At 60.8% G+C, this 124,925-nt stretch overlaps 3 protein-coding genes across 4 annotated transcripts; 2 read left to right on the top strand and 1 right to left on the bottom strand.

The window, feature by feature from the left end:
* The first annotated feature begins 13,916 nt into the window (after positions 1–13,916).
* Positions 13,917–32,763, top strand: IP6K3 (inositol hexakisphosphate kinase 3). The gene is made up of 6 exons (XM_062187442.1): positions 13,917–14,054; positions 23,089–23,435; positions 27,088–27,253; positions 28,136–28,302; positions 29,258–29,433; positions 31,321–32,763. Exons 2-6 carry the CDS (start codon positions 23,237–23,239, stop codon positions 31,786–31,788), a joined length of 1,176 nt encoding a protein of 391 aa, XP_062043426.1. The 5' UTR covers positions 13,917–14,054; positions 23,089–23,236; the 3' UTR covers positions 31,789–32,763.
* A 7,972-nt stretch (positions 32,764–40,735) lies between these two features.
* LOC133755843 (ubiquinol-cytochrome c reductase complex assembly factor 2) lies at positions 40,736–54,985 on the top strand. The gene is made up of 4 exons (XM_062185977.1): positions 40,736–40,908; positions 50,072–50,146; positions 51,359–51,428; positions 54,810–54,985. The coding sequence occupies exons 1-4, from the start codon at positions 40,771–40,773 to the stop codon at positions 54,935–54,937; spliced, it is 411 nt and encodes a 136-aa protein (XP_062041961.1). The 5' UTR covers positions 40,736–40,770; the 3' UTR covers positions 54,938–54,985.
* A 434-nt stretch (positions 54,986–55,419) lies between these two features.
* ITPR3 (inositol 1,4,5-trisphosphate receptor type 3) lies at positions 55,420–115,988 on the bottom strand. 2 transcript variants are annotated; one of them, XM_062185976.1, is made up of 58 exons: positions 115,818–115,988; positions 102,989–103,059; positions 88,848–88,969; positions 87,973–88,059; positions 86,998–87,156; positions 86,738–86,836; positions 86,505–86,588; positions 84,461–84,607; positions 84,211–84,306; positions 83,695–83,745; positions 83,438–83,580; positions 82,493–82,592; positions 82,252–82,412; positions 81,481–81,622; positions 78,531–78,692; positions 77,944–78,116; positions 77,482–77,601; positions 77,050–77,232; positions 75,680–75,931; positions 75,450–75,594; positions 75,034–75,175; positions 74,449–74,648; positions 73,725–73,854; positions 73,421–73,478; positions 72,395–72,560; positions 71,476–71,640; positions 71,321–71,395; positions 70,862–70,987; positions 69,684–69,806; positions 69,397–69,597; positions 68,295–68,546; positions 68,075–68,200; positions 67,854–67,979; positions 67,108–67,228; positions 66,517–66,707; positions 65,916–66,064; positions 65,667–65,775; positions 65,467–65,557; positions 65,158–65,327; positions 64,014–64,173; positions 63,751–63,932; positions 63,464–63,664; positions 63,267–63,377; positions 62,772–62,867; positions 62,579–62,680; positions 62,409–62,495; positions 61,834–61,944; positions 61,557–61,749; positions 61,278–61,403; positions 60,940–61,112; positions 60,308–60,472; positions 59,330–59,522; positions 58,838–58,942; positions 58,624–58,751; positions 57,823–57,988; positions 57,320–57,480; positions 56,625–56,786; positions 55,538–56,326 (listed from the first exon to the last, which is right to left on the bottom strand). In XM_062185976.1, the coding sequence occupies exons 1-58, from the start codon at positions 115,904–115,906 to the stop codon at positions 56,258–56,260; spliced, it is 7,998 nt and encodes a 2,665-aa protein (XP_062041960.1). In that variant the 5' UTR covers positions 115,907–115,988; the 3' UTR covers positions 55,538–56,257. The 2 variants fall into 2 exon arrangements, with proteins under 2 accessions (XP_062041959.1, XP_062041960.1); XM_062185975.1 differs by having other exon boundaries at positions 55,420–56,326; positions 63,751–64,173.
* Between the last annotated feature and the right edge of the window lie 8,937 nt (positions 115,989–124,925).

Genomic DNA, 124,925 nt, shown 5'->3' with positions numbered 1-124,925 from the left:
GCTGCGGAGTGCACTGGAAGACTTCTGAAGTCTGTCCAGGCCAGCAGGCGGTGAGGTGGGGTGGAGTTGGGTTTGGTTTTTCGCTCTGTGAAGCCGCAGTGCCGAACCCAGCGGGGGGCATCTGGCTGGCTGGCTCCGAGCTGGCCGGCCTGGCCGGGCAGCACCTCCAGGAAGTCGGGGGGCCCCTGCAGAGGAGGATCAGAGAAGCCGCGCAGCAGGGACCGGCAAGAAGGAGTCCTCAGACGGTGCTGGCACGGCCGGCTCCACCACCAGCGGCCCCACCGCCCGGCTGCCAGGGGGATGGCGGCTCAGGGGCTGTGTTTAGTGGGCAAGGGAGAGCCAAGGCCCGCTGGCTGTCAGTCTGTCCCAAGCTTGGTGGGTGGAGGTGGCCAGTGGGGCACAGCTGGGTCAGAGCCTGCTTAAATGAGAGTCCCAGGAGGTGAGGTGGTATGGACAGCCCCTGAGTGTCCCATTCCCCTTGGGGACAGGGACACACACGAGAGTGCTGAGCGACAACCCTCTGTGCGACAGGTGCCCAGGATCCCCACCAGGGGTAATGAGCCTGGGCCAGAGGTGGGGAGCGTGTGCACTTGTGAGCATGAGTACGTGTGTGTGCCTGTGTGTGTGTGTGCACTCACGCACGTGCCTGTGCACAGCCACCCGTGGGGGAGGGGCTTCCTCCGAGACAAGCAGCTCCTGTACTTTATCAAATTTGCAGATGCCACACAGCTGGGGGGATGCTGGCAAATACGCCAGATGACAGAGCTGGGATCTAAAGAGAAGCTGACAGGCCGGAGCGCTGGGGTGGATCTAACGAGATGAAACTTAGCAGGGACAAACGCGCCGATTTCATCTTATGTATTTATTTGTGCCCTGCCTCCAGGTGCTGGGGAACGGGGAGGAAGAGCGGCTGTCGGGAGGAAGAAGCCGAGTCGCACACGCACGGGACCACACACCTGCCCACACAGCCGCAGCTGACTCGGCATCTGTAGTCTGTGGCTACATCAGCAGAGGTGTAGCACCCAGGTCGAGGAGGGGAAAGGGGACTCAGGGGTCAGAGCAGCTGGCTTTGAGGCTGGGACCATCAGGCTATCCTGCTGGGCAGGCTCACGCCCAGCTGCTCCTCGCTGTCCTCCTGGGAAACAGAACTCCGGACTCAGGCCAGCTCCGCAAGGATCCCCCCTCCCCTCTCCAGGCTCGGAGTTGAGGCAGTTCAGCTTCTCCGAGGGTCTCCTACCTCCCTCCCCGCCCCCGACGTGGCTCTCACTGGGAAGAAGCTCCGTGGGAAGGCAGATGCTGGCTCCAAATCTCATGGCAGGGCGGGTGAGGCTGGGTCCCGGGGCTGGGAGCAGAAGCCTCAGAAAGACACAGGTAGTGAGGCTCCCGTCACTGGAGGGATGTAAGTAGAGGCTTCGTGGCCACTCAGCAGAGCTGCCAGCCCTGAATGGATGGACAGAGCCGGCTGAGCCGAGGCCTTGCCCTACCCTGAGACCGCGCAACTCTGGGCCGAGTTCCTTACTCCCGGGAATCTTCCTGACTGAGGTGTCTGGCCCTGGGGGCGTGGCCTGCCGGGCCCCAGAAGGGGGTGGGGGGGTACAAGGAGCTCGAGTGGCAGCCAGCAGAGGGTGCTGAGACGGTGCCATGCAGTATGACCAAGGGTCAAACAAGAGTCTGACCCCCAACTCGCAGCAGACCCAGGGTCACCGCAGCGGTCCTGTGTCCTGCCCCCAGCGCACCCCCAGCTTCTCACCTGCACCTGACCCTGTGCTCGGGAGAAGGCAGAACCCAGGCTGCGTCTGTATGCCCCCTCCCTGCGCCTTGCCTGGGCTGGCCCCTCCTTGCCCCTTGGCTGCCCTTGGAGGGCTTCCTGGAGGAGGAGCACTCCAGCTGCAGGGAGGGGCAGCAGAGCGGGGCAGGGGGACAGCCCAGGCGGCCGGGACGTGGGCCCTGGGTTCTGGGAGCTGTCCTAAGCAACTGCCCCCTTGTTTCCCCATCTGCACAATGCGGTGACTCAGGCACCAGCTCGCAGGTGTCAGAAGGCCTAAGCAGCATGACGCTTGACCAGCTTTATTTATTTGAAAGGTTGAGTGACACAAGACAGGGAGAGACATTCCCCAAATGCCCGAATAGTCAGGGCTGGGCCAGTCCGAAGCCAGGAGCCAGGAGCTTCCTCCGGGTCTCCCACGTGGGTGCAGGGGCACAGGCACCTGGGCCATCTCCACTGCTCTCCCAGGCCATAGCAGAGAGCTGCATGGGAAGCAGAGGGAGAGGCAGGCTGGACCCCAGACATCGGGGTACAGGAAGTGGGCGCCCGAGGACCGGTTCTGAGAGGCTGGGTGTGAGCTACAAGCAGGCAAGCACAGGGGCCCATGGAGGGAGGCCAGGCAGGCCGCGTGTGTGAGCACGGCCAGCAGGGGCCCGCAGCACAGCACAGGGAAGGCCCTGGGACAGGAGCAACTCCCAGGCCCAGGCTGGGGGAGGCCTGAGTCCCAGTGGCGCAGGCTGGGCAGGCGATGGGGAAGAGGATTCCAGGGAGGCCCCGCACTGAGCACAGTGCTAGCCTAGAGGCCCTAGGCAGGCCAGGGAGTGGGAGCAGGGGTACCCGTGGCCCAGGGGGAGAAGCTCCAGGTATAGGCCACACGGGGGTCTGGGAGGGGACCCTGCCGACCAGGTCTGTGCCCGAGCCTCCAGCACTGGGCCAGGTCAGCTCCCTGGGGCCTGTCCGTCGTGCCTGCTGCCACAGCCAAGCTCCCTGAAGAGTGTGGAGACTGAGAGGGGCGGCCCTGGGGAGATGGGGTGTGATGTCGCCCAGCTGCAGAGAGGTGGGGAGAGCCTGACGCCTCCCTGCAGGCTGCCTGGGTGCAGAGAACGCGGGGCCAGGGGCCGCAGACAGAGGGGCCCACGCCTGCACTGCCCTGCTGACACTGCCTCTCTCTCTTTCTCTCTTTTCAAATTGATTTACTTATTTGAAAGGCAGAGAGAGAGAGAGAAGGTCCTCCATCCACTGGTCACTCCCCAAAAGGCTACAGTGGCCAGGGCTGGCCAGACCTAAGCCAGGAGCTTCCTTTGGGTCTCCCACCTGAGTACAGGGGCCCAAGCGCTTGGGCCATCCTCCGCTGATTTCCCAGGAGCATTAGCGAAGAGCTGGATCAGAAGTGGAGCAACCAGGACCAGAACTGGTGCTCATATGGGATGCAGGCAGCGGCTTAACCACAGCGCCAGTGAGGCCTCCCTCTCAGACACATCACCTGCTGCCCCCAGGACCGAGGTGAGGGGGAGGGAGACTGAGCCAGGTAGGAACTGACACGGCGTCAGAGCTGTCAGCTTCATATGTGGCTGCAGCGCTGTTGGGGGCCTGGAGCAGCCCTGGCCCCTGGGTGGGGCTGTGGGCCCCCCTAGGCCCCTGGAGTGCCCCCCACCTCTCCATGGGAGCTGTGCCAGGACAGGGCAGGCCGAAGGCAGGGACAGAGCACCAGGGAGGCCACCCACCCCTGGCAGGCGGCCCATTTCTCTCTTTTTTTTTTTTTTTTTGATTTTTTGTTTATTTATTTGAGAGGTAGAATTACAGACAGTGAGAGGGAGAGACAGAGAGAGAGAGGTCTTTCTTCTGTTGGTTCACTCCCCAGATGGCCACAACGGCCAGAGCTGTGTAGATCCGAAGCCAGGAGCCAGGAGCCAAGAGCTTCTTCCCAGTTTCCCATGCAGGTGCAGGGGCCCAAGCATTTGGGCCATCTTCTGCTGCTTTCCCAGGCCACAGCAGAGAGCTGGATTGGAAGAGGGGCAGCCAGGACTAGAACCGGTGCCCATATGGGATGGCGGCACTGCAGACGGAGGATGAACCCACAGCGCAGCCCCTAGGTGGCCCATTGCATGGCTAGGGAGAGCTGATGTCCCCCACCTCCATCCCCAACCCAGGGAGAGCTCTGGCGAGGGTGACCTCAGGGCCCAGCAGAGGTTCCAGGGACACAGGGAAGCTTCCCCACCAAAGCCAAACAGCAGCCAAACCAAACGGAACGTCTTGTGAGAGCAAGAGGCCTGAAGCGCCACCGTTAAAGATTCACTCCTTTAGCTTAACTACTTTGTCCTTTAAAAATGCAAACCTACCAGAGACCCACTTACGAGTAGGTTTAGTAAAGGAGAGAAGAGAAAGAGAACGCACAGTACCCTGGTTAAGAAAGAACGCAAGGGGGCCGCCCGCTGTGGCGCAGTGGGTTAACACCCTGGCCTGAAGCGCCAGCATCCCATATGGGCGCCGGTTCTAGTCCTGGCTGCTCCACTTCCGATCCAGCTCTCTGCTATGGCCTGGGAAAGCAGTGGAAGATGGCCAATTCCTTGTGCCCCTGCACCCGTGTGGGAGACCTGGAAGAAGCTCCTGGCTCCTGGCTTCGGATCTGTGCAGCTCCGGCCATTGTAGCCATCTGGGGAGTGAACCAGCAGATGGAAGACCTCTCTCTCTATCTCCATCTCTCTCTCTCTCTCTCTCTAACTCTGACTTTCAAATAAATAAATAAATCTTAAAAAAAAATGAATGAAAATAAAGAATGCAAGGAGGCCTAGAGAAAGCTGCAGTGTTCCCAGGACCCACCCTGCTGGCTGCACAGCTTTGGCCAAGGAAGAAGCTCTGAGTGTCCCCGTATGCAGGGACTGAGGCTGGACGGGGCATACAAGCACCCCCCCATGCATGCCAAGACACTGTCCATGTATGCACATGCCCCACACGTGTGTGAACACGGGCACACCTGTGCATGCACACACACACACATCCATAAGTCCATGGAAAGCAGAATGAAGGATAAATTTATTTTGTTGCAAAAAGTATTGAGATCTGGGCAGTTTTCATTAAATACGCATTTTCCATGAACTTTTTGAAGGGCACTTGTATGCATAGATTTCAAAATTTTTTGCACCAGAATAAACCTTCCATTGCATTTTCTATGAGTTTTCAGTTCCCCTTGTGGGAGAAACCACGTGTGTAAACCTACTCCCCCATCCAGGTCTTGCCTGGAAAGCGGGGAAGGGAGGGGATGCGGCTCTCCACTGCCCCCTGTAGCACCTCTCCAGGGGCGGCTGCCATGAGCCACATCCACCCGTTCAGAGCTCCCAGTGAGTGAATATTTACGGGATGTGTTGGAAGTCGCTGAAGCCCTTGTGATGGCTGAGAGGCATTAGCCAGATTAGCCTTCCTCTGCCGGCCTGCCTACAGGTGGCTGGCTGCAGGCTCCGCCCTCTGCAGCCCTGGGCCCTTCCCCCGCCCTGATCCACCTGCACCGAGATTGTTTCTTTGGTCAGCTTCCGGGGCAGGCTCCCTGCTGGCGCATCAGGCCCATATGCTGGGGCTCTCTTCCTTTCCTTTCTCGTCCCCCCACTTTTATAGAAGAAACACGTGGTGGAGCCGCCCTCCCCTGCGCCCCCGTTTTCCTCTGCCCCATCTCAGTCCTACCTGTGATCAGACACAGGTCTGCTGCCTGGGGTCTCACCTGCTGACTCCTGATCAAAGGAGACTGCGTTCTGACTCCCCAGCCCACGCACCGGCCCTGCTCGGCTCCCCAACCCTGCCTCTGCACTCCTACAGCTCTCTGCAGCCTGCCCAATGCTATTCTAGCTGAGCGCTGGAGTTTGTCAGATTGACTTTTTGCTCCCTAATGTTAATTAAGTTGCCTTCTGGGCACTGACACCCAAGGATCCCCAGCTCTCTGCTCGGACTTCAAACCGGTCAGTTTCAACCTCATTGGTAATCTCCGGGACGGCTCTCTCTCCGATGTCCTGGGACTGCCCCCACCACCCTCCAGCTGCCGGCCAGTCCCTTGCCCCATGTAGGTGCTCACCCCAGCAGAGGTTGTGGGAAAGTAACGTTGGTTCACTTTCGGAGTAAGATGGTTGGCCGTGAGTAGACAACCAGCCGGCGTCTCAACCTGCAGACAGGTAGCTGGCTGGCGCAACAGCTAGGCGACGTGCACCTGGAAGCTCTTAAACACCATGTTTGCGGCCAAAGCAGCTGAAGCAAATGCCAGGAAGATTGTAACCCTGTAGTACTCAGCCAGTGAGGAGCCGAGGGAGGGACCACGCCCACCCCAGGTGTGCTGGCCCATCAGGCACCTGGTCTCGCAAGAAGGTGAAAAAAAGTCTCCATCTCAGTATGCTTCCTGAGCCTGGGACCATGCTGAGTGGACAGGGAGGCTGTTGCCCCCCAGCTCACCCTCTAGGCTTTCTGAGACCTGCTGCCGGGCAGTGAGATCTCTCCGGGCCTTTCTGGGGAGTTGCTGCTCTGGCCACGGAAACCCACCCTTCTCCTTCCCTGGCTGCCCCAGGCTGTGTTTCTCACCATCCTGGCAGTGAGGAGTGACAGCGGCCACTTCTGCCCTTGGCCTTAAGCCATCCAGGCCTGTGCCCCACAATCCCTCTTCCTTTTCCTAGCATGGGAGCCGGAACATCGGGGAGCAGGTCATGGCCGTGCAGGCAGTGCCCTACCCAGTAGTACCCTCCTAGAGACAGGCCGCACCAGCCCCGCCCTCAGGGGACCTCCTGCTGCTGGGGTGGGGGCTCAGCTTCACTGACTTCCTACCTTGTTTCTGGATTCCTGCACGGCTGGCCCTCGCCCAGGAGGGTGACCGCCCGGCTGTCCACAGCCCTCTGTGGCTCACGCTCCCATCCTGGGGGACACCTTTTCTCGTGGCTGAGTTCTCAGACCCAGTAGCTGGTCCTCCGAGTGGATTCTTTGTTATAAATCCTCTAAGACCCAGCACAATGCCTGACACCCAGCAGGTGCTGCCGGGGTGGGGGTGGGGGGTGGATGAATGACAGAGCACAGCCCAGCTGGGTCAAGGATGCAAACTGGAAGGAAGGAAAAGCAAACACACAAACAGCTGCACTGGAACTCGGTGTGGGCAAGTACTGAAGGGGGCAGTGCACCAGCTTGCCACGGAGGTCAGCAGAGGGCAAGTGTACCAGCTTCTTGAGCTTGGTTGACCAGATATCCATGTCCTGCCACTGCTTCCATCCACCTCTCTCTCCCTTCCCTTCCTTCCCAAGTCTTACCCTGATCAGCAGCCGCCACCTCCAGGGAGCCCTTCCTGCTTGTGCAGCTGGTACACTTGCCCTCTGGTTTCGCCCCAGCCACAGGGTGAGGCCGTGGTCAGGGGCCTGGCCACAGATGCACAGCAGTGCTAGCTGAGACCGGGACAGACAGGCCAGGACAGGGAGGCTGGGGGTGGGTTTCGGCTCCAGGTCTCAGTGGCCCTTGTTGAGATCAGGGGTACCCTGCCGGGCTGGGGCTGGAGAGCGACAGTGCCTGTAACTGGGTTTCCATCCTGGTCACTTACAGGCCGGGGGCTCCTGGACTGGTGACTTACAGCCCCTAAGGTTCAGTTTCCCCGGCTATAGAATGGGGCTGCTCTGGGCACCTGCGCCTGTCGCCTGCAGCCTGCCAGCTGTAAAGGCTCCCACTATCTCATGTTGCAATGAGCTCTGCAAGTTGTATAGATTGGAATTGGCTCCCATCCACTCAAAGTAGAAGCCAAAGTCACACACACACACACACACACGACCCCCTCCCCTCCAGCCACCATGGCCTAGCCACCCCTGGACTCTGAAGTCTCCACCTGGCAATGCCACCTCCCAAGTGTCTGCTGAAAGGACCCCTCGGGCAAGGCCTCCCCGGCTCCCCACCCCCTCCCCCCTCTAGTCCTCCCGACCGCCCACCTGCCTCTCCTGGCTTTCCATATTTTGTTAACTGTCTCCCAGCTCCCACCAAGCACTTGTGCTGCATCTGTTCCACGTCCAGCCCCCTCCACTCAGCCTTGCACCTGGCAGAAGGGGCTCTGTGAATCGGCGAGGGAGGAACCGCAGCTGGGACCCCAGCCCAACGCATCAGTTCCTGGTGAGCCCTAGAGATGCCAGGAGGGCGGCACTTAAGGTACAGCAGGGCTCTGCCAGGAGGAGCCCCTCCCGAGGGTGTGGCTGGGCGGAGCCCCTCCTGGGGGCGTGGCTAGGATGAGCCTGGGTGAGGAGGGGGGCTGCCACAGGAAACAAAGGACCCCATGGAGATTTCTGGGTCATGTGGGCCACAGGTCCTTGTTGTCTGTCTGAAAGTGTAACCGGTTGTTTTATATTTGTATGTGCTGTCTGGCCACCTTAGGGATGGGCCTGCGGTCAGGGTCACCCGCAGTTTGAATCTAGAGCCAGCCCCTCCCGCCAGCTCTGGGCTGCCTTTCCCAGCAGTGCCCTGAGGCCATTGTAGCAGCCCCATTCCGAGACTGAGCCTGCCTCTCACATTCCAGGCCTAATTTTATCCCCTAGCTCAGCAGTCAGTGTGAGCTGGGCCAGGCCTGCAGGTGGCCCCCTGCTGCCCACTGGGGTCCAAGCTTCTGCCCTGAGGGGCAGGCCGTGGCTGGGCCAAGCTACAGCCAGGTAGGAAGTGAGAGAGAAAGTCTGCAGGGGTTAGGGATCCCGGGGCTCAGGAGGGGCCCTCGGCCCTGGGGGATGCTCATGGCCAGGCGTCTATCTCAGCTAGGTGGCTGCTGCAGCCCCCCTTGGGGCCCCTCAGAATCTCAGAGGCTCCCCGGAGCCCCCCAGTCTAGTGTGAGGATTCCCCAGCCTGCCCCTCACTTCCCTCCCCTGTGAAAGCTGAGGCTACCACAGCTCTTCCGGCAGGCACCTGCCGAGGGGAGGGTCCGGTGGCGCATGGGCGTGGCCAGCCCAGGTAAGGGCTGCTGACAGCCGTCACAATCTGGTCCCTGCTCTTGTAGCCAGGCCCCTGAGCAGCCCCCTCCTCTGTCGATAGAAGCCTCCTGGGACCTTCCTGGGGAGGGAGCGGGGGTGGGGGGCTGCACCCCCAGCTGGCCAAGCGTGGAGCCTGCTGCCAGGGACAGGGTGGGCGAAGGCAGAGGATGGATGGCCACTGCAGCCCCGCGTGCTCCGCTCAGCAGAAACCAGGGCGGCTGTAATGGGCTGGCAGCCCCCAGCTGCAACCAGCTTCGTTTTCTGCCACAAATGATCGCCCACCTTTGCTCACACTCACTTGTTCCATTACCTTGGTGGGCCTGAAGGACTGGCGAAGAAACAGCCCAGCCCCAGTCTCCTTGGCAGGGGCCCAACGCCCACACACCCTGGCCCCGCACACCCTGCCACCCCATGCACCCAGCCGCCGGTGCACCCTGGCCCCGCACACCCTCCTCTTCTGAAAGTCCCAGCCCCAGGAGTCAGCAGATCTGGGTCCCCACCTGGCTGTGCCCCTGCCTTGCTTGGGGGCCTCTGGAGGGGCGCCTCCTCTGTGGGCCTCCACTTCCCCATCTGTGAAATGAGAAATTCGATGTGAGCTGGAAGGCGCCACCCTAACAGACCACAGTCCTGGCTTCACCCACCTTGAAATACGGGCGCCCCCCAGTGGGGGAGGAGCGACAGGGGGTCTTGGCTCTGCCTGCCTCCACCCCACCCCCACACCAGCTGCCTTGACACCTCCAGAAATGCCAAGCTCTTCTTTGCCTCTGTGCCTTTGTGGGTGCTGTTCCCTGCTGTTCCCTCCTCGCTTCTCTGCCTGGGGCCTCCCCACACCCTCCACAGCCCAGCCTGCATTCTCCCTCTCCTGGGGGGCCCGCGCCCCTCCCACCTTGTGCTCCCACACACCTGTGTGTCCCAGGAGCTAATATTCTGAGTGGCAAGACACGGGTGTGAATTCAGGTTGGAAAGTGTGAGCGCCATGTTCCCCTCTCAGATGGAGACCTGCCCCCCACGCAACCCCACTCAGGATTCCCCTGCACCCTTAGCCCCCCGCCTTTCTAACAAGCAGCCCCATAGCCACACGCTGGCACAGAGACCTCCCTACTCAGAAGGGACATCACAGAGTCCCCTCTCCGTCTCCCAGCCACGCCAGGGACTCCCACAGTCCCCACCCCGCCTGGCCTGTGTGTCAGGTGCACCGGGCAGCCCATTCGCATGGACCTGGGTGAGACACCCCTGCGACTTCCGGCTCGGCAAGTGCTGTGGTGTCAGTGCAGGTTTGGGGGACCCCGTGTCAGACACGGTGGTCAGAGCGCTTTACTTGCACCATCACTGAAATAGCACAGCCCCTCCGGGAAGCTCCTGACTCACAGGCAGGGAGGCCGAGGCTCCCCAGAGCCCGGAACCGGTCCCAGTGGCATGCCAGGAAATGGCTGAGCCAGGGCTTGCCCCTGGTGTGTCCACACCCGCAGCCCTGCTCATGGCCTGCCTTCAACTCCATGCGGCGACAGCCAGCGGTGTCGGGACTCCGGCCACCCTCTCTCCTCAGCCCTGCTGTGTGTCCCCTCTACTGCAAATGACCGCATCGCAACAGGTGTCACTCAGGGTCCTGATGTTCTTTTTCTTTCTTTCCTTCCCGCCTTTCCCTCCCTGTCAGAGTGACAAAGGAGAGACAGAGGGGCTGGCGCTGTGGTGCAGTGGGTTAACGCCCTGGCCTGAAGCGCCGGCATCCCATGTGGGTGCTGGTTCAAGACCCGGCTGCTCCTCTTTCCATCCAGCTCTCTGCTATGGTCTGGGAAAGCAGTAGAAGATGGCCCAGGTCCTTAGGCCCCTGCACCCTCGTGGGAGACCTGGTAGATGCTCCTGGCTCCTGGCTTCAGATAGGCCCAGTTCCAGCCATTGCAGCCATTGGGGAGTGAACCATCAGATAGAAGACCTCTCTCTCCCTGCCTTTCCTCTCTCTGTGTAACTCTGACTTTCAAATAAATAAATAAATCTTTAAAGAAAAAAAAAAAAGGAGAGACAGAGAGAGAGGTATTCCATGTGCTGGTTCACTCCCCAAATGGCCACAATGGCCACAATGGAGCCAAGCCAAAGCCAGGAGCCAGGAGCTTCTTCAGGTTCTCCCACAGGGGTACAGGGGCCCCAGCACTTGGACCATCTTCCTCTGTTTCCCAGGTGCATCCCAGGAGCTGGATTAGAAGTGGAGCAGCTGGGACTCAAACCAGGACCCCAGGACCCTTATGGGATGCTGGCACTGCAGGCAGAGGCTTTATCTTTTATACCACAGCCTCGGCTCCTAAATAAATCTTTTTAAAAATACTTCAGGGCCCAGGTTCCACCTGCAGCTCTGCCGCTTGCTGTGGGATGTAGAGCCTCAACACTGCTATAGAACGAAGGCAGTGGCAGCCCCTCCCCCACAGCTGTGGGGAGGATCAAGTGAAACCCTCTTCGAAGAGCTGACAGCCCCTCTGCCTCCCCTCACCCGCTGCTCTATTGTGGGACTCCCCCACCAGGCCCGTGGTCAGCTGTGCCGACTTCCTGTCCCTCGGGACCTGAGTAAGGACAGCCCAGCCACGCCCACAAAGGGTGACACCTCCCCAAATGGCTCATACCCCCCAGATTCCTGGACAGGTGGTGGGGTGAGGGGGTGGGTGGGGGGTCTGGATTGCACAGGTAGCGAGCGGGAGTGGCTGCAGCCTTTCTCAGGCCCCCTCCCCCAGCCATCTGGGAGGTGACCGGAGCCTGGGCAGGTGCTGGTGCCGAGTCCTGGAAGGTGCCAGGGGGGCTGGGTGATCCTGGGGGTGTCGCAAGCCCTGAGCGTGACCTCCCAGGGGGTGCCCCACTCCTCGCTTTCTGAGAAAGAGGAGGGGCTGTGCCAAGCAGGGCTACAGCGGGCGGGGAGCCCAGCGCAGGGGGAAGGGTTTTACTGGTGCAGGGGCAGGCTGGCCACGGCTGGGTGCCGCCCACGTGAGTGCTGTGGGCGGGGCTGGTGACACGGCCTGGAATGAGGTGGTTGCTTTCCTGGACCCAGGCTGCCAGGCCACAGGAACAGGGACAAGGCAGCGGTGGCAAGGCCTCTGTCGCCTGAGGTCTGGAGGAGAAAAGGAACTTGAGAGGCCCACAGTGAGTTCATACATTCACTCCTTCATTCATTCCCCAAACGCACACCGGAAGGCTGGCGCTGGGGACACAGGGCTGAGACCCCAACGTGGCTCCTGGCTTCGGCCTGGCCCAGCCCCAGCTGCTGTGGGCATTTGGGGAGTGAACCAGCAGGTAGAAGATCTCTCTGTCTGTCTCTTCCTCTCTCCCTCCCTCCCTCCCTCTGCCTTTCGGATTAAGTACATCTCAAAGAGATAGATGGAAAACCACACAGTGTACATATACATAATTCAGTTTAAAAAAAAGAAGAGGAAATTGGTGCATAAGAAGCCGTGTGCCCCCAGCTCAGCAGTGACAGAAGCCAGAAGCCAGAGCTGGGTGCGGAGGGGCCTCCTGGAGGCCTGGCTCTGCCCAGCTCGGCCAAGCACCGGCCCCCTGCTTGCTGGACAGTTCCTTCTCCCCCAGACCTCTAGGGCCTTCCAGCTCGGGCCTCTGGTGCTCTAGGGTCCCCAAAACAAGGATCTGAGTCCAGCCAGGTGGGAGGGGGGCTGGGCCAGCGGAAGCTCTGGAGGTCCCTGGGGCTCGAAACTGGCAGGGCGGCCCAACCGTGTGTCCTGCTGGGGTGTGCAGGGGGCCCTCCCCCACCCAAAACCAGGCTTCAGGGCACTCCGGGAGCTGCCGCGGTGGGCTCTGACACCCAGGGGCCCAAGTCTCATGCAGCCGTGACCTCGCTGCGGAGGTGGGAAAAGTGGTCGGCTCCAGGGAGCACTGTGGGCGGGCTGCCCCCTTGCTCAGCTGGGCACTGGGTGGGCAGGGCTGACAGTCAGGGCCCAGAGCCCCTCAGCTCCCAGCTTGCTCCGTGAGAGGGCAGTGGGGGAAGAGAGGCCGCGTGTGTGGAATGCGTTCTCCTGGACACAGGCAGGATGCGAGAGGAGGGCCCTCCAGGCCCAGGACTGGCCCGACAGCTCTGGGGGAATCCTGGGGACACCACACACAGAAGCCCAGGGAGAGACAGGAGGGCCTGGGGCAGGTGGGGTTCTCAGGGCGACTTCGGCCGGACGTCCAGGGTAGCTTGAGCTGCCTGAAGGGTCGACCACTACCTTCTGAACATGGCTCAGGGGTCGCTCAGACGTGAAGCCTGGCCTCGGCCCCCACGCCACCTGTGCCGTCCACGCAGTCACCAGCCTTCCTTCGCCACAGCATCTCCAGGCCAGCATTTGCCTGGCAGACAGCACCTGTCCGAGTACCTGTCTGCGGCCTTTGAGCCACTCCTCTCCAATCCGCTGTCCTCTGAGCCCAGCAGGTGCTCCAACCCTCCCAGAGGCTAAGGGTAGAGACCCTGAGGCCTGCCCCCTCAGCTCCTCCACCATCTCCCCCACCCTCTACTCCCTCGGGACTCCTCCCTGACCTTCCCCACCCCGTCCTGCCTCTGGGCTTAGCTGGGGCCCTCTTCTCCCCCTGCCCTGCCCTGCCCCCAACCCTGCGCCTCCCTTCAGAGCCCAATTGGTCACTTTCTCCAGGACATCCTCCCTGCTGCCCCAGGTTGGGCGAGGGACCCCTCCTGAGCCCCGTGTTCTCTCCCCAAACACACTGGCTCTGCACTGCCTCTAGCTTGTGAGCGCCCCCTGCAGTCTGCTGACAGCAGGCACTTGAGCAGGTTCCCGGGCCCGCTGCCCACCTGGTGTCCTTGGCCCGACCGGCTGCCTTCTGTAGGGCTCTCCTCTCCCCGCAGCCACTGCTCGGTCCACAGCAAGGCCATCAGGAAATGGGAGGGGGGAGCGTGCAGGAGACCTGGGGAAGGGGTGTGTGGCGCCCACCCGAGCCTCACCCATTTCCTTCTGAACGGGGTTGGGAGAACAAGCAGGGGCCTGGGGCAGCTGGCCCTCGGTGCCGGTGCCGGGGCTGCTGGCCCTCCAGGCACTGTGTGACCTCTCCTCCCTTGAGGCCACTCCCAGAGCAGTGAATCACCCAGCTGATAGCTGGCCATGCCAGCCCCCTGCCAGTCCTTCCCCGCCCAGGGTCAGGTGACCCTGCCCTGCCCAGGCTGCAAGCGGCCCAGCGCTCCCGGGCAGAGCTCTCCACCCAGTGCCCGAGTGGGCAGCCAGTGCCCTGAGCAGGGGAGGAAGGGCCTCCCCCCCGCCCCGAGGCCTGCAGACGGTGGAAGCTGAGGCACAGAAGTTCTCTCTGCCCAACCCCTCCTCCTGCGTACTCGCCACCCCCCCCGGAAGGAAGCCCTGGTGAGTGCTGCCTTGGCCCACAGGGATGGGCAGGGACGGCCTTGCTGAGCCCTGCTCCGGGCCTGAGTCGGGGGGACAGGGTCTGCTGGCCCCAGGGCCTGGGCACACTGCAGGGATGCTGTGTGTGGCGGGGCCAGCGTCCCTGAGGATGTACCCATCTCCGTGTGCGAGCCGGGCTGGCCACAGCTCAGCAGTCTGGAAATTCCGGAGTTCGCGCCCCTCCCGGCTCCGGTGGAGGCAGGGAGGGCTGCGGTGAGCTGGGTCTACCGAGGAAGCCGTGCAGGGGCAGGTGCAGGGGCCAGAAGCCAGCGATTCCCACCGCACGCTGGGCTAACCCCTCAGAGAGGCAGGCATCCAGGACAAAAACAGCGGTGCCTAGGCCCCAGGAATGGCATGTCCTGTCCCGGCAGCCATGGGTGACGTCAGTGTCCGTGGGCAGTGGCCTGGGGCCCGGCTGCAGGGTGGTGGAGGCTGACCGTGGACATGGCAGAGGGGTCAGCCCGCTGCCCTGGGCTGTGACAGAGCCTTGGGGGCCCCGCCTGCCCATGGCTCTTCAGGGTCCCCCCACCTCGGTGAGCCCGAGGCCTGATCCTGAGCCTGCCCAGTGGTCCCCAAAACCCCTGGGTCATAAAGGCGCTGATGCTGGCCCCTCTCCAAGGTGGCCTCGCTTTTTAAAGGCACCAGTTGGATTCCTGATCTCTTTATTGTGAAAATATGAAAGCGTGGGGGTGACATCATGAGCGCTTACACACCTGCCCCGGGCTGAAGCGGTGGTTCCGCTGCCTTTGCTTCATCAAAGCTGTGAAAGCCAAGGGTTTGTTTGTTTGTTTGTTTGTTTGTTTTTAAGGATTATTTATTTGAAAGTCAGAGTTACAGAGGAGAGCCAGAGGCAGAGACACACACACACACAGAGATACATTCTATCCACTGGTTCAATTCTATCCAATGGCTGCAATGGCTGGGGCTGGGCCAAGCCAAAGCCAGGAGCCAGGAGCTTCTTCTGGGTCTCCCATGTGGGTGCAGGGGCCCAGGTACTTGGGCCATCTTCCACTGCTTTCCCAGGCACATTGGCAGGGAGCTGTATTGGAAGTGGAGCAGCCAGGATTCCAACCAGTGATCACATGCAGGCACAGGCTTAACCACAGCACAGGCCCCAGGGCTGAAGGGTTTTGAGGACCTCCCAGCACCCCCCCCACACACACACACAGTGCCTTGTGGGCACTTACATAACCCAATACCATCATATCTGTGTCCAGCGTGGATCTTTATACCCACAGCTGTCTTTTTCAAGCAGGGTCCATGCAAGGTGCATTTGCTCAGCCCCTCTCTTTACCACATTCAGTCTGCACGAGCCTCTGCCACGCTGGCTGGCTGGATTGAGGGCCAGTTGTCTCATAGGAGAGACGGAACACGGCTGGGTCAGGCAGCTCTGTCTACACAGGGCCCGGAGAGGCAGGGCCAGGTCTCCCCTGCACCCTGCCCAACAAACTCCTTAGGAGGGACCTCCACAACTCCCTCTGCACAGGGGCTGTGGCCCCTGGGACTCTCACTAACCTCCGCCCCAGTGCATCCTGGTCCAAGGCCAGGCTGAGCACACCGGGGGCCTGAACAGGCACTGAAACAGCCCTCCCCTCGCAGAAATCCAATCCGCGTGGTTGCCGGCCAGTTCACCAGCCTGCAGGGAAAACCATTAACTTCATGAGCACCAGGCTGGGGAGGTGGGGGAAGGCGGGGCGGGGGAGCTCTGGAGGATGGAGCTGCTGGGATGGAAGATGGTTACGCAGGGGGAGTGGGGAGATGGGACATGAGAACTTGTCTTGCTGAATCCACCTTGATGATGACATAAACACTGCTGCCTGGTAGAGGCGGGGCTTCAGCTGCTGTTTGGGACAAACTCAGGGCTGTCGGGGAATGCATCCCTGGTCCCTGGGTGAGGGGGTGGGTGCTGGCTTTGGTTTTCAGGAGTTAATGCCTCTTTGGGCATTTCTGGCCTCAGCACGTCCGCTGCTGCCCTCTGCTGGAGAAAGGCCTTGCCTGCAGCCAGCTCTGCAGTGCGAAGGGCCAAGGTGGCCTGCACAAGACAGGTGGCAAGGGCCAATCACATTGCTTACAGAAGTGGGCGGGGGTGTCTGAGGTTGGGAACCTTGTGGGTGGGTTTTGAAATTCAGCCTCGTCCAAGATCCTGGGTGCACCTGCAAGTGGTCAGATCTGTGGCAGCAGAGCTCGCAGCCAGGGGCCTCTGGGGCGGTTACCAGACACGCCTGGGACCCGGGAGCTGCCCAGCAGGCAAGTCTATGTTGGAGCAGAGGCGGGGACACAGCGCTTCTCATCCCGCGGCACTCGGCTTGGCCGTCCTCGCCCCACATTTCTCCTGCCTCCACAGCAGGATCAGAACGTGGTGACTGGAAAGTGCATTGGTCAGGGCTGAAGCTGCTGCTGCTTCTTCTTTTTTTTTTTTTTTTTTTGACAGGCAGAGTGGACAGTGAGAGAGAGAGACAGAGAGAAAGGTCTTCCTTTGCCGTTGGTTCACCCCCATTAAGCCGCGGCGCCAGCCCAGGGCTGAAGCTTCTAAAAGAATCATTGCTGTATTAAAATCCTGTGTGGCGGCCGGCGCCTTAGCTCAATAGGCTAATCCTCTGCCTTGTGGCGCCGGCACACCGGGTTCTAGTCCCAGTCGGGACACCAATCCTGTCCCGGTTGCCCCTCTTCCAGACCAGCTCTCTGCTGTGGCCAGGGAGTACAGTGGAGGATGGCCCAAGTGCTTGGGCCCTGCACCCCATGGGAGACCAGGAGAAGCACCTGGCTCCTGCCATCGGATCAGCGCGGTGCGCTGGCAGCAGCGCGCCTACCGCGGCGGCCATTGGAGGGTGAACTAACGGCAAAAAGGAAGACCTTTCTCTCTATCTCTCTCTGTCCACTCTGCCTGTCAAAAAAAAAAAAAAAAAAAAAAATCTTGTGTGGCCCACAAGCTGCAGGAGCGTTGGGAGATTTTAAATGTTAAGGGAAAAGGAGAGGGGCAAAATTCCCTCCCAGAGGTCACATCAGCCCTGAAACAAGTTTCGGTGGCAGAGGAGTAAGAGGCATTGCAAACCAAGCTTCCTGGGGAAAATGGATGTTCTGTGAGCCGCATATCTCAGCCCCGCCTGGGAAGGAGCCAGGTGAGGCCCGCCCCGCCCCCTCCGGGATCGATCCCACCCCCGCCAGGGAGGCGTCCCGCTTGAGTCATTTTTAGAATGGATTTTAAAACCCCATTCCTGTCCCCCTCTGGAAAATAAGCTCGTGCCTTCTCAGCCTGGATGGCCCCAGGTGACGCAGCCCTCAGCCACAGGAGAAACGCCGCAACCCTCCTGCCCATTACCACCTAAGCGGCTTTAAATGGGTTTCGGGTTCTCTCATCTCTACTAGATTAAAAAAACCGCTCCCTTGAGCGTCACAAGGACATGGAGTGGTGCTTGTGGCAAGCTCTGGGCTCCGAGAGGCCCGAGAAGGGCGCGTCTGGGCTGCCGAAGCGAGTGGCCAGGTCACGCAGCAGGCTGCCTTTCCACGCACAGCCGCCACATTGTAGGTCCTGCACCCAGGATTTACTGGGTGTAGCCCCCCAGGCTCCATCACCCCCACCATCTTGGAGCCCACCATCCCCCTGGGCCAAGCTGGGGCCCAGGCAAACCTCCAGGTCAGATCCTGGGCAAGTGCGGCCCCCGCATCTCCATCCACCTGCTCCTCCTCCATGCAGCCATCCCTCCCCCCACCCTGTCCAGGCCCTTCCAGCCATGCACACGAGGGGTCCTCAACACGTTCCCAGAAAGCACATGTGATAGAAATACCACACACGGGTCTCAAAAATGTTTTGCTAAGATAAATGCAGCTTTTAATCCCAGTTCTTCCACAGACTTCCCCAAGTACCCCGGCACCTAGCCTCCCTGCAGCAGGCCCTCCCCAGGTGCCGCTAAGGCTGAGCCAGACCCCTGGAGCTGCCTCCATCCCAGCCCCGAGCAGGCCAGACCCCTGGAGCCGCCTCCATCCCAGCCCCGAGCAGGCCAGAACCCCTGGAGCCGCCTCCATCCCAGCCCCGAGCAGGCCAGGACCCCTGGAGCCGCCTCCATCCCAGCCCCGAGCAGGCCAGGACCCCTGGAGCCGCCTCCATCCCAGCCCCGAGCAGGCCAGGACCCCTGGAGCCGCCTCCATCCCAGCCCCGAGCAGGCCAGGACCCCTGGAGCCGCCTCCATCCCAGCCCCGAGCAGGCCAGACCCCTGGAGCCGCCTCCATCCCAGCCCCGAGCAGGCCAGACCCCTGGAGCCGCCTCCATCCCAGCCCCGAGCAGGCCAGGGCCTCTCCTAACCTTTCCAACCAGGACTCATTTTCCAGCGTGACTTCCCAGCGGGCCCCGTGCGGTGCTCATCGCACTTCTAGTGTCTGTTGATTGAGAAAACAGATGATGACCAAAACTACCAGGGATTCCACGGTCCCTTTGAATGCATCCGTGTCTGGTAATCACCAAGTTTACGTGACTTGAGGACTGTCTGGGCTCCATGGCTGTTGTGTTTCTGGTCTGCAGAGGCTGCTTGTGATGGTGTGGGTTAGGGCAGGGACATGACGGCCCCACAGGTGGGAGCCCCCCGCCCCCTGCCTGGGCCCCCTGGACCTGCACCTGCTGAGCGCCTCTGCAGATGGTGCTCACAGAGCAGGGCTCAGCTCCTGGACCGCTCCTGACCCTCTCCCAGGCACTGGGCCAGCAGGGGGCGTCAGACAGGACCCAGCGCCAGGGAGCTTGGCCGGAGACAGCCACGGCGGCTTGCAAGGGGGACTGCTGCACGCAGGGGAAGCGTGTGTTGCCTTTGGGATGGCCCAGACCTGCTGGGGCATCCATAGCTCTGGCTCCGGGCAAAGCCATCCGCTTCCCCCCACCTGCTGCGTTTCCCTAGGGGAAGACGAAGACCCTCACCTTGGAACCGAGGTGTGACGGGTGGGAGCGGCTGTTGCCCGGGGCGCCTTTGTGCAAGGAAGTGCTCGAGCGCCTGACGCAGGCGCAGGGACTGCCAGTCTGGGCGCCACGCTGGGTCTCTGGCTGTGGGTTGGCAGGTTGGTCAGGAGGAACTAAGTTTGTGCTGCAGAACAAGCCGGCCCACATCTTGGTGTAGCAGATTTCTTTCTGTCACTCAGGGACGCAGGGCGACACAGGCCCCTCCCACCATGAGCTTCCCAGAGCACCACGCCAGGCAAATGGAGCACAGAGAACTGTCCCGAAAGCTCCCTATTGGGCTGGCCCTAGGCTGCTATCCCCACGCTCCCAGGGGGCAAACCGGAATACCTGTGACAATGACAACAGTCAGCCACTTTTTCCAGCGAAGCAGCCCACAGGAGACAAGGTCTCTGAGAAGTGGATTCCCAGTTTCAGCCCTCACGGGTTTGATTTGTGGTCTCTTCTGCCATCCTCCCTAGCACGGGAAAGGAGAGGCTGCAAGGATGTCTCTGCCCGTGAACTTGGATTTAGCAGGCGGGCGGAGGCCGCCTCTGGGAGTGCACTCTGGAAATTCAGAGCACCGACTGGAGTGACAGGTGCCGATGCCCTCGTCTGCCCCGGCTTGATGGGTGGCATCTGTCGCTGTGTCTGGCATCAGTGAGGTCGTAGGGTCTCTGAATCACCGGGACTGTCATCTGTCCCCACTCTGAAAGCAAACACAACCATGGCCCTGATGCCAGTGAACCTGCTCGCAGACCAGGGAGCATCGTGCCACCCAGGGGCAGGCTGGTGGCTGCCCCAGCCCCGCAGGGCGGCAGAGCAGGGTTTGCATGGACACTGCCAGCCCAGGCCCTCATTTCACAACCAGCTCCATGGCTGCACCCATCAGCAGAAATCACCTCTCCAGTCTCCTGGAGCGAGGCCCAGAGTTATCTCACTCAGGACATGACCCTGGGCAGGAGGGGGGGTTGGACACAGGGACCCGGGGCCATCTGTGCGCTTCCTGGGGGGAGGGGCCGTCGTTCAACTGAGCCCTGAGCCCTGGGGAAGGATGGTGGGCAGAGATGGGTGCTGGACAGCGGGACATCCGGCTGCCGGGGCCATTCTGAGAATGACCTTGCAGGGGCAAACCCCAGTGAGGAGGCCGCAGAATCAGGGATCCACAGAGGAGTCCTGGGCCCTTTGTCATCTGGGCATCGTGCCAGGGCTGTGACCCAAGACTCGGGAGTTCCCGGCACTCACAGCACAGGCCCAGGCTCCTGACCCTGCGCAGCGCTCCTAGGAAACAGCAGGGGCGATGTGACAGAAGTGCCTGCCTGCGGCCAGAGGAAGTGCAGTGTTGCAAAAGGTCCTGTCACCGGGACTTCTGGGGAGTGGCGGCGGGGGTGCCCAACCCCTCTCCCCCACCTCACCCCTGCTCAGAGGAGGTGGCTGCACACAGAGGCAGAGACCACCAGAAAACCTGGCAATGCCCCCTGGTTCCAGAGGCGGAAGTGACAGCCTTCCCCACCAGCCCTTGTGAAACCTGCAGGCCACACAGACGTCCCCTAACCCACACCTTAAGGTGACCCCCAAGAGAAGGGGCCTCAGTTTCCCCAGCTGTCAAGTCCAGCTTTTGTAAAGTGTAGGCTGGATACCCACCAGCCAGCCAGGCACCATCAACCGGTCCCAATCTGGGGGCAGCCTGGCTAACACAAGAGGGGGAGGGGACATGGCCAGGAGGCAGGGGACTACTGAGTGCTGGCAATGACAGCACCCCTGGGCCCGGCTGACATCCCTGGAGCAGGTCCACCCCTGATCTTGAATGACAGCTCCTGCAGTGGTGGGGGCGTGACACTCTCTCCTCCAGCCCACCCAGCACCAGGACCTGCCCTTCGTGTCACCAGGAGTGTGATGAGGACGGGCCAGGGGGACAAGCAAACCTGCCCCAGCACTGTAGTGACATGCAGGCGATTTGGGCTAAGTCCTGGCCTCCTTGGGGCTCCATGTCCTGACTTTTAAAAAAAAAGATTTATTTATTTATTTATTTGAAAATCAGAGTTACACAGAGAGAGGAGAAGCAGGGAGAGAGAGAGGTCTTCTATCCGCTGGTTCACTCCCCAGTTGGTTGCAATGGCTGGAGCTGCGTCAATCAGGAGGCAGGAGCTTCTTCTGGGTCTCCCACACAGGTGCAGGGGCCCAAGGACTTGGGCCATCTCCCACTGCTCTCCCAGGCCACAGCAGAGAGCTGGATTGGAAGTGGAACAGTCGGGACTTGAACGGGCACCTATATGGGATGCTGGCACTGCAGGCGGCGGCTTTACCTGCTATGCCACAGCACCGGCCCCAATGTCCTGACTTTTAAACTAGGTGAAGGGCAGCCCTCCGTCCCCCAGCCACCTCCTTGCTGGATTGCGGTGGACCCATGCTCCTCCTGGGCTCCAATCCTGGCTCTCCCCCTCGCTAGCGGTGTGTGCATGGGCAAACAGGGGCTGGGTCTGGTGCGGCCCGGTTAGTGCTGGGCTGGACCCAGGGGAGGTAAGAGTGGGGAACGGGAACTTGGGCTCCCTGCGGGAGTGGCCATACATGAAATTGCAGACTAGCTGTCCCTGTAGCCACTGGCAGGGCGAGTATGGGGGAAAGGTCAGCTGGCTCAGGCTAAGAAAGCCCAGAGGGAGGAGTGGTGTCAGGCCGCCTGGGTGCTCCTGTCTCTTCCTTCTCGCTTTCCCTGCATTTGCAAGTGACACTGAATTTGCCAAGCAGCTGTCATGTCCTGCATGGTGAGCTCAGGGCTATCAAACTCGGCCCTGGCCCATGGCCCTCTGCATCTAGACTTGTCCCCCTCCCCCTCCCCCACTTAGTTCCCGTGTGGGGCTGGCCCCTGTGCTGCCTCAGGCTGCACCCCACTTCCTCCAAAGCGGATGCACACACACCAGGCAGAACCCGCATCTGTCGCCCTTCCTAAAGGGCCACTGTGTAGCCCGCAGGGCAGTGGCTGAGCCTGGCCACGGCTTTCAATGCCACCATGAGCTGAGGCCCCCGGGGGCCCACAGGGGAGTCTCTCAGAGCCAGAGGCCAGAACGTGTCAGCGGACGCCGCCGTGCGTAGAACCAGTCAGCCGTGCCTGCGGCCTGAAGGGCAGACAGAGGCTCACTCGCGCCCAGAGCTGCCCGGCCCGGTGGCGTCCACGGCCAGCAGTCCAGCAGAGGGAGAAGGTATTAATAGCTTGCGGTGCCGGGCACCGCCGCGGGAATGTGCTCTCAAGCAGCACCGGTCGGCAACGAGGGCCTCGCCTGGCCGAGTCTCCTCGGTGCCCTCCTGAGACAAAGTCAGGGCGTCTTCAGGGGCCGTTTGCAGCCCAGAGCTCGGCACCGGCCGGCCGGGGGATGAGGAGACCCCAGCTCCACTTCCCGCTCTGCGCCCGGCCAGGCCTCGCTTTTTCTTATTTGCAAAGTGGCCGTGAGCAAGCCTGCCTTTCCTAGAGCCCAGGGCTGGGGGTGGGGGAGTGGGGGGCAGGGAACCTGAGCGCTGTGGCCATGTTGCTAGAAATAGTAATCACCTGTGTTCTGGGCCCTGGGCTAACCTTTGCACTTTCGGTGGGACTTAGCATCATTACTGCCTGTTCTACAGACGGGGGAAACTGAGGCTCGGAGTTTCTCCAGCTTGTCCGAGGTCACACAGCAACGGCACAGCGGGGCCGTGACGTAGCTCAAAGGTACAGCTTTGCTGTACTCCTCCAGGCCCAGGCTGCACAAAGGCAGCTTGCTTCCTGTGGGGCCTGGGACCACGTTCCCACAGGAAGAACAGCGTGGAGGAGCTGAGACATCACCTGCTCGTGTATTTGTGGCTTTTTTCCTAACGTTTAAACCCAAGAGGTACAACGTTAACGTCTCCCTCTCATCCCTGGCTCCATGAAGCAATCGCCATCACTCTGGCAACAGAATATTCCGGAAGTAATATTTGGCGGTCTCTTAAGTTCCCCCCCGGGGGGGTGGAATCTGCTGTTACAGCTGGGACGATGCAGGGCCAACGCCTCCCCCCAAGTGCCCACCCAGCGCTCCCTCATTAAAATTCCACCCTCCCCCTGCTTTCCAGAGGCCCTGCCCACGGCAGCAACCAAGGCGAGAAGGAGCAAACCACAGACCCCGCCGCCGACGGGCACCCCACATCCTGCCCGGGCTGCGACATCCCCCCACGTCTTCGCCTTGCAGACGTCGTGGGGCGGCCTCCCCCACGCGGCATCATGGTCGTGCAGGACAGTGCGGATGCCGGGGACAGCAGGCTGGGCGTGCGGCTGCAGCCCTTCCTGCACCAGGTCGGGGGGCACCTGAGCGTGATGACGTATGACGAGCACACCGTGTGCAAGCCCCTCATCTCCCGGGAGCACAGGTTCTACGAGGCCCTGCCTCCGGCCATGAAGCGCTTCACCCCGCAGTACAAAGGTGAGGGGCAGGGGCCCAGGCGGGCAGGGTTGCCATGGAGACGAGCCCCTCTCCCAGCCGGGCGGCCTTCATGTCCTAGTTTTCTCTGAACTCCCAGCCTCCAGGTCTGGCTTTCCTGCAAATTAGCTCAGGCTGCCAGACCTGCCCCCGGAGGGGATTAGGATGGGGGTCCGTCCTCTGGTCTCTGCCCGGGGTGTCAGGGCTGCTTACCTGATGGTGGCTGGACTTCCTTGCACTTCCACGATGCAGGTGATGGCAGGGAAGGGTGGCGAGTGGCGCTCACAGCATGGGCACACGGCAAATGCTCTCGCGGGACCTGTGCATCAGAACCCCGAGGCCAGTGCCCAGGCCGTTTCCAGCACGGTCCAGAGGACCACTAGCGGGGTGGCCACGGGGTCTCGTGCCCCAGATACTGAGTCCAAGCACTGTTCCCACTGGCTCACTCACTGCCCACAGCACGGGCCATGCAGAGCCACGGGCCTGACCCAGCTGATGAGACATGCCCACGTGGGCAGACACTGGACTCAGCACCCGTGGGGGTGGGGGCACGAGGACAGGGAGCGGGGTCGGGCTGTGGATGGGAGGGTTCCCGGAAGTGCTCCCAGGCTGTGCAGCCCTCTTGGGGATTGGCCAGCCCAAGGACAGAGGGGACCTGCTTCACCCAGGTCCCTCAGCAGGTGACCTCGGGCTAGGAGTCACAAGGGCTCACGAGGCTACCGCATGGGGCCTCCCATCCTGTCCCAGAATGGAGCAGCCTCCCAGGAATGGGGCCATTTCCGAAGCGGCCAACACCCACCACAGGGCACACCGTCTCCTTACTGGCATCTGGGAGAGCATGGGGTCAGGGACATCGCTCCTGAGGGCAGCCTCCCGGTGCCAGCGGTCTTTGTGGGGCCTTGTGGGCTCCCCGGCGTGACGGTCTCGTGGGGCTGCACCCTGCTCCCTCGTGGGCTGCCTGTCAGCCGTGGGCAGATGAGGACATGCTCTTGGGCCCGGCTGGCTAACAGTTGAGCCAGATTCAGATTGCAGACGGCGGCGAGTGAATGTTCTCTCATGAGCTTAAAAATAAGCACATGAGAGAACGCTCACCGGGGCTCAGGAAGCTGCTCAGCCGAAGCGAAAGTGCTGAGGTGCCCAGGGCATGCGGATCCGGCGGTAAGCTGCCCGCCCAGCTGGCACGGTCTGGGGCCAAGGCGAGTGGGGAGGGCTGGTGAGCAGGCAGACGGGGGCCCTGGCTGGGCCCTGCACGCTCCTGGTGAGCAGAGCCCTGGAAGCCCCTGAACCTCCACTGCCCAATGCCCCAGACACACAGGGCAAGCTGGAGGCCAGGCCAGAGCCCGCATGGACAACGCTGCTCTGCCGAGGCCAGCAGCTCTGGCTTCCACTGTGGGTCCCAGATTTGGGAGGGAAGGGCTGGGCTGAGCCACAGGTGGGCGGGTATGCAGGATCGACAGAGGGAGACAGACAGACAGACAGACAGAGCCAGCAGAAGCCTGCAGGACAGCGAGGCAGGCAGGGATGCGGGGTCTGGCCGTGTGGCTCTGACAACATGAGAAATGGAAATGACTTTGGGCTTCTTGCAGGTTTGGGGTTATTTGCACTCTCTGCTCTCCTGGGTTCACTCAGACACTCAGGACCAATGAGCTCAGACAAGAGCTGGGGCCTGCAGAAGTGGGTGAAGGTCACATTTCTTGCCCTCCAGGGAGGGCTTCTGGGCCTGGGGCCCTCCAGGGTCACGGTCCTGTCCGATCTGTCACCACAGGCTCCCAGGGGCCTGCCACATGCTAGGTGGAATTTGACGAGGCCAGTGCATGCCCCTCCCCCTGCCCTGGGCCCCCAGGAGCTGGGAGGCGGCTGAACAGCTCTCGAACAAGCACACAGGCCATGGCCCTCCCCACCTCTTGCTCACGGAGGGATGGGCTCGGGGCCTGGTGCTGGTTTCCAAAAGTGTGGTTCTCTCCCTGAAGACACCGAGCTGACGCCGCTCTCCGGAGGTGGTGGCTAGGGTCGTGGCCTCTCTGTTCTCTTCCAGGGAGCAGAACCAGGAGGACCCGTGTGACAAGGGGCATGGCTCGTGGGGAAACACCTATTCTGGGTCCCTTCTTCCATACTCGTGTCTGCTGTGGCCCTGTCAGAGCATACGGCCCTTAGAGGCCACAAACAACAGCGTCCGGCCATCCGCGGCTGGCGGCAGAGGCTTGCGGGTGGGACGGCGGTGGTGGTTACCACCGTGATTCTGGTCTCAGCTTGCCGTCATGTGCACAACAGCTCTGGTGGGCTTGGCCCGGAGACCAAGAGCAATGGGGTCAGCCAGATGGTAAAGCTCCGAGCTCGGGCAGTCTTACTTTACAATCACGATGACATCACGGGACACAGGCGTGGGGAGGGAGCCTTTGCAGGCACTGGAGAGACCTGGACACACGGGGAATCTGAGAGGCCAGGACTGGCCCGGGGAGACACCTGCGGCCCTGGGGAGCTTACAGAGCAGCCCCCACAGGGAGCGCGGCACTGACCAGGCGGGGAGGGCCGGCGGGGGTGCAGGTGGGGAAATCTGCCCACTCAGCAAAAACACCACCTCCTCTGAGAAGGTGCCCAAGTGGCCCGGGGAGGAAATAGATACCTTGGGGGACACCCAAACACGTAGCCCTCCTCTCAGCGTCAGGGGCCCCGCAGGAAGCAGATGGTACATTCAAGGGAGTCTGTTCAAAGGGGCTGTTTGCAGAAGTACACGCAGGCTCATGGGGACCATGGCTCGGTGCCATTCACCTGCCCACGTGATGGGGTAGAGAACCGTGCAACAAAGGCCTCTGTCTTTCTCCTCCCACCCTCCCTTCCCCTGGCCAGACCGACTGGGAAGAGGGAGGCAAGGAACCCACAGGTGCCCTGCACAGGGCCAGGCCCCCGGACACAAGGCTGAGCTGAGAGGGCTGGCGAGGGGGTGGAGGGAGGGCTGTAGACAGGAGACCACACAGCAGGCACAGGAACAGTGGGCAGCAAACACTCTCAGCCTTCGGGGGGGGGGGGCGTCTCCTATGCCACCACCAGAACTGGCAAAGCTGGGCACCCACCGGATGCCAAGATGCATGGAGGAAAGCCAGGACCGTGCCACTAGGTTGGAGGGTGACCACAGCTCACCTGAGCCGTGCGCTGCTTCATCGAGTTTCCCGGGCTCTCTGCTCCTGCCTTTGTTGCAAACACCCATGGCAGGAGACATCGGGGACGGGGCGAATCTCACAGGTCTCCGGGTCTTTAGAGGACCACGTTCCAACAACGACATCCATGTGCCCGTGCACCTGACCAAGGATTCGGCAGACATGGGGATGGGGCCCGGCCCCAGGCTGGCAACAGGGGGATGGGGAAGGCGTGGCTGCAGAGAGGAGCCAGAATGTGAGACCGAAAGGGCCGGGGCTGGCTCTGCTTACAGCACAGAGGCACAGAGAGGGGGACGAAGTGAGGATGCGCCTGGGTCAGGCCCGTTGGGAAGGGACCAGAGTCAGTGAAACCAGGCCAGCCCCATGGTTTTCCCTTGGACCAGGAGTTGGGGGAAGGAGCCTTGACCGATACCATCAAACCAGATTCGGAGGCTGCGACCCGACCCTAAGCCATGCCTCCCTTAGAGGCGTCCCTTAAGGGTTTCTCTTTCCTCCCGCAGGGACCATCACCGTGCACCTCCACAAAGACAGCAGGGGCTGTCTCAGCCTGGTCGCCCACCCACTGAAGGAGAGCCGCGAGCCCTTCAAGGTGTCCCCGGAGTCGGCGGCCGTGGCAAAGCGGCACCCACGGCAGCACGCCCAGTGGGCACAGTCTCCCGCCGAGAGGTGAGGGCCATCACACGGATGACAGATGCGAGGACACTGCTCCCGCCTGAGCCCAAGGCCGCCCGCTCCCCATTCGGGGCGGTGCCAAGAAAATGAGAAATCCACAGGAAGGCTCTGTCGAGAACAAGCGATGGGACCGAGGAGAGGGAGCGGCGTGCTCTCTGCGATGATTTTATCTGAGCAGTGAGACATGGGCAGAGCTGTAGACAGAGGAGGAGGTCGGGACAGGTTTGCCCAATTAAATACCTGTATCGCTGAGCCCAGGGAGCGTCTGGGGGCGGGGATCACAGAACAGCTCCGAGAAAGCAAAAGTGCGGCTTACCCTGGGAGGGGGCCAGGAGGGAGGTTAACTGGGTGCTCAAAGGTCCCTTGAGACACACAAGACTGAGGGCCTGTGGGCCCTGGAGAGGGGTCAGCGAAACCTCGGGCAATGTTAGCTGGCCTGGGCAGACACAGACTCCTGGGGCTACTGAACACTCGCTGGCAGTGGGGGACACCTCCCCTTCCCCAGGGTGCGCCATGGGCACTGTACCTCCACTTCTCCCACCTGGAGGCCAGGGCGCTCACGGACTGCAGATGTGGGCGGCCCAGCTCTCCTGAGGCTCCCCGTGGCACCCTGAGGGCTCAAGGACACGGCAGAGTGTCAGGGCCCAAGCCCCAGCCCTGCAATTCTGGGTGGGACCAAGTCACCAAAAATCCACAGCACTGATAAAGGATCTCCCCCAGGCTGGGGAAGGGGCGGGTGCCCGGCTCTATGAGCTGCCCTGGGGTCAGGAGAAACCCCCTGAGAGGCTGCCATGTGATCGGGTGCCTGCTGGGCAGCCTGGGGACAGAGGGGACAGAGCCCACGCTGACTGTCACACTGTGCTTCCCTCACCTCAGCCACAGCCTGGCCAAGCTCCACACCCACCCCCAGGTGTCCTCGCTGGCGCTGGAAGACGCTAACGGGAACCAGGTAGAGGCGAGGAGCTTTAACCCGTGGGGCCTGCACTGCCACCAGGCACACCTGACCCGCCTGTGCTCCGAGTACCCAGAGAACCAGCGGCACCGTATCCTTGCTACCTGCAGGAAGGTGTGCCAGGCCGGGGCTGGAGAGACGGCCACATCTGTCACAGGCGTGGGCAGGGGGACAGGGGAGGCGGGAGGGGCAGAGACAGGTGTGGAGATAGTTTAGAGACTCAAACCTGGGGACCAGAAGAAAGCAGGCCCCTCCCAGGTAAAGCGGACTGGGAATACCTAAGGCTAAACCTGCAGAGAGGGCCGCTGGCTCTGGCTGTGCGGCCTGGGCGGCCAGGTGAGCTGGGCGGGGCAGGGGCGGGGCTCCGTGGGCAGACAGCAATGATTGATGCCACGCTGGGTTATGGTGGCAGGCAGTGCAGAAGGCTGGGTGGAGCCCCCGCCCCCCTCCCCATCCCAGAGGGAGCATGGGCAGGGCCTGCGGGGTCAACCCAGGGGCTGCCAGGTTCTCAGTGAGCAAATCCAAATTGAAAACGCCTCTTGGTCACCGCCGTGCAGGCTCGCGCAGACGGGCGGCTGGCTGCACGGTATTTACGGAGATACATCCGCAGCCCTGAACCCTGAGCAGCTTTGGCAGCATAATTACTCCACTGAAATGAATATTCCTGTAGCTCATCTCCGAAGCTCACATCGGCCTGCTTCTCCCAGAAGGTATTGGCCCATTCAGGGACTGAGGGTTTCTGCCTGGTGATTTTCCGCCATAAAATGTAAATTGGGCATGGCCTGCTAGGGATTTCACGCCTGCATTTAAATCTCAACCCCAGAGCAAAAATGGAAAAGGGGAAAAAAAAGCTCCCATACTCATAAACTCCCCCTAAATAAATGGACTTATTAGGGCGGCCTGCAAAGCGAATATCTTGAATGCTTAATAGCGAGAAGGGGCCCGTCTGGAGGGAAGGCGGAGGCGGCGGGGACTATCTCCGCTCTCCCAGGGCAATTCTGAGTTGTGCACCTGCCCCAGGCGGGCTCCTTAACCCACGTGGCCAGGGTTCCTGCTGCTGGAGAACGTGGTGTCCCGGCACACGCACCCCTGCATCCTAGACCTGAAGATGGGGACGCGGCAGCACGGGGACGACGCCTCCGAGGAAAAGAAGGCCCGGCACGTGAAGAAGTGTGCACAGAGCACCTCGGGCCGCCTGGGCGTGCGGGTCTGCGGCATGCAGGTGGGTGGCCCGGGGACCCACCTCAAGGCACACCCTGGCCTGTCCACTCCGGGCCGGGGCTGTCTCCCGTCCACACACCAGTGACCCTGGCGTGGCTGGGCCCGGGGCCACCCGGAGACACCCTTATGGGGTGCACGGACCTGGTCCATGCCACCCAGGGTATTTTAAGAAGCACTTTCTGAGCAGTGGGGTCAAAACCGCACCATGTTTGAACGTGGTCCCATGGTCTTGGCAGCTGAAGCTTCCCACAGTGGTCACGTGGCCCTGCCCAGCAGGGCTTTGATGAGAGTGTGTGGGCAGGGGCTGGGGGTGGAGTGGAGGGAAGGTGTCTGGGCGCCCAGGTGGCCCCCTGGTTCCTCTCTGAGCCCTCTCCTCCCCGGGTGCTGCCGGCTGTGTGTCCCTTGCATCCTTATCCTTAGTAGCCAAGCCCCTCCTCCCAGTCCACTCCTTCTGCGGCTTCCTGACTGCCTGCCCTGGCTACCAAGGTGGGACAGTCACGATCGGCTAAGCCCAGGCAAAGGAACGGTTAATTTTGATGCTGCGCAGACTCCGTGCTTACTGAAGCTCTGCTCCGGCTCCCGCAGGGCTGCAAGAGAGCGGGAGGAAATGATCTTCCTCCCGTCGCTCACTCGGGCAGTCGATGAGACATCAGCTTGTCAGTGTATGTCACCGCTTGCCTTAACTGCTCCCCCCTCCCCACCGCTGGAAGTGGGGTCTGTGAGTTTGTGGCTCACATGTCCCTTGGAAGGCTTCGGATGCAGTCGTCAGGAGAGCGAAGCGCGATGATGTGCCGTGTAAATGGGATCTCTCTCTGGACCTCAAACCTTCTGAAATTGATCTGATTTATTCAGAAGGTGACGCCTGTCATGTGTTTATGACGGCTAATTTAGCAGCCAGTCTCTGGCCCTCCAAAGGCGAGACAGAGCCTATCATATCTCTCTGGGTGGGTTGTTTTTTTTTTTTTTTTTTTTTCAATCCTGGTTTTCTGTAAGCACACCATGTAACATGAAGGCAGGAGAGACCTGAGAAACCATCTTGCCCAGGTACGGGCGGTCCTGCCCAGGTGTGCCAAGTCCCCCTCTGGCCATGCCATTCGCAGGCCTTGGTTCAGCCTCTGCTGCCGCCTGTGCCGTCTGAATGAAGTGGGGGCGACTGCCACAGTCCCCTCCATCAGCGTCTCTCTTCCATCTGCTCCCTTCTGGTGCCAAGACGTAATGGGGAGGGGATGGAAGATGGTGCCAAGGAGAGGAGGTGCCACCCCCCCAGAGCAGCAGTGAACGTCCTGTGTCCCCTGGGCTGCCCCCGGTGCACTGGCTGCTGGCACGTCCCAGGCACACCCGAGCTCGCCTGTCTTTTCATCCTCCAGCAACTCACCCCTCCCCCTCAAGAACCATGACTGTTCCCTGTGAATCTGCAGAGGAAGGACTTTATAAACTTTCTTGGGGGAAAATTTAATCTGGTTGGCTTTCCAAGGCCATTGGCTGTGATTTCGAATTCCTGCTAAAGCTCTCCAGCTTGGGTTTGCTAATATTTGAATTGAAGAGGGCTAGGAGCCAAGACTTAAATCAGGAGTTGGAGGTTGATGCTGGAAATTCACAAGACAGAAGATCCACATCTTTTCCTCGTGGGTGGAGTGTCACCTCTGTGGGGTGAAGGATTTTTAGACCTTGGATTGCCACTAGAGACTCACACAGAGAGCATTTTCAATGGCACAGTTCTGCTGGTGCTGGAGGGAAGACCCTCTCCTGCCCGTGGCAGCCACTCCGTCCTGTGTGCCCTCGAAAGCTGTTCATAGATTGTCATAGCTGGTGACGCTGCAAATGTAGCAGGTGCAATTGTGTTTGACGTTGGCAACTCCTCACGTTTCTCTCTCCATCTTCACATTAGGTTTATCAGACGGATAAGAAGTACTATCTCTGCAAAGACAAGTACTACGGGAGAAAGCTCTCGGTGGAGGGCTTCCGACAGACCCTCCATCAGTTCCTGCATGACGGGACCCGCCTGCGCACCGAGCTCCTGGAGCCCATCCTCAGCCAGCTGCAGGCCCTCCTCTCGGTCATTAAGAGCCAGAGCTCCTACCGGTTCTACTCCAGCTCTCTCCTCATCATCTACGATGGACAGCAGCTGCCAGAAAGACCCCCGGGCAGCCGGCACCCTCAGGAAGCTTCAGGGGAGGCCCGGGCCGGCCCTCAGGGCGGTCTCCCCAGGGTAGACATCCGTATGATCGACTTTGCTCACACAACATACAAGGGCTCCAAGGACGGGCACACCACCTACGACGGACCGGATCCTGGCTACATTTTTGGGCTGCAAAACCTCATTGGGATCCTGCAGGATATCCAAGAGGGAGTCTGACCCCGTCCTGGGCCTACCTGGGCTCCTCTGGGCTACAGATTGCAAAAAGGCACTACTTGTAGCCAGCGCAGTCGAGATGATGCTTAGATGTCTTTATACGCCCCTCAAAAGCCCGCTGTCCGAGGCGGACTCTCCTGAGAGCTGCTAAAGAAACCCTCTGGTACCCTGGAGGTCATTCCACGTAGCCTGGCGTCTTGCTCTAGTGCTGGTCATCAGACAATGGACAGTCCATGCAAAAAGCAGCCCTGCCTTGGAGCGCACCAGAGAGTGGCCTTGGGAGTTAGAGACCAGCATGAAGGGGACAACCCCTTCACTTCAGCAACTCTGCTGCTGAAGATGCTTTCCTGTTGCCGCACCACCATCCTCACACGCTGGGAGGCAGAAACAGAACCAGGAGAAGCCTTGTAGGGTGTCTTCCAGATCATGGTTTTTCTCCACTGCAAGCTACGTATGGCCTCTCACCTTCCAAAGAGCAGCTTCGGGTGGGGCAGGAGGAAGTGGAACAGACCTGCGCATCTCACCTGCTCTGTCTCTGGGTTCTAAGTGGACAAGGACGAGCCCAGACAGGAGTGTAGGTAGCCCAGGGCCCCATGTTGCTAGTGGACAGCAGGGTCACCTCACAGCCTCCTGCCTGCCCCCCCTTCCCGGGGAAGAGAGGATTCTGCCACATTCTGACCACGCAATGACTCTGACCATGACCTGCAGCTTCCGGGGCAAGGATGGAGGGGAAGAGGAGCCACCCCGTTAACCTCTGCTCCCCGCTTTCTATTTATTTATTTGGGGGGTGGGCTGGGGGAGGCAGAAGACCCGGAAGGCATGTGGGAGCCAGGGGCAATGTTTACAAGGCCAGTGGACAAGTGTAGATCCAGAACCAGCATGCACAGTCCTAATTAATTCCTTCCTCGGCGGTGTGGAAACCTATTACAATGCCCTGGAGTCACGCGCCGGGATACGTTACCCAATTAGGGAAATAAATTTGCTAAGAAAATTGCTGAGGTCACCAGTGATTATCGGCGCGCCTTATTACCCGTTCTGTTTGTTGATTCTGATCATCAGGCGCCAGGGCCCTTCTGATTCATGGGTGACTCGAGCGCACGGCGAGAAGGGCGCACTGATTTCTCGCCATCCTTCAGGGAGCTGGGGGGCGGAGGGGGAACGGTGGCTCCTGAGACACATGCGTGGATCTGCAAAGCCGGAGGCAGCCCTGAGAGCCGAGGGGTCCTTTCTTCTGCATCTTAGACGCCGCCGAATTCAGGAGTTGGGGGATTCTCATGGATGATGACCGCCAACTTCCCGACATCCACACTCACAGAAGGAAAGAGAGGCCTGGGTCACAAGGTTCCAGAATCGTCTTTGATTTGGGAATCCACTGCCCGGATTTCAAGGCAGGTTCACTTCTCAAATTACTTTTGGCCGAAGCAACGCTGCGGCTTTGTCCCACGCTTGGTGCTCGTGGTGGGAGCAGGGTCAGAGCCCGTTGGGCAGCAAAGGAGAGGCAGCCTCCGAGGGGAGCACTTGCAGATGATGGGAAAGCCCTCACACTGCCTTTTCCAGGCCACTCCCTCGCCTGAGAGCCTGGTGCTACAGCCACCAAGCCCCAGGCTCCAGGCTTCAGCTGTTTGGACCTCCACCCTCTCTGAGCTCTGGGGGCTTATGAGATTTGCCTGAGGATGAGCCAGAGGCCCCCCATGGCACTGCCCACTGCACTGCTGTCACAGAGTGCTCTCCTTCACCCCACCCGCCCTTCCTGGATGAGGCCTCCCCCTCCCCCCACATCAGTCAAGGCTCAGCTGGAGTGCCCGTCTCCCGATGTCCCTGGCAACTGCGAAGTTTGTTCTAAGAAGGGGACAGGGTAGGCCACGAAGGTTTCGATTGCCATTTCTGAACTACTGGGCTCAGAGGGCCTGCTGTGGTCTGGACATGGCTCTGCAGGCTCAAAACCTCAAAGGCATGAGCCTGCCCGAGCCGATCGGAATCTGGGAAGAGGGGCGAGAACACAAGGTAGGGAGAGAGGTGATGGGGTGTGGGTGTGTTTGGTCTCCGGTCTGAATTTCCTGGAAACTGGTAGAAGGAGGGAGGGAGCCTGGGATCAGCTGGGAACTGGCAGGTGCCTCCCGAGCAGCCATTCACGCCGACCTCTTACTGCTTCTGAGAGCTTAGGTTCTAGCAGAGGGGCCAAGGACAGCCCACAAAACCTGACAGCAAACTTCACCAGACGGCGCCGATGGCGTAGGGGACTAAGCTGTGTGGCCGGTAATCACCCCTGGGATCTCTTGTTCGCTAACTGTGGCCATGGTGGGAGCTGCTGGAGGAGGTGGGGCTACGTGGGCCCTGGAGGGAGACAGGAGTGCACACGGGGCCCAACGTAGGGGTAGACCACGCCATTCGGAATGGGGGCTTTGTGGCGGGGAGCAGTAGAAATGAGGAGGGGAAGGCAAGTGAGCCCAGATGGTGGGGACACTGGAAAAACTGCCCAGGAGCTCCTTCATCGAGATGTGATTGACCCCCCAGCCTGCCTGCCTGCCCGGCCTTTCCCCAAATATTTACCGCGTCCCTGGCACACAGGGCACAGTGCTAGGCCCGTATGGGAAACAAGCGCGTGAGGATCGTGATGTTCTCATTAAGAACCTTGGGATTTCGCAAGCCAGTCAGGAGACGGCCTGGACATATCAGGCATGAAAATACCTCCAAGTGCTCCAGCGGGGGCAAGGGCTGCCTGCTCAGGTATGTGTGCAGTGGCCCTGGAGAGCAGAGGCCTCGCGGGTCTCTGCCGCGGGCGATGGTCACCCAGCATGACTTCGAGCTGTGCCTTGGAAGACCATCTGGTCTGCAAAGTGGGGCAGAAGGGCGTGTGTTCCTGGAAGAGGGTCCACACGCATGGGCTCAGGGCTCCCTGCTCAGGACCAGCAAGTGGTCTGGGTGGGCCTCCCGCCCTGAAGTACACGGCCCCAGGGAGAGAGGGACATGGAAACACGGGGCCCTAGCACGCGAGAACCGGGAAGCGGCTCTGAGCCGCCCCCACGGCCCTCACTGCTCCCTCCCGGCCTACCCACCCCAGCCTGGGCTGCTCTCATCTTTTTAGGTTGAGAAACACACAGAGTGGGCAAACCCCTCTAATAGACAGGCCGCTGTCGGGTAAGAGTCCTGTCCAGTGTAGCAGCAGGCAAACCACTCTGGACTCCGGACCCCCCCCTCCCTAGCAGGCACACCTGTGTCCTGTGGCCTGCAGGTGCCCAGGGTTGGGGGGTACCTCACATGGAGTTTAATTATGAGGCTGGAAACAGGGAGTAGATCTGATGAGACCCCAGCCAGTCTCTACCACCACCTCTTTCTCCATACTCCTCGTGATGCAGGGACACCCGAGTTAAAGAAGGGGAGAGAGAGAGAGAAGTAAAGAGCAGGTGGGGGTCATAGGGGGACAGCAGGGACCCGCAGCGTGGCGTGCATCTCGCCTCCCTCGGTCCCCTCCCCATCCCCCTAGACAGGTGTTGTGGAAGAGCGAGCACGGCTCGGTTGGTACACCCGGGTCGGGGGGAAGCGGCCTGCCCCTGACCCAACCTCCCCTCCTCCACCACCAGCGGCGAGTGGGGAGACAGTCGCTGCTCCCCACGGTCCCCCGGCCTCCCCCGGGTGATTGAGGAGCCGGCTGAAGAGTGGAATGTTATTACAGCTTTTCCATAATGCAGTGTCATCAGGACGCGCTGGGCCTCTGGGCAGCGCCCTGGCAGCCCCATCACTCTTCGCAGCCGCGCGGAGCTTCTAGACCGCGCAGGAAAGGGCAGGCGGCAGCCTCATAAAACAAATGGCAAGGCAAGACCACTCATCAGCAGCTCTCCAGAATGATCTAAACTTCTGACTTTTGATTTAAATCTGCATCCTCTGTGGCCAAAAACATAAAGCAGAAGATGAGGGAAAGAGCTAAAGCGAAAACATGGGCGCCAAGAACCAGTGGCCTGGGCGGGGGGGGGGGGGGGGGGCAGCCAGGAACAGCGGCCAGCGGAGCCCAGCCGGGCAGGCGGGCTTGTGGCTGGGCTCCGGCCCCTGTCGTTGTTACGCATCGCTCAGAACTGCTTGAGCCCGCCCTGAAATGGGACAGAAGACCTGAGAACGAGCCCAAGCCCCAAATCCTGCCATCTGCCGGCTCCTGGTCTGCCCTGACCCTGTCCCCCACAGCAGCCCCGGCACACGAGGCTCTTGGGGGGTGGGTGGCAGTGGGGCAGGTGGGCCGGGGGAGACCTGGGTTGTATTCTAATGCGGCACGCACTCGACAAATATTCAGGGAGACACCATGGTGCTCAAGGCCCTGCTGCCCGATACTGAGGTGCTACCAGGAGCCCAGGGAGGCCGGGCCAGCACCACCCAGACACCTGCCCGGCTTAGAAAGAGTTCACCGCGGCAGGGGGCGGGTGGCCGGTGGGACCCTTGAGGCTACTTCTGCTGTGGGGGGGCACTCAGCGGCTGTCTGGATTCAAGTCCAGGCCCACGTTTTCCTGGTAACCTCTGGGTACTGTGGCCTATCGTTACCTCCAGCTAAAGAAGTCAGGAGAAACCCGGGCAGTCGCACCACAACGGAGCTTGAGTATTTAATTCCTTTTTAATGTTTACATGATTAACACCAGCATTACAAAAACGATATTTTCACTTTCAAGCCACTGAAAATGGGCAATCCGAGGTCTCGATTACGGGGATCATTATAACTTGAAACGCTGAAGCAGCGTGCCCTCCCTGCTGCCTCTCCCCCGCCCCCTCCCCCGTGGATTCTGCCTTCTTGCCATAATGAGCCATCAGGGCTCCAGAAAGGCTGAATCCCCGCTCCAAAGGGCTGGGAGGTGGGGCCCGGTGGGGGTTTCCACAGAGCCGGAGGAGGCTGCATTCAGCGCGGAATGAGTGACAGCAGCAGGTGGGTGGCAAAGTGGTCATCAACTCCCCGAGCGGCTGGCAGCGCACAGCTGCATTCCAGGCAGCACCTCTCAATGCGCTCAGAATGGCACTGGGTGACTGACAAGCCAGTGGGCCCGGCCCCTGCACAAACCACCCACGGGCACAGGGAAAGGAAAGGGGACCTGGGGAAAAACAGGGCCGGAGAGGGCCCAGGACCCTCGGAAAGCAAGGCACGAGAGCCACGGGCTCTGGTGGTTTGTTTTGTACCACCTGGGCAGCAGTCTGGGCAGGGGGAGGCGTCCAACGCCTCACTACAACACGGAGAGGAGGCCTCCGGGCACCTGAGCGAGTGGGGATGAGAGTCAGGCTCTGGGGAACTCAGCCTGGGTTCAAGTCCTGGCTCTGCCGTCCACTTGCCCATGACCTTGGCAAGACCCTGCCCTCTCCGTGCCTCTGTTCCCACCTTTGCACCAGGGGGATGATGGTGGCACCGACCTCCGAGAGCCACTTTGCGTAAGGCAATGGAACAACACACACTCCCAGCTCATTTATCCTCCTAAGTCCCATTGTAAGACAAAGAAATGGACACTGGGAGCAGTTACACAGCCCACCCCAGGCTGGGGGCTCCAAAGGCCTTCCCTTTGCTGCCCATCTGCCTGCAAGCCTCTTGCCCTACCCCCATGAGGCCGCCCCCTGGGGGACTCAGGTGCCTGTCACAAGCCCCTCAGGGAAGGCCCTGGCACCCTCTCTCCCTGGCACAGAGCACGGTGAGATTACCTTGTTTCTGCATGGGATGAGTTAAGACATAAACGCGTACCATCACTGTGTGTGTGCCGTGTTGTCGCCTCCCACACTTCAGTGTAGAAGCCACAGGAGCAGGGCCCTCACCTGTCTCGCCCGCCACGCGACAACGTGACCTGTGCAGCCACAGGGCCAGGGAGGGCCCCGTGCTTGGCGTGACGCTTTGCTGCCCCTGGCGGAGAAGTCTTAATAGCTCTTTTTCTAGGGGGCTTCACGTTTGTATTCTGTAGTGGGCTCCAACAACAACAAAAAATCACACAGCTGGTCCCAGACGAACCAATGAACGAGCCCACCCTACAAGCCGGTGTGCCAGACTCCAGAGGCAAGCCAGGGGCAGGGGAGGTGGCAGGCCCATCTGAGTCGGGGGCGACCGGCATGCATGGGGGCACTGGTGTGAGCTTGCCTGGCGTCCCATCGGTTTCTTCAGCCTTTGGTTACACCTGCTGCCACTGAAGTCGACTCTTCCTGTTGCCTGTGACAACAGACCTCAGTCCCCAGCTCCCAGGACAGCTGTCAGCCAGCCAGGGGGCTCTTCAAATGACAAGGTCTGGGGGTGGGGGCTCTCAGTGGGAGCCCTGGGTGCCTGTAGCTCCGTAGTAAAGACACAGAGCCTTGCCTTCTGGGCCTCCCGACAGCCATGGTGTGAGGACGGAGCAGGGGGTGTCCGTGGGCTGGGGTTAACCAAGCAGGCTTCCTGGAGGCGGTGCCCATGAGTGCCTCATTTCCCATAACCCTCCAACTCACACGCTGGGTCCCCAGAGGTTCTCCTTCAATAGGTCTTTATTCCCAACACCTTCAAGGCAGCTAAAGCTGCTCAAGCTGTCCCCGATTCCCACCACCCCTCATCCTTCCTCGAATTCAACTCCCCCTTCCTCTCATCCCTGCCTCTTGCTGCTCTGAGAAGCCATCTGAATCTTCTTCCCGCACTCCCCTGAGCCGCTAGAAAGAATAGTTCCTCCCCCGGAACAAGCGCCTCACCTCACACTTCAGTCAGAGCCCCTGTCGCTGTTAACTGTGTGTTCTGGGTAAGTAAATACTCCCAGGAGTCTCCTGGGCTCCCCGCTACAATGCAGGTGGGGTGAGAAGGGGGGGGGGTGGGGGGGAGGCTGCTCCCCTGCAGGGCATGCGGGGCGGGGCTGAGGCCTTCTTAAGGAAAAGCTGGAAGGTGGAGCAATCCTTTAAAAAGAAAAACCAGGCTGCCTGGTGATGCAGAATTGTGTAGGAGCAGACTTGGTCAAACACACACATCTTATTATTTATTTATTATTTGAAAGTCAGAGTTAGTGGGGGGGGGGGGGGGAGACAGCGATCTTCCATCCGCTGGTTCATTCCCCAAATAGCAGCGATAGCTGGAGCGGGGCCAGGCTGGCCAGGAGCCAGAAGCTTCATCCGGGTCTCCCACATGGGTGGCAGGGGCCCAAACACTCGGGCTGCTTTTCCCAGACAGGCTGGCAGGGAGCTGGATCGGAAGTACAGCAGCTGGGATGTGAACCGGCGCCCCTGTAGGATGCCAGCGTCACAGGTGGCAGCTTTACTCACTATGCCACAACGCCGGCCTCAAAACAAAAACAGTCTCAGTGAGAGAAAACGTGTGCACGTCATACATCTGATTAACATCCAGGAAACACAGACTTCTGAAGCTCAGCAGCAATGCGGTTCAGAGCATGCTGCCCAGTGGACAGTTCTCCCTCTGCCTCCCACATTTATTTTCTAAAACAGTGGACCAAGGACTTGAGTAGATATTTCTCCAAAGATACACAAAGGGGCGGTAAGCGCGTGAAGTCTTGCTCAGCATCACCAATCATCGTAGAAGTGCAGTTCAAAGCTGTCATGCCATACCTCCGCACACCCACTGGGATGGCTTCTACCAAAAACCCAAAACCCGGAAAACAGCACACGCTGGTAAGGACGCTCACGCACTGGTGGGCAGAATGTCACATGGGGCAGCCCGGAGAGAAAGCAGGGCAGTCCCTCAAGGAGTTAAGAATGGAATTACTGTAGGAGCCACGATCTCACTTCTCTGTCTCCATCCAGGAAAGGACTGGCTCAGAGATATTTATGTCCCAGGTGCAGGAGAGCAGGATGGACAAGTAAAATGTCTACATTCTCCACCTGAAAAAGGAAGCAAATTCTTTTTTTTTTTTCTTTTAAGATTTATTTGAAAGTCAGAGTCATAGTAAGAGAGGGAGAGACAGAGAGAGAATGATCTTCCATCTGCTGGTTCACTCTCCAAATGGCCTTAATGATCAGGGCTGGGCCAGGGTGAAGCCAGGAGCCAGGAGCTTCTTCCGGGTCTCCCATATGGGTGCAGGGGCCCCGGGACTTGGGCTATGCTCCCTGCTTTTCCAGGTGCAGTAGCAGGGAGCCAGATTGGAAGTGCAGCAGCCGGGAAGTTGCAGATGGCGGCTTTACCTGCTTCACCACAGTGCCAGCCCTAGGAAGGAAATTTTGACATATGCTACAGCGTGGATGAACCCGGAGGACAAAAGCCAGTCACCAAAGGAAAAGCCGGGTAAGATTCCACCTACAGCAGGTGGAGTGGCAGCTGGCAGGGGCTGGGCGAGGGAAACCAGCTCCTGTCCAGCGGGCTCAGGGTCCCGGTTCCTCAAGACGGGAAGAGTTAGGGGAGGGACGCACAGCGTGCCGAAAGTTTGGCACCACTCAACAGTAGGCTCTATGTGGACAAGGCAAACTGTATGTTACATATATTTCACAATCAATTTGTTTTTTTAGGTTTTGCAGGCTGAATCAGTCCAGCTGACAGTGCTCAGGCTAGGGAACTTGTGCCTTGCAGGGAAAAGGGCTTGGGGCCGCAGAGAGCAAGCCAGGGCTGAATTCCCAGGAAGGGCTTGTGGCAGAGAAGCAGTGGTCATGGCAGGTACAGTTTCGGCTGTAAGAAGGCAGGCGAGGTGTGAGGTTCCAAAGCATCTCCTACCCCCAGGCAATTTGTATTTACATGCAAATATATTCGCTTATACAAAAGAGCAGCGGTCTCCGAGGAGGGCTGTGAAGTCTCCAGCTCCTGCAGTCACTGAAAAGCGAAGCAAAGCTGTCCCCGGGGTATCCACGTCGCCCTCGCCCCTAGGGGCGGGGCCGCTCCCCGCAGGCCGAAGACGCGGTTAGCCGGGCCGCAGACACGGGCCAGCAGCGCCCCCCGGAGCACGCCAGGCCGCCCGCCCGGCCGCGCATGCCCGCTCCGCCCTCCCGGCCCGCCCCTCGGGAAGGCTGAGAGCCGGAGTGCGCAGGCGCCATTGGCTCACGCCGACTCCTCCCCCAGGGGCGGGAACAGCGGGGCCCATCATGGCCGCCAGCCGATACCGGCGTTTTCTTAAGCTCTGTGAGGAATGGCCAGTGGACGAGACCAAACGGGGCCGGGACTTGGGTGCTTACCTGCGGCAGCGGGTCGCACAGGCCTTTCGGGAGGGAGAAAACACCCAGGTGACCGGCGGGGAGACGGCTGGGCGCGGGGAGGGAAGACGAGGCAGGGGCGGAGCCGCCGAGCGCATGCGCGGCCTCCCGGGCCCGGGCCGCACGTGCGCGCGGACCTCCGTGCCCCGAGAACGGCGGGGAGTGACGCTCGTTCCTTGCATTTGCGTGGCTGCACCTTGGAATTAGCGAGGAGGCTTTTTAAAGTCCAGATGCCCGGGGCCTCTCGGGCTTATGGTATCAGAGCCTCTCGTGGTGTGGCCTGTGCGTCAGTGTTTTTAAAACAGTTCTCCAGGTGATTGGAGGTGCAAGCGGGGTGGTGACCTGTTGCTGATGAGCGCGTCCCAGGCTCGTTGGTCCCACAGCACAGCGTCGTTACCTCCCGGGGTTGTGCTTTGAGCTGATCTCCAAGGAGCTCTGCAGAGCCCACACCAAGCCTTCGCGTTCTTCCTGGGCCCCTGGAACCTGTACACCGGGCTTGGATCGTCTGCTCAGGCCCCTGTGTGAAACAGGCCTGCATTCTTGCTCCCCTCCTCTGCGATTCGGTCCTTGGTATCGCACATATTTGCTGAGCTCCTGCCATTTGCCAGGGACGGTGCTGGGTGCGAAGGAGACAGCAGTGAGTTTAGCGGGTGAGGTCCTGTCCCTAACGTGTCATGTCCTCATTCAGGACACAGGAAACAAGGAGACACAAAGGACAACTCAGATAAGTAACCATGATGCACACAGCTAAAACAGGGTGGCACAGTAAAGGAATAGAATGTGTTAGCCCAGCTAGCAGAGGGGACCCGAGTGTGCACTTGACTGGAAGGGGCCACAGAGGCCCTGAGGCAGAGAGCGGATTAGCATGTCAGGCTAGGGAAGGCAGGTCGGCTGGCCGCGGGCTGGAGCTAGGCATGGTTAGGCCTCCAAAGCCCTGGTTAGGAGTTGATCTTACAAAGCCAGTGTAATTACAGAGTGGAAATGGAGGCTGGAGGAGCCGTCAGTGGCCCCTGGGCCAGAGGCGGATAGAGCGGGCAGGTGAGTCGGCAAGACTTGCTGAGACCAGCCCAGGGGAGCACCTAGGTTTCTCTGTCCCCTGAGCAGCCAGGGGTAAGATGATTCTGTTTGTTGAAACGGGAAAGATGAGATGAGGGACCAGGGGTGTGGGGAAGCCGACGCGGGTCGTCTTCAGTGTTAGATGCCAAGTGGACTCCGATCCAAATGAAAATGTCAGGTCGGCTGTGAGCGAGTGGAGCCCAGGCTCAGGCAAGAGGTCAGAGATATGAAATGAGATACGCAGTCTTAAGGAACAGCTTTTTTTTTTTTTTTTAATTTTTAATTTTTTGACAGGCAGAGTGGACAGTGAGAGAGAGAGACAGAGAGAAAGGTCTTTCTTTGCCATTGGTTCACCCTCCAATGGCCACCGCGGTAGGCGCGCTGCGGCCGGCACACCGCGCTGATCCGATGGCAGGAGCCAGGTGCTTCTCCTGGTCTCCCATGGGGTGCAGGGCCCAAGCACTTGGGCCATCCTCCACTGCACTCCCTGGCCACAGCAGAGAGCTGGCCTGGAAGAGGGGCAACCGGGACAGGATCGGTGCCCCGACCGGGACTAGAACCCGGTGTGCCGGCGCCGCTAGGCGGAGGATTAGCCTAGTGAGCCGCGGCGCCGGCAAGGAACAGCTTTTGCGAAACGTGGTCAAGACCTGTCGAAGCAGGAACATGTTTTGTTTTGTTTTGTTTTGTTTTGTTTTTTAAAGCAGCGCGGCCCAACCCAGAGCCAGGCCGGTCCAGCTGATGGAGCAAGAGTGTACCTTGGTGTCACTGTGCCCGACTTCTGGGGGGTGGGGAGTGGCAGTGTGGATGGAGTGTCTGGCCAGGGTCTTCTAGGACAGGCGCAGATAGTACACTGCACTCAGGCCCCCCACTGTTTACCGTGGTCTTCAATGGCCTCGAGTGTGAAGGCAAGCGTCACATGTAGCCCTAACCCCGCAAGCCCTTTGGCACGCAGGGCCATGCGCACTAGGCTTGTCTCCACGCGAGCTTCCGGAGGATAGCGATGCCACTTTTATCGTCCCCACCTCCCTCCTGCTCTCCCCTGGTGTCTGCATAACTCTTGGCACACAGAAAACCCTCAGTAAACGAACAAACGAATGGATAAATAAGTGGTTGGTTATGGCCCATGAGACAGAAGCCATTTGGACAGAGTTGCAGATGTAGCAGAACTAGATGGAGAGGAGTAGTGAAGAGAGAAGGGGCTATTTCTGTGTCCCGGGTGCTGGGACTTGATGGGAGAGCCTCCTGGGTCCGGGGAACTGTGGCTGCTTGCTATTGGGAGGGGAGGCGCTGGATCCTTGGGCAGGTGAGAGAGTGTGCAGAGGACAGAGCTTTCCCTGGGGGAGTTGTCATCTTTTGTCATCACGGGGGCAGGGAGGCAGGATATAGCTCCTGATAGTCAAAGGCCCACACAGGTTTGAGTCATAGCTGCAGGTCAAGGCTGTGTCCCTGGAAGAGTGAGCAGGTACACCACGATGGCAGCTGGCACATCACTCAGGACCCTCGTGATGCCGTCTGGGAACGCACCTGGGCTTGGTGAATCTTTGTGATCATTCTTGGAGGGAGCAGCCCCCTGCTGGAATTGAGAACAGCACAGTGAGTCACTCCCATTGACGCCCTCAAATCCTTTGTGGGGACCTGGCAGCAGTGGGCGGGGATGAGCCCGGGTCTGCCGGCTGGTGTCCCGCTCCCCCTCCCGCTGCTAGGATGGCTGGAGCGGGAGGTGGCTTGTTCTCACAGCCTTGTCACCATAGAGGAGGGAGAGCAGCCGTCGGCCTCTCAGCCGCCTGCGTCCTCATGGTGACCCTGAACGCTGAGCAGCGTTTGAGACCTCTCTGCCGTGCTCATTCCCGTCCCCATTTCACAGTGAGGAGCAGGAGCACGAACAACTCGCTCAGGGTCCCCTGGCGGTGAGAGACAAGGCGAGCGGGAAACAGACCCAGCTGTCCTGTGGGCTGGGCTTGCCTCGCCTGTGGGTGCTCAGCCCCGCTGTTCCCCTCACGTCGAGTCACTCTCTCCTTCCCTGCTTGGTTCCCCCCCCCTTTTTTTTTTTCAAGATTTATTTATTTGAAAGGTAGACATGCAGAGAGAGAAGGAGAGCGAGAGATCTTCCATCCAGTGGGTCACTCCCCAAATGGCTGCAACAGCCAGGGCTGGGCCAGACCAAAGCCAGGAGCCAGGTGCTTCCTCTGGGTCTCCCAAGTAGGTGCAGGGGCTTGAGTACTTGGGCCAGCCTCCACTGCTTTCCCAGGCACATTAGCAGGGAGCTGGATCAGAAGTGGAACAGCCGGGACTTAATCGGTGCCCATGTGGGATGCACTTCAGGTGCAGGCTTTACCAGCTACGTCATAGCACCGGCCCCTGCTTAGTCCCTTTAGTGCCATGGGTAGTTTGGCCAGAGTGTCGGGCATCTCCCGTGCTGCCCCACCTGCTTTTCTGGGCCCTCCACGGCCTCCCCAGTGCAGGCAGGAAGAGGTCCTCAGCGGGACAGCAGCGTGGAAAGGCGGGCTCCTAGAAGGCACATGAGTAATTTATACCCCGAACCTGAGAACAAAACGCCGCCTGCGGTCTCTCCACCTCGCATTGCCCACTGGGGAGTCTTGTGACCCACCCAGGCCCCGCTGAGGGGGAGGGCACAGTGGGAAGCAGGAGCACATGGAACACCTCTCGCACCGTGTGCCCTGTTGTGCAGTTTCTTAAGTTACTGTTGATGGGCTTTGAGTACGGCTTCCTTAAGAGAACACACGTCCCCTGCAGTGCTGAGAGCTTCATAAAAGACTCCCGACGTGGGGGAAGGTGGCAAGCAACAGTAATTGTTGACTTAACTACAGGGGAAGGAGCAAATCCTTCTGACTTCACTAGGTGCCCAGGAGGCTTCTGAAAGACGCTGACCGTACACCAGCACCCATCTATGCAGCACGGGCACAGCCCCGGAGGGCGGCCTGCATTGCTGCTGGTCACCCACAAACCACTGTGCTCGCACTGTGTCCAGGTTTAACGCCGCCCAGGCTGAAGGCAGTTGCACTTGGGTTTCTTATGTAGCCACCCAATGGAGGCCTCGTCCCTGGCATCCCTCTATAGGGCAGGGAACCAGCTCCCCCCACCCTCCGCTGCCACACATACACACCCCGCCTAACAGGTGCTGGTCCTTGTGAAGCCACCTCAGTATTGCTCACCCCCCATACGTGAGCCCCCGAAGTCAGATTTTTGATGTAAGACCTAAGGGCAGATGGTGTATTTTTAGGTATAATCTCAAACCCACCGCCAAAAAGGTGTTGGGAGGAGAACCACCGCGTAAGAGGAAGTGCCCACACCTCCATCTTGTTTTCTCCCAGTTCTGAACGGGGCCAGAGTGATATTCCTTGATCTCTGTGGGTTTAACGATAACAGGTGCTCCTCCTAGGGGATCCACTGTAGGCCGGCTCCAGCGGATCACCCCTGTATTCTGAGGCCTGTCGGGGCTGTCTGTTGCCTCTCAGACTGCTGGCAGGCCACTGTGTGAGGCCTTAAGTGTCCTCTGGTCCTTGGCATCTGGGCCTCTCACCACTGCAGGAGGAGCCCTGACCTCAGCCTCCCTAGTTGGCCGCCATACAAGTGGTTCTTAGCGTTCGAGGGCTTAGTGCGCACCCCACCCACCACCCAAAACCCACATGTGCAGAGCTTGCCAAGAATTTGGTGGCTTCCCAGGCCCTTGAAGCCCTCCCTGGATTCCACTTAGGGACCCCGGCTGCCCTGAGCATCTTATTCCCTGTGCCTCTCGTGTCTCATCCTCCCGCTCCTCTGGGCCCCAGCCGCTCCTGTCAAGGTCCCGGGCCTCCCTCCCTCTGCAGCATTGTCGCTCTGTTCCCTCTGTTTCTTACTGCCTGTGGGTCTCCTCTCTTTAGCCTGATTGGCAGCTCCTCCAGAGCTGGGGCGGGGCCTTTCTCACAGCCCCCAGCAGAGTGCTCTCTGCCTAGGTGCTCCGGAAATACATGTCCAGTTGAGTGGAGGGGAATAGACTCATTTCCGGAGCACCTATGCAGAGAGCACTCCAAGTCGAGGGGAAGAGACTCCCATAACAGGACGAACTCATTTCAGAAGTTCATTACCAAGTCCTCCTGGAGCAAAGCCAGCCCCACCTTAGTTAGCAGAGCAGTCTGCAAGACCCTTTCCCAGGAGTGCTTACGCGTCCCTTTGTGTGACTAGAATAGGGGCCGCTGTACCAATTGCTGTCAGCACCCAAAACTCAATTTTGAAAACCGGAATCGTGCCTGTGGCAGTGATGTGGATTTGTATGTATGAAAGTTTAATATGGTAAAGAGAAATTTACTGGCGGCCGAGCAGGGGAAATGCAAAAGGAGCAAAAATAGAGCCGTAAAGGACATCTTGTCAGCCGAACATCTATTTTATTCACATTTAGGGAGCGGTGCTGAATTTTTCATCGCGTCCCCACTGCTGCCTTTTTCAGACCCAGCACTGCCATTAGTCCTGAAATGTCCGTAATCTCATTAGGTGTGAATGCAAAATTAGCTAATTTAAGGCTGCGTATCAGGGTTTTTCTGCAAATGCAGAGTGTGTTTCTCCGGGAACACTGTATATTTCACGTCTGGACAAGCTGTGCTGGAGTCAGTGGAGGAGGTGGGAGATGGAGGGGTGCGTCCACGGATGGCCTGTGCCTAGTAAGCAAGGCTGTGCTCGGCCGCTGAGCTTAGACGGTGAAAACTTGCTAGAAATGGGCTTGACTTAAGCCCCCGCACCCTCTCTGAGCCGCTTTGACGGCCTCAGAGCGGCGGCCTCAGAGCGCCTTCTGACCTCGAGTGGGCGGTTGGGCGGGGCTCCATTTGTGGGCCTGGTGGGTGTTTGCGTCCTCCAGGCGTCATGGAAGCCACCTCTCTGATGCTGAGGGGTGCTTTAGAAGTGGAGTGAGCGCTAGGCCTCTGTGCCCCTCCATCCGGCCCAAAGCCCCTCCGAGGTGGGGAAAGAATGCACGAGGTGGGGAAAGAATGCACGTATAGACGTTACCCCCCCCCCCCACGGGTATGGTGGTATGGCGGGAGGAGAGGGTGGGAAGTTGAAGTGGGAGGGGTGCTTTGCTTGGGTTCCGGGCAGGTGTGATGAGGGTGCAGAGGTGGAGCCCGGGAGGAGGCTCTGGGAGTCAGGATGTCGACTCCCCTCCTAAGAGCCTGGTTGGGGAGGGGGTCGAATGGAGGGTGGTGGGGGGACAAGTCCAGGGGGCGGAGCCGGGCGCAGCAGGCGCCTGTGGCAGACACCAGGAGTCAGTGCCTGCCCCAGTGATCACAGAGAGCTTGGTGACCACTGAGAGCCGGCAGGCCAGGTCCCAAGTGAAGCCTTGGGTGATTTGCCAGCCACCCCGATCCACGGGTGGTGCCCTTAATGCTGTTCCCTGCCGTGCGCCTGGGCTGACCCTCACCCGCAAGGCCCTCTTCCCGGCCCTGCAGTCGCCCTCTAGCCCCTCCTCTACGTGACCTGCATCCCACCGCTGTCCTGGGCGCCTCTGCCTCTCCTCTCAGTCCCTTCCCCTTCCCTCCTTTCCCTGCCCCCCGCCTTCCTTCCTTCCTTTCTTATTTCTTTAAGATTTTTAAAAATTGATTTTGAAAGAGTTACGGGGGCTGGCGCCCTGGCTCACTTGGTTAATCCTCCGCCTGCAGCACTGACATCCCATATGGGCGCCAGTTCTAGTCCCAGTTGCTCCTCTTCCATTCCAGCTCTCTGCTGTGGCCTGGGAGTGCAGTGGAGGATGGCCCAAGTGCTTGGGCCCTGCACCCGCATGGGAGACCAGGATAAGCACCTGGCTCCTGCCTTCGGATCGGCACAGCTCCGGCCGTAGTGGCCATTTGGGGAGTGAACCAGCGGAAGGAAGACCGTTCTCTCTGTCTCTCTCTCTCTCACTGTCTGTAACTCTTCTGTCAAAAAAAAAAAAAAAAAAAAAGAGTTACAGAGGGAGAGAGAGAGGCAGAGAGATATCTTCATCCGCTGGTTCACTCCCCAGATGGCTGCAGCAGCCAGTGTTGGGCCAGGCCAAAGCCAGGAACCAAGAGCTTCTTCCAGGTCTCCCACATGAGTGGCAGGGGCCTAGCTGTTTGGGCCATCATCTGCTGCTTTCTCAGGCCAGCAGCAGTGAGCTGGACCAGAAGGGGAGCAGCCGGGACACAGAGCAATGCCCACATGGGATGCTGGTGTCACTGGCGGCCCCTCCTCTGAGCTGAGGTAGGGGCCTGAGGTGACTACATCTGCTGTCCCAAACCATAGCAGAAACGGCCCGTGCACACTTGTCGGGGCTCCAGGGCCAGAATCCACGGCAGTCCAGGCCTTGCCTCATTCACCCTCACGCCACCCCCCCAAGTCGGGGCTATTATTGTCTTTGCTTTTGAAAGCAGGGTTGAGTTGGCCAGGATGCTTCAGAAGTGGCAATTCATGAAAGACAAAGATTGCGGAAGTGTCCCAGATCACAGGAGACTAAATATACATGTGTTACTACAGTGGGTGGTCCTTTTCCTCTGTGGGGGCCGTGGGTCAGGCACGCTGCTGTCAGGTCTGTGCTGGGTGGCCCAAATTCGAATTAGAACTGCAGTCCTGTGGGAGGATGTCCTTGTCCTCTGTAAGCCCCCCCCAGATACCACGGGATGAAGGGGGTGTGTGCCCTAGTCGTTCTCAGACCAGGAGGAGAGCATGGACAGATACGGAGACCCGAGAGCAGATGGGACAGCTTCCTTCAGCGGTGTCAGGGCGAGCAGCCGACGCACTGATGTCCAGAGAGAGCGCATAGGCACAGGCGCGAGGAGGGCGCGCAGGGGGAACGCAGCCACCTTTGGTCAGAACGGCACCGCCGCAGCTTTGCGCCTGTGCTGCGCTCCCTCCTCTGCGACTCGCCTGTCCCTGTGCACCAGAGTGTGTGTGCAGATGGCCTGCGCCCCGAGAAGCTGGCCTGCCAGCCCCAGCCTCGTGCCTGTCTGCCCACACAGTGCCCTTGGCCACTGTTGGCCAGCACCGGCCACCTGGCGTGCTCGTGATGCACAGCCCGAGCGCAGGGACCGGCAGTGCAGCTCAGTGATGATCCCTTATCGGCGTGCTGTCACGGTGGGACCTCAGCTCGCTCCCTGACACACACACACACACACGGAGGCAGAAGCAGAGCTGCCTTGTTAAAACGCTGATCTGATTTATCTACACGCTGCCTTCTTGGAGAGAGGATTTCAGTTAGAATAGAGATCTGAATTCTTGGGGAAACCGTGGAAAGTCTTGTTCTGGGGAGCTTTCAGGATCGTAGGCAGAAAAAAGCCAGGAGCCATGGGTAAATGATAGCGAGGGCAGAGGGGCGATGGGAAGGGAAAGTCCATCTCCGTGCCGATGCTGCCGGCAGGGCGCTGCCCCTTGGGCGCCCGGAGGCTGCGTGTGTGCCCCTGCGTTGGCAAGGCCCTCTTGCCAGCCTGGCCACGCCGGAGTCAACATCGTGGGCGCCCGCTCACTGCGCTCGCCTTAAACACCGCCCTGTTTCAGCAGCTCCTCACTTACTGCAGGTGGAAGGTCACGTGATTTTTTTTTTTTTTTTTACCTTTCATAGAAGAATCTTTTTAATCCATTTCATGTTGAAAGTTTAATTCCACAGCTCTCCCTTCTTCCAGCACAGGCTCTCCACCTGTACCTGCAGGCCCTCAGGTGGACCGTCCAGTCTGCCCCTCCGCCTCACACACACCACCCTGTCCCCCAGGAAGGCCCTCTCTGCTCCCGACCCCATGTCCCTCATAGCCCAGCTTAGTCTTGCAGGTGTGCACACTGACTGCTTAGCCTCGAGGCCCCCCGAATGCCCTGGCTCTGCCCCGGCGAGGGACGCACTCCCACCACTGCGATTCTTTGTGTCTCCCGGGGGAAGTCACAGGAGCTCAGCCGGTGATCGTTCACTGGTTCACTTGCTTTGTCTGCAGGTGGGGGACCGATGAGGTGGAGTCACTGCTCCCAAAAGTGATTTCTCACCGCGGGGGGCTGTGGGTCGGGTCCACTTCCCACAAGGCTGAGCAGCCCGGGAGTCCGTGCCAGCTGCGTCGTGTGGGTGCCTCCCTGCGTGTGGTCCTCTCTCGGGTGCAGGCGCAGCATGGGCACAGGACTGCTCTGCTCACTTCTTTGGGGGTTCCTTGTTTTGCAGATTGCAGAGCCAGAGGCCTGTGATCAGATGTACGAGAGCTTAGCACGGCTCCATTCCAACTACTACAAACACAAGGTGAGTGGGCCACGGCCTGTTATATCCCAGCCCTCTGACGGGGGGCAGCCGGGAAGAGTGAGGGAAACCTGATTATACCACGTTTTGTAAAGAACTGTGCCTTCCCCGCTTTGCCGTGTAACCAGCAATTTCAGCCAGGCCAACAAAGGTGCCTGTAGAGGCTTTGAGGTCACCTAGACAAAGGCTGTTAAAATGGAGAATAAAAGCCGTGTGCTTCAATGCTGGTGTGTGCTCACGGGACCTGGGACAGGCCCTGGGTCTCACGTGTTCCCATCGCTCTGTGGAACGGGTACTTCCCGCGCTGGTGATAGAGGTGTGGAGATGGGGGCCTTCCCCCAACCCTGAGCTAGTCACTGTCAGATGCCACTTAGTGTGGCTTTCCCTGGGCTTGACTGCAGACGTACACAGCAGCCTCCTTAACCAGAGGTGCCGCGCCCATGGAGTCAGGCCCCACGGAGCAAACGTATCCAGGAAAAATATTGGTCATTATTTCCTGAACAATATATTGTAACAGCCATTTACATGCACTCGCTGGGTATTGTAAGTTACATGGAGGCGATTTAAATTACATGTGAGGGTGTGCATAAGTTATATGCAAATAGTACAGACCACTTTTTTTTTTTTTTTTTTTTTTAAGATTTGTTAGGGAGAGACAGAGGTCTTACATCTGCTGGTTCATGCCCCCAGTGGCTGCAATGGCCGGACCAGGCCATCAGAAGCCAGGAGCTTCTTCCAAGTCTCCCATGTGGGTGCAGGGGCCCGTCTTCGACTGCTTTCCCAGGCCATCAGCAGGGAGCTGGATGGGAAGTGGAGCAGCTGGAATTCAAACTTGTGTCCATATGGGATGTCCGTCACAGGCGGAGGCCCCTACATACCACTTTACATAAGGGACCCGAGCAGCTGTGGATTTGGTGTCCAGAGGATACTGAGGATTAACCATGTGGCCACGCAGGAAAGCACATGTGGGCGTCACCCGAGAACTGTCAGGAACACGCTGGCCTCTGGCTCCCAGAGGGGATTCCACTTTGAGGTTGGAGCTGCCTGCCCTGGGTAGACTGGTGCTTGTGAGGCCAAGTCTGACCTCACGGTGGCGCTGCTCCTCTCCTTGCCATGTTCCTGGCCTGGGCCTGCCCAGGGCCCTGGTGAATTGTAATGAGAGAGCAAGGCTTGTGTGGTGCAGAACTAATCTCTCTCCTCTCTCCTATGCCCCAGTACCCTCGGCCCAGAGACACCAGCTTCAGCGGCCTGTCCCTGGAGGAGTACAAGCTGATCCTGTCCACAGGTACCGAGAGCACAGCTGCCCTTTCGGGTTGCTTTGCTAATGAGTCTTTGAGTGGCCGGGGGGATTGGCTAATAAGACAGCGCTGCTCGATGGACAGTCTGGAATCACGGCGGGGCCCGTGCTGTTTGGCCAGAATGTGGAGAAGGTCAAAGGCATCATTTTAAAAAGAAAATCCATCTTTAGTGCTTTCAGATTCAAGGCTGGGCAGCAGGGAACAGGGGAATACGTATTTGCCAAATGGAAGTAGTTGAAATCAGGATGGAAGGAAAATAATTTTATTTTTATAGCCCTAAGGGGGCTCTATAAACAATGAGGGTTTTAATTAAAACAAAAAGTCATTCAATAAAACATGTATAGGGATATCCGACGGAGACTTATCTGACCCCGGGGACGCGGTCTGTGGGTTAGCCGGCTTAGCCAGGTCTGTGTGGGAGTCCTTGATAAACCCCACCCTGCCAGGCCGGTCCCCTCCTCCCGTCCCTGGCTCCATTGTCAGCAGAGGGGCTGGGGCAGGGGAGCCGGAGCTGCAGCGGGCAGGTACTGGAAAATTGCCTTTCCCATTGCCAAAGGTATTGTGTACAGAAATAGGCCTGCCTTTCCTGGGAGGGCCAGCGCTGGGGCATTGGCCTGCTGGGGTTCTGGAGGTCTCTCCAGCGGCCGGCGGCAGCTAAGATGCAGGCGTCTGACCTTCTAGAACTCTCTTACCTTCTGCGCAGATTGGAACCTGGGGCTGTCGCCTGTGTTCTTGTCGACTCTGACCCTGCTTTCACTACGTGCTCTCCAGGAACGGGGGTGAAGGTGTGGGCAGGCAGGATCGCTCCGTTGGCATTTTTCAAGGTAGACGTTTACTCCCCGGGCCTGGGTCTCTGCAGTCACCGTGCTGATGGCCAGGCTCATCGTGAGGGCCCACAGACTCTGAGCAGTTTGGACTAAAAGTGGCATGGACACCGACTCAGAGGCCCTGCCTCTGCCCTCTTTGTGACCCCCCTGGAAGCTGGAGTGTGCGGGGCACAGGTGGCAGTGAGGCTGGGAGATGGAGCCCCCGCCATTGGCTGTGCTGTGGCTTGTTCTGGCCCCAGGAAATTTGCTGATGATTGGTTTTCACAGTACGCCTTGTGTTTTTGTTGCAAATGTCTGGGGTGAGCTGCTCGAGTGTTTCCCGTGACGGGGCAAGCAAAGACCTGCAGCACCTTGTAGCGTGAGGCTCTGGGGCCTGTGAGTCCAGTCCCCGCGTGTTGCTGGGCATGGGGTCCTCATGACTTGTAGGCAGACAGGGGTCTCGTCTCCAGGGGGTGCCTTTGTACCCCGTAAGGGACCCCGGACTTCTGGAAAAGTCCCAGGGCGGGATGCCAGGCTGGTGGCTGAAGGGCAGCGCCTGTCCTGATTCAGACAGGAGCCACTGGCAGCAAATGTCATTAATAAATAACGTAGGTGACTTTTTTTGTTCAGAAAGGCTATTTTTGTTCTCTGGGAGTTTTGATAAGATGGAAACTCAGCCCATGAACGCTGAAGCAGGCCTGAACATGTTCTGTGTTTTAGACACAGGGAAACCAGCTGTCGTGGCTGCTGGGCTCAGGGGTGCTGCAGAGCAGTAGCTCCTTCGGGGCGGGGGGGGGGGGGGGCAGCTTTGTCCCCCAGGGGCCCCGTGGCAGTGTCTGGAGGCTTTCTTAGCAGGTGGCAAGCAGGGGTGCTGGCTTTGGATGGGTGGAGGCGAGGGATCCCTGGGTGTGGGTGGGTACCTGTACCACTGCTCTCCCCAGCCCCTTCTGCCTGCATAGTGAAGAGACCGTCTGTCCAGCGGGCCCCCATTTCCTTTAATCCTCACAACTTCTTTTTTCCTAGAGATTTATTTGAAAGGCAGAGGTACAGATGGAGAAACCGAGAGTTTCCATACTCTGGCTCACTTCGCAAATGGCCACAACAGAAGCCAGGAGCTTCATCTGGGTCTCCCATGTGGGTGGCAGGGGCCCAAGCACTTGGGCCATCTTCTGCTGCTTTCTTAGGCACTGGATTGGAAGTAGAGCAGCCGGGACACAAACGGGCACCCATATGGGGATGCCGATGTCACAGCTGGCAGCTAAACCCACCACACAGTGCTGGCCCAGACCCTCGCACCTTTCAAGGTGGTGATTTTTATCATTTTACTGATGAGGGGATTGGTGGAGACTCAGGCCCAGGTCTACCTCCCTCCCTAATGCCTGCTTAGCTGCCTAGCCTGCAGTAAACCCACACCGGCAAGAGCTCAAATCCCAGCTCTGGGCCACATTGTGACGCAGGTTAAGCTGCTGCTTTTGGCTCCCACATACCATATCAGAGCACCTGGCTCAAGTCCTGGCTACTTGCTTCCAGTCCAGCACCCTGCTAGTGTACCCAGGAGGTAGCAGATGGCAGCTCAAGTACTTGGGCCCCTGCCACCTACACGGAAGACTACGATGGAGTCCCAGGCTCCTGGCTTCAGTCTGGCCCAGCCCTGACCATTGCAGGCATTTGGGGCATAAACCAGAGGCTGGAAAAGTGCTTCTCTATCTCCCTGCCTCCCTCCCTCCTTCTCTTTCTCCCTCTCCCTCCCCCCTCCCTCCCCCCTTCTCTTTCTCACTCTCCCTCCCCCTCCCTCCACCCCTTGTTGCTCTGCCTTTCAAGTAGATGAAAAAGAAATTTTGTAAAGATTTATTTATGGAGTGGCCGGCGCTGTGGCGCAGTGGGTTAACACCCTGGTATGAAGCACCAGCATCCCATATGGGCGCCGGTTCGACACCTGGCTGCTCCACTTCTGATCCAGTTCTCTGCTATGGCCTGGGGCAGGGGCCAGTGGAAGATGGCCCAAGTGCTTGGGCCCCTGCACCCACATGGGAGACCCAAAGGAAGCTCCTGGCTCCTGGCTTCGGATTGGCACAGCTCTGGCCATTGCATCCAATTGGGGAGTGAACCATCGGATGGAAGACCTCTCTCTCTCTGCCTCTCCTCTCTCTGTTGTAACTATGACTTTCAAAAGTTAATTTTGTTGGAAAAACATCTTGAAATCTATGCACGGAATTTTGAATATCATGTATTTCCATGAACTTTTTGAAGTACTCTGAGAAGTCTAAACCCCTGCGGTGCAGCACATGGCTGTGGATCACATGGTGCACACCACCGTGCAGCTTTGTACACTCGTGTGCAGAGGGCAACAGGTGGTGCACCGTGCTTCCTAGATGCCCAGGGCGGGGACCGGAGCGGGCAGTGTCTCGGGCATGCGGGGCTCCTTCACTGCCAGCAGGCTGCTCTGATGTGCGGGACCCTGTCTCACCTGTGGATGTGCAGACACAGGGTGAGGAGCGGGGCCCGGGGCTGCCCGTGTAGCCAGAGCTGAGGCTTGAGCCATCCCTGTGTCTTGTTTTGCAGACACCTTGGAAGAGTTTAAGGACATGAACAAAGGCATGTGGAAAAAACTGCAGGAGAAGTTTGCCTCCAAGAGCCCCGAGGAGAAGCACAAGGCCTGGGCGCGGGCCTTATCTCGCCCGCCGACCTAAGTGTGGCGCCTTTGATGTTGCCCTTGTCAATAAATCACCCGACCCCGACCTCACGGCTGCAGAATCGCGTCTGCCCCACAGGACGGAAACCCGTGCACTAAAGCAAGCTTCCGCCCGAGGAGCGGTGTCAGTGAGCCGACCGCCGGGACCGGCGTCAGCACAGGGAGCTCTCTGGGGAGGAAGCGCGGGTCCCAGGGCGGGTCCGGGGCCTCTGCCCAAGGTGCTTCCTGCTCAGGCCCCGGAGCCCCGCCTTCCGTGGAGGCCTGGTGTCTCCTGGGACGAATCTCGGGCTCCCCCGTTATTGTCAGAGGCCCTGGGAGGATGCGCACAGACTGAGGACAGAGCTCAGCCTCTGGCCTCCCGAGGACCCACGTGCCCTGCCGGGCTAAGGGACAGGCAGGGCCTCAGGCTACAGCCGGCTGCCGACTGGGTAGGCTTAGTAGGAGCCCCAGACTTGCCGCTCTGAGCTCCCTGTGTCAGGAACACGGCCCAGAGAAGAGGCTGTGTACTGTGAAATCTGTGGAATAAACACGGAGGGGATGGTGGGAACTGTGTCGCCACGCGCTGTGAGCCCCTCCCATGAGCCTGAGGAGCATCGTGGCCGCAGGCGAGGCCCGTGGGGGAGTACAGGCAGGACATGCACTCCTTTTTAATGAGCTGGGTTTATTTCTATTAATTTATTTAAGGCAATTAACATTAGTTCTCGAGACAAAAGACTTGTAAAACAATACACCCAAAGGAGAAAAAACAGGCAGTCAACAAACAGCCACTCGCAGTGCTCAGCCCGTGCGGCTGGCCCAGGGAGAGGCAGGTCCTGGGGTAAAGGCTGCCCGTCTTTGAGTCACCAGGACACCTGGGCGACAGGGCTGAGCAGGGCACCTTGGAATAAGTTAAATAACTAAGCCCTAAAGTCGCTTAGTGACAGCACCGCCACCACCTCCCCAGAGGCAGCAGCAGCGAAATGTAGTGCTTGGAGAGGAAAGGGGAGCCCACTGCTGACGCCGCGGGGGTGCCACGGGACCGGCAGGCACTGCCCGAAGGAACGCAGGTCACCGGGACTTCTAAGGCATTAAGGTAAACTGAGTCCCAGTGGACTTGAGGGCTCGAGGCAGGACCACCAGCTCTGAGGCTCCCCCTCCGTGCTGGCCTCAGCCTGGGGTGGGCTGGGGGGGAGGTCTGGCAGGCAGGAGCTAGACCCTGGGTGGGTCCCTGGCCTTGAAAGGCCACCTGGCTGGCTGGGCCCCCTGGCCCGGGGGAGTGGGCAGCATGCCCGGGCACAGCCCCGGCGTTGGCCGTCCTGGTCAGGGCCTCCGGGCGTCTTCAGCGGCTCATGCAGTTCTGCACATCCACAAAGCCCAGGCGCTGCCTGCGTTTCCGCTGCTCGGTCATCTAGGCGGGGACAGGTGTAGGCCCGGTCAGGCCGCCCACCCCCTCCCCAGGAGGGCTGGCCGCTCCAAACCCTCCTGCTCGGGGAGCACAAGCCGCCTCTGACACCCCCGTGCCCCAGGAGCCCCGGGGAGGGGATCCCCATTAGCTGCAGAGCCCAGGGAGGCCACACCTCCGGGCCGGAGTTCCACTGGGCCCTGGGGCAGGACTCTGAGTGTAGGGGAGAGCTCAGGACCTGCTCACGTCCCAGGGCTGACGGGAAGGCTGAGCAAAGTGGGCTGGCCCAGGGCGGGGTGCGCACCTGCTCCTTGAGCTCGTTGAGCTGGGTGGTGAGGTGGGACACCAGCTTCATGGTGGAGTTGAGCTTGTCCTGAAGAATGCGGATCTCGTTCTGTTCCCCCTCACCCTCGTTGCTCACGAGGGACATGGCTCGCATCCGGGGGAACCAGTCCAGGTTCTTATTCTGAAAAAGGCCACCAGGGAGGTGAACAGTCTGGCCCAGGAAGCCCTCACTTGGAAAATCAGTCATTGGGGCTGGCGCTGTGGAAGATGGCCCAAGTGCTTGGGCCCCTGCACCCATGTGGGAGACCTGGAAGAAACTCCTGGTTCCCGGTTTCAGATTGGCGCAGCTCCGGCTGTTACGGCCAATTGGGGAGCGAACCAGTGGATGGAAAACCTCTCTCTGCTTCTGCCTCTCTCTGTGTAACTCTTTCATATAGATTAATAATAAATCTTTTTAAAAAAATCTTTAAAAAAAAAAAAGAAAGTCATTGGGGGGAGCTTCTGCCACCCCTTGACAGATGCATCACGGGGAAGCCTGGGCCGACCCAGGCCACGGTGAGCTGGCAGGGGGCTGTGCCACCTCGTCAGGATACCCAGCTGTCTCCTGGTAGCCAGCCGTGTACTCTCCTGACGTCCCTGGAGAGGGGACAGCTCTTGTCCGCCGCAGGCTTCCTCCCTCCCCCGTGAGGAGCGAGGTGGCAGCCCCGCGGGCACCTTGATCATCTGGGCCACGTAGCTCTCGGGGCCGGTGTAGTCGGTCTTGTTCTTGACGCGGACCAGCACGATGAAGTACAGGTAGTTCCACATGTTGTGCTCCAGCTTGATGTGCTCCTCGAACGACACCGTCTTGTTGTCAAACTTGTCCCTCTCCAGACCTGCGGGCATGCACAGCCAGAGCACAGCTGTCGGCCCCACACCACCGCCGGGCTGCACGTGGCCCGTGTCCCGCTGGCGAGGGACTGAAACCAGAACCTCGAGGCCACCGGCAGGCACTCGGCTCCCTCGCCGGTAAACCCCAGGGCTTAGGGGGACGGTTTCCGAGGCCCTCTCCCTCTTCCTTGAGCTCAGGCAAGGTCACCTACGGCTCCCAATGCAGGCAGGGTCGTTCTCTGCCCAGTTCCAGGAACACGCGGACAGCCATCGGCGGCCCCTCAGCAGGCTCCACAGGGGCTGCCGGGACACCCGACAGCCCACACAGGGCCGGGCCCAGGCCTCACCGCAGATGAAGCAGGTGGTCTTGAGGATCTCCTCCTTCTTCTGCTTCTCACTGCGCAGGTCGGCGAAGGTGTCGATGATCACGCCGAAGATGAGGTTCAGCACGATGATGATGACGATGAAGAAGAACAGCAGGTCGTAGACCACGCGGGCTGGGAACAGAGACTCCTGCAAGGAGGGGACAGGCAGGCTGGCCCGGCGTCCCCACGTTCACCCGGCCCTGTGGTGATGGGGGCCTCTGGCTCATTGACCATGAGGAAGGCAGGGTGGGCCCAGTCTGGCTCCCTGGAGCGAGAGTGCAGCCAGAGGCCCCGAGCGTGGATTAGGAAAACAGCTGACTCAGCACGGGCTGGTGCAGCCCCACGGCGCAGGGAACGAGGGCTACTGGCCCGGGCCTGCCCCTGCCCCTAACTCTTGGTTAGTTAGGGCAAGAGCCAGTGCTGAGCTCCCCTGCCCCACCCCAGGATGCCTGACCTCACACATTCTAGAAACCCTGTCTGGCCAGGGAGGCGGCTCCTCACTCCCCAGGCCCCGGGGGTGGACTGCCGTTCAGGGAATGCCGGCTCCCGAGCCAGATCATGAGGCCTCCCTGGGAGCTGACTCAGCTTCCCCGCCCCCCCCTCCCCGCTGCGGGACCTGGAAGCCGGGGAGCGCCTGGTGCAGCGGAGTCTGCCTGACTCACATCCTCCCCAGCCGAGGGCAGAGTGTGGCTGCCAGGGCCCAGCCCCGGCATCTTCAGGGGGCCGCGGGGCGGTGCTCACGTCCCCACCAAAGCTGACGGGTGGGCGGGGCCCGGGGCTCACATCTTTGGAGGGCTTGCGGAGGATGTCGCCCACGCCGCCTCCATTGCGCAGCCCGTGGTTCATGACCGTGACGATGCACATCAGCAGAGTGTCGCAGGCCCGCTCCGTGCTGTCCGGCTCCCCATCTTCTGCAAGCGCACAGTGTGCTCAGACCCAGGCCACTGGTCGCCTCCGCGCCCGCCCCACCCCCGCATCCACTGACCCCCACCCTCACCTTCCAGGGCCTCGGGCACCGACACTCCGGAGACACAGTCCATCTTGTCCCCGCTGCACGTGCCCACAAACGCGGCAGCTCCGTGTGGCATCGCTAGGGGGCTGGCTGTGAGGCCAGGGACAGGGTCCTTATCACCCCTTAAGGTCTGTCTCCAGCATCACACCCTCCGGGCCGCCTCCCCCGGTGCTGCCTGCCCCCACTGCGGGCGGGGAGAGGCCTCTGTGGCCCCCAGACCCGGGACCCAGGCAACCCCTGCAAACACTGAGTTTAATATGAGCGACAGCAGCTCCAGCCCTCAACCAAGTGGCTCCTGAGGGGTCAGAACCGCAAGGTTCTCAATCATGGCATGAGCTAGACCAATCGGGAGCTGACTGGTGTGAGCTAGACCTTCCCAGAATCTCACAGGACAGACTGGCAGGGAGTCTCGCGGGATGAGCATAGGGGTCCTGGCCCTGACTGATGCCAGCCCCTCGTGCAGGCCCCGCCCCAGACCTCTGGAGTGGTTGCTAGGCAGCCGGTCGACCTCCAGGATGAAGTCGTCCTTGAGGAAGAGGAAGCCCACGATGGAGAAGAGGTAGACCAGGATGAGCGCCAGCAGCGCCGTGAGCAGGATGGAGCGGCCGTTGCGGGTCACGCTCTTGATGACGTTGAACAGCGTCTCCTCCCGGTAGATGAGGTCAAAGAGCTGCCGGCGAGGGACAGGGCCCTGAGCGGCTGGGCCGCCCCCCTCAAGGGGCTCCCGCGGGCTCCCACAGGCCCCCGCAGCACCCGGCGCTTGGGCAGGGAGAGCCAGCGGGCGGCCTACGAGGGGAGCCGCGGGGATGGCACAAAGCGGGGGAGAGCACGGCCCTCCGCAGGCACTCGGTGCGTGAGCTCACTTCACCCCCAGTATTCTGAAATGCAGGAGCTGCCTTCGCCACTTCACAGAGGGGGGAACTGAGCCAGCCGACAGGTAAACCTGCAGCGCGGCAGGTTACGCCACCGTCTGCAGCCCCTGGCATCCCATATGGGTGCCGGTTCAAGTCCTGGATGCTCTTGGAAAAGCAGCAGAGGGTGGCCCAAGTGCTTGGGCCCCTGCACCCACATGGGAGACCTGGAAGAAGCTCCTGGCTTCAGCCTGGATCAGCCCTAGCCCTTGTAGCCATTTGGGGAGTGAACCAGCAGCTAGATCAATTCTCTCTCTCTCTCTAATTCTTATAATAAATAAATCTTTAAAATAAAAATATACAGAACTTGCCCCAAGACAAGGGGCTAGGAGTGGCCAAGGTGAGATGCACACCCATGGCCTGGTCCCAAAGTCCAGGCTTGAAGCCCCACTGTACTGGACAGAGCAGGTCAGGCTGGGGTCAGTAAGAGAGGACACTGAACATCCCCTCCTCCCAGCCCAGCAGCCAAAGGACAAGACAGAGGCTTGCACTGGGGAACCACCAGAGTGGCCCCGCCCAGCCCCGCCCAGCCCGCGGGCCTCACCAGGATGCTGTAGAAGAGCTCATGGGCAAAGAGGCCCAGGACACTGGTCAGGATGTAGCCCACGTGGTAGAGGAATTCCACGTCCATGACCATGGCCTTGTAGCCACGGATGAAGGTGCCACGGTTGCCCACGAAGCTCACCACAAACACGATCTTGTTGGTCAGCTGAGGGGCAGGGCGCGGGGTCAGTGTCCTGCCCAAACCTCCACCCCATCCCTTTGCCCCTCGACGCCCCACCCAGAGGTGCCGCATTGGTGAAGCTCTCCCAGCTATGCGTGAAGGCTCCCAGGACAGAGACAGGAAGGGGAGCCCCTGGGTCCTGCAGCTCCAGGAAGAAACCAAGGCTCAGAGAAAGGAAGAGAGGGGCAGAGAAGACAGCCCCAGGCCAGCACGGTGACCCGATAAATCGGGAAGGGGCCCCCTCTGCTCAGGGCACGTCCCCTCCCTCTGCCAGGGAACTGTCACCACGCGCCACCTCTGACATCCGCTGTGCCGGCTGCAGACACGGCGGCCCCAGCACCGGTGCTCCAGTGGCTCCGAGCATGGGACCTCAGCCCAGAGAGCAGGGGGTGGGGCAGTTTCAGGTCCCCCCGCGGGTGGGCACGTGGGAAGAGCGCTGCACCAGCACTCACGTTGAGGGCGCCCAAGATGTTGAGCGTGGGCCCGATGCCCAGGTAGTAGATGGAGCGCAGGATGAGCGCCACGATGAGCGGGCGGATGCTGTAGCGCTTGGTGAACAGGGCCGTGATGGAGAAGCAGATGAGGATCCAGAAGAGCAGCGACATGAGCGGGGAGCCCAGCACGCCTGGCCGCGGGAGCAGAGGTGAGCGGGGCGCAGGAGCCCCAAGACACCGCCCTCCCGGGAGCCTCGCCTGCTCAGCTCCTGGGGCCGGATGCCCCGTCCGGCTGCCGCTGCCTGCCCTGGATCTGGCCCCTGGCTGTCCCCCCGGGGTCTCCCCGCTGCCCGCACCTGTGGAGGCGCCCTCCACGTAAGGGTAGAAGAAGGCGATGATGATGTTGATGAACACGGCCAGGTTGAAGGAGATGCTGCCCCACAGGGTCATGCGGCGCGAGAACCAGTAGATGAGCGGCATGCCTGGGGACAGCTGGCCGTGAGTGCCCCACCCCCTGCGCGCCCTCACAAGCTCCAGGCCCCTAGGAGGGAGGCGGGACGGGGGTGGGGGGAGCCCCAGCAGGGGAGCGGGGCCCGGGGCCGGGGTGCCTGGGCCCGCCCTCCCGCGGTCCTCACTGCGGAGCCGGCGCTGCCACTCCATCTCGTTGTGCAGGAAGGAGGACTGGTCGAAGAAGTCGCTCACTTTGCTGCCCTGCTCGTCCTGCTCGGTGGTGGTGAAGAGCCGGTGCTTGGTCTCCTCCGTCAGGAACTGGCAGATGCCAGGCACCGGGAACACGATCTGCTCCATGCTGCGGTCCTGCCGCACGATCTGCGCGCGCACGGCACACGGCGCGTCACGTCGCGGCACGTCCCTCGGGGCCCCGCCTGCGCGCCCCGCCCGCCCTCCGCCCACCTCGATCTGCGACGTGTGGTTCTCGTAGTAGGCCAGGGGGTCCTCTTCCTCCTCCTGCGCGGGCGCCGAGGACTTGAGCATCTGTGACAGCTGCTTGTTGTTGAGGCTGAGCTGGAGGTGCAGGACGCCAGGGTCAGCCCCCACGGTCCGGCCAAGGCCCAGCTCTGGACCACACCCCGGGCAGCGTCACCCACCCCTGAGCCAGCCAGGGGGCAGCCGCAGCCGCAGCCGCAGCCACTCACCCAGGAGGCACCAGGCCAGGGAGTCCTATGCATAGCACAGCCCCGCTGTGGCCTGGGTCCTGCTCTGGCTTTCCAGACCTGCACTACACCCACTTCTAAGTCCCTGTTTCTTCCCTGGACCCCACCCCCAAATTCTATCCCAGCACCCAGATCCCAGCTCCTTCTTCGGTCCCAGGCCACGTCCCCCAGCGCTTGGCCCTGAGCCCTCCCCAGATTCCAGCTGTTCCCTGTTTTGTAGCCCCGCCCTCAATTTCCAGCCCCGCCCATGTCCCGCCTGGCCACGCCCCTGGCTCCAAACCTTGCCCCACTCCCAGCCTTGTCCCGAGCACCCACCATGGAAGAGATGCCCTCGGCTTCCTCCTCTTGGATGCGCCTCACGGGCCTCAGCAGGTGCTGCAGCTGTTTGTTGTGCCTGGAGAGCTGACGGAGAAGACGGGCACAGGTGCTGGGGGCGTGGTCGCTAGGGCATGGCCGGGGGCAGGGCCACAGGGTGGGGCCGGTACCTGCAGTGCCAGGATGTAGATGTTGTGGCCCACTTCCCGTGGGCTCACCTCCGAGTTCTCACGCTCCTCCTCCTGCAGGTAGGCCTTCTTGATGACGTCCACCTGGTGGGGCAGCACCGGCTCGAATGCCCTCTTCCTGGGGGCGGGGTCCCCTTCCGGACACACCCGTCCACAGCCCGACCGCCCAGCTCACCAGCTCCTGGGGCCGCAGGCTAATGAGGATGCGCTCGGCGTTCTCACTGTCGTGCCGGCTCTCCATCAGTGCCAACAGCAGCTTGGAGGCGTTGTCCTGGGGGCGGGGCCCGGGGGGGTGCAGGCCACAGTCTCAGGGCCCTCACCACAGCCCCACAGCCGCCTCCTGGCACCACGCCCCACCCCCAGGACGTGCCACGTCCTTGCCAACCTCTGCCCCCAGGCTCCGGGGCAGCACCCCGCACAGCCAGCCCAGCCCCACAGGCCTGTCTTCACCCCCTGCCGGTGGCAGACACCCACCCGGCCACACAGCAGACGTGTTCACCTGCAGAGGGCGTGCGTCACGGCTTCTTTGCCCACCTGTGCACCCTGCACACACCGCGTACCGTCACACGTGCCCCACACAGCACACTGACCTCACACATTCCACGTGTGACCACGCCCACACTCGACACCCGGCACACGCAGACCCACGCAGACCCGCCCTGGGCCCCACCTTGAGCTGCAGCACCAGATCCATGCGGTACTTGCACAGGGGGCTGATGTCATTGAGGATCAGGGCGGTGATGATGTCTATGCCGTTGGACTCGTGCGTCACGATGCAGGTCTGGTGGGAGGCCAGGCGGGGAGGGCTCAGAACCGCGGGAGCCCCCGGGGGAGCCCCCTCCACCCGCCCACGCCCAGCCGGCTCACCTGGTTCTCGTGGCAGGGGCCCTGGCAGTACTCGGTGAGGGTCTCCAAGGTCTGGATGACCAGGCCCACGTTGTCCTCGTTGATGTAGAGCCCCAGCAGCCCCAGGCCCCCCGTGGTGCTGCCGCACATGATGTCCAGGAACTGCAGGGTCTCGCACACCAGGTTGTAGTTGGTCTTGTTGTTCTGACAGCGCAGGTAGTTCTGTGGGAAATGGAGCGGTGGGCGTGGCGCAGTGGGGGCGGGCGGGGTGGGGGAGGAGAGGGAGGGGTCATGGGGCACATGCGCACCTGCAGGTCCCGGTTGTGGTTCTCGCACAGCAGCTGCAGGAAGCGCAGGATGGGCTGCATGATGAGCACGGAGGTGCCCATCTCGCTCTGCACGCGCTCACCCACCTCGTGCCCCCGGGGCAGGCTGGGGCCCAGCGAGTAGCGGGAGGAGGAGCTGGGCATGGAGAAGGAAGCCACCCGGCCTGCAGGGGGCGAGGCCCGGTGAGGAGGGGCGTCGGCTGGAGCACCAGCCCCGCCTCCCGGCCCGGCCCCCAGGCCCTGACCTTTGGCCGTGGGGTCCTCCCGTGGCTGGCTGCCCAGGTCGTTCATGTTCACGGCCACCGTGGACTTGGTCTCCTGCTGCGCCCGCTTCATGCGGTCATGCAGCACCTTGAAGAAGCGCTCCGACTTCTTGTCGCTGGTCATCAGGTTGTAGAAGGATTTCTGGGGGGGTGTGGGGGTACAGACAGTGGGTGGGGACAGCCCCTGCTGAGCCTGGCTCTACACAACCCTCGGCTGGACACTGGGCCCACAGATGGGGTCAGGGAGGGCGGTGGGGACCGTGCGAGGCAGGCAAAGTGCTGGGGGCGGCACCACCACCTGCTGCGTCCATGCCCACCAGAAGCAGAGGGATTCCCGGAAGGCTCGGTCCCGACTCTCCCCTGCTAAACCCCACAACAGCTGCAGGTGCCTGAGGAAAAGCCACAGCCCCCCTGGGCCCCCCAGGCCCTGCGAGCCCTCCTCTGCCCCTCGCCAGCCTGCACGGCTTCGTGGCTGCCACGTGCTGTACCAGGAAGGCTCTTCCTCCTCCGTATCTACACATTCACTTCCGGTCTCCCTTGCTCCCAACTCAGGGGCCTCCCTCGCCCCTCCCTCAAGTTCCAGGTAGCCGCCGGGCCCTTGCCCGGTCACTCCAACACACTCTCCACGCTGCCCAGGGTCACACCGGCCTCTTTCTTTCCCCACCCGCCGCACTCTAAGATGCTCAAGGGCAGAGGTGTCGAGTTCCTGCTGTGTGCTAGACCTGGGGCCCCAGCGCCAGCACAAAAGGACAAGGTCCCTGACCCTGCGCCCTGCCCCGCCCCAGGCACAAGGCAATGCCTCGCCCCCAGGAGGGGAGAACCAGGAGAAGACGAACCTGGGGCTCTTTTGTCCCCCACTGAGGCCTCTGAGCCTGCAGCGTGTCCGGCACACAGAAGATAAAGGATGCTAACAGAGTGGGCAGGCAAATGTGGGCGGCCATGGTGGGGGCAGGACAGTGGGGGCAGGCTCAGGCCTGGCCGGGGCCACATGATGGGGAGGGGGAAGAAATGTGTGGGGACAGGAGCCACTCAGGGGTGGCCGGTCACCAGTACCCAGGCCTCGGCAACTTGGCACCCAGTCCCACCTGCTGGGCAGGGGGGGCCCCCACCCCTACCCACTGCACACCTGGATCTCCGTGTTGCCACCGTCTAGCAGGCGGATGGCCAGGCCGATGCTCTCCTGGAAGATCTTCTCGTTCTTGGTACTGGTGATGAGGTCACACACCAGCTTGGTGGCCCCCTCCTTGTCCAGCCGGCACTGGGTGGCCGCAATGGCTGACCAGTCTTGGTCCAGGCCTGAAGGGGTGGGGCTCACTTGATTGAGTGGAGCTGGCAGGGCAGGGCCGGGTGGGGTGGGGTGGGGGAAGGGAGGACCCACGGTCTGGGTGAATGGGCCACCAGGAGACGAGGCAGGGCGGGGAAGGCCGGTACTGACCAATGCCCATGGGGTCCGGAAGGTCCCCCCGTGAGCTGGACTTCCGGTTCTGCAGGTAGTTCTGCAGCAGCATCTTGCGCAGCTGGTTGCCCTGGGGGCAGAGGGGAACGGGTCCCACAGTGGGCACGCGGCGCGCCCACGGCCAGCCCGAGCCTCCCGGCCCGCCTGCCCGCAGAGAGGGCGCCCGCGGCCGCACTCACCCGCTCCCCGTACTTGGCCTTCTTGAGCAGCATCTGCTGCAGGGTGCGCAGCACCTTGATGCACAGCTTCTCCTCGGACTCCATGAGGTCCTTGGTGTGCTGGATCAGCCTGCGCCGGCCAGAGGAAGCCCGGGCCTGCCCCACGCCGCCTCCCAGGCAGAACACTCCCCCCACCCTGTGCCTCTGCCCCCTCCAGGGCCCGCTGACCCCCCCAGCCCCTCCCTGGCCCAGGCACTGGGCCCCGCTCACTTGGACAGGAAGCCGCCACTCTCGCAGCGCTGGTAGGCTTCGCTGCCCTCCAGGAAGAGCAGCTCGGGCCAGTGCAGGACGTCCACCAGCACGGACAGCTCCGCCTGCACCAGGGGCCTCAGCCGCTCCTCCAGGGCTGTGATGATGTCCTGGGGTGGCAGGGCGGGGTCGCCACCAGGTCCCACACAAGACCGGGGCTTCCCCGCCCAAACACCAAAGAGCCCACGGATTGTCCTGCACCTGTCTTGGGCCCCAGAGCCAGATACGGGGAAGAAAAAGCATGAGCGCTGTCTGCCTAGAGTCTCTGGCTGGGACCCCCGAGGCCTAGCTTTTCTCCTAGCTGTGTGACCTTGGACAAACCCCTTGTCCTCTCTGAGCCTCAGTCTCCTGTCACAAGGGGAGAACAACCCATCACAGCTCCTCTGCCAGCCACCGAGAGTGGAGAGAAACGTGCTACAGGAACAGGCAGGTGCTGCAGGGACCAGGGTGCCCTTTGATCCCCACAGAAGGGGCAGGTGGATCAGCATGGGCAGCGAGGGAAGGGACCCTCCGCTGTCCAAGGGGGCAGCCCCTTAGGGGGCGGCAGGCAGCACACACCCACCTGCAGCTTCTCGATGATGTTCTTGTAGTCCCACTGGTTGGCGGTGGGGGCGACACGGGGGAAGGCCCGTGTGGCTGCCTTGTAGTTGGATGCGTTCCGCTGGGCGGCAGCCGCACAGCTGGCCCCGCTGCTCAGCAGCGAGCTGATGTGGGCATCCAGGTCCATGGGCAGCAGGATGGCCCGACTCTTGGCTGAGAGGGGAGAGGCGGGTGCTGAAGGAAAGCTGAGGGGTGGGGGAGCTCAGCCAGAGCCAGGGCTGGGGGCTGCCACACTGGGGAACGGGGCCAACCAGACGGAGAGCCTGGGGGCAGGGACTGCCGCTCCTCCCCTCTGGTTCCACCCTGGCCCTTCCCAACCCCGGCCCCTCCCTCCATCACCAGCTACAGGCCTCGCTCCTGCAAGCACACAGAACACAGGCACAGACCCTGGCTGGGGGACGTCCCCCAGCCTCTGTCCATTGCCAAAATGCCAGGCAGACATCAAGGACTCAACGGAGAACCACCTGGAAGCAGGTGCCGGGCGTGCGGAGGGACAGGTGCACTGAGGGCAGCGTGGCTGCGGCGGGGCGGGGCCAGCACCCTGCGCACTCACCCACCATGGCGAGGGTCCGGATGCAGGCCTCCACCGAGCCCTTGTGCTGCTGCTGCAGCCACGGACACTCGAGCAGCCGCATGGTGGACTGCAGCAGCTGGACCACGATCGTCTGGTGCGTCTGCAAGAGGCCACACAACCCGCGGCTGCGGCTCGGCCCAGCCCGACCAGGTCCCGCGGAGAACGGGCATGAGGGCAGCACCAGCTGCCCTCCAGAGCCGACCCTTGTGCCTCTGATCAGCTGGGAAAAGGCACCCCCATTTCCTTTAGCAGTACCCCACCTGCCCAACTGTCCACGGGCAGCCCTGTAGCTCTCCAAGGTCCACGCCTGGGTGCACAGCCATGTGGCTGACCCTTGGCTCCCTTTTAAAAATCGTTTAAGGGTGGACATTTAGCGAAGCAGTTAAGATGCGGCTTGGGGCGCCTGCATCCTGCTATCAGAGTTGCATGGACGTGAGTCCCGGTTCCGCCCGATCCCGGCTTCCTGCTAATACAGCAGGTGATGACGGTTCAAGTACGTGGGCCGGCCCCAGCTGTTGTGGGCACTCGGGGAGTGAACCTGCAGATGGGAGATTTCTCTCCACCTCTGTGTGCACAGGCGAGGGGTCTCAGAGGCACCCTTTGTGAAGCCCCCCAGGGACGTGCTGATCCACAGAAGCCAGGGATCCCGGGCTGCAGGGGCTGACGGCGCAGGCCCTCACACGCCTCCTCCCTACAGAAACACTGTAGGGGCAGGAGCGGCTCACCTGCAGGGAGGTACTGTTCTCGGAGAACGGGGAGCTGAAGAAGGCGTGGACCGTGTCCAGCACCACGGTCAGCACGTACTTCTCGAGGGTGGGGTCGGCCAGCCGCTTCTCCCGCTTACTGCACACCTGGAGCAAGACACACAGATGCTGGGGGAGGGGCCCACACGCGGAGGCCCCCGCCCCCACCCCGCCCGGGGGTGCCCTCCCCTCCGGGGACAGACCCGAGCCATGTCCAGGGTGAAGCTTTCGAAGAGCGTCCAGATGTGGTTGCTGGTGTAGATCTCCTTCATCTCCACCTCCGTGTCCACGTAGCAGTGGTTCACGAAGTTCACATAGGCCATTTTCACCTGCAGGGTGGGGCCGGCGGTCAGGGGCACGCGCGGGTCCTCGCCCAGGCTCTGCCTCCTGCACGCCCCAGCCCCGCCCCAGCCCAGCCCCCACCTCGGTGATGCAGTCCTCGTGCGTGACCACCGACACCACATCCTCCAGGGGCAGCAGGGAGGTGCACTTGATCTCCGTGTAGACGTTCTTGCCCTCGGCGCAGGCGGCCAGCAGGTCCACCAGGGAGATGTGGTACATGAGGGGGCTCTGGTCCTCCACGCCGTCCCGGGCTCCCTTCATCATCTCCAGCAGGTGGGCCAGTGAGGCCTTGTCATTGTAGAACACAACCACGTCGTCCCCTGCGTTGGTCAGCTGTGGACAGGCCACGAAGGCGCGTGTTACAGCATCGTGGTCCCGACGGCCCCGGGGGCTCCCACCCCTGCCCTGCACTGACCGGGGAGAGGCTGGGACTCTCCGACATGCTCAGGAAAAATCTCCCACCCCAGTCAGTGTGCAGGGTGCCCTGGCTGATGTCTCGGGCCCCTTCCCCACACGGGCTCATCTCCCAGGCAGTCTCCTCCAGGCAGCCCTGGCTGAGCTCACCTGGCCCTGCCCTGGGCACCCTCAAGGAGGGTAGCAGCCACTGTATTCTTCCCACCTGGTGACACCTGGTGACAGCCCTGAAAGGTGCACAGTGCATGGCACCTGCAGCAAGGGTGCCTCCTCTGCCGTCCCAGTCCACGCTAAGTGCCGGCCCCTTCCTTTCCCCACCCCCCATGCCCTAAGACGCTCAAGGGCAGAGACCAGGTCTGGCCCCGGGCAGCATAGCCATGGCCCTTCACCCTCGTGCCTTCTGTCTGAAGGTATTGAGTTCCTGCTGGGGGCCAGATGCTGGGGCCCCAGCAGCCAGCACAAAAGGACAAGGTCCCTGACCCCGCCCCCGCCCCACTCCGCCCCGGGGAACATGGAGCCTTGGCATAACAGTGCTTCAATTCATAAGGAAGGGGCACTCATCACCCATGAAGGAATATGGGCTGGATTTCCTCCAGGCTGCTCTCCGAGCTGCACCCAGGCCGTGGCTCCCTGGGGCCCCCATCATACCTGCAGCCTCGGTTCTCCCGCCCTGGTCCCCGCCTCAGCCCCGCAGCCGAGCCCCTCTGCTAACCCTGTCTATCTCAGCAGCCCGCCCCCAGCTCTGGTGCGTGTCCAGCCCCGCCCTCACCTCGGTCATGATCATGTCCTGGCACTTCTTGACGTACTTGCCCTCGGCCTTGATGACGGTGTGCAGGAAGTCCAGGTACTGCACGTGGCGCCCGTGGGTGGCCAGCAGGTGCACGAAGTGCTGCAGCACGGGCTCACTGATCTCCGAGCACAGCTGGTAGTTGTTCAGGAAGATGTGCTGCATGGTCTCCGCCTCCAGGAGCTGCCGGGGGCGGGGCGGCGGTCAGAAGGAGGGGCTCCGGCCACCACCCTCCACCCACACCCCTGCCCCCAGCCCCAACGCCTCACCCCCGGCGTGAGGAAGAGGTGCAGGTGCTTGTGCAGCAGGGCCTGGTTGCCCGGGTTCCCCGCACAGAACTTCTGCAGGAACTGGTGCGTGTAGCGCAGGATCTCCATCATCTTGGCGTCACCCTGGGCACAGAACAGGGGAGAGGGTGGTGACCCCAGGGAGGCAGGGAGGCTCGGACAGGTGGGGGCTGGATCAGGGCTTGGGCTGGGGGCCACGAGGAGGCCAGGCTGAGATGAGGCTGCAGCAGGGGCACAGGGCAAGGGGGGCAGGTCAGGTGAAAGTTCGAGGCTCAGGGTGAGGCTTGGGCCAAGTCGGCATCAGTGAAGGTGAAGAGGTGGAGATGAGGCTAAGACTGCAAGCAGGGGCCAGGGTGGGCCTGGGGATAGGTCGGGGTGGGATATCAGGGTGAGGAATCAATGTTGGGGATCAGGGGGCTGGCGCTGTGGCATAGTGGGTAAAGCTACTGCCTACAATGCCAACAGCCCATATGGACGCCAGTTCAAGTCCCAGCTGCTCCACTTCCGATCCAGCTCTCTGCTATGGCCTGGGAAAGCAGCAGAGGATGGCCCAAGTCCTTGGGCCCCTGCACCCATGTGGGAGACCCAGAAGAAGCTCCAGGCTTCAGATCGGCCTGCCTCCTGTCATTATGGCACTTGGGGAGTGAACCAGTGGATTGAAGACCTCTCTCTCCCTTTCTCTCTCTCTCTAACTCTGACTTTCAAATAAATAAATCTTAGGAACAAAAAAAAAAAAGTTGGGGCGGAGGACCAGGACAAGGCCAGTATTGTCAGTATGGGTCAAGGAGAGGCCAGGGTCAGATTAGGGTCAACATGGGTCAAGGTCAAGAGGTTGGGGGGTCAAAGGTTGAGATGAAATAGATTCAAAGGGTCAGACTAGGAGAAGGAAAGACGCTGGAGTCGGGGTGAGAAGCAGGGTGAGGATGGAGTCTAATCAAAGTCAAAGCGGAGCAGGGTGAGCAGCATAAGGTCAAAGGTTAAGGTCAAATAAGGTCAAAGCAGGGCAGGGTGAGAAGCCTAAGATCCTGAGAGGGAGCTGAGCAAAGATGTGTCTGGTTAAGGTCGGGGTGAGGCCGGATGCGGCTGGCTGGGGTCTAACGGACAGTCCAGATGGGGCCGGGCAGAGCCCCCTGGGGCGGGAGGGCGGGAGCTGGGGGCACCTTGTCGTAGGGGACCTGCAGCAGGTCCAGCATGACCTTGTGGGCGTCCATGTTCTTGAGCAGCCGCTGCTGCTTCTTCCTCATCTGCTCGCCGACCCCGCACATCTTGTTCAGCCGCTCCAGGATCTGGGGAGGGAGCAGGTGAGCCCGGCGCCCCACCCCTCCCAGGCCCCCCCTCAGCCAAGTCCCAGCTTCCACGTGGGATGGGGAGTGGGAAAGGGGTCACGGTCGCTGAGTCAGAACCAGCAGAACCGGGGATGGCTGCGAGGCGCAGGCCCACCCATCGCGGGACAGAGCAGCAGACCGCGGAGGGGAGCTCGCTAGAGCCCTTCGGCTCGGAGTACAGTTCCCCTGGCTCGCGGCAGGGCTGCTCCTAACACAGGGCAGAGCTGCAGGAGGTCTCCTGAGGCCGGTGCCCAGGCCAGCTGCAGCCCTCCCCGGGGCCCCCTGGCCACTCACGCCCTTGACGATCTGGTAGTTCTCGCTGCTCTTCTCCCCGGCTGGGGGCAGGAAGCCCTCCTCATCCATGGGCCGCTGGGGGCACAGTGAGGTCAGTGTCAGCCGGGCCCAGCCTGGTGGGGAGCCCTGGCCTGGCCCCTGGCCCCCTGGCTCACCTCCTTCTTGTCCTTGGCGGCCCCCGCCTCCACCTCCTCGCCCTTGCCACTGCCCTTCTTGTCCACCCACAGCTCTGACTTCTCCACCATGGTCCGCAGCCGGTCCAGCTCGGACTTGATCACCTTGTAGTTCTCCACGTCCTGGGCTGAGATGAGCAGCTGCACCTGAAGGTGGGGGTGGGCGCGGCTGGTCTCAGGCACCCCAAATACCCGGGGCACCAGGAGGGCTCCGGCAGCCTGCCCAGGCCAGGACTCTCCCTACCCCTGTTCTCCCCATCCTCCCAAATACTACTCAACGCTGATGGCCCTGCCACAGGCCCACCACCTCCAGGAAGACCTCCCTGCCTTGAAGAGCCACAGCACCTGGCTTCAGTCGCTGCCTCCTGTCACAGGCCACTGTCACTTGCCCACTCGGACCCTGAGTGAGCAGGGAGAGGCACACTGACCTCACCCGACTCTGGCTGCAAGAGGGACCTGAACCAGGACCTGGGAGGGCTCCCACCTTCCTCGCCCTGGGCTCGAGGGCCCCTGGATACGGCTGAGCAGTAACCACGTTGTTGGGGCCACGGCCAGTTCGTGGCTCAGTGGCTGGCACACAGCGAGCACTTGGGGAACGGCAGCCCCAGTGGACAGACAGGTCACGGGGAACTGTGAGACAATGACATCACAGCCACAGCCCGCCAGGCAGGAGCCATGCACGCGGCCCAGGTGTGTGTAATAAGGGTTTGAGACCTGCCAAGTGCCGCCCGCATGGCCAGAACCCTCAGACTGGGCGGGCACCAAGATGGGCAGAGGGCGCTCAGTAAGGCTGCAAACCTCAAATGCGCTGTCCCCCAACCGTGAGCTCCTCCACCATCATGCACCCCAGCACCCCGTGGCCGCCTAGGCTGCGCGCCAGGGCCGGGTGCGCGTGCGTCACCTGCTTGAACGTGTGCATGGCCTCCTGGCGCTGGCTGAAGTGCTTGAAGAGCAGCTGGAGGGCGCCCGAGACGAGCGGGGCGTAGTCGTGCATGGTCAGGTGGATGAGCACCCGCAGGAACATGCGGCCGCCCTCGTCGTCCACTTCCAGCATGCTGCTGCTCTTCCTGCGGGCAGGGGACGAGGTGCGCTGCAGGCTCCCAGCCTCCGCCGCTCACGCCCCGCCTCCTGCCGCACACGCCCCGCCCCCACCGCGCACACCCCGCCTCCCACGCCTGCAGGTGCAGCTGCTGCCACGGAGGCTCCCTCCCAGTGGGTAAAGCGTCACTGCCGTGGGCCTAAGCGACCACCCCGGGGACCCTGGGCTCCCTCCGCGCACCTGCTGACTAAGCATCTGGAGCAGGGCCTCTCACTATGGGATCCAGAGACCCCTCCCCACCCCAGCATCGCTGAGGGGACTGGTGGGAGGGAGGGGGCCTGGAGCAAGAAGGAGCAAGCCCCATCTTTATCGTCACTCTCCTCCCCTCAGGGAGGGGCTCTTGGCAGCCCTGGTGAGCCATGTCCCAGGCAAGGTCTCACGATGGAGAGACTGAGCCCCTGGCGGGCACGAGCCCCACCCCAGGAAGAACCACACAGGGAGCTGCCCCTCCAACGCGTTCCCCCAACGTTTCCACGGCTGTATCTCAAGGCCCAGTGGCTTCCTTGCTAACTTCTTGTGCTTTACTTCCTGAACTTTCAGAAGTGTTGTTCTGGGAAGGGGCCGCTGCAGGCTGTGCTGCATGCCGGGAGGCTGTGGTGCGCCCAGGGCAGGCGCTGCCCAGGGCACCCAGACCCGGGACATGTGTGCAGCTACCTGACCAGGTCCTGCTGCCCTAGGAGACCCAACTGCTCCGGGGTGACAGCAGCCAGGGGGCTGGCGGAACAAGAGGAGGGAGGGGCTGACCCCCCCCCGGGAATGCTGGCCACCCCAAAAGGGGGTCTCAAGCCCTCCCAACCCCACAACTCCCCCGCCTCCACCCCGCCTTACCCCACTCCAAACATGGCCTCCGCCTGGTCCCCAATGCGGTCCAGGTTCATGTTGGCGGCTGTGGGGAGCAAGAGGCAGATGGAGGAAGGGGTGGGTCCATGCCCAGTAGAGGTGGGGGTACTCCTGGTCCTGGTCCAGACCGGGGGGCGGCTGACTGGCTGGGGCCCTGGGCAAGTCCCTGCTTCCCGCGGACCTCAGTTTCTCCACTGAGGAAACGATCCCTACCCCCCCCCCCAGCACTGTGGCATCCGAGTTCGCCCACGCTTGGGAAGGGCAGGGCAGGCAGCCGGCCCCGGGGCCTCACTGGTGGAGTCGAAGGCGGGGGCCGTGCCGTCCGCGCCGCTGTCCTGCATGGGGAACACCTCCACGAACTCCTTCTTGAAGACAGACAGCAGGTAGGAGATGCGGTAGTCCAGGCGGACGTTAAGGATGAACTGGACGAGAGAGGCAGCACGGTGAGCCCTGGGCTGCTGTCAGCAGGCCATGGGAGGGCAGGGACCCCGAACAGGCACCAGCACTCGGGGACTCTGAAATGTCGCTGGGACAAATCCAAGACCCCGTTCCCTGGGAGGCCCAGGGTCCTCCTCCCGGCTCCTGTCCCAAAGATAGGGCCTGGTATCTCTCAGCAGGAGGCAGCGAGCCCCAGGCGGGAGGGCCCCGGCTCCAAATCAGCTCTTGGCCTCCTCGCCTGTTCTGTCAACACCCCGGGGTCTCAGAGGAAGGAGAGAGAGAGAGGCCCATGAGGGCAAGGTCACTGCGGGACACCCTCGATCGTCTGCTTGGGAGCCCCATCAGAAGCTCGGGCCTCCGATTCTCCACACAGGCACTGGCGACACCAGGTCCCCCACGGTGTCCCTGCATTGCCCTCCCCATCGGGCGACAGCGGGGCTGGGACAAGGGCCTCGTCCTTCCTCGGGACGCAACGCGTCCCCACCCCAGCTGCTGCTGACGAGTCCCAGGGGCCAGGCCCAGAAATGAGAGGGCTGTGTCCACTCCCGCTCGCGCCTCCCCAGCTCCAGCCCAGCCACCTGTAGGATCTCCAGGATCTTCAGCTTGGTCTCCATCACCACGATGTCCTCATTCTCCTCGAACTTGCTCCGGTCCAGCGGCTCCGCGGTGCCAGCGCCAGCGGGCAGGCCGGGGCCGCCGAAGACAGACTGCTTGCGGCTGAGCACCATGGTGGACATCATGTGGCCCACGCCCTGGATGGAGCGCCGCACATTCTTGCCTGCGGGTTAGAGCGGAGGGGGGCGTGGCAGCACAGGGCTGACCCCGAGAGGCCAGAGGGCCAGGGCCAGGGCAAGAGGGAGCTGAGGGGAGGTGCGAAACCGTGGCAGCTGCTACAGAGCGTGGGGGTGGGAGGCGGGCGCCAGCCTCAGCTCCTCCTGCAGTAGAGGCCCGTATGGACCCCTGAGCACGCAGCGCCGGCCCCTCACAGCGGCTCGGGATTGGCAGGGCCGCGTCTCCCCTCCTGCAGCACCCTCCCTCACACCAAGCAACTCTGCCAGAGCCCGGGCTGGGAGCCCTGTGGCCCCCCCACCGAGGTCGGAGGGGACTGGGACGCAGGGCGCCCCCGTGGCAGGCGGCACAGCGGGCGGATCAGAAAGCCTCACCTCCTGGGTCCTCGTAGGCCTGCAGCATGGCCGGGGGCCCCTGCACGCAGTCGATGATGCTGAGCAGTGTGCGAGTGAGCCGCAGCAGCTCGCTGAAGCTGTAGAAGCCGAAGTAGATGAGATTGTGCGCCAGGCTGACCACCTGCGGAGGAGGGGGCGGGCCGTGAGCGTGGGCGGGGCCTTGCAGGTGGGCGGGGCCGCGAGCATGGGCAGGGCCTTGCAGGTGGGCGGGCCGTGAGCATGGGCAGGGCCTTGCAGGTGGGCGGGCCGTGAGCATGGGCGGGGCCTTGCAGGTGGGCGGGGCCGCGAGCATGGGCAGGGCCTTGCGGGTGGGGCAGGGCCACGTAGGCTGAGGGCGGGGTCACGGGAGGGTGGGGCCTCGGGGAAGGAGCCAGAGCCCGCCGACCCCAACCCACCTCGAAGGTGAGCTTGTTCTTCTCCTCGTTGGCGAAGGGCACGGCCTCGCTGACGACGCTGTTGAGGTAGTCCTCCACGAACTCCATGGTGCTGGCGAACTTGTGCTTCTTGTCGTCTCGCGAGGCGTTGAGGTTGGAATCATAGCTGGGGATGGAGGCGAGGCGGCATGAGGGCCCCTTGACCCGCCCAGCCCTGCCCCCTGCCCGCCCCTCCTCCGCCCTTCTCTCACTCCTTGATGGTGATGGCTGTGGGGATCTCAGTCCAGAGACGGGCGAACTTGACGGGCGTCACCAGCTCCTGCGGGTCGCGGTCCACGTGCACGCGCAGCATCAGGTGGCAGAAGGAGGCGCGCAGGTCGAAGGGCAGCATCTCGTCGGCCATGCACAGGAAGATGAGGTCCACGCCCAGCTGCTGGGAGATCTCGTCGATGGCCAGGTACTGCCGATCCAGGCACATGCGGGCGAAGAGCTTCAGCTGGTACCTGTGGGCCAGGGCGGGCGGTAAGGCCAGCACGGATGGCCGCCGGTGCCGGGGTCTCCATGGTGGGGCTCAGGTTAGACCACACATCGGCTGCTGGGACGGTCCTGCCTTGGAAAGCAGGGGAGGCAAACCCACCTGGAGTCGTGAGCACCTGTGGTGCCCCTGCCATGCTAAGGAGGAAGCACCTGCTGACTCAGCCAGCACAGGTGCTCATGGGAAGGGGGTGTCTGAGAGGTGAGCGAATGGCTGACAGTGGGGGGGGGGCAGCTTCGGGCAGGACCTCGAGAGAGGAGGGTGAGGTGGGTGGCTGGTGACAGATACGACTTTGGTGGCAGAGCTAGAAAAATGGGGATGGGGGAAGTTGTGCTCAACAATGTGAGATGCAGGCAGTCGGCCTCAGGGCGTAGCGGGTTAAGCTGCCGCCTGTGACGCCCACATCCCCTGTGGGCACCGGTTCGAACCCCAGCTGCTACGTTTCCTATCCAGCTCCCTGCTAATAGCCTGGAAAAAAACAGTAGAAGGTGGCTCAAGTGTCTGGGCCCCTCCCACCCACACAGGGGACCTGGATGAAGCTCCTGGCTCCTGGCTTCAGCCGGCCCAGCCCTGGCTGTTGGCAGCCATTCGGGTAGTTAACCAGCAGATGAAAAAAATCTGTCTCTCCCTCTTTCTCTTTCAAATAATCTTAAAAAAAAAAAAAAAAAAAAGCAAAACCACCGTGGGATGTAGCACCCTCTGCCACCTCCTCAGACACTCACTGCCCACCGGAGCCGGCCGGGGCAAACGGGCTGGCCACAGGACCTCGGGCAAGCCCCCCACTCCTCGGCGCCTCCCGCAGGGGCGACGGCGGCACCTCCTCCAGAGGCCGCTGTGGGGCGCAGGTGAGCAGGGGCGAAGTGCTTCGGATGGCGCTGGTGTACAGGAGCTCCGATACGGGACGCAGGCAGAAGTTTAAAGAACTAGGCCCTCCCCCCACGAGCTCCCTGAGGTGCCCACGGAGGCAGGAGGCAGCTGTGGGGTGTCGGACGCCTGGTTTCGGGGCTGACCCTGACGGCAGAGCCGCCCCGCGCTACTCAGCGTCGGTCAGTCATCCCTGCGTGAGAAGCCGGGCGGGGGCGGCACCTGTAGTAGCTGAGCACGTTCTCGTCGTGGGCGTTGCCGGCGCGCGCCTCCTGGGCCAGCTGCCTCACGCTCTTCTCGTGGTGCTCATTATTCTTGTCGGTCCACGTGAGCCACACTTCCTCCTCCGAGTACTCGATGCTCAGGTACTCATGCGACTGTGCCATCTCCTTCACGGGCCGCAGCCTGCAGGCCAAGGCCACCTTGCCGTGAGCCACGCGGGGCAGCCCCGGCTGCCCTCCGAGGGTGCACGGTCCCAATGGGGGGCACCCCACAGAGCCCAGGAGACTCCAGGACAGGGCTGCAGCCCATTCTCCTCTGCCCCCGCCCCTTCCCCAGGCCCAGAACTAGGCATGCGCGGAGCAGGCGCTGGGCTCGTGTCTGCAGAGGGCACGGAGCCTGGACCCAGGGTCCGAGGGCTGGGGCGGCGCTCACTCGGTCTGGATGAGGATGTCGCTGTTCTTGGGGTCCAGCACACACTTGCAGATGAGCTCCTGCGTCACGGGGATGGCGATGTGGTTGGACACGCACAGGTCAGAGAGGTAGTCCAGGAACCTGCGGTGGCGACCCACGAACAGGAGGGGCTCAGACAAAGCCCACCCTCCTCAAGGCTCGGGTGGGATGGGCTCCCAGCTACACAGGAAGGCATAGCCCACAGGGCATCGCCCTGGGACAGGGGGTGAGATCCAGCCAAGGCCAAGGGAGCAGAGCAAGGCTGATATTAACACTGTGTAGGCTAATACACACACTGCCTTTTCTATTTACCAACAGGTGCAGACGATACATTTCAATGGGGGTGGGGAGGGGAAGAAAGGAGGTCTTTACTGCAAAACACAAGGAGCCAGGCGGCGATGCTCGGTTCCCGGGCCCCCAGCGCCGCGTGCCGGCCGGGCGCACCTGGGCTCGCGGTTCTTGCGCACGAGGCTGACGAAGGTCTCCACCTCGGTCTTGGTGATGTGCTTCTCCAGCAGTTTGCGGTTGTTGTGCAGGAGCGCGGTGATGGTGTCCTCGGCCAGGATGTCGTAGCCGATCTGGGACTGCATCATCCCAAACTGCTTGGCAATGTGCTCCTGCAAGGGCAGACAGGCCGGGGAGGTCGGCAGGTGCGGCGGGGGCGGGGCGGGGCAGCCCTGCCGCAGAGCCCTGCCCCCACCCCCAGACCTGGGAGCCAGGCCCAGCCCAGGAGGCCAGAGGAGTGCGTGTGTGTGATTGGGTTGCTCAGCTCATGATGGCCCATGTCCTCTGCCAACCGGGCCTGGCCACCAACTCCGTAATCTGCAGGGTCACTGCAGAGGGACTGCGCAGAGCCTTTGTTCCCCAGATGTTGAAATTTCAAGACAACAATGCAAGGCCCCCGGGAGCACCAGGCCAGGTCGCATGGCCAGTCTGCTATCTGGCGTCTGCAGCAGTGTCTGGAGCCCAAGGCATGGCCGAAGAACGAATGTGAGCGAGCCAGCCGGCGAGCGGGCTCCGGCGTGGCCCACCTGGTTCTTGCGGTAGTCCTCCTGGGAGTGGCGCAGCACGCGGTAGCAGAGGCGGAACATGTGCTGGTACGGGGCATTCTTCTGGTCTGACAGCTCCTCCAGCCGCACCAGGGGGCCCTCACCCCCCTTGTCGCGGAACGGGGCCTTCAGAATGCCGAAGATCTGGGGGGGGGGGCGGAGGATGAGGAGGGAGCCCCGACACCGGCCTGGGCCCTGGAAACCTGAGCCCCAGCTGCCCCTGCCCCAGAGCCACCCTGAGCTGATTCGGTGCTGGGCCACAACCCAGGCCGGACGCCATGAGCCCCATCCCAGCCCTAACTCTCTCCCTGCTCCTGGCCAGAATCCGACACTGACCTCAGCCCACTCCTCCCTTCCGGAGTGCTAATCCCAGCTCAGATCCTGGGCCTGCCTCCGCGTTTTGAGGGAGAGCAGGAGGTCACAGCATCTCCGGGGTGTGGGGCTGGGAGGGGAGCGCGGCCAGGCTGCTGTGACCAGAGCTTAAGAAATGAGACACAGGCCGGCCTCGCCAATAAAATAAAATAACGCAATCACAGAAGCAAAAAATAAAAATAAAAATAAATCAAGGGCTGCGTGGGATGGAAAACTATTCTAGCACAGAAAAGAAAAAAAGTGACGAGGGCCAGCACTTAGGTCTCTGACTGTGACACTGCCATCCCATAGGAGTGCCAGCTCGAGTCCCGGCTGCTCTACTTCTGGTCCAGCTCCCTGCTAATGCACCTGGGAAAGCAGCAGAGGACAGCACAAGTATGTGGGCCTGCCAGCAATGTGGGAGAGCGGAGGAAGCTCCTGGCTTCAGGCTGGCCCAGTCGTCGTGCTCTTTTGGGGAGTGAACCAGCAGATGAAGATCTCTCTCTCTAACTCTGTCTTTCAAATAAGTAAATAAATATAAAAGAGAGAGAGAGAGAGAGCAACCAACTAGAATGAGAAAACCTAGTAGGATCTTGTTCGAAAAGACAAACCACAACAAACTTTAAAAAGATATCTGGATGCCAGCCAGAGCCGCGGCTCAATAGGCTAATCCTCTGCCTGCAGCGCCAGCACCCTGGGTTCTAGTCCCGGTCGGGACACCGGATTCTGTCCTGGTTGCCCCTCTTCCAGTCCAGCTCCCTGCTATGGCCCGGGAGGGCAGTGGAGGATGGCCCAAGTCCTTGGGCCCTGCGCCCGCATTGGAGACCAGGAGAAGCATCTGGCTCCTGGCTTTGGACCAGTGCAGTGCGCCGGCCGCAGCACGCTGGCCACAGCGGCCATTGGAGGGTGAACCAACGGTAAAGGAAGACCTTTCTCTCTCTCTCTCTCTCTCACTGTCCACTCTGCCTGTCAAAAAAAAAAAAAGATATCTGGATGCCAACATTGTGGCGTAGCGGGAAAAGCTGCTGCCTGCAGCCTCGGCATCCCATATGGGCGCCAGTTCGAGTCCTGGCCGTTCCACTTCCGATCCAGCTCTCTGCTATGGTCTGGGAAAGCAGTAGAAGATGGCCCAAGTCCTTGGGCCCCTGCACCTGCGTGGGAGACCCGGAGGAAGCTCCTGGCTCCTGGCTTCGGATCGGCACAGCTCTGGCTGTTGCAGCCATCTGGGGAGTGAACCAGTGGATGGAAGACTCACTCTCTCTCTCTCTCTCTGCCTCCACCTCTCTATAACTCTGCCTTTCAAATAAATCTTTTTTTTTTTTTTTAAAGCTATCTGGGGGAGTCGGAGAGACGGACAGGACCGTGGCTGTGGTTACTCAGGACGACGTCCTTACTCGAGGCTGCCTGCTCAGAAACCTCTGGAAATGCAGGGAGGGAGGGAGGGAGGGCTGCGGGCAGCGACGCAGGCGCACTGCGCCAGGCTGGCAGAGGCACCGTGCTCACTGCACTGCCGTTTCAGCACTTTCTCAGTATCTGAAAGTTCTCATGGCAAAAGGCTAGGGGGAAAAATCATTGTTAAAGCACAGGTTCGGGAGCAAGCAGTTAGCCTGGTGGTTAGCACACCTGTGCTTTGCATCAGAGGGCCTGGGTTCAATTCCCCCCTCTGGCTCCTGACTCCAGCTTCCTGCCGCTGCAGACCGTGGGAGGCGGCAGTGACGGCTCAGGTATTTGGATCCCTGGCACCCACATGGGAGACCAGGATTGTGGTCCCTGCTCCCAGCTTTACCCCAGCCTGCGTCCAACCAATGAGGGTATTTAGGGAGTGAACCAGCAGATTGGAACACCTTTCTATCCCTCCCTCCCTCCCTCTCTTTGCCCTGCAAATAAAAAAGGATTTTGTGAATATTTTTTAAAAAGCAAAAGTTCTGACTCGACACCCTGAATTCAGCTCTGGCCCTGCTGCTTCGTGCCTGTGGGCTCTGGGCCCAGCACTCCAGCCTCTGGAGCGCCGGTCTCCTCATCGGTGAACCGGCACGATGCTCAGGCACCTCCCCTGGGTGCTGAGATGCGGGAGGTGCTTCCACAGGGAAGGCCCTCAGGGAAATGCCTGGTGCAAGGCCGCACTCCCTACGCACTCCTTTTTAATTTAAAAGTTTGAAAGATGTGTTTGTTTGCAAGGCAAAGTGACACAGAGAGAGGGAGAAGTGGAGAAGAGAGAAATCACTCCCCAAATGGCTGCAACAGCCAGGACTAGGCCAGGCGGAAGCCAGGAGCTCCATCCGGGTCTCCCACAGGGGCGGCAGAGGCCCAAGCACTTGGTCCATCCCCCACTGCCTTCCCGGGGGGGATCGGCAGGGAGCTGGATCGAGAGCATGGAGTGGCCAGGACTCAAACCGAGCACTCCCAAGCGGCGTCTTCACCCGCTGCACCGAAACGCCTGCCCTGTGCTGCTTGGTAGAAAGTGGGGAGAGGAGCAGGGGCTGGGAGACTGCATCTCCCTCAGACAGAGGCGTCCCTTTCCGGCTGCCCCTCCCGCCCCGCCCCTCCCGGCCGCCCCGCCCCTCCCCTCCTGGCCGTGCACCTGTTTGAGGATGTTCTGCTCCCTCATCAGCTTCTGCCGCTCCCGGTTGGGCCTGGTGACCATGACGTCCAGCACGTTCTGCCCATTGTTGGGGACGTCGCTGACAAAAAACACTAGGTCCTCCAGCAGCTGAATGACAAACCTGGACAAGGGGGTGCCGTGTGAGAGGCCATACCCGGGGCGCCCCTCCAGGCCCACCCAGCTCTTGCACTCTGTGCAGCCAACCCCACTGAGACACGGCGTGCGTGCCGCCCCCACTCACGGCCCCATCGTCAGCCCTGAGCTTCTCTCCCCCAGTGCCCCAACCAGCCCGTGCCCAGCCACCCTGGATCTCAAAGTGGCCCCACCACTGAGACTCTGGGCGTGCCCCAACCTGCAAAGGAACTGCGGGTACAAGGCAGCGTGTTTTGCATGCAGGGACCCGTGTTTGTGCCTGGAATCTGCCACGTCCTAGCTGTGTGACCCCCGGCAAGTTCCTCAGCCTCTCTGAGCCTCAGTCCCACCATCAGTAAGCGACAGTAATGATGGCCGCGTCGTGGGGTCAGTTCTGGGAGGATGTGGGCAGTGGAGCAGGTTCCTAACGGCAGGGGCCCCAGTGTCAGCCAGAGTCCCCCAGGGGCCAAGCCCCAGGCCCACGTCCCCTGCCTCCGTCCAACCTGCCTGCCTCTCGCTGCCTCACTCCCTTGTTCACGAAACGCAGACCCCAGGAGGGCGAGATCACTCGCAAGCCCCGGGCACCTGCCCCGCTGCCCCCGCTGCCCCGCTGCCCACCTGCGGTCATTCTGGCTGATGAAGCCTTCGCTGAGCTTCTCCACGGCGCTGGCCAGCATGGAGCTGGCATCGTTGGCAAAGTCCAGGTCGCGAATCTCAGACACGGGCACCGACACGATGGCAAAGGCCTCCTTGTCCTCCTTGGTGGGGCAGGTGCCCAGCTGCAGGGACAGCAGTCAGCAGGGGCCCCGGGGACCTGGGCACCAGCTCCCGCCCCGCCCCCACCCCAGGCGGCCCGTACCATGAGCCGGATGGGCCGCTCCTCCTCGATGTCGATGGGCACGTTGGAGCTCTGGATCCATGTGTTGGTGCACAGGTGCCGCAGCCGCACGTAGGAGTTCCTGCAGGCAGGGCGTGCGCCATGAGCGTGGCCTCTGCCTCCCCAGGCTGCCTCCCCATCGTCCACCTGACTGCACCCCACAGCCACAGCACAGGGCTCACTATCACCCCCCAGGGAAGGGGCCCGAGCCCGACACGGGCCCTGCTCTAACCACTGCTCTCACGTGGGCCCACAGCACCGTCTCGCTTCCCACACCAGAGCTTGTTTTACGCGTGGGATCGAAACTCATTTGGACAAACGAGGCTACTGAGACGGTTTTATCCCACTTCATGTCAAGACGCATGCATTTCGCGTCTTTGATTCTGAAATGAATCTTGGTGTGCCCCAGGCCCCCAGGGCATCAGGCACGGGATTACGTAGACTCCACTAATTGTCCTGCCAGCCCCGTGGATGGAAAGACCCGTAAGATGCCCACTGCTCAGATGCGAAGACTGAGGCAGGCGGGGAGTCGGCTGCCTGAAGTCATTCACTAGTGAAAGCTGAGGCCTTGGGGACCGCCTGCAGGCTTGCCAGCATCTCAGGGCTGGCGGGGAGCCCAGCCTCCGCCTTGAGTGTTGGGCTCCTGGTGCGGCCGTGCCCTGCATGAACGCGGCCTGTGCCTGACACCCGGATCGACCGAGAGCAGATGCTGCAGCAAGCCCAGGGCGTGACACTCGCGCTGATGACACAGGGCGGCAGCCCAGCGTGCGAGACGCTCGCGCTGGGCACGCGGTGCCAGCCGCCCATCATCTCAGAGCTGCGTCCCCAGAGGCCTGCAGGAAGCCCGCAGGCCGCAGGACAGAGGAGTTGGAAGATCCGGGGCCCCAGAGCCAGGACAGCAGTGCCGGGCCCGCGGCACACACTCACCGGGGCACAAAGGAATCGGTTTTCTGCAGCGTGGTGGGATCCAGCTCGAAGAGGGAGGCGATGTCGTTGCCGTGGGGCACGGCCACCAGGCGGTACTTGATCTTCTCCCCGGCGTTCCTGCGGCCTGTGCGGCCCTGGGCACCCTGCGGCGAGCACCCAGATCAGGCAGGAGCCCCTCCCTCCTCTGCAGTGCCCTGAGAGCCCCAGAATCCCACGGCCACTCTTGCCAGGCTCAGGAGCCCTGCTTTGGTCCTCACCGCTCCTGCCGCCTTGGGATCCGAGGCATCGCCTTTGTAGCTGGGGTTCTCCTAGCAGAGATACAAGAGAGGGGTGGCTACTGGTCACCCAGCCGGACGCACATGCGCACATGAGCCCACACCCAAACACGGCCACCTGCAAAGGTCCATGCACCCGGCCCCTACCCTCCCGGGGTGCCCAGCCCAACTCCCAGAAACTACCAACGGGAGCCCCTCACAGCCCCTCTCCACACACCTGCACCCCCCCCACACACTAGCGTGTGTGCTCTGGACAGAGCGGGAATTTTGCTCACTGCTCTATCTCGAGCACCTAGAACACTGCCTAGCACACAGCAGGTGCACAGGAATACTGATGGGGCTTATCTGCAGCCACGCATCTGACAGCAGATAAATGTGTGGCTGCAAACAAGCCAGGGCCCGCACACACCTCCACCTGTGTCTGTGGATGTGAGCCCCCGGTGCCCGCAGGTGCACACCCAGCCTGAGCTCCCAGGATGCCCTCTGCCTCCCCCTCACCTCCGCAGCCAGGTAGTTGCCCGTGGCCAGGTGCTTGAAGCGGTACAGGCCGTTCCAGTGGCCAGCTCCTCCACGGCAGGGGTCATGGTGGACCACCTGAGGAATGCAGGGGTGAGGCCAAGAGACCTCTGGGGAAGCAGGTGCCAGACTAGAGGGGCTCAGAGGAGAGGCGGGGGTCCACATCCCGCCCCCCCAGGGTGCTGGGGGAGTGGGAGGGCGGGGCCTGGGGTGGCGGGTGCACGGCTCTGACCTCCACCTCCCAGAGGGCGTTGGAACTGGTGGCCGAGGTGGCGGACTGGCGCAGTGTGGTGCGCAGGAACACCTGCAGCTTGCCCTTGTACTCGTCACACGTCAGGAATTTCTCCTGCTCCGCGTGGAACAGCCGCACCACATCTCCCTGCAGGCAGACGGGGCAGGCTCACGCACCCTGGAGAAGCCACGTCTCACCCCGCGGGCAGAGTGGGCCAGCAGTGCGGGCAGGTGAGCTGGGTCCCATCAGAAGTGGGTCATAGCCCAGGGCCGCCACTGGCAGGCACTCTGCCCAAAGCCCTCACCCCAACCCCAAATCCAGAGCCGTCCCGAGCCTCTTCATGTTCCAACCCACCCCTGACTTCCTGTCTGCCCCACCTGTACCCCGGACACCTGCCTCTTCTCTGACGGCGGGGATCCACCCGCTCCGCGCCCTGTGCTCCCAGGGCCCTCCCTGCCTGACTATTGGTGACCACGTCCATTGCTGTTGCTCCCTGGCAAGACCAGAGGCAGCAGGAGGGCAGGGGCCATGGCCAGGGCTTTGGACACAGAGACGGAATTTGGACGCTGGCTCTGCTGGCACAAGCTGTGTGACCTCAGGTGAGTTCCTTAACATCTCTGAGCCCCAGCTGCCTCTTCTGTAAAGTGAGACTGCTCCAGCCTCCTTGCAGAAGTTATAGGGCCGGCACTGTGGCATAGAAGGTTAAGCCTTCACCCACGGTGCTGACGTCCTGCATGGGCGCTGGCTGCTCCGCTTCCGATCCAGCTCCCTGCTAATGTGCTGGGAAAGCAGTGGAAGCTGGCCCAAGTGCCTGGGCCTGGGCTATACGTGTAGGAGACCCAGAAGAAACTCCTGGCTCCTGGCTTCGGCCTGGCCCAGCCCGGGCCATTGTGTCCATTTGGGCAGTGAAGCAGCGGAAGGAAGATCTCTCTCTCTCTACCGCTCTCTCTCTATAGATCTCTGCCTTTCAAATAAATAAAAAAGTTACGAGGATGGTAAGCTGTACGACAGTGACACTGCACACGTGCCCTGTGGCGGCCGCCATGCGAGCACCCGCCAGACCTCTGCCCTCACCTCCGCAGAGCCCCACTGCGTGAGCGGGCGGGGGCTGTGCACACACTGGGTGCATCACAGAACCAGCGACTTCTGCGCCCAGGCGACACAGGGCGGGAGCAAAAAGGGGGAGGCCTTGCCTCTGTGCTGCCCACGATCAATTGGCCTGGGCAGTGAGGGATCCCCAAGTGGAGGTTCCACTGCCTGAGCGAGGCACAGACTGGGGGCTGGGATGTGCAGCTGGGGAGGACTCTGGGGAGGGCGGTGCCGGGCTGGGCTTTTAACTGCATGTGGGCGATGCACGGGCAGGGAGGGAGCGGGCACGGGCGGGCACAGGCAGGCACAGGGTTGGGGGGCGGGGTGGAGGGCAGGACAGGGGGACAGGGAAGTATAACAGAACGGCCCAGCTGGACAGCAGCGTGGGGAGCCACTGCCGGCTTCTGAGCAGGGCGGGGAGCAGCACCCTGGGGCGACCTCCTTACGCAGTGGCTGCTCTGGGGCCGGTCGCCTGTCCCTCTGCCAGCTCCCGGTGCCCTCAGATGTGGACCCTCCCCGGAGTCTTTCCTGCGGATTTCCTTCCCCCACAGGCCCTCCCCTCTCTGGCCCACCAGCCCTCCCTCCCACCCTGGCGCCCACGCAGGGCACGGGCACTGACGCCTGACTCAGCAGCCTCATCTCTGCTGAAGACAGCAGTGGACAGAGGGCCTGGTGTGTCCTGGGGCTGGTGGGGGTGGGCACTGCGTGCTCAGGAGACCTGAGCCCACCCCAGGCCCCTCTGTTGCTAAGGCAACAGAGAAAACTTTGAAAGAGAGAGAGACAGAAGTGAGGCCAGCCAGGACCCAGCAGCATGAGGGGGGCTGGGGCCCCACGCACAGGGCCAGCCGTGTCAGAGGGAGGGGCGGGGTGGGCAGGGCGCAGAGCTGAGGGGGCAGGAAGAGGAAGTGGCCTGCAGGAGGCGCTGGGCAGGCAGCGATGGGGGGGCGGTCCTTACCCCTTTCAACACCTCCTCCAGGTGGTCCCGGAACTGCATAAACAGGTTGATCTTCCAGCTGGTGTTGCAGTTCACGGAGTTGACCTGGGGAAGGGCGGAGAGACCCCCGCTGCAGTGCTGAGGGCCCGGGCGGGGCGGGGCTGGGCGGGTGGGAGGAAGCAGAGCAGCCCTCGGTAGGGCTCCGGCTCCAGCTCTAAGGGACAGGCCGGGTGGCATCGGCCCGCCCCACTCACCTCCTTGCAGCCGGCGTTGTCACTGAGCTCGTAGTTGCTGGCGTGCAGAGGCTGCCCCGCGTTGACCGGATTCAGGATCACCTTGTCCCCCACGACCACCTGCAGGGACCGGCAGGCCGCATAAGGGAGGGAAGGGCAGGGCACCACCACGACGCTCTCTGGCCTCAGTGCGCCCTTCTGAGAAGTGGGCACGACCCCCCGCAGGCCCTGGAGGGGCCCCTCCCTCGCACGCCTGGCCCAGCGGCCGAGCCCGGCCTCACGTTGTCCCCGTTGCTCCGCAGCTTCCAGAAGGGCTGGATGAAGAGCCAGGAGCCCTCGTTGCCCGTGGCGTCGAGCGTCACCCGCATGGCGTTCTTCTCCAGCAGGGCCGGCAGCCGCTTGTTCACCGTCAGGTACTTGTTGCTCTTCATGTGCAGGAGCTGGGGGTGGGGCAGGGGTGGGTCACGGGCTCCGGGAGGCCAGCCCGTCGGGGAGGGGACTGGGGGACCCGCTGGACACTCTGTCACAGCCTTGGCGCACACACAGTGACAGAAACACACACAGACCGAGACGCACGCCACACACACATGTGTACACCACACATGCACACCCCACATGTGTACACCACACACATGCACACCCCACACATGTACACACATCACACACATGCACACGCACCACACATGCACCACACCACATGCACACACACCACACACACCCCACTTGCATCACACAGGCAAACGTACCACACACACCACACATGTGCACACATGCCACACGTATGCACACATGCCACGTACATGCACATGTACCACACAAACACACCACACACGCACACACCACACATGCACACATGCCACGTACATGCACATGTACCACACACGCACACCACACACGCACACCACACATGTGCACACACCATACATCACACATGCAAACATGACACACGCATGCATACAACATATGTGCACACATGCCACACATATGCACACACACACCACACACACGGCCACCCTGCCGAGCACCCGCGGGGTCACATAAGGGCTACGGTACAGCCTCTCACAGGTTAGCTCCTGTGAGCCTGCAGTGACTCCCTGGCTGGACAGACGGGGAGACCCAGGCAGCAGGCAGTTAGGCAGCTGCCCAAGGTCACAGCAGGACTGAACCAGACAACGTGGCCAAGGCAGCCGGGCGCAGCCGCCAGAGCGCACAGGACACCCCCCAGCCCCCCTCCCCGGCCCGGCCGCGGGCCCCACCTGCACGACGCTGCCGTACTTCACCACGTCCCCGTGCACCTTCTTGTTCTCCGTGTCGTTCTGCTTCTGCTCCATCTGGGCTGCGTGCTGGGCAGACACACACCAGGCAGGGGTCTCTGCAGCCGCTCCCACAGGGAGACGAGCCCCCGGGCCCCTGGGACCCCTGCGCCGGGCCCTCCCCCTGCAGGTGCGGGCCTCAAGCTCACTGCGCAGAGGGGCAGCCCAGTCTCACAGCACATACAGCCCAGGTCCCTGACCTGCCTCGCCCCGCACCCAGCGCCCCACCGCCTCCCCCATCTCCCCAGACTCCTACGGCCCCGTCCGAACCCTGGCAGGGCACGCCAGGTGCAATTCGTGGCTGCCCCTTCACTCCTCTGAGAGCCTCTGGACACTGCACTCCCAGCTCACAGCCTCCAGGGAGGGCCATCAAGACCCCTGCAAACTCAGCATGGCCATGGACAGACCAGTCCCAGCTAGGGGCCCCAGGGTCCAACTTTTTGAAACAAACAAGGAGGTTGAGGCTAGAGTCAGGGTTCTCACATTGGGTTCCCTGGAGCCAAGTCTGCCAGGAGCCACTAGTACCTCCATGTACAGCTGTACAGGTTGGTCACCGCACAATGGTGTTTATTCCACTCACTGAGCCATGGGCCCTGGCACAAGACTGTGCCAGCCTGGAGGAAGGGGCACCCCTTCCAAGTGGCACAAAGGAGTAGTACAGACTAGGAGGTCATCAGGAGGGCGCTTTACGTCCCCCTACTCCCCATCACAGCCACTCACAGCCGTCTCTTGCATACTGGGGTGTTCAAAACCACCAGGCTTAGCCGGGGATCCCTTCTGGCTCTGAGAGTGCCCCCCAGCCCCCGGGGCACAGGCACCTGCAGCTTCTGCAGCAGCACCACGTCTGCGATCTTCTCCTTGTCCTGCTTGGTCTGCTTGGCCTTCCAGTACTGCTTCTGGGCCGAGTAGCGGCTCATGGGGCACACCTTGAAGAGGCAGTCTGGGGAGGGGCGGGCGGGGAGAGGTGCAGTCACCAGGGGCTGTGGCCCTGCGATCCCTCCCCGCCTGCTGGCCCGCTGGGATGATAGGGAGAGAGAGAAGGGGGCGCCAGAGCCGCCTGCACTGTGCTGACCAGAATGGGGAGCCACAGAAGCAGGCGGGGGGCATAGGACCTCCCGCCATGGGTTCTACTACAGGCTCCTAGGGCCTCGTCCCGACGCCCCATCTTTGCGGGTGCTGGCGGCTGATGGCACACAGCCATCCTTCTTTGGCCATCTGCCACGGCCCCCAAAAGCCATCTTGCACACAGATGCCATGGAAGTCGTGCATCCCCCACCCCCAGAGCGGCAGCCGGCACAGATGGAGAACGGAGCTGCACTTCCGTGGGGACAGCTTCTCCCAGAAGCCACCCCCACGCTCGGCTCCGTCCTTGGCTCTACAGGACAGAGCGGAGCCTCCCTCGGCACCACGCCCATCTCTGGTTCTGCTTCTAGGGCACTGGACCCAACACAGGGCGAATCCAAAGCCCACAGCCACACGCCCGGTTGCATGTTTGCGTTACAAAGCCCACAGCCACACGCCCGGTTGCATGTTTGCGTTACAAGGAGACACAGCTCCGTCACTTTCCCAAGTTCAGACTCCAGCAAGAGCGCCCCGTCCTGTGTATCTGCTCATCAACTCATGGTCCTGTCCTGAGTGTGGTGGGAGCAGGGTGGGGGGAGGATGCGGGCGCCTGAGTGAGCTCCCATGGCGGGAGTCACACCCCGGGTGAGGAGCTGGCCCCGGGGGTCGCACTGGACTCCGTGCTGCTGCGGGGAGAGGAATGTAGGGCCACCAGGACCACAGAGATGGCAGCCCCCTCCCCCAGGCCCTCTCAGGAGAAGGCTGGGTCTGTCCTCCGGCCGCTGGGAGCCAAAGCAAGACTGGATTTGCCGTGCAGCCCAGGAGGCGGCAGAGGCCCGGCGCCATCGCGGGGACAGACTGGGCAACTCAAGGATCGGAGGAGACAGAGCCTCCTGGAAGAGAGGGAACAGCGATTCCACAGAGGGAGGTACCCAGCCTGTTGGGGGCTCCCGGAAATTAGCCCCCGCAGCCCTCAAGTGCAGTGAGGACCTCCCGCTCCCCCCAGGGGCTGCGGCTCCCAGGGCTTCCTCCACCGCCACCTGGACTCAGGCCCCAACAGAACTGGCAGAGTGGGGACCACACCAGGGGGCCTGCTGAAATTGGGTTGGGGGGTTTTGTGTTGTCCCAACGCTGGTCACAGCTGGCACTTAGGGGACAGGACTGGGATGCTGGGCACCTGCACCGCCATGACTGGTCCCCATGGTTTTAGGAAACCTAAATCCCCCAGAAACGGATGAGGGAGGGCTGTCCTTGCTGCTCTTCAAACTCTGCCCGAAGTCTGGTTTTTTTTTGTTTTTTTTTTTTTGGGGGGGGGGTTGTTATTGCTGTTGTTTTTTCTTTGGCCATTTCAGGAAATCCGTCACTTGCTGTGCCAGACGGCAGGTGCATCATGGCCACCATCTTGGTGAGGCAGGGGGAGCCTTGCTCTGTCTCGCTGGGTTTTCTTCTTGTGCCCAACACTGACGTAGAATAGATGTGATTTTGTTACAATCTGCTTGCCTTTTTCTCCTCTTTTCTGTCACCCTCGGAGCTCTTCATGGGCCCTATTCCCTCTGGGCACTCCTGGCGCTGGGCTGCCACCCAGCATTCTATGTAAACACAGCCTGGGGGGGTATGAACCCCACTTTGTGATGCTGCAGGGGGGCTTCGGCTGGCCCAGTCTGCCTCGTGCTGCCCTCACCAGACTCAGCAGCAGGCAACGGGGCCCTGGTGACTGTCACCGTGACCCCAGCCTCTAGCCAGCCAGATGCACTCAGGGACCTAATGTGAGATCTTCGTGTATATGGGGCAGGGCGCAAAGCTGGCCTTGGAGGGAGGAAGAGGGAGGAGGCTTGGCGCGAGGCAGGAAGGGAACAGGAAGGGGCAGGGGGTGCACATGGAATGGAAGAGGGGCCAGGCGGGAGGGGTGGCAGAGGCCCAGGAAGCCCCAGCAGGTGTGGGGGCTGAGACCCCAGGCCTGGTCCTCGTGGGCCTGGAGCCCTCCCCCAGGCCCCACCCCTCCACCCTCATCCCGAGAGGAGGAGGCAGTGTCGTAGCCTGGAGCTGTTCTGACCTTGGCCCACCTAAGAAATACATTTTGGTCACAATGTCACATCCCTATCATGGTGGGAGGGCTCTGGGAACAGCCTTGAATACCATGATGACAATGTGTCTATCAACCCAACCTGCAACAACCAAGAGCCCAAGGAAAACGTTATCTTTTCATTCCGGTTTTCCCCAAATATCTTGAAGTCCTCTCATCTACTTTTTCAAGGCTTCTGAAAGAACTGACTACACAGTGGGGAATTAAAGAAAGATCAGAGCCAATGAAGGAGACCGGAAACACCCAAGCCACCTGTGCTCTAAAGGTATCTGCTGACTCCAGCAAACGTGAACCTGTATTTGCACAGCTTCGCCAGGAAGAAGGGTCAGGGATCCAAGCCCAGGCCCATGGAGGCTGCGGGACGAACAGGAGCTGGGACCCCGCAGCGCTCAGACAAAGGCTGAGTGGGGGAAGAACAGCGCCTTCCAGAACCCCCCGAATCCCCCTGGACAGCTGCAGAAACCCACAGCTGTGCTGGGCACCAGGGGGTCTCACACGGGGACGCCCCCCACCCCAGCCTCGCAGGAGGCACGGCACCACCCTGGACCACCTCCACTCAGACCAGTTTTTCAAATGCAGAGGAACACAGCCTTGGGAGCCAGGTACCGGAACAGCAGGGGCCCAAAGACGGCGCTGGGAGCAGGCGCACAGGGCTGCAGACCCAGAGACCCTTGGGTCCCTGCACGAGACACGGCCTCGGCTTTTCTCCCAGCCTGCCCCTGCTGCTGGCAACACAGGCAAGCTTGAGGATCTCTGCAGAGAACAGGAGGCCATAAAAAGTGACAGAGCACACTGGAGAAGAACCAAACGGAATTTCTAGAAACACGAAAGCTCCAGTAACCAAAGTGGAAAACTCACACTGGACGTTTTTAACAGAACAGCCAGAGCCCAGAGGCATTCGTGGAAGTTATCGGCCCTTGCTGTAGCTGATGCAATGCATTCCACCCCACCCACTTCCCCAGGGGGAGCACACGGCCCACGGGGCCACAGCCCGAACCTGCAGCACACGCGGTGCCCTGACAAGGTGGGGGGCCCAGGCCAGGCGCCAAGCCTCACGCCCGCTCTCCAGGTCTCCCCTGGAGACTCACTCCCCTGCACTTGTAATCCTGCACAGGGACCCCAGGAGCCTCACCCCACAGCCTGCGTGCCAGCAGATACTTTCTGGATTAAAAAAAAATAAGCGAATGGACTAAAAACAATAAGCGAATGGACTCGTGACCCAGGCCGTCCCACGCACCCCTCCCCATGCTTCTGCTGTGCTCTGTGTTTGTCCAAAGGCAGTCCAGAAAGAGCCAGAACCTTCCTTCTCACCGAACACCAGGGTTGAAGGGCAGGGCGAGAAAGAGGAGCCAGGAGACACGGCCGCGACACAGCTGCAGCACCACAGGCCAAGGGAAGAAAGCAGAGCGTCTCGGGGTTTCCCACCTGCGGGTGGGGGCACAGGGCTCGTGGGGCTGCAGACAAGAGGCTACTCATCCATCAGACACAATCAGCCGACATTCATCGGGGCGAGAGGAGCTTCACATTTTTTTTTTTTTAATTTGACAGGTAGAGTTATAGACAGGGAGAGAGAGAGACAGAGAGTAAGGTCTTCCTTCCGTTGGGTCACCCCACAAATGGCTGCCATGGCCGGCGCTGCGCCGATCCAAAGCCAGGAGCCAGGTGTTTCCTCCTGGTCTTCCATGCAGGTACAGGGCCCAAGCACTTGGGCCATCCTCCACTGCCCTCCTGGGCCACAACAGAGAGCTGGACTGGAAGAGGAGCAACCAGGACTAGAACCCGGCGCCACAGGCGGAGGATTAACCAAATGAGCCACGGCGCCGGCCTGAGCTTTACTTTTTTTTTTTTTTTTTTTTTTTTAATTTTTGACAGGCAGAGTGGACAGTGAGAGAGAGACAGAGAGAAAGGTCTTCCTTTGCCGTGGATTCACCCTCCAATGGCCGCCACAGCCCGTACGCTGCGGCCGGCACACTGCGCTGATCTGAAGGCAGGAGCAAGGTGCTTCTCCTGGTCTCCCATGCGGGTGCAGGGCCCAAGCACTTGGGCCATCCTCCACTGCACTCCCGGGCCATAGCAGAGAGCTGGCCTGGAAGAGGGGCAACCGGGACAGAATCCGGCGCCCCAACCGGGACTAGAACCCGGTGTGCTGGTGCCGCAAGGTGGAGGATTAGACTGTTGAGCCACGGCGCCGGCCTGAGCTTTACATTTTTTTATTTTTATTTTTTATTTTTTTTTTATTTTTGACAGGCAGAGTGGACAGTGAGAGAGAAAGAGAGACAGAGAGAAAGGTCTTCCTTTGCCGTTGGTTCACCCTCTAATGGCCGCCGCGGTAGCGCGCTGCGGCCGGCGCACCGCGCTGTTCCGATGGCAGGAGCCAGGTGCTTCTCCTGGTCTCCCATGGGGTGCAGAGTTGGGCCATCCTCCACTGCCTTCCCGAGCCATAGCAGAGAGCTGGCCTGGAAGAGGGGCAACCGGGACAGGATCGGTGCCCCGACCGGGACTAGAACCCGGTGTGCCGGCGCCGCAAGGCGGAGGATCAGCCTGTTGAGCCACGGCGCCGGCCCGAGCTTTACATTTTTAAGATTGATTTATTATAAAGTTAGAGTTACAGAAAAAGGGAGAGAGAAAGAGAGAGACAGAGAGAGACAGACCAGGAGAAATCTTCCATCCACTGGTTCACTCCTTAAGTGGTCCCAACAGCCAGGGCTGAGCCAGGCTGAGCAGGAGCCAGGAGGTCCTTCCAGGTCTCCCATGCAGGTGCAGGGGCCCAAACACCTGGGCCATCTTCTGCTGCTTTCCCATGCGCATTAGCAGGGAGCTAGATTGGAAGTGGAGCAGCTGGCCATATCCCATATAGGATGCCGGTGTTACAGGCTGAAGCTTTGCCCACCACACCACAATGCCAGCCCAATGGGAGGAGCTTTAAATGACACAAACTCCCAAGCCTCCCACAGATCTGGCGGAGGCCTAAGAATACGTATGTTAGCCGGCACCATGGCTCAACAGTCTAATCCTCCGCCTTGCGGTGCCAGCACACCGGGTTCTAGTCCTAGTCGGGGCGCCGGATTCTGTCCCGGTTGCCCCTCTTCCAGGCCAGCTCTCTGCTATGGCCCGGGAGTGCAGTGGAGGATGGCCCAAGTGCTTGGGCCCTGCACCCCATGGGAGACCAGGAGAAGCTCCTGGCTCCTGCCTTCGGATCAGCGCGGTGTGCCGGCCGCAGCACGCGGGCTGTGGCGGCCATTGGAGGGTGAACCAACGGCAAAGGAAGACCTTTCTCTCTGTCTCTCTCTCTCTCACTGTCCACTCTGCCTGTCAAAAAAAAAAATATGCATATGGAGAGGAATAGGCACTTTTTACACTTATTTGAGAGAGGGAGAGGGAGCTCCCATCCATCCATCTGCTGGTTCACCCCTCAAATGCCTGCAACAGCCAGGGCTGGGCTAGGGCTGGAGCCAGGAGCTCAACCCAGGTCTCCTACGGGAGTGACAGGGACCCAGTTACTTTTAAGCCATCCCCTGCTGCCTCCCAAGGTCCACATTAGAAGGAAGCTGGAGGGGCCAGCACCGTGGTATAACAGGTAAAGCCACCGCCTGCAGTGCCGGCATTCCATATGGGCATCGGTTCTAGTCCCGGCTGCTCTACTTCTGATCCAGTTCTCTGCTATGGCCCGGGAAAGCAGTGGAGGATGGTCCAAGTCATTTGCCCCTTGCACCCACATGGGAGACCCAGAAGAAGCTCCTGGCTCCTGGTTTCGGATTGGCACAGCTCCAGCTGTTGTGGACATTTGGGGAGTGAACCAGTGGATGGAAGACCCCTCCTCCTGCTTCTCCTTCTCCTATGTGTAACTCTGACTTTCAAATAAATAAATAAATAAATATTTTTTAAAAGGGAGGGGGACAACAGGGCATCTATTGCAGGGATGCAGGGAAAGGAAGCTGTTGGAAGATGGGGGAGCAGAGGCGTGGGCCATGTGAGCTAAACTCGTGTCTATCTGATAAGAGCGCAGACAGATGCTATTTAAAATTGGTAAATCAAGACGTAGTGAAACAAGCCTAGCCCCTGGGGACATGGGGACAGCTGGCAGGAGAAACGATGAAGGGTTAAGAGGGACCTCTTTCTCTTAGAGCACAGCGGTAAAGCGGCTGTACCCATCAGAACCACGGGAGCCCCGGCCCTCGCGCTCAGCGACCTCACTACCGGCACACACCTGAAGAGCGCGCCTGCAGCTTCTGCGAGACAGCCATGGGCCAAGGGCTTCAGGGCAGCACTGGCAGGAAGGGCAGGAGGCCGCCAACAGCCCCAGGTGTGCAGCGACCGGGGACGGGTGAAATAAATTACAACACAGCCGTAAAACAGAACAACACCTTCTGGGGGCAGGCAGCGTGGGACAGCGAGTCAGGCTGCTCTTGGGATGCCCACATTCCATAGAGGAGGCCAAGTTCAAGTCCCAGCTCCTCTGCTCCCAACCCAGCTCCCTGCAGATGGGCCTGGGAAGCAGAAGAGGACGGCCCCAGTGTTTGGGCCCCCGTCACCCTCATGGGAAACCCAGATGGAGTCCCAGGCCCCTGGCTTCAGCCTGGTCCAGTCCTGGCTGCTGCAGACATTTGGAGAGTGGTGCAGCAGGTGGAAGATTCATTCATTCTCATAATCTTTCTCCCTTCCTATCTCTGGTGTTTTGCTTTTCAATTAGATAAAAATGAATAAATATGCATCTTTTTGAAAAGCTTTTTTTTTTTTTTTTTTTTTTTTGACAGGCAGAGTGGATAGTGAGAGAGAGAGAAAGGTCTTCCTTTGCTGTTGGTTCACCCTCCAATGGCCGCTGCGCCCGGCGCATCGTGTTGTTCCAAAAGCAGGAGCCAGGTGCTTCTCCTGGTCTCCCATGCGGGTGCAGGGCCCAAGGACTTGGGCCATCCTCCACTGCCTTCCCGGGCCATAGCAGAGAGCTGGCCTGGAAGAGGGGCAACCGGGATAGAATCCGGTGCCCCGACCAGGACTAGAACCCGATGTGCCGGCACCGCAAGGCAGAGGATTAGCCAGTTAAGCCACGGCGCCGGCCAAAAAGCTTTTTTTAAACAATACAGAAATTGTGGCCCATGATACAGCTTGGGTGAACCTGGAGGATATTATGCAGAGAGAAATAAGCCAGCCACAGAAGGACAAATGCAGAGCTGGGTGTTCGGAGCTTCAGACAAGCTTGGATGCCCACATTCCATACTGGAGTGTCTAGGCGTGAGGACCGGCTCCACTTCCAGTCCAGTTTCCTGCCAATGCACACCCTGGAGCGCAGCAGGTAACAGCTCAAGTGTGTGAATCCCTGCCTTTCATGAGGGAGATCCGGATGGAGCTCCAGGCCCCTGGCTTCAGCCTGGCCCAAGCCCAAATGTTTTGCACACTTGGGGAGCGAACTAGCTGATGGAAAAATTCTCTTTTTCTCTTCCCCTGTCACTCTGCTTTTCAAATATATTTTTTTAAAAAAGATAATACAGGGATCAGAGCTGTGGCGTAGAAGGCTAAGCCTCTGCCTGCGGTACCAGTACCCTATGTGGGCACCGGTTCAAGTCCTGGCTGCTCCTCTTCTGATCCAGCTCTCTTCTGGGAAAGCAGTGGAAGATGGCCCAACTCCTTGGGCCCCTGCACCCGCATGGGAGACCCAGAGGAAGCTCCTGGCTCCTGGCTTCTTATCAGCCCAGCTCCAGCCATTGCAGCCATTTGGGGAGTGAACCAGCGGGTGGAAGGCCTTTCTGTCTCTCCCTCTCTCTATCTCAGATATATAACTCTATCTCTCAAATAAAATCTTTTTAAAAAGACTTATTTTATTTATTTGAAAGACAGTTACAGAGAGAGGTAGAGCCAGAGAGAGAGAGAGGTCTTCCATTCTGCTGGTTCACTCCCTAGATGGCCGCAAGGGCCAGAGCTGAACTGATCCAAAGCCAGGAGCCAGGAGCTTCCTCCAGGTCTCCCACATGGGTGCAGGGGCCCAAGGACTTGGGCCATCTTCTACTGCTTTCCCAGGCCATGGCAGAGAGCTGGATCAGAAGAGGAGCAGCCAGGACTCAAACTGGCACCCTTATGGGATGCCGGCACTGCAGGCTGGGGCTTTAACCCACTGCGCCACAGCACCGGCCCCCAAACAAAATCTTTTTTTAAAAAAAAATTGTATATAACCAGTAAATGTGTGAGAAAGTGCTGACCTTGGGACTCTCAGAGAAATGCAAATTAAAACCACAGTGAGATGCCAGGTCACGCCCGGCGGCTGCAGGAATTAACTGTGCCCAAACCAAGAGAGGCCAGGACGCGGTCGGAGGGGAGCTGTGAACAGCCCCAGTGCTCACCCAGCACTGCCCCAGGAAGCAAACCAGCAAAAGTTTGTGCACAAGCCCAGGGGCATGGTGGGGAAGGCTCACGACAGCACTGGGAGGGGGGGGGTGCTGTCCAAGGACAGGAGCCGGCAAACTGCTCACCCCTGGGAGCAGCACAGAGCAATCTGCTAGTGGGAGGATCCCAAAACCAGGGCACCACGGGAAAGTGCAGAGATCTGTACAGAGGCCTGCCTTTAAGACATGGGCTAAATGGGCTGGTGTTGTGGTGTAGTGGGTCAGGCTGCTGGCCGGCATCCCCTACAAGTGCCAGTTTGAGTCTCAGCTACTTCACTTCCAATCCAGCTCCCTGCTAATGGCCTGGGAAAAGCAGCAAAAGATAGCCCAGTGCCACCCATGTGGGAGACAGGGTTGAAGCTTCTGGCTCCTGGCTGCAGCTATCTGGGGAGTGAACCAGCAGATAGAAGAGCTCTCTCTGTCTCTCCCCCTCTCTCTGTAACTCTTGATTTTCAAAATGGATAAAATAAATTTTTTAAAAAGATATGGCTTTTTTTAAAAGATTTATTTATTTATTTGAAAGTCAGAGTTACACAGAGAGAAGAGGCAGAGAGAGAGAGAAAGAGAGAGAGAGAGGTCTTCCATCCGCTGGTTCACTCCCCAGATGGTCACAACAGCCAGAACTGCGCTGATCCGAAGCCAGGAGCCAGAAGCTTCTTCTGGGTTTCCTACATGGGTGTAGGGGCCAAAGGACCTGGACCTTGCTCTGCTGCTTTCCCGGGCACACTAGCAGTGAGCTGGATCAGAAGTGGAACCAGGACTCGAACTGGTGCCTGTAGGGGATGCGGCATTGCAGGTGGCAGCTTTACCCAGTATGCCACAGTGCTGGTCCCAAGATATAGGTTTGAAAATGGCAAAGTCCCCACACTGTTCAGAGACCTATCCCTACGTCCTGTATCCCTAGAGCCCTCCTGCGGCAGGTGTGTGGCACACGCATCCCCTATCAGAGTTCCTGTACAAGTACCAGCCCCTGCCCTTCCAATCCAGCTTCCAGCTAACACACACCCTGGGAGGCCGCAGGCGCCGGCCCACGTGCTTGGGTCCCTGCCATTCAGTAGGAGACCTGGACTGAGTTCCTGGCTCCTGGCTTCAGCCCGGCCCAGCCCAGGCTATTGTGGACATTTAGGGAGTGAACCAGTGGACAGAAGATCTCTGTCTGTCGATTCTCTGCCTTTCAAATAAAATGAAAGCCAATAAAAATTTTAACACAGGCCCCTGCGTGACGCACACCAACGTCTACCTCTGAAGAGACAGCAGAGCAGGGAGATGCCAAGGGCTGGGGCTGCAGCTCTGCTGTTTCTTTCTTTCTTTCTTTCTTTCTTTCTTTCTTTCTTTCTTTCTTTCTTTCTTTCTTTCTTTCTTTCTTTTCTTAAGATTTATTTGTTTATTTGAAAGGCAGAGTTAGAGAGAGGCAGAGAGAGAGAGAGAGAGAGAGAGGTCTTCCATCCACTGCTTCACTCCCAAAATGGTCGCAACAAAGCCAGAAGCCAGGAGCTTCTTCCAGGTCTCCCAAGAGGGTGCAGGAGCCCAAGGACTTGGGCCATCTTCCACTGCTTTCCCAGGCCACAGCAGAGAGCTGGATCAGAAGTGGGGCAGCCAGGACTTGAACTGGCGCCCATATGGGATGCTGGCACTGCAGGCGGCGGCTTTACCTGTTACACCACTGTGCCGGCCCAGCTATGTTATTTCTGGATAAATAAAACAATCATGGCAAAATGGATTTAACAAAGCTCAGCAACAGGTCCATGGGTTGTTTTGCCTCTGTACTGCTGTGTAGACCTGGAATAGAACTTGGTATCTCAGCACCTGCCCCCATCACAGCAGGCACGTGACCCCCACACACCAGTCCAGTGAGCTCCAAGCATCCCCAAAGTTGATTCAAATACGGGGGCTGCCTTGTGCTTCCCTTCCCCTGGTGCGAAGGAGAAGAGAGAGGGGGCTTAGGGAGGCACCAGACCACCCCCAGGCCCAGTCTGCCTCCCAGGACTCCTTGCACGGGTCCCAAGCACAGAGCAGAGCTCAGGGAGCTAACCACCGGCAGCCGCCGCACACACTGGGGCCCCAGCAGCCCGGGCCTCCCAGGCCTTCCCAACTCCAGAAGGAATTCTCTGAACGTGTCGGGGCTTGGGGTGCCTGGGAAGGCAGTCGGGACTGAAACCGCAGGAAGGGGCCCAGCAGGGGCTGACGGAGGCTTCACCAGGCTCTGCCAGCCCCGCCTGGGCCCCTCCCAAGTCAGCAGGTGACGGGGAAGCCAGCAGAGCACTGGACAGCTGGACTGTGGGGCAGAGACGGTGTCCCCAAGACAGAACCCCCCGGGAGGGGGTGTCTCGGCCCCAGGCCATCCCTAGCCCCAGCTCCCCCTCCCCCTCCTCCCAGCCACTTCCAAAGTGCCTGTGCGGCCCACACCCTGGCTGGCCACTCCCTCCAGGGCCAGGGTGTCTGCCGGACAAACCAGGAAACAGTGAGAGCTGAACTCCACCAGCTGAGTCAAGATCCTCTTTTCTCCAGCTTCAGTCTCAAGACTGACAAGGCTGGAGTCCCTGTCCCCGTCCCTGTCCCAGGAGCCAGCGCTCGCACTCCTGGCTCCTCTCGGGTCCAGATGGGCCACAGGGAATGCAGCAGGGCCTCTGCCCGCCTCCCCGAGATGTCAACGGCCCAGAGCCAGAGGCAGAGGAGGGAGTCTGAATCCCTCTCTCTCACTGTGCTGGCTGGGCCCAGCAAGGCCACGGGGACGGTGGGAGGCCCGGGGATCTGGGGTGGCCCCACTCACAGGCTTTGGGAAAAGGGAGAGGCAGAGACAAGGGGGCGTGGGAAGGAGCATTGAGGAAAGAGGGCACAAAGTCAAAAGACCATTTGTTCTGCTGAGTGGCCTTTTTGTTGTCAAAATTGGCCCCAAATCCTGTCCACTGGAAGCCTGGGACAAATCCTTCCCTGCCACACCCATCTCCTTGTTCCCCGCCTGTCACACCACAGCGCTGACTGCACACCTCAACACACGCTAACCTTCCCTTCCCAGTGCCAATGTCCTCCGTGCCCAGACAGAGCCCACCCTGGGGACCCTCACCCGTCTCCCTCCTGACCCCCAGGCACCTAGAGCCACAGCCTGTGCCTCTGTGAACAGCTTCTGCCCCAGGAGACGCCCAGGGCTCCGGCCCTGGCCACCTCCAACCTCCAGGGAGCCAGGCACGGTCAGAACTGTATCTCTACAAAAGAACCCCCCTCCTTGAGCACCCAGAAACCCCGGAGCCTGGCACCATGCCTTCCAGGCTGGGCTCAGCTGGAGAAATTCTGGGGGGGGGGGTCACATCAACAGGAGGTGGGGCAGTCCTGCATTGGGGGGGGGGGAATGGGAGGAAGCCAAGAGGGACCCAACATGTGCATTACTCTTCACACGTGTACCATGTATCCACCATGGGGCAGGTACCGCAGACAGGGAGTGGGCCCTTAGCCCGGTGATTAAGGCGCCTGGGTTGGATTCTCGGCTCTGGCTCCCATCGCCAGCTTTCTGACAGCGCAGGCCCTGGGAGGCGGCAGTGATGGCTCAAGTCACTGGGTTCCCGTTCCTGCCACCCACGCAGGAGACCTGGATTGAGTTCCTGGCTCCCAACTTCGGCCTGGCATTTAGGGAGTAAACCAGTGCATAGGAGCTCTTTCTGTCTGTCTAACTCTCGAATAAATCAAAAAGAAGAAAAACAAAAACAGGAATCCCTGCCCCGGTGGAGCTGTGTCTGCTGTGGGCACGAGCGCCATCGCTAAGGCAGCGCGCGGACTCAGGCTATGGAGGAGAACGCAGCAGGCGACAGAGGCAGGAGCAGGTTCCAACCTCCTACTGGGTGGGCAGGCAAGGCCTCAGTGCTCGTGTGAGGCCTGAAGCTGTTCACCGGGTGGGCCTCCTGCATAGGCGGCCTACGAACACCCCAGGAGCAGGCACTGGGGCAGAGCAGGGTAAGCCACCCCTTGGGACGCCCACATCACACATGGGTTCAAGTCCCAACTCTGTTTCGGATCCAGTTCACAGCTGCCACCCGTGAGAGAGACCCACATGGAGTTAGTTCCTTGCTCCTGGCTTCAGCCTGGCCCAGCCCCAGCTGTTGCCAGCATGAGGGGGAATGAACCAGCAGATGGAAGGTCTCTTTTGTTCTGTCTCTTCCCCTCTCTGTCACTCTGCTCCTCAAATAAATAGATCTTTAAAAAAAAAAAAAAAAGGCAGAACATTCTGGATAGAGAGAGAGGAGCAAGTGCAACGGTGCCCTAGTGGGAGTGTGGCTGATAACAGTGAGGATGGGGCCGGCGCTCTGATGCAGGGGGGTTAAAGCCCCAGCCTGCAGTGCCGGCATCCCATTTGGGTGCCAGTTCAAGTCCTGGTTGTTCCACTGCCGATCCAGCTCTGCTATGGCCTGGGAAAGCAGTGGAAGATGACCCAAGTGCTTGGGTCCCTGCACCCCTGTGGGAGACCCAGAAGAAGCTCCTGGCTCCTGGCTTCAGATCGGCACAGCTCTGGCTGTTGCAGTCAATTGGGGAGTGAACCAGTGGATGGAAGACCTCTCTCTCTCTCTCTCTCTTCTCTCTCTCTCTCTCTGCCTCTCTGTAACTCTGTCTTTCAAATAAATAAATCTTGGTTTTTTTTTTTTTTTTTTTAAAAAAAGAGGAGCAGCAGGGTGCCCAGGCAAAGCCAGCCCTGGCTCAGCCGCAGGGCCCTGTGCAGGCGAGAGGACCCCTCACACTGCCCACAGCCTGACGGCCGCCGAGGGCCCTGACAGCGCCCTGGGTGCTACAGGACTGTCTCAGGTCCCGCTGCCCTCCCAGCAGCCCTCCCGGTGACCAATCTCAGCCAGTGTCTCCTGACAGGAGACCCCGTGCGCAGTGAGGGTGGCCACGGGGGGCGGCCTCCTGCCTGCTCGCACCCTGCCCAGCACGCCCAGGATCTGTCTGTCTGTCCGTCTATCAGTCCTGGTGCTCACAGGTCATGCTAACAGCCAGGATACCATCAAGTCCTCCCAGAGACCTCCCGGCCTATGTGTGGGGACAGCAGCCCACCAGCCCCAGCACAGAGCGCGAGGACGCAGCCGGGGGCAGGTGCGTCTTGGAAACCATCAGGTCCAAGACCCTTACGGATGGGGACCCGGAGGCTCACAAGTCTCCCCAGGCCTCTTAAAGCCCGCAGCACTTCTGTCCCCTCAGCAGATACGCGGTCACCAGAGAAGGACCTGGGGCTGGGGGGTGCCTAGCAGGTGTGGGGGATGTGCCCCAAGAAAGGAGTGTGGAACGTGAAAGGAGGGTATACCATGCAGGCCGAGAGAGCCCAGGCAGCAGAGTGGGGGCCACAGGGCAGCCCTGACCAGGCCATGGGGTCTGAATGAGGTCAAATAAATGCAGGCCCAGGCCCGGGCCCAAGAGCCACCAGGCTGGGAAGCGCGGGGGTCACGGGCACAGGTCTCACCTCGGAACTTCTTAGGGGGGTTGTCCAGGTCCCCAGCAGCAGGCTCCACCACACAGCGGTCATCCACCAGCCTAGGAGACACGGGCTCGGTCAGCAGAGAGAAAAGGCCCACGGCCCCACAGCACCCCTGCCTCGGGGCAGGGGGGGTCCCAGGCATGAGTGAGCCCCCCCCAGAAACTCCCTCCATGCTGACAGAAGCCCCCAGCCAGCAAGCCTCTCTCCTCCTGGCACTGTTAGCGGCGAAGTCTCTTGGGGTGGGGGTGGGAGACCCCCAGGAGGAACAGCTGAGCCCGGGCTGGCACTGGGCAGTGGGTGGGCTCTGCACACTCCGGTACAGCCCCTGCCCTGGCCCTGAGACCCTGCTGCCATGCCAGACAGGGGTGGGGGCGGGAGTGGAGACATGGTCAGGGGTGAGGAGACAGCCAGGAAGACAAAAACGATGGGAGCAGAAGCCACGAGCGACTGGAGACACAGAGAGGAGCTGCAGAGCCACCTAAGGCTTTGGGCCTCACAGGCTGGACAGGCCGGCCCCACTCCACACCATCCCCAGGGCCCAAGAGTCCCCGCTTACAGCCGGGACTGGGGTTAATCCTGCATGGGGGGAGGGCATCCAGCCATTCAGCCCCTCACCTACCCACCCGTCCGTCCACCCATCCACCTACCCATCTCTCCCTCCCCACCCCTCCATCTGCCCATTCCTGCATTTAAAACTCTCCCACGCCACCCAGCCTCTGGGGAAACGCAGCGACCAGCACCCCCATTCCAAAGGCCGGCTTGCTGGCAGCGCTTCGCACCTGTTGCTTCTGTGGGCTTCTCACCAACTTCTCGGCAAGGGGCTACTCATTAGTGCCATCCTGAAGTCACAGCGCTGACGCCAAAGCCCGTGCCCTGTCAGTATCTCCCCTCTGTGGGCTGGTTAACAGGGTCCTTCAGGATCTGACTGCCTGCCACTCCTTGTGAGCCTCCTAGCCTCCCTGCTGACCCCAAGGTCCCTGGAGTCTCCAGGGGCAACCCTGGCAGCCCGCAGCGCCTTGACATCCACCCCTGCTCAGCTGCTGGGAGCCACAGGCAGGCAGATCAACTGCCACCCCTGCACACCAGCCCCTGTCCTACTCCCAAGCCCTGCTCAGGGCACTGCTGTGGCCCAGCGGGTTAAGCTGTCACTTGGGATGGCTGCATTCCATGTCCAAGAGCCGGCTCAAGTCCCTCCTGCTCCGCTTTCAATCCAGCTTCCTGCCTGGGAAGGCAGCATTGGACGGCCCAAGTCCCTGGGCCCCTGCCACCCACGTGGGAGCCCCAGATGGGAGTTCCTGGCTCCTGGCCTCCGCCTGGCCCAGCTCTAGCTGCTGTGGGCTTTTGGGGAGTAAACCAGCAAATGAAGATCTCTCTCTCTATCCCTCCCTGTCACTCTGTCACTCCACCTTTAAATAAATAATTCTTGGACAACTAAATAAATAAAGTCTTCCTGAGCCAGGACGCTCTCTCCCTAGGCGTTACCGCTGGCCCTGGTCCCAGCCTCCCCTGCATCTGATCGGTTCCTGTTCCTACTTCTCCACCTGCTGAGAGGGTACCATGGGGATTCACTGACACTTCGCACAATGCAGCCCTATGACACAGTGACAGCCAGGACAGGGCCTTGGTCTCCATCCCAGCTCCTAACACTCGGGGGTCTGCTAAGGGCTAAGAGCAATAGGAGCATCTTTTGTTACAAAATTTGCATTTTGTTCCCAGTGCTCCAAATAGCTCCAGAGCAACAAAGTGAAATGGGATGCATTCCCAGCCCCTTTCAAATGCACCTAACTTACAGCTAGTGAACCTATGTCGATGACTTCTGGAGGCCGCTCTGGATGGGCGGGGTTGCCAAGGGAACAAACCATGGGATCAGAGTTGGAACTTTCAGCCCCCCGCCCCCCACACAGGGACCACCTCTGGGAGGCGAGAGGGGCTGCAGGCAGACAGGAGGCGTGAGGAGCTACTCAGTCTTGCCTGTTCAATGACACCTCCAAGTAAACCCAAAAGGACAGGGTGGGTTGATGACCACACAGAGGCGCTGGAAGGTGGTGCTCTGGCCAGGAGTCCCGGCTGCTCCACTTCCGACTATCAGGCTCTCTGCTATGGCCCAAGGGCCCCTGCACCTGCATGGGGGACCTGGAGGAAGCTCCTGGCTCCTGGCTTCGGATCGGCCCAGCTCCAGCCATTTTGGTCATTTGGGGAGTAAACCAGTGGATGGAAGACCTCTCTGTCTCTCCCTCTCTTTGTCTATAGCTCTTCCTCTCCAATAAATAAATACTTTTAAAAATACAAAAACTATAGCATGTACAAAACGGAGTCTTCTACCTAAATGTGCTTTTTTTTTTTTTTTTTTTTTTGACAGGCAGAGTGGATAGTGAGAGAGAGACAGAGAGAAAGGTCTTCCTTTTTGCCGTTGGTTCGCCCTCCAATGGCCGCTGCGGCCAGTGCATCACGCTGATCCGAAGCCAGGAGCCAGGTGCTTCTCCTGGTCTCCCATGCGGGTGCAGGGCCCGAGGACTTGGGCCATCCTCCACTGCCTTCCTGGGCCATAGCAGAGAGCTGGCCTGGAAGAGGGGCAACCGGGATAGAATCCGGCGCCCCAACCAGGACTAGAACCCGGTGTGCCGGCGCCGCAAGGTGGAGGATTAGCCTGTTGAGCCACGGCGCTGGCCTAAATGTGCTCTTTTAAATATTCATTGATTAATTTGAAAGCACAGTTCCAGAGAGACAGGGAGACAGGGAGATCTCCCATCTGCTGACTCACTCCCCCAACGGCTGCACTGGCCAGGGCTGGGCCAGGCCAAAGCAAGGAGCTTCATTGAGGTCTCCCACGTGGGCAGCAGGGGCCCAAGCACTTGGGCCATCTTCTGCTGCTGTCCCAGGGGCATCAGCAGGGAGCTGTACAGGAAGTGGAGCAGCTGGGACTTGTGCAGCTGGCACTCACAGGGGGTGCCGCATCGCAGGTGGCAGCTCTCCCCGCCACACCACAGCGCCCACCCCAGTGGCTCCTCTTGAAGTCCCCCCATCTCAGGGGACAGCAATTCCATCCTTCCAATTGTGTGGGCCAAAACCCTCAAGTCAATGCCTGCTTTCTCTCTCCCACTCACCCCTCACCCCTCCCCTGCCAGAGGCCCCTGTGGGTGCTATCGCCAAGTGCATGTAGAATCCAACCCCCTGGACCCTTCCACCACCACCCTGTTCCCCCACCCATCCTCACCCGGATTTCAGTCCTTGCCTCCTCAGCCTCCCCCTTTGCCCGGCTACACCTGGTCCCCACACAGCAGGGGGTCCTTTAGTCAAATCAGAAGCACCCAGAAGAAGGAAGATCTCTCTCTCTCCCCCTCCCTGTCACTCTGCCTTTCAATAAATGGATAAAGACACATGATCCACACCCTCAGCTCTCCAACCTCATCCTTGCCTGGGCCCCCTCACCCACTCTGCCCCAGCTCCACAGCCCCCCTCCAGGCCCTCAAATCTCCCAGGAGACTTGGCCCCGGCTGTCTCCTCTTCACCCTCATCTCCTGCAGATCGGGGTCCACATGACCCATCCTCCCTCCCCAGGCTTGCTGTCTGTAGCACTTATCAGCACCTGCTGGCTGGCTGTTCACCTGCTTTGTTATGACCCCTCCCCCCCACCCAAAGGTGTCAGTCCCAGGAGGGCAGGGGTGTGTGTCTGCTATGTTCCCTGCTGAGCCCCGGCACCCAGATCACCGCCTGGTGTGGAGCTGGCACCCACCAAACACATCCTGAGTGCCTGAAGTGATTCACTCGGCTGGAAGCACAGAGAAGCACAAGACAAGGTCCCTGCCGGAGGGAGCTGAAAACTCTCATCAGGAAGACAGGTCGCACACTCAGGAGAAAAATGACCTAAGGAACAGGCCTGGGTGCCCACTGGCGGCACTGCTCTCTCTGGGTTTTGTCCGAATTCAGGGAGCGGGGAAGTCGGAGCCTGGCCAATCAGAGAAGGTGTGAGAAGCAGCAGGAGCTGCTCAGAGCCTTGAATAATTCATAGAATTTCCTGTAAGACATTAGTGAATCAGATCAGACGGCTGTCTCTGAGCAAAACCCTAAGGAGAAGGGACCCAGTAAAGATACGTTTCAAAAATATGTATTTATTTCATGTATTTGAAAAGCAGAGAGATGGAGACACAGAGATCGTCCACCTGCTGGTTTACTTCCCAAATAGCCACAGAAGCCGGCGCTTTTGGCCAGGCCAAAGAGTCTTCCACGCGGGCCGCAAGGACCCACCCACTTGACCCAGCCCCACTGCCTCCCAGGGTGAGGTGAGCAGGAAGCTGGAATCTGAAGTGGAGCCAGGATTGGGACAGAGGCCTGGGATATGTAATGCAGGACCCAGTGTCTTAACCCTGCACCAAAAAGGTGGACGGATTTTCACAGGGAAAGGGGCCAAGCATGGCCAGGGCAGGGTGCTGGAGCCACAGGGCAGCATGGAAGTCATGCAGCTGAGGCTGAGGCTGTCCCCAGGGTCCCCATCTTACCAGGGCTCGTGGAGGAAGAACGAGCAAGAGGCCCCAGAGACCCCTGTCTGAAGAACCCATCCTCACCCAAGAGCTGCATCCCAGACACCTCCCCTGGAAATTCCTTATCTGGGTCCCACGGGCAGGAGGAAGCTGTGCAAATTCAGGGGTCAAAGTGCATCTCCTGGGACCAAAGCGCTTGGTGGTGCCGTGAGCACCAATGGCATCCCATATTGGAGCAACAGTTCGAGTCCCTGCTGCTCTGCTTCTGATCCAGCTCCCTGCGAACATGCCTGGGAAGGCCGGGGAAGGTGGTGAGTACTTGGGCCCCTGCCACCCACATGGCAGCCCCGGATGGAGTTCCTGGCTCCTGGCAAGGCCCAGTTCCAGTTGTTGTGGCCATCTGGAGAGTGAACCAGCAGACGGAAAATTGGTATGTCTCTCAGTAATTGCCTTTTTAAAGATTGATTTATTTATTTGAAAGAGCCACAGAGAGAGAAAGACAGAAAGGGAGATCTTCCATCTGCTGATTCATGCCCCAGATGACTACAACTGTCGGGGCTGAGCCAGGCCACTGCCAAGAGCTTCATCCCAGTCTCCCACATGGGTACAGGGGCCCAAGCACTTGGCCCGTCCTCCGATCCTTTTCCCAGGCCATTAGCAGGGAGCTGGATCAGAAATGGAGCAGCCAAGACACAAACCAGCACCCACATGGGATGCTGGCAACGCAGATGGCAGCTTTACCTGCTATACCACAATGCCCCCCCAGTAACTGCCTTTTAATTAAATGAGTCTTAAATAAAAAACAAGGTGCTTTTCCCAATCCCCCCGGGGTTAGGTGGATGTCCACGTGTCCTCACCCCCACACAGCTTCTTCTGAAAGGCCCTCCGGGTACCCCATGCACCCAAAGCAGGAGTGCAGAGGAAGCCGCTTAGAGACGGGAGGGCTGCCCAGGAGGGGAGCAAGGCCTCCCGGAGAAGGGTCTGAAACAAGATTGGGCAGAAAACGTCCCAGCTCTGCAGCCGAGGGTCAGGAGGGCAGAGTGCAGAGAAGCCACCCGGTACTGCAGGAGGATGGAGGGGGCAGGGCAGGCTCCGGGCATCGGGGCTGGGGCCAAGCCAGCTTCCCCTTGCGTCCCGGACCTGCCATGCTGGACTCCATCCTGTAGCACGCCCCCTCCCCAGGACCCCAGGGTGCACGCACCTTGCCTTCCTCCCTGCGCCCCTCCCCGGGGAGCTTGGCGCTGTCCCCACCTAGTGTGTAGCTAAAGACGGCCAAGGGAGGTGTTTGTAGGGTCGCAAAGCACGGCCCGCGCCCCCCTCCGTTCCTCCGGACCAGTTCGGTTAGGACAGGTACTGTCTGGAGGAAGGGGCTGCAGGTTGTATCGCATGAAGCCTTTAACAGATAAGCCCGAAAGCCCTTATCAGATGGGCCAGGGAAGCCCCGGGAGCCCGAGGGCCGGGACACCAGACAGGTAGGGTTCGATAGACGGTGAGCTTCCGAGGGCGCGGCCCGGACTGCCCAGCCTCTCCGCGCCGTCGGAGCGGGCGGGGCCCGCGCCCAGCGCCCCCCCACCCGCCGCGGCCCCACCCCGAGCCCGCCCCCAGGCCCGCCCCGGCCTCCGGGCTCTCTCGGCCCGCCCCGCCGCCCAGCGAAACTCGCCGCCCCACGTGCAGCCGCCGCCGAGCTCGGCCTCGCCCCGGCCTGTGGGACACGGCGCCTCCGCCCGCGCGCCCGGGGCGGGCCGTGGCACGCGGCCCGCGCTCCCCGCCTCTCCTGGGCTCGGCAGCCTGCGCGGTGGAGGCGGGGTGAGGGCGGTGAGGGGCGGCCTTGGGGGGACCCCTCCCCACCTGGCGGCACCGGCTTGCCTGGGCGTAGCCCCCTTCTGGACGGCATCTGTTTTTATTAAACTAGCCCGGCCACAGGTGTCGCTCCGGGTGCGCACCTGGCGCTGTAACCAGAGCCCGGCTATCCAGGGGCGAGGGGCGGAGTGCTTCATCCCCCCTCCCCCGGTCTCCCGAGCTTCCCCCCAAAAGTCCCTGGAGGGGCCCACTCCTGCCTCCGCCCAGCCACCGGCCCTGCCGTTCCGCCTGGGCGCCTGCGTGCTCGCCGGGGCCCCACCACAGCCCTGCCATCTTCAAGGCGGCACTTGGGTTTCTGCAGAGTCCCCTGCTGGGACTGCATTAGAGGCCCGACCTCCCCACGTGCGTGCAGGATCCCTGGCGTACAAATCACCTTTACATCAATAGCTCCTTCCCTCCTTGGTCCAGCGAGACCCACAGAGTGGGAAGGTGCCACGGGGGGCCACACAGCTACTCGGAGCCCTACTATGGAGGCCTGACCTGGAGCCTGCTGTCTGTGCTGGAAGTGCCTCCCCCCCCCCCCCCCCGAAGCTCAAGCCCACCCAGCACAGGCGCCCTGTCCACTGCTGTGCCTCAGCTGCCCCAACGCAAGGCCAGCCTGGCACACACTCAGGAGGTGGAGGACAGCCCCTGCTGCAAGCCGCCCATCTTTGGGTAGTGCAAGCCCAGCTGGGCCTTGTGCGGGCCCCAGTGGGGCATCAGTAGAGGGGCACCAGGAATGCAGCTAAGTGGGCCGGGAGGGTGCGGCTGGACTCGGAGCTGTGGATCGCTCCTCTAAAAGCATGTGGAAGAGGGTGCTGTCCCTGAAATACGCACGGTCTACACCCCAAGACCTTGGTCTTAAAGAGGAAGGGAAGAGAGCCGCATCCCAGGATCTGGGCGGCCCGGCTCTGCCCAGGGCGGACTTTGAGACCCAGGTGGGAGCCATGGGAAGGCAGCAGGGGCGGGTCAGTGCCGTCTGCAGAGATTAGATAAGGAGAAGGAAGAAGGGTGCCTGATAAAAGTGGGGCAGGTGCCTAGCAGGGAGTCTGAATCAAAGCTGGCACCTAGCAGGCTGGCCACCCTCAGAGCAGCCATGGGTGGGGGAACCACAGCCTGGGGAAATCCCCACGGGACCCCCTGAAAACCACTCCCCATCACAGCTGTGAAAACTGATGCGGCATGGAGGCGAACTGACGCCCAGGTTCCAGACCCCAGCCTCCTAACTCCCAGCTCGGCCTGGGGCCACCACCCCACAGCTCTAGGCTGGCCTCAAGGAAGGCCACTCCCCGCAGCAGGCACTGTGAGAACATTGGGATGGGCTGGTGGGCAGGCGTCCTGGGGGGCTCCTTCCCCCCCATACCCAAAGTAAGGGTGGGGTAGGAATGTTGGGAGAGGAACCCGGATTTACTGGCTGAAGTCCATGGCTCCCCAGAGGAAAGAATCCCTACATCTACACACAGACCAAAGCCATCCCTGTCTTCACCTCTGCCTGTCACCACCAAGGATCCACCTGTGCCACCCGAGGGGCCAGGCCGTGCACGGAAAGGCAGGACTTAAACATGAACGCAGCGCCCGCCTTCCGAGAGCTCCGGATCCAGGAAGGATGGGGAACTGCTGGCTCAGAGGACCCCAACAGTAACTCCAGGAGGAGTGAGGCAGCAAGAACGACTGAACTTGACCCCGGCCCAAGTAAAGGTCGCAGCCAACTCTGAGCCACAGACCTGAGTCCCCTTCTGCAGCCCCGATGGCCCGTCGTGACCTCCCAAGATCCAGACACTGGCTCTGCCACAGCGCACGGGGAGGGGCTGATGCCGGCTGGCCGAGTGATGGGGAGATTTGCTAAGCAAATAGGCACAGGTGCCCGTCTCAAGCACCTGCCGCTGTCCCTGGGCTGAGATTTGTGGTCACTGCCCCTTCTGCCTCTGCCCACCTGCCGGCCAAAGACGACACCCCACTGGGGTCCCCGGACCCCTCACTCAAGCCCCTGCCTTGAGTCCCTCCTGCCTGCCTCCCCCAGTGGAGCCCCCTCGCTCCACCATACTCCCACCGCAGCCCCCCCAGCCTCATTGCTGCTCCCCACAAATTCGCTCGTACAGGCCCTGGTCTGAAAGGCCATGCCCCTCCTCTCTTTGGACCTCTGCTGCATGGCCCCAGACCCTCCAGGCTGCCGGAAACTGGGCACCCTTGGAAACTGCACTCCAGGGCGGGCTCAGAGCTCACATGCAGAGCCCTTCGATGGGCTTGTTGAAGACTTGGGTTCTGCCCTCCCCCACTCCCCCAGGACTCCTGCCTTCCTCCCTCACTCCAAGGGAGAGCCCCCACCCCCAGTGTGAAGTTTTGAGAGAACTGGAGGTGGATATGTAGGACCCCAGGCATGCTGGCAGGGGCCAGAAAACCCAGAAACCTCCCTCTAAGCGCAGAGCAGGAGGTTGGTGTCTCTCCACTCCCCAGCCTAAGCCACCGCCCCACGGGCCACGGCAGGGAGGTAGCAGGGAGGTGACGTGGGGTCAGGAATGCAGGGCAGGGCCCAGTGTACGAGGGAGGCTGTGGCAGGATTCTAGAAGGCCAAGGAGGCAGCCTCTGCACAGCCCCCTCCTAGCACCTGGAGACCACCAGGCCCAGGCTCAAAGGCAGGGGCGGGAGGGCTGGCCGTACTCCCTACCCGCTGGTTCAACACTCACAAGCACGTGACAAAGCAGGGGAGACCCTCTGTGGCACAGGTCTGCCTCCGCCGCCTCCAAGCAGTCACAGAGTTCCTGGCTTTGCTCTCCATTTCGGGGGGTTTATCCCGAAAGGGTAACTGCCCAAGGACTGGGACAGCGCGGGGAGGCAGGTGGGCGGGGGGACACGGAGCACACGGTGCCAAGGGGCAGGAGGCCACAAAGCCGCGTGTGCGGACTGCCATCACCTGCAGCTGTCTGTGCAGGGGACGGACTTGGAAGTTTACAGAACGTGAACATAAGTCACAGTGGGACTACGGCTCAAGTTTTCTCCATGGGACATTTATTATTTTTTAATTAAAAAAAATTAAAAAAAAAAAGCTGCATGGAGCGGGCTGGTTCAGACCAAGCCTCTGCCTGGAAGTACAGAAGTGAGGGTCTCATCCCAGGGAAACCACAATGAAAGGAAAGCCGAGGCAGGCCTGCCACCCACAGGGGAACACAGGGACATGGGGCCTCCCACTGCCCAGCACGGAACAAGCCGGAACACAGCCACCCGGCACATGGCAGGTGCCCATGATGAATGTTTGTTGAGTGACTTAATGAAGTCTGATGTTGGCAAAGAGATGAGCTCCCTGGGCCCATGCAGCAGGCAGGCTTCCTCATGGCCAGGGAAGGCCCCGGATCAGGAACCCAAGCCCAGGTATGCAATCAAATCACCACCTGGGGAGCTCTCAACAGACCCCGCCCCTAGTGATGCTGGTACAGGTGGCCCGACTTGGGAGCTGGGATTCCTGGCAAGGAGGGTCTTGGGAACAGCCAGAGCACCTTGGGGAATGCGCAGGCTGCAGGCACACCCCCTGAGGAGGCAGGCTCTTGGCCAAGGAGCCAGGAGACACGGAAGCCGGCCTGAGGCCCCGAGCCCAGGACCCTGCCCTCCAGGACTCACACCCTGGCAAAGCAGGGGAGCTGGGAAGGCGCACGGGAAGCTCCACGGGCAAGAGGCAGGGGTCCCTTCTGACCCTTGGGCGGTGCAGGGCTGGGGCTGCCCCACTGGGCACTCAAGCTGGATCGTCCAGGGAGCGGGCGTGAGCTCCTACGGTGTACCCAACATCTGTGGCCGCGTCTCTTCAGCCCCTGGGCTGAAACCACCCGACATTCCACGCCTCCTGCTGGCCCTGGTCGGCAGCTCGAGCCATGGCCGCTGCCACCTCCACCTGGGATGCGGGGCGAGGCAGGGACCCCGGCCACACTTTGCTGCCAAGAACAGGCATGGGCTAGCGTCTGCGGCCACTCCGGATCCACGCCCCAGCCCCCTCCCCTCCTCCCACACCGGAGTTAATGGACAGCCTTCACGGGAGCGCTCACTGCCCAGGCGGCTCCGAGGGGCCCACTCCACTTTGCCCTGAAAATCTCTGGCTGGTTTCCACAGGCTGCCCAAGCCCCCTCCTCTAGCAATGTCCCCCATTCCCAACGCCCCAGCTGACCCGGCCCCTCTGCCCATCAAGGCTGCCCTTCTACGAAGTCGCCTCAGCCCATCCTCACTGCGTGCCGGACTAGCCTGCGGAACTCAGTCAGATCAGCCTCCAGGGTTCAAGGCAGCCAGCAGCCGCCATGTGAGAGGCAACAGGGACGAGGTGCCAAGGGAGGCAGAAAGATCCCAGGGAGGCCGGAGCAGGGAGCGCCACCTCCAAGCAGGCTACAGCGCCAAGCCCCCCCCCCCCGCCCGCCCGCCCGCCCCGGGGGAGCCTGTGCAAATGCAGAGTTGGGTTCAGCAGGCCTGGGTGCCAAGGGCGCTGCGCTGAAGCCTGCACCCAGGAACAGGAGGTTCACACCGGCAGTGACCCTGCCCGGGAAGGTGCTAAGCACGAATGGTGTGATGAATTGGTTAACCCTGGCACAGTGCCCGCCTGGCCTGCGATGAGCCCACAGGGGAGCCTCTACACCGGGATTAACCCTGGAGAGCAGTCTGGAGACAGCAGTTTGAGGAAAAGGGTTAATTCTGCCCTGCGGGGTGGGGAGAAGCTGGCTCTCTCCAAAGAGGCCGCTCTGCACTAGGCCCTGGGAGGGTGCGACGGATTTACTCAGGTGGAAACTAACTGGCAGGAGGGCGGGAGCAGCCCAGGAGCAAAGGTAAAGAGGCCGGGAGCCCGGGACAGCTTCCAGGAACCAGCAGCAGCCTGGTGCGCCGGCAGCTTCAGGTGTATGAAGAGGCACCCAGAAGATTAACTTGGGGCCTGCACACGCCAGCTCTCGAATGCCAGGCTGGGAGGAGGGGCGTCCGGCCATGTCGGAGACACTTGCAGACAGAAGGAAGGTCCATCTGGGGTCCCCGCTGGGGAAGAGAGGTCACCAGGAACAGCCCCCCAGGATCCACGTGGCCTGGAGGAAACAGTCCCAGGGCCCTGAAGGGCCGAGGTGGGAGAAATAAACAGGAGGCCACAGGGGCGTCCTTTGTGAGGGACCCAGGCCTGCCACAGACCAGGGGAAGGGGGGAGAGGGAAGAGGATGCCCTCGCTGTGTGCACAGTCCTGTAACTGGGCCCTAAGCAACACGGGAGACACAGCCCATGCCCGAAAAAGGGGGTGCTTCCACACTTCTTCCTGGGGTGACCCAGGCAGAAGTCAGGTCCAGTGGGAGGGGGAGGGTACCATGTGGCCAGGGAGTCCACATTGGAACGGCGAGGGAACAGGAGAGGCCTGGAGGGAGACAGATAAGGCAGCAGGGTAGGCTGGGATTCCCAGTCAGAATCCCCTGTTGCAGAGCCAGGGGGAGTCAGTCCCGCACCCCAGCACAGGGTGAGGCCGGCAGGGCCTGAGTGCGCCAGGGCTCTCCTCCAAAACCCCCAAAGAAGAGGCACCAAGGACTGGCAGGTGTCCAGTCCAGTGGGGTCCGCAGAGGAGGGCAGGTCCATGCTGAGGGGCAGCTGGGTGTGGCTGGGAGGATGAGCCTGGTCAGCAGGCAAAAAGACATAGCAGGCCCTGCCCTGGGTCCTGGTGCAGAGGCAGGGAAACAAAGCTAGCCCCTCTTTGCAGCCACTCCCCCGACCGGGCTCTGAAGATATGAACCCATTCTCTCTGCCCAGTCCCTCCCCTGCGTTAGTGCTGGCACAGGCCCCGCCCTCCCCAGGGCCAGGAGCGGATGCCCTGTTTACCCTGCGCAGACCCTGGGGGGTGGCGGCCAGAATTAATTAATGTTTGTGAAGTGCTCCAGAGAACCTGGGACCAGGGACCCAGAGGCGCCAGATGAGCCACGCAGGAAATTGGCAGAAGGCAGTGGGGGGAAGAGGGGGGCAGCGGGCCGGGGCCTGGGACGCCTGGAAGGGGAGGGCTGCAAAGACGCAGGGAAGGCACGGGCAAGGGCAGGAGAGGGTGCGACCCCACAACGGCGCCGCAGGATCGCCAACCACAGGACTCCGGGCTCCGGGCCCAGCCTGCCCACCCCCAGAGCCGGGCACGTCCAAGCCCGGATGTCCTTCCCCAGCGGAGACCCCAGTCGCCCACCTGTCCGCCCCCGGGACCACCTGCAGAGGAAGTCCTGGCCCCTCGGTCCCGTGAAGAAAGGCGTGCTCGGGAGGGCGGAGGCTTCGCCGAGCCGGGCGCAGGCTGCCAACTCCGGCAGGGCGCCCGGCTCCTACCTGAACAAACATTTCACTTCCTTTCTCTAGAAGCTGGAGGCAGTCGCTGCCCCGGTCCTTGGGGGCTCGCGGCGCCCAGGCCCTTGCTGGGGGTGGGGTGGGGGTGGGGGGCAGCGATGGCAGGACGCGCGCAGCTGGCACCACGGCCCGCCCGCGCCCGCTTCCTGCCTGCGCCCCCTCGAGCTCGGCTCACTCACCCCAAAGTGCTGATGAAGCCATTGACCGAGCCCTCGGCGTACAGGGAGACGATGTCCCCGATGTGAAGAAAGCTGGACATTTCGCTCATGGCTGCGGGCCTCCGGAGCTAGGGGCGGCTAGGGCGCCCAGAGGCGCACGTCCAGGCTGGATGCGGAGGACCGAGGCGTCCGGGGAGGGGGACGGGGAGGGGCGCGCCCCCACCCCGGAGCTCGGCGCTCGGGGCGGCCGGGGCGGGCTGGCGGCCACGGGTGCGGGAGACGGCGCGACGCGGCCCGGGGTCCGGGTGAGGAGGTGCCCGCGTCTTGGCGCGCCCGCCGCCCGCCCGCCCGGCCCGGCCCGCGCGTACCTGCAGCGTAGAAGGAGCAGGAAGTCTGGGGCCGCCACACACACATGCAAATCCCGCCCGGGAGGCGGGGAGGCCACACCCCGCCCCCTCCCCGCACCCGCCGCGGCCCGCCCGCCCGCCACCCGCCGGCACCCGAGCGCACCGGCGCGCCCCTCGCGCCGCGGGGCCCGGCCTCCCGGACGCGAGGGCGCCGCCTGCCCTCCCGACCCCTAGAGACGCCCTGCGAGACTCCGAGGAGTTCCGGGCTGCGGAGGCTCGCGCGGCTGCCATCCCGGGGAGGCCCCGCTGTGGTAGGGGGCCCTCCGCCCCCGGGGGTCCAGCGGCCTTTCCGTTCCCCGGGGCGCGGGTGTCTGAGACCCTGTGCGGGAGCCCGAGGGAGGTGCGAGCGCTACCGTGAGCGGCGCGGAGGGCGCGCCCGGAGCGCCCTGCCCTGCGGCCGCCGCGCCGTCTCTGCGCGCAGCTGAAAGCCGTCTGGCGCCGAGAGGCGCGTTCGTCCCCTTGCAGCGTGGATCAGGATTCATTTTTCTCTACGTGAAAAGCTTTTTCATTGCACAATAGAAAGTGCTCGGACTTGGAGGGGAAATGAAGCAATGGGGTGGGTTTTGTTTTTTTCTCTCTCCGCATTCCTGTGTACAAAGAGATCCAACTTCCCAATCAGTTCAGCCGCTCCCTCGCCAGGAGTTGGCTTCAGAACTCTCGGCTCCTTCTGTCTTTCCTTAAAAACAAAACAAAACGGGGAGGGGGGAGGCTACCCTGGCCAGTTACTCGCGCGCCCAGGCGCCCAGTGCTCCGGGTCCAGGTGCCGGACGCGGGGAGTGTCCGGTGCCCTCAGACCCGCGGCCCCGGCTTCCCCACTTTCTGTTCCGTGCCGCGGGCCTTGGTGTTGTCTTCCTCGCTCTTTTATTTGAATTCCCGGAGTACGACGCCCGTTGCCACCACCACCACCCCCTCCCCACTTCCTGAGGGGTGGGGTGGGGGGGCGTCTGCCCCTGGGAGAAAGGGAGAAGGGGACTGGGAGGCGAAGCAGGAAGAATGTGTGTGTGTGTGTGTGTGTAGGTGGGGAGGGGGTGGAGCCAGCTGTTGACCTAGGCAGGCAGGCACCCCTGGGCTGGGCGCCCCCGGGCTGCGACCTTTTTTGGAAGCCCCCTAGACCGTGGGAGGGGAGGGCGCCGACCGGGTCTCCAGTTCTGCGGTGCGCGTTTTTCGCCCGCCGGCACAGTCATGCGTGTTTTACCTCTGACCGGTGCACACTCTCATCTATACATTAGCGGGAACAATAGTTTCACAAAACAATGCTTACCCTTCTGACCTGTGCGGCTGCTCTGTTATTTTCTATTCTCATTGTTTGGTTTTGTTCTTTTAAATGCTGTTTGTCACACACGAAATGGCTTTGTTCTTAATACACCAAAATAAGTTGCAGATTGAAAAACCTCATCTAAGCCGCTCTGCCCAAAAAGAGACGAGCAAAGCCCAGAGATGAAGCAGCAAGGGCAAGGTCACACAGCAGGTTCTTGGCAGCTGGAGGCAGAAGCCGAGACCTTGACTCTGAGCCCAGGACTCTGGAGTCCCTGACACTGAGCCGCAGCTGCTGGCCCCTGGAGCCTCCCTGGGAAGGGCCAGCCCCCTGGACAAGCCTCACTTGCTCCCAGAAGCCAGGCCTGCCTCCCCTATCTGCCCAGAGTTTAGAAGAGGAGGAGATGTGTTTATTGAAGGCCTACTATGTGTCAGGCTTCTGCTGGGCTCCAGGCCCTGATGAGGCCCCTAGCCTGCACCCATCTGCCTGTTCCCCTTCCCCAGACAGAGGATGAAGAAGGACAAGTTGCAAACAGCGTCTCCAGGGGCCACACGGGTGGGGGTGGGGGCTCGTGTCCTCCCGGCCGCAGCCCCCCCCCCCCAGGTACGCAGGCCCTTCCTGTGCTGAGATTCAGAGCGTTCTGTAGCTCGCCCAGGAACTGGGGATCACACCACTCGCCACCCATCTGTCCCGAAGCCCTTGGCCTCGGCTCTGCGTCCTCCCCACACACGCACCTGGAAGCGCTCAGTGCCGGAGGACCGCACTGCCCAGGAACTGAGCTGGGAGAGCAGGAGGGCCTGGGAGTCGTGCCGGGGCCACCTCCCACCACACGCGCTGCTTCTAAGAATTTTGCCGGACAGGAGGTGCGGCCTGTGCTCCCGCAGGAGTCACCTCTGGGCGCTATGTCCCAGCCACCTTCTGCGTCCAGTCAGCCCCTCCGCCTGCTCTTCTACATCTCTGCATGCTGAGTTTGCTTAAAGAAAGGCTCAGTTGGCTAAAACAAACAAAAACAGGCATTTGGTGTAGCAAGCGAGACACCGCTCAGGACACCCACATCCCATATTGGAGTGCCTGGATTTGAGTCCCAGTTCATAGCCTGCTAATGTGCCACCATGGGAGGGAACAGACCAGGTTCCAGACTCCTGACCTCAACCAGGCCCAGCACGGCTATTGCCAGCAGTAGGAGAATAAACAGAGGGATGGAAGATCTCTCTCTCTCTCTCTCTCTGTTTCTATGTTAAATAAATAAAAAAAAAAAAAACAAGGGGCCAGCACTGTGGCGTAGCCAGTAAATCCGCTGCCTGCAGTGCCGGCATCCCATATGGGAGCCGGTTCAAGACTCGGCTGCTCCACTTCTGATCCAGTTCTCTGCTGTGGCCTGGGAAAGCAGTGGAAGATGGCCCGAGTCCTTGGACCCCTGTACCCACGTGGGAGACCAGAAGAAGCTCCTGGCTCCTGGCTTTGAATCAGCTCTGGCCATTGCGACCAACTGGGGAGTGAACCAGCAGATGGAAGACCTCTCTCTCTCTGCCTCTCGACTTCCCTTTTTGTAACTCTGACTTTCAAGTAAGTAAACGAATCTTTAAATAAATAAATAAATACAGAAAGAGATGGCAGCCCCAGTGAGCTCCACAGGCCCGGCCCAGGCCACCTCTCCCACCCCTGCACCCACTGCACCCACCAAGGCTGCTCCTCAAGGAAGACCCATGCTGTGGACCGGTCAAGAGGGCAGGGGCTGGCTCTCAGAGGCCTGGCTTTGAGTCCCACGTCCTTGTCCACCAAGCCTCCGTTTCCTCCCTGGTGAAATGGGAGGAGGATCACAGCAGCACGTGTGTGGGAGTCCTGGGGAGAAAGGGCTCCAGGCGCCTGCCTCTGTGTCGCGCCCCCGGGACCTCCTCCACTTGCAGCCCCCCCTGCACGCGTGGCGCTGCGCCTCCCTTGGCCCTTTCCCCCTCTTTGTGTCCCTTGATCAGAATCCAGTCTCCTTCCCTCGAGTGCCAGAGCACCAGTCTTTTGAGCGTTGTTGTGAGGGGCTGGCACTGTGGCACGGCGGGTTAAGCCACCATCTGTGACACTGGCATCCCGTATCGGAGTGCAGGTTTGAGTCCTGGCTTCTCTGCTTCCAATCCAGCTCCCTGATGATGCTCTTGGGCAAGCAGCAGAGGATGGGCCAAGTGCTGGGCCCTACCACCCACGTGACAGACCCGGATGGAGTTCCAGGGTCCTGGCATCGGTCGGCTATTGTAGCTCCTTGGAGAAAAAAACAGCAGATGAAAGATCTCTCTCTCTCTCTCTCTCTCTCTCTCTCTGCTTTTCAAATAAAATAAATTTTTTTTGACAGATAGAGTTAGACAGTGAGAGAGAGACAGAGAGAAAGGTCTTCCTCCCATTGGTTCACACCCCAAATGGCAGCACGCCAGCCTGAAGCCAGGAGCCAGGTGCTTCTTCCTGGTCTCCCATGCGGGTGCAGGACCCAAGGACTTAGGCCATCCTCCACTGCCTTCCCAGGCCACAGCAGAGAGCTAGACTGGAAGAGGAGCAGCCAGGACTAGAACCTGGTGCCCATATGGGATGCCGGCACCCCAGACGGAGGATTAACCCAGTGAGCCATGGCACCAGCCCCAAATAAAATAAATTTTTAAAAAGTGGTATTGTGGGGGCCAGCACTGTGGCGTAGTGGGTAAAGCTACCGCCTGCAGTGCCGGCATCCCATATGGGCACCAGTTCGAGTCCCGGCTCTTCCACATCCGATCCAGCTCTCTGCTATGGCCTGGGAAAGCAGTAGAAGGTGGCCCAGGTCCTTGGGCCCCTGCACCTGTGTGGGAGACCTGGAAGAAGCAGCTGGCTCCTAGCTTCAGATGGAGAAAGCTCCGGCTGTTGTCATCTAGGGAGTGAATTAGTGATGGAAGACCTCTCTCTCTGGCTCTGCCTCTCTATAGCTCTGCCTTTCAAATAAATAAATAAATCTTTTTTTGTTGTTAAAATGTAGTATTGTGAAATATTTTAAGAAATAAGAGATTAAAATACAGTAAACATCCTGTACTTTTTCCTTTAGCTTTGTCCAGTCTAAATGTTTGCAATATTTGGTTCCAATTGTTTTTAAGAATTAAACTTTAAACATTCAGTTGCGGTTCCCTGCAGAGGTAGGCACCGCCCTGATTCGAGTGGGTATCATTTCATGCAGACATTTTCTGCTCATGTCACGTGCAGTGGCTTTCGTAAACAACACACCTCACCACTTTGCAAGCCTGCTGTTGTGCACAAAGTCTCTCCCTCTGTGCACCTCCTTTGATCCGCTGAGCTGCCATGCGAAGGTGCACTCCTGATCACATCACACTTTATTCGTTTTGTTAGTGATAGATCTTAGATAAAGAGCTAGCTAACCTCTCGCTATGACAATGGTGCAGTACATTCTTCTTTTTTTAAAGATGTGTTTATTTATGTAACATTTAGAGTGGCCAAGAAAGGGGGTGGGGGTAAAGACAGAGAGAGAGAGTGGGAGAGAAAGAGAGGGGGGCGAGGAGAGAGAGAGAGAGGTCTTCCATCTACTGGTTCACTCCCCAGATGGCCCCAACGGCCAGGGCTGGGCCAGACCAAAGCCAGGAGCCAGGAACTTCATCTGGGTCTCCCCCTTGAGTGGGAGGAATTCAAGGACCTGTGCCTACATCCTCTGCCTCCCAAAACAGGAAGCACAAGGCAGCTGGGACTCCAGCCAGCACTCCGAGATGGGCTTTGGCCACCCCTATCAGCAGCTTTGTCCATGGCACCACATGCCTGCCTGCCCCTCCCCCCCTTTTTTAAAGAGAGACAGATAGGGATCTCTGTTAGCTCCCCAAATACACACTATAGCCCAGGCTGGGCCAGGCTGGAGCTAGGAGCCAGGAACTCAATCTGGGTCTCCCACGTGGGTGGCAGGGACCCAACCTCACGAATATTACCTGCTGCTTCCCAGGGTCTGCGTTCAGGAAGCCAGAGTCAGCGGAGCACCGCCTCCCTCAAACCCAGGCTCTCTGATGTGGGTGCCGGCATCCTAAGCGGCAGCTTAACCTGCTCCGCCACAGTGCCCACCCACAGATCCATGGTTTTAAGCTCAGGCTTGGGGGCCAGCATTGTGGCATAAGCGGTTTAAGCGCCCACATGCAATGCCAGCATCCCACACGGGCACTGGTTCGTGTCCTGGCTGTTCTACTTCTGATCCAACTCCCTGCTATTGGGCGGGGGGAAATAGCAGAAGAAGGACCAAATATTTGGGCCCCTGCCACCCACACGGGAGACTCAGAGGAAGCTCCTGGCTCCTGGCTTTGGCCTGACCCAGCCCTACCTGTTGCAGCCATTTGGGGAATGAACCAGTGGATGGAAGATCATTCTCTCTCTCACTGACACTTTTCTTTCTCTGTAACTCTAACATTCAAATCAATAAATCCTTTAAAAAAAAAAAAAAGACTCAGGCTTGATTAGGAGGGATCAGTGATCAGTGAGTGCCACACGTCCTCAGGGTGAGCGGAGGAGAAACGTGTGGAAAATACTCACTGGCCCCACATCCCAAAGGAGCCTCGCCTGGGGGCAGAAGAGAGGGGTGGGAAATTCAAATTGAAAGTCAGGATTCCTGGAGAGCCAGTGACCCCAGCAGCCTCCAGGTAGGGGAACCAAGGAGCAGGGACTGGGTGGGGGTTACTTTTCACCACATCTGCTTTAAAGATCGATTCACTTATTTGAAAGGCAGAGTGACCGAGAGAGAGGGTGAGAAACAGACAGAGTGAGGTCTTCCATCTGCTGGGTCACTCCCCAGATGGCCACAAGTGGCAGAGCCAGGTCAAGTGGAAACAAGAGCCAGGAGCTCCCGCCGGGTCTCCCGCATGGGTGCGGGGGCCCAAGCACTTGGCCCTCCCAGGCCGTCAGCAGGGAGCTGGATCGGAAGCAGAACCCAGCTCTTGGGTATGGAATGCTGCCGTACCAAGCGGCAGCTTAGCCCGCTGTGCCACAATGCCTGCCTCCCACCATCTCGCTTTCTAAAACTTGGACAGTGTGGATGTATCATCTACAACCAAGAATTCAAAACCTCAGAGCCTCCCCACAAGCCCCAGAGACCCCCAGCACCAGCCTCCTGCACCCCACCCCACGGGGCCTGAGGCCACAGGGGCGGGGCGGGGCGTGGCGCCGGGCTTCCCCCTGGACTCAGAAGTGGGCCAGCATGAACCCTAGGCTGCCTCCAGCAGTGTCCCCTCCCCCAGCCACCTCCTGGAGACGTGTCCCAGCTCTGTGGTGTCACTTCCCGCAGGGCGCCACCGCGCTGGGTCTGGGGTCCAAACCGAGTGTGGATTTCCCCTGCTGTTCCTCCTGGCTGTGCCTGCAGGGTGGGAGCCCCGCCCACACCGCGGCTGGCCGGCCTGGTGGTCTGAGGCGGGGAACAGTGCGGGCGATCTCAAGGGCCTGCTCCTCCCTCACCCGGTGCAGGAGGACGGGCGGAGCCCAAGCCGAGGCTGAGTCAGCGCTGCAGCCACCCAGCCGGGTCACCGCCGTGGGTGGGGTGCCAGCCTGGGCCCGCTGGGCTCCCAGGGAATTCCTTCCCCATGCCATAAGCTGCCCTGGGCGGGCACCCCAACCACAGCCACCCTAGCCTCAGCCAGGGAGACTGTGTCGGGCTGCCTGCCCTGGGAGCCTGCGTACGCACACACACTGTCACCCATAGACTCACACGTGCACACTGTCACCATATGTATACACACATACACACTGTCACCACACACACACTGTCACCCGTACACAAACACACAGATAGTCACCACTCACACACACTGTCACCCATACACAAACACACTGATAGTCACCACACACACACACACTGTCACTATATGTATACACACATACACACTGTCACCACACACACACTGTCACCCGTACACAAACACACAGATAGTCACCACTCACACACACTGTCACCCATACACAAACACACTGATAGTCACCACACACACACACACTGTCACTATATGTATACACACATACACACTGTCACCACACACACACTGTCACCCGTACACAAACACACAGATAGTCACCACTCACACACACTGTCACCATACACACACTGTCATCATACACACACTGTCATCATACACACACTGTCACCCATACACACACACTGTCACCACACACACACAGTCACCCATATACTCACACACACATTGTCATCATATACACTCACAACACTGTCACCCCCACACTCAGTCACCATCCCCTCATAGTCACCCATACACTCACACACTGAGCCCTTCTTGGAGAGAAGCCCCCAGTTCTGAGTCCTCAGCCCGAGGGGCTTCTAGCCCAGGTCCTCCCCAGGCTGTGGGGCCATCCCACATCTCCCCAGAGGTGCTGGCTGGCAGGTCCTGGAGCAGGCGCCGGAGCAGGCCGTGGAGTCCTGGCTCGGACACTCCCCGAGCAGGCTGCAGAGCTCCCAGGCTCCCTGCAGAATCAGAACGTAGAGCTGCAGCAGTCAGGCCCTGGCGGGAGACTGGCAGACCCCCCAGCGGGGGGACAGACTGATGGCCAGACGTGTGAGCAGGAAGCACCAATGCAGGGTGCAGTGCCCTGAGCTGGCAACTGCATGGAGTCCTCCAGGCAGAAACCCGGCCACCTGCTGCCTGGGCTGCAGCACCCCACCTCCCTCTCCTCCTGCCCCCAAGCTCTCATCAGCACCTCCCGTTGGTGGCCAGAATGCAAGGCAGCTGCAGGCCGGAGAGACCAGCCTCCCAGGCCACAGAGCTGGCGCAGAAGACTCAGCCGGGGAGGGCAAATAGGATGCCCAGCATAACTGAGAATTGTGGGTGTTTTTTTTTTTTTTTTAGATTTATTTATTTATTTATTTGAAAGTCAGACTTACAGGGAGAGAGAGAGAGCTATCTTCCATCTGCTGGACCACTCCCCAAATGTCTGCAACAGCCAAGGCTGAGCCAGGCCAAAGCCAGGAGCCAGGAGGTTCATCAGGGTCTCCTACATAGGTGCAGGGGCCCAAGCACTTGGGCCATCTTCTTCTGCTTTCCCAGGTGCATTAGCAGAGAGCTGGATTGGAAGTGGAGCAGCAGGGACTCGAACCAGCACCAATATGGGATGCCAGCACTGCAGGCGGCGGCTTTACCTGCTACGCCACAGCACAAGCCCCAGGAGGAGCTTTTTCACCCAAGCCATCACCTGCCGCCTCCTAGGGTCTGCGTTAGCAGGAAACCTGGATCCAGAGTCAGAGCTGAGCACTGAACCCAGGTACTCCCACGTGGGATGTGGCCATCTTACTCACTAGCCTAACACTCACCCCAAGTGGCATTTTTTAAAAGATTTATTTATTTTACTTGAAAGAGTTACACAGAGAGAGGAGAGGCAGAGAGAGAGAGAGAGAGAGAGAGAGACAGAGAGAGAGGTCTTCCATCCACTAGTTCACTCCCCAATTGGCCACAACAGCTGGAGCTGTGCTAA

This window comes from Lepus europaeus, chromosome 3 (genome assembly GCF_033115175.1).
Source record: "Lepus europaeus isolate LE1 chromosome 3, mLepTim1.pri, whole genome shotgun sequence".
In the NCBI taxonomy this organism is placed as follows: domain Eukaryota; kingdom Metazoa; phylum Chordata; class Mammalia; order Lagomorpha; family Leporidae; genus Lepus; species Lepus europaeus.
The sequence above is the reverse complement of the archived record's forward strand: the minus strand, read 5'-3'. Positions and strand labels throughout refer to the sequence as shown.

Excerpts from the sequence above, each read along its gene's own strand:
- IP6K3 (XM_062187442.1), top strand. The coding sequence starts at position 23,237 with ATGGTCGTGCAGGACAGTGCGGATGCCGGGGACAGCAGGCTGGGCGTG. Across the intron at positions 23,436-27,087 it reads CTTCACCCCGCAGTACAAAG|GGACCATCACCGTGCACCTC; the intron begins GTGAGGGGCAGG and ends TTCCTCCCGCAG. Across the intron at positions 27,254-28,135 it reads GCACAGTCTCCCGCCGAGAG|CCACAGCCTGGCCAAGCTCC; the intron begins GTGAGGGCCATC and ends CCCTCACCTCAG.
- LOC133755843 (XM_062185977.1), top strand. The coding sequence starts at position 40,771 with ATGGCCGCCAGCCGATACCGGCGTTTTCTTAAGCTCTGTGAGGAATGG. Across the intron at positions 40,909-50,071 it reads GGGAGGGAGAAAACACCCAG|ATTGCAGAGCCAGAGGCCTG; the intron begins GTGACCGGCGGG and ends CTTGTTTTGCAG. Across the intron at positions 51,429-54,809 it reads CAAGCTGATCCTGTCCACAG|ACACCTTGGAAGAGTTTAAG; the intron begins GTACCGAGAGCA and ends CTTGTTTTGCAG.
- ITPR3 (XM_062185975.1), bottom strand. The coding sequence starts at position 115,906 with ATGAGCGAAATGTCCAGCTTTCTTCACATCGGGGACATCGTCTCCCTG. Across the intron at positions 73,479-73,724 it reads CCCCGCCTTCGACTCCACCA|CCGCCAACATGAACCTGGAC; the intron begins GTGAGGCCCCGG and ends TGCTCCCCACAG. Across the intron at positions 62,496-62,578 it reads TCTACATCCTGGCACTGCAG|CTCTCCAGGCACAACAAACA; the intron begins GTACCGGCCCCA and ends CTTCTCCGTCAG.